The sequence below is a fragment of the Pelophylax lessonae genome, assembly GCF_965119305.1.
Source record: "Pelophylax lessonae genome assembly, chromosome: 8".
Classification (NCBI taxonomy): domain Eukaryota; kingdom Metazoa; phylum Chordata; class Amphibia; order Anura; family Ranidae; genus Pelophylax; species Pelophylax lessonae.
In genome coordinates this window covers 89,758,949-89,877,379 of record NC_138775.1, presented here as the reverse complement: position 1 = coordinate 89,877,379, position 118,431 = coordinate 89,758,949, and the positions used below count along the sequence as shown (strand labels likewise).

The window sequence follows — 118,431 nt, the reverse complement described above, 5'->3', positions numbered from 1 at the left end:
CTTTGCAGTCGCTGGCTTTGACAGCCTGCTGTTAAAAGCCAGGTGCTGAGGGATGCCTACATTTCATGGTGTCACTTGGTGTTCATCCAATCTTGTTTTCTTTTCCCACCCTTTCTTCTATGGAGTTGTAATACTTCTAAAACTGCTTGTAACAAAACTGAGTATCTATAGCAGAGAGGGGGAGTATACCCCCTGGGACTGCCCATAGGCGTAGTCAAGTTTTTTTTTTTTTGCCTAGTGTGCTCCTGTAGGGGGCAGTATAACCCAAAAGTCAGGAATTCTGAGGAGCTGTGTCTATCAATGAACATTAGAGAAATTGATTTTACGGCGTCAAAAATCCCATTTTTTTTTTTTTTTTTCAGACATTTTTGTGTCTGGATTATATAAAAAATAAAATAATTTCACAAGACGATATCCCAAACGTGAGCCTTGGGAAAAAAAAACATCACAGGATACATAATTGCCATGGTCCATAGGGGGGTATAAATCTATGGGAGCTGAAGTGGTTAAGAACCTTTGACACTGAATAACTTCACATTAAATACAGTAGTCTGGGTTGGCTTGTTTTTAACTAGTTTAATGTCCATTGTCTGGGCACAGATGCACTTTAAGTCAGGTTAAGGTTGTCCCTTGACCACCATTACTAGTGATTTAGCATGTGTTTCCTTCTCTTATTGTGCTGTGATTTGGGGTTGGGGAAACCTGCTAATTTGAGAAACTGCCTATTTGGTGAAAAGAAAACAAACTCTTGCTCCTTCATATTTCCATTTATCGGTTTTCACATAATAGTAGATTTATTTTGTTTTGTTTTTTGATAAAAAGAAACAAGAATTTTATAAGCTGTAAATTGCCAAAACAATCTAAAATTGTGAAATTAGATAAACACAGTGATTGGGGGGCAATGTAAAAATGTAGTAGATACAACAATTTGAATAATTAAATAATAAAGATATTCAGCTGTAAACTTTTTCAGGAATCTGACTTTTTTTTCGAACTCATGTGCAGTATGTATATGTTTAGTAATATGTTACTCTTTACCTATTTGTGTGCAATCAGACACATTTTCCAAGTTGTTTTGCAAATGCATCCTATTGAAGCCTTGACTAAAGAACAAGGTTGTTGATTCATAAACTCAACCTTTCATGTGAAATGTGTCGGCTGTTGAGATTTGTTTTAAGAGGCTTTTTTTTCTAAGAGAAACAGTCTGCAATTTCTGACCTCCTGAAAATGCCATTTTCCTGGCTATTATGCTGACCCTTGGCCTAAAGTGGATGTAAACCCCATTCATGAAATTTGACCTGGGCACATTTATCTGTAGTGTTTACTTATCTCTTGTCAAAGCCCTATGTCCTGTGGCTTTTCCTGCCTGGTTCTTTTATCCGCATGATAACTTCTGACAAGTTTTCTGTCAACTGAGATAAACCAGGCTGAATTTTGTGTCAGTGTGGGTGCTATAAATTAGCAGAGAGCTGGTCTATTCGCAGCACAGCCTCTTCATGTTTCTACCTATGTGGAGAGGGGGTGTGTGCCTTTCCTCCAATCAGCTGTCTCATTGTATGGCCCACCCACACCCACAGGTAAATCGGGAAGAGAAAAATCGAACAGGACGTGCATTTTCTAAACAGTATAGAAAGCTGAAGACCGTTGAGAGATTAAATTTCCAACTCCTAGTCATTTAACCACTTAAGCCCCGGAAGATTTTACCCCCATTCCGACCAGGGGGTATTTTTGCGATTCGGCACTGCGTGACTTTAACGGACAATTGCGCGGTCGTGCGACGCTGTACCTAAACAAATTTGGCGTCCTTTTTTTCCCACAAACAGAGCTTTCTTTTGGTGGTATTTGATCACCTGTGCGATTTTTTTTTTTTTTTGATCACGCGCTATAAACAAAAAAAGAGCGTCAATTTTGCAAAAATAGCAATATTTTTCACATTTTTTTTATATGAAATTCCCCAAAAAAAAAATTTAAAAATCAAAATTTTTTTACTTTTTCGGCCAATTTGTTTTATGCTACCTATGTTTGGTAAAAAAAATCGCAAAAAGCGTATTTTGATTGGTTTGCGCAAAAGTTATCGCGTTTACTAACAAAGGGAAAGATTTCTGTCATTTTTGTTGTTTTTTTTTTTAACGTGTAATGGCGGCGATCTGCGATTTTTTTTTTTTTTTTTTTTTTGCGGTACTGCGACATTGGGGCGGACAGATCGGACCCTTGACTAACATTTTTGACACTTTTGGGGTTACCAGTGACATTTCTACAGTAATCAGTGCTATATATATGCACTGTTACTGTAAAAATACACTGGTAGTGAAGGGGTTAACTTTATTTGGGAGGGAGGGGCTGTGTGTATCCCTAGGGGCGTGCTTTCTACTGTGATTGGCTGGGGCTTGAGCTGTATGGACACTGATCAACGGATCTACATACTAGATCCGAGTGATCAGTATCCTAACAGCAAGGAGAATGACAGGTGGCTTGTTTACACAAGCTGCCTGACATTCTCCCTCTCCCCCGCCGATCGCCGAGTGAACGGCGGACATCGGGTCCGCCGGTCACACGCGCGGGGGGGTCCGTGACCACGCGGGAGCGCGCCTCCGGGGGCGCGCGCTCGCTCCCTAGACCCTCACAAGCTAGTGACGTAGCCCTACGTCACTTTGCCTGTGAGGGGCTGACTGCCGACGTAGATCGGCGTTAGGCAGTCGGCAAGTGGTTAAAAATAAAAACCAGTCACATCGTAACGAGCAGGCTGCTGGTGATCAGTCTCAGTGCTGCAAGAACCCTGTTGGAGCCAGAAATAAGGTATTTACAGTGCCCTGAGAAAGTATTCATACCCCTTTAAATTTTCTACGTTTTGTCATATTACAACCAAAAATATAAATGTATTTTATGTGATCGACAAACACAAAGTGGCACATAATTGTAAAGTGGAAGGAAAATTATACAGTAAACCCCCGCTCCATCGCGGCTCAGTTTTTGCTGTCCCGGTATATTGCGTTTTTTTTCTGTAATGTTATTTTACTATATAAATCATTGAAAATTAAATATTTTTGTGTTTTCCATAGCTCTTGCTCCTGTCTCTCAGTATCTTTTATGTGTTTAAATGAGTTTCTACAGTGTATTTTAATATGGTTTTTCTATTTTCGCGGATTTTCACTTTTCGCGGGTGGGTCTCCGGAACATAACCTCTGCGATGGAGGAGGGTCTACTGTAAATGGTTTTCAAATTGTTTTAAAAATAAATATGTAAAAAGTGGTGTGTGCATTTGTATTCAGCCCCCTTTACTCTGATACCTCTAACTAAAATCTAGTGCAACCAATAGCCTTCGGATATCTCCTAATTAGTAATTAAGAGTCCACCTGTATGTAATTTAATCTCAGTATAAATACAATTGTTCTGTGAAGCCCACAGGGGTTTGTTAGAGAACCTTAGTGAACAAACACGAGCATCATGAAGGCCAAGGAACACATCAGACAGGTCAGGGATAAAGTTGTGGAGAAGTTTAAAACAGGGTTAGGCTAAAAAAAAAAATATATACATACATACACATACACACACACACACACCCACCCACCCCCCCCCCCCCCCCCTCCCCTCTAAGCTTTGGTGCTCTGTTCACAAAGCACTGTTCAATCCATCACCCAAAAATGGAAAGAGTATGGCACAACTGCAAACCTACCAAGACATGGCTGTCCACCTAAGCGGCCAGGCAAGGAGAGCATTAATCAGAGAAGCAGCCAAGAGGTCCATGGTAACTGGAGGAGCTTCAGTGAGCCACAGCTCAGGTGCGAGAATCTGTCCACAGGACAACTATTAGTCATGCACTCCACAAATCTGCCCTTTATGGAAGAGTGGAAAGAAGAAAGCCATTGTTGAAAGAAAGCCATAAGAAGTCCTGCAGTTTGCAAGAAGCTTAGGTGGGGGAACACGGCAAACATATCAAAGAAGGTGCTCTGGTCAGATGAAACAAAAATTTTACTTTTTGGCCTAATAACAAAAACACTATGCGTGGCGGAAAGCTAACACTGCACATCACCCTGAACATACCTTCCCCACCATGAAACATGGTATTAACATCATATGGGGATGCTTTTCTTCAGCAGAGACAGGGAAGCTGGTCAGAGTTGTTGAGAAGATGGAGCCAAAAACGGCAGTCTTAGAAGAAAGCCTGTTAGAGTCTGCAAAAGACTTGAGACTGGGGCAGAGGTTCACCTTCCAGCAGGACAAGGACCCTAAACGTACAACCAGAGCTACAATTGAATGGTTTCGATCAAAGCATATTCATGTGTTAGATCGACCCAAAGTCCAGATATAAACCTAATTGAGAGTCTGTGGCAAGACTTGAACATTGCTGTTTAGATGCACTCAATCCAATCTGACAGAGCTTGAGCTATTTTGCAAAGAAGAATGGGCAAAAATTTCAGTCTCTAGATCTGCAAAGCTGTTAGAGACATCCCCAAAAAGACCTGCAGCTGTAATTGCAGCGTAAGATGGTTCTACAAAGTATTACATTTATTTGTAAAAAAATTGAAAACCATTTATCATTTTCCTTTCACTTCACAATTATGTGCCACTTTGTGTTGGTCGATCACATAAAATCCCAATAAAATATGTTTTACGTTTTTGGTTGCAAAATTACAAAATGTGGAAAATTTTATTGCGTATGAATACTTTTTAAAGGAACTGTACTCCTTTTTCATGCACCCCTAGACATAGGAAGCATTTAACCCTTGCAGTGTAGATGAACCTCACTGCAATGGTATGTGTACCTTGTCCGTTTACATCTGTTTTTTGTCTGATCCGTTTTTTTGACGGATTAAAAATAGGGCATTCATCTGTTCCAAAAAATGGACATTGACGGAAGCGGATCATCCGTTTTTTACATAGAGATGTATTGATGTCCGTTTTTCATCCTTCAAAGGATGGATGAAAAACGGACCGTATGTGTGAAAGGGGCCTAATTTTTTTTTTTTTTAAGCCCGTGGCGTGTGAAACACTCTCAAAAGAATTACACCGGTGCATAAAAAAGTGCACACACGCAAACGTGGAAATACAAAAAGTGCACAGGGTGTGTGAAATGGTCTTCCCTCTGAAGAGGCAGGACCCTAACCTCGATCCCCTGGGGCGCAAGACTCCTGACAGGGATTTAAGGTACTTCCTATGGTCTGTCTGGCCGAAACCAGACAAACCCCGTTCTCCAGGGGGACTGCCGGAACAGCCCACCCCAAGTACTAGGTGGGGCTCCCCTGAAGGGAGACCCCATGAGAGAGGGCGAACTAAGCCAGAAGGCCATATCTACCCCCTCTTAAGACTCGAGGCTGGGCCCGAGGACCCACACCCTCCAAGTCGTGCAAGGAAAAAGAGTGACAGTGCAGTGACATAACAAAGAAATAAAAACACACAAAAAGGTGGGGGAAGGGAAAGTGGGGTAAGTGCTCTGGTGCCATGTGAGGTACCAAGGCAGGCCTTCCGGCCGGAATAAAAAATTCCTCTGGTCTAAGCCAAAAGGCCTGGCCCAAGAGGCAGGTGCGAAAAAGGTGTGCATGGTGCAGTGACCAAGGTGCCGAAAAACTCAAGGCAAGTTGCCCCTCACCAGTGAGAATTAAGGCACCCCTGGGCTGCCACCCCAGGGGCACGTATACCACTGGCTTTTTCAATCTCAGCCACCGGCCAGACCGAGTGTAGCCTATCCCCACCAGCAGACATTGGAACCTGGACAGCTTAGGGAGAGCCTACCTACAACTGAGGACAGGCCTTTTGCAAGGCCAGATCAAAACCCAGGAGAGAAAGCCCTCCCATCGCCATCCTGTTCCTCAGCCCATACATCCAGGAGCACTTCCACCGGCCACCCAGTCAGACCGTCTTTCTTGCTCCCTTCAAACAGGTTAGGACAGCTTAACCCATTCAAATCAGAAGGCGGCGGTCCCCACATGCTTTCCCGGATGACCTACTCCCCATACCCCAATACTCTGAGCGCTTTGGGTTTTGGTCATACAGGTACTAGCTGAGGTCCATACCAACTGATAAGGACAGATACTACACTTGATCTTAGCCAAAAGGAAAGGGGCCTAAGTGTCAATTCTTTTTATTGAACTTTTTGTGTCCCACTAAGTTAAAGGCCAGAGCTGTGTGCACACTGCATGAAGTATGATGAGTAAACAGGTTAGTGAAGGTACATCTTTTCTTTCCATTGAGCTTTTTAGCCATGTTTCAGCCCTGCTTGTCATGCTGGCAGGCTGACCTTTAAAATATAAAACATTTGACATTGGGCTGTTTGCTTCCTGGAATGGTTGCACATTGACTGCTTCTATGACCTGACACTTTTTGCATAGATGTGGTTGCAGTAATGGGTCCATATACTGGACTTCCCTCCCCTGCTGTGCATACTTCTCTTCCATTCTCCTCTCACTTTTCACTCCCGGAACCTTGTTTTCTTGCTGGAGTGCAGTGACATGCCCTGTATGTAAATAGGAAAATGCTTTCTCCTCCTTCCCACAATGCAGCACTGGGTGCTTATGCAGCCAATCCCTGGACCCCAGACTGTCATGTGTCATATTTTCCGAGCCCTGTGTAAGCTCCACCCAGACCAATATAGAAATTGCATGGAAAGAGGGGGGTGTATTCCTACAAAAAAGAAAAAAAAAAACACGAATTTTTGGATAAGTTATCCTTTTTTTTTTTAATTTTAAATGTTACATGTTACAAAAAAATGAATGTCTGCAGTCAATACTGCAGGAATCTTGTGTCAAAAAATATTGCTGCTCCTTGCTGCAAGCAGTAATTTTTTGTCTAAAAACATTACATTTATTTTGTTACTCTGTCGTGTTGGTGTTTTTATTCTAAATTTATGCAGCGGGTAAACACAGATGCTGATATGTCTATAAAATATTAGCAGCTGTGATAAAACAAGGCGGCCTGCGCAATTTATAGTCTGAAATTTATGATTCATTTAGCACACCTTTTTACTACAAAATTGCTGCTTTTGTTATACGGTTCTTTCCCGTGCAACCTCCCTCTCGTGGTCCAGCGTGCTGATGAGTTTGCAATGGATACAGAGAAATTGTGATGCAGGAATCAAGGAACATTGGATCTATGTTTTCACAGGAAATCAGGACATGAAGCTAAATGTCTGCATGACAGAATCATTGGACAGCTGGGCCATGAGTTTGTTGAAAGTATATCTAAAGCCAAAACTATATATATATATATATATATATATATATATAATTTTTTTTTTTTTTTTTAGGTTTTGCATTCCTAAGGTCTACAGGTTTTTTTTTTTTTTTTTGTATCCCAGAAACACAACAGGAAGTGAAAATAAATCATCTCTTTGACAGATGTCACGGAAACAGGTGTCCCCATCGGACATTTCTCTCTTGGTTCCTGTTTCAGTGACAACTTTAAAACTTTAGAATTATTAATATCATACAGGATTTGTATAGTGTCAGCAATTTGCACAGCGCTTTACAAAATAAAAGGAGACAGTGCAGTTATATAAGAGGGTTAAGAAGGCCCTGCTCATGGGAGCTTACAATCTAAAAGGGAGCTGCAGGTAATCCAAAAAGCTAATTGCTGTTAAGGATGAGCTGATGGGGAAAGTAGAAGTACAGTTTTTAGGTAAAGATGACATAGGCTTTCTTAAGCCTGCTTATTGAACACTATAGGGAACAGATGGACACATTTCCCACTATGCTTTTAAAGCTGAACTCTAGGAAATATTTGTATTGCACTTACATTGGTCCAGCTTGGCTCGCCAATAGGGAGGGGGGGGGGGGGGGGGTAATATACCATCTCCCTCATCCACTCAGAGAGCACCTTGTATTAGTTGAGTCATGTAACATCATTTTTTAGTTGTTAATACAAGGTGCTCGCTGACTGGATGAGGGCGCTAGTATACTATTACTCCCCCCTCCTACTGGGGAGCCAGGCAGGACCAGTGTAAGTCTGCAATACAAATATTTCCCAAAGTTGCACAACCCCCTGTGGTCAGTATGCAGTCTCAGGGAGCCCCCCATTGCCCTCCCCATCAGTGCTGTCCGCCAGTGCCCTCCCTATCAGTGCTGCCCACCAGTGCCCATCATTGCCATCTATGTGTCGCCCACCAGTGCCCATTATTGCCCACCAGTGCCGCCCACCAGTGCCCATCAGTGCCACCTATCAGTGCCCAGCAGGTGCCGCCTATCAGTGCCCACCAATGCTGCATATCAGTGCTACCTATCAGTGCTGCCTATCAGTGCCTCCTCATCAGTGCAGGAAAAAACATATTTATTTACAAAATTGTATAACATAAATAAAAAAACTTTTTTTTTTTTCAAACTTTTCGGTTTTTTTTATTTGTATAGCAAAAAGGAAAAAACCCAGAGGTGATCAAATACCACCAAAAGAAAGCTCTATTTGTGGGGGGAAAATGACATAAATTTGGTGTAGGTACAGTGTTGCAATTGTCATTCAAAATGCAACCGCGCTAAAAGGGGAAAATTGGCCTGGGCAGGAAGGGGGTGAAAGTGCCCTGTATTGAAGTGGTTAATCTGGCATCAGTACCTAGAAGTGATGTCACTCGTGACATCACTTCTGGGTTTTTACATGGAGACCCGATCAGAGTCCAATGCGGCTTTGATCGGGTCTTCAGGGGCCGTGCAGCCTGGTTGCCCGGGTCTCGCGGTGGAACGGGAGACCCGGGCGAGCCACAGAAGGCGGCGGGGGGCATCCCCTCCCGCTTCTTGTAATGACAGCCGAGCATTGGTTGTCATTACAAGACAGCCAACCGTCGGCTTTGGACGCCGGTACCGGGGTGATGCCTCTAACTGCAGGCATCACTCCGGTACAAGCACTTTCTGAAATATCAGTGATATCAGTAACCTCCCGGACCGATTCCAATATATCGTGCATATTGGCCCTATATATATATATCGCTTTTGCCGATAATCGCTCAATCCCTATAGCAGACTATAGATAGCAATGATGACATCTTCATATCAGGGAATCCAAAAAAAAACTACAAAAAAACACAAGAGGGTGCAAACGCCTAATGCATTACCCAAGATTTATTGTAAAAGACCAGAATGTAAAAAGTGGGCACTCACAAAAGTAAAAAAGAAGGCATTAAATCCATGAGGCACAATCCAGTGTAGGAATCGTGTAGCCCTACAAGCCATATTGTATGATGGCTAGCTGACACATTTTGAGGATGCATCCCCTTCCTCCGAGCTCTTGTCTGCGAAATCCACAGCTGCAGCTTTCTCCCTACATTTACAAGATGTCTGCCACATCACCGTTTGAAAGCATGAACCCCCAGCTATGACACGCAAAGCAAGAAAGCTGCATATGGTGTGCTGCTCCACCAACTACTGACTGAATATGACCTGATATAGGGCAATGTAAGAGTCAGTCGGGCATCTTTAGAGACCGTTACATGAAAAAAGGATTGCAGTAGGCCAAAGATCCTGAACCAGAAGCCGATCAAATGTGGGCGTATGTAAGACATTCCCACGCTGACCACAATTTCCGAAAACCTCTGTCACTGCTGCCAGGATAAGCGTGGGCAAGCCTTGCTGGGACCCAGCACCACCAGAAGTTCAGCTATAACCCCCATTGTCTCACTTAGGTGCTTTGCTCTTTAAAGCTGAACTCCAGGAAGAATTTGTATTTCAGACCTGATGGGCAGCAGGGAAAGCTAGAAACCTTCGTGAAAAATATCTTTGTTGAAAAACGAAAAAAGAAAATGCAATATAAATTGCGATCGATTCCCTTTGTTTTTCCAACTACGTTCTTAAATGTATTTTTGCATCTCAGCAGAATTTGGCCTCCTACATTTTTGTATCTACCAGGGGAAATATAGCCCAGGCCTGGAAGACTCCATCTGTTGCTTTTCAGGGAGTGAAAACCAGGATGACCGCTCTGATGGTTGATGAGCAGATGTCTGGTATTTTGAAGGATTTACATGCAAAATTCTTGAAAGCTTGGGACCCTTGGAAAAGTTACTCCTGCCTGTCCCTGCCCCTGTCTAGCTATGGTCAACACTAAACCACGCTTGTGCAGGTCCCACGTCCGTGGTACTCACCTTCTCTCTTTTCTTTTTATTCTCTTTTCTCTTCCTCCGCTGTCTCTTTCCTTTCCTCTTCATTACTGATATGAAGGCTATTAGACAAAGACTGATATTCCTTAGGGATACAAACAAGAAAATTGCCCACGGGACTTTAATGAGGCACGACCATAAGGTAAAATATACAAAAATAATTTGATTAATACAAAAGACAAAAATTTACATGTGTTTAAAATCATCCTTAGACAAGAATGTCGACAAATATCTATACATGAAAAAACGAACAGAACTCAATGGTCCTAGAACCCAGTGGGAAAGAAGAGGGGTATGGGACTATGGCGGATCTGTTATCTATAGTATGAAGGTAAGCAGCAAAGTTGTAAAAATTACAAACAAAGTTTATTGCACATAGTTAGAAAATATATAATCAATGACAACCAACGTAACATAATTGTAGCGGCATATAAACAAGGTGGTAGCAGCGGTGAGTCATGTAAGGTTGCTAATTCGATGCATTTCACAGGATAACTCCTTGCTTCGTCAGGAATATAAGCAACTTTGTTCACCTAAAGAAAGTAAGATTTCATAGAAGCCAAACTTCACAGGTGTAATAGTTTTCAAACATTAGCTTGACCGCAGGCACCGTCCATGCCGACATCCGACACCTCACAACCAATTAGCTCCAAGGGGGCCATGGTGGTCCTCCCAGGAGGTGGTTATAGTATGCATGTTGGACCAATCTTACAGAGGACCCCACCACAGCAGGAAATAGGTGGACAACGTTTTCAGAGGATTGTCCAAAATTGCCGCAACTCGAGAGGAGCCCGAATTAGCAACCTTACACGATTCACCGCTGCTACCACCTTGTTTATATGCCGCTAAAATTGTTACGTTGGTTGTCATTGATTATATATTTTTTAACTATGTGTAATAAACTTTGTTTGTAATTTTTACAACTTTGCTGCTTACCTTCATGCTATAGATAACAGATCCGCCATAGTCCCATACCCCTCTTCTTTCCCTCTGGGTTCTAGGACCAGTGAGTTCTGTTCGTTTTTACATACCAGTTAGGGATGAGGATTTGATATCAGGAACTAGGTTGATCTATTTTATAAATATCTATACATGAATCACCATCATTGAATACATCAAAGCTGAGCTTCCATAATGTGTGTACTAAGTACTTTACGCGTTTCATGAGATAAAAAAAAAAAACTTGCTTCCTCAAGAGAGGTACGTATGGATATAAATCATTGGAATCATACAATAAATCTCCACAGATGTTCACTAGCCTAGTAGAATAGTTAGATTGGTGAATCTTTCAGATAAAAATGGGTTAAAGCAGCCAGACAGAAATCACCCAATTGTCCAAATAGTTCATCCTGGGAGTTGTGGAGGGGGGGGGGAGACCAAATGCTAGCAAAGCAGTCCCCCGTAACAGTGACAAAGAGCGCAGATAAAAGTCAATGCAGGCACTGGAGACCAGCAGCTGATTAACTGCAGTGTGACTCTGTCAGGGACTCATCCACGCTTGTCACGGGGGAATGCTTTGCTAGCATTTGGTCTCCCCCCCCCCCCCCCCCCCTCCACAACTCCCAGGATGAACTATTTGGACAATTTGGTGATTTCTGTCTGGCTGCTTTAACCCATTTTTATCTGAAAGATTCACCAATCTAGATAATCTACTAGACTAGTGAACATCTGTGGAGATTTATTGTATGATCCAGCGATCTATATCCATACGTACCTCTCCTGAGGAAGTGAGTTTTTTATCTCATGAAAAAACGTAGATACCTAGTACTTAGTAAGCACATTATGGAAGCTCAGCTTTGATGTATTCAATGATGGTGATTCATGTATGGATATTTGTCAACATTCTTTTATGAAGATGATTTAAACACATTTTTTGTCTTTTGTATTAATAAAATTATTTTTGTATATTTTTTCTTCTGGTCGTGCCTCATTAAAGTCCCGTGAGGAATTTTCTTGATTGTATATATCTTGTGGGACTGAGACACGCCTATGTCTCATACATGCCAGCTTACATTTTGCATGATATCCCTTAGGGCGGCCGTCACTAAATGGCGGCCCGCGGTCCATTGGCGGCCCGCACGATGCTTCCGCCCGGACCGCGAGGCTGCCTCCTGTTATCAGTCACTGGTTTGCTGGGACCGCGGGTGTCCCAGCAACCAGTGACGTGCTGTGTGTGCTCCACGCCCCCTCCTTACACCGGCTCACTCCCAGCCGGTGTCCTGCCGGGCCGCGAGTAGGGGCGTGACGTCACGTGCGCGCCCCGCCCCCTGCTCCTTACTGCGGCTTCCATTCAGCCGGGCAGCGAGTTGGGGCGTAACATTATGTGCGCGCCCCGCCCCCTGCTGCTCGTGGCTCCTGGCTCGACTACTGGCTTCAGGTATGTGGAGCACAAGGGGAAAAAGCAATGTGGTCCCCAATTTCAAAGCTGCACTTAAAGCTGATGAGAGGTTTTTAAAGTGATGGGCATATTTTGTAGTGTTCATTGGAGTGCCCCATAAAAAAAAAATGTGCCCATCAGAGTGCCCCCTAACATAAAATGTGCCCATCAGTGTGCCCCTTATTTTACGCTGATGGGCATTTTTTTATGTTAAGGGGCACTCTAATGGGCATATTTTATGTTAAGGGTCACACTGATGGGCATATTTTATGTTAAGGGGCACTCTAATGGGCATATTTTATGTCAAGGGTCACGCTGATGGGCATATTTTATGTTAAGGGGCACTTTAATGGGCATATTTTATGTTAAGAGCAACGCTGATTTACATGTTTTGTTTTGACCATCAGAGTGCCCCCTAACATAAAATGTGCCCATCAGAGTGCCCCTTAACATAAAATGCCCATCAGAGTGCCCCCTAACATAAAATGTGCCCATCAGCGTGCCCCTTATTTTATGTTAAGCGTCACGCTGATGGGCAAATTTTATGCTAAGGGGCACGCTGATGGGCACATTTTATGTTAGGGGGCACATTTTACACATTTTATGTTAGGGTGCACTCTAATGGGCATATTTTATATTAAGAGCAACGCTGATGGACACGTTTTGTTTTGCCCATCAGAGTGCCCCCTAACATAAAATATGCCCATCAGAGTGCCCCCTAACAAAAAATGTGTAAATTGTGCCCATCAGAGTGCCCCTTAACATAAAATGTGCCCATCAGAGTGCCCCCTAACAAAATGTGCCCATCAGAGTGCCCCTTATTTTATGTTAAGGGTCACGCTGATGGACACATTTTATGTTAAGGGGCACGCTGATGGACACATTTTATGTTAAGGGGCACTCTAATGGGCATATTTTATGTTAAGAGCAACACTGATGGACAAGTTTTGTTTTGCCCATCTTTCTGAGTCAAAGCACAGACTTCAGATTCGGACCTCGGCCCAAAGAAAATTTTGGCGACCGGACCTCCTTGAATTTTAATTCATTACCCCTGCCTTAGGGGATGGCACAGTATTGCTTGTGATACTTACCTAATCTCTACCCTTGTCGGGGGTGGGGGGGGGGGGTGGTTATAACCCTCCCTTACTCTATCCAAAATGAAAAAAAAAAAATTTTTGCCTATAGTTCTACTTTAAGATTTCATGCCCTGGGTTAAACTTTAACTACAGTTTACTGTGCTTTTTTCCTCTTTTTTTTTTTTTTTTTAGGGCTCATCACACAGATGTTTAAAATGCAGCGTACAAAACTATATGCTGTATGCACTACTGCACTATAGCAATCAATAGGATATGCACACTGCAAAGGAAAATATGCAGCTTACAAAAAAAAAAAAAGTAGGGAACGGCTGCGTCCAGGACGTATATATCTGCAGATTTTACGGGTAAATGTGTAAAGTACATATCTAAGTGCCGGTTCAAACATATGCGATGTCAGACATCGCATGTGATTCGCCGCGCACTGCTCTGCAAATCACATGCGATGTCTGTGTGATGCGAATTCAGCCATACAGATTGTATGGCTGAATTCGCATAGCCTACGGTCCAGAGTCGCACCAGACCCTTTTTTGGTCCGCAGCAAAATCGGATCGCATGAGTGTTCACACCTATGCGATCCAAATCCTGCCGGAAATGACAGTTCGCACTGCTATATGCAAAATGATCTGGGGGTGTCGTTCACTTTGTATTGACACCCCCAGCCATTTGCATATGGCAGTGTGAACTGCCTGCGAGTTGAGTGCGATGCGGGAACCCAAAGGGTGGGTGGCTGCCCTGGGCACTGTGGTAGCATGTGAGGTTTGGGGGGCACCACAAGGAGAATAAAGGGTAGATAATTTGTGCTGGAGGGCGGAATTTGGGGGGTCGCAAGAGGGTAAGTATTGCTCTAGTAAGCGGAATCTTGGGGGAGGGGTGCTTAAAGTGGTGATTTAGGGGGAATTTGTGATTGGAGGAGGGATGTGGGGAAGAAGATTTGTGCTGGGAGGGGGGATTGGAGTATAAGGAGAAGATGTTTACTTGGAAAGGGAAATTGTAGGGGTAGAAGATTTGTGCTTGGAGGGGGGATTCCAGCGGGGGGTGGACATTGGGAGGAGGGGGAATTTTTGCTGACACATAATGCTCATACATCTTTTTTTTTTTTTTTGGGGGGGGGCACAGTTTGGTATGTTCGCCCTGTGCTCTAGATAACCTTGTCCCAGCACTGCGCAGTGGATTCGCAGGGTTCCTGCATCGCATATGTGTGAACCGGTACTAATTATGAGTACTTTGGATTTGTATTTTATGGTGGATTTTCTACTAGCTCTGCCAACTAGAAGCCATGTTCTATGCAGAAAATATACATGCCCATGTGAATGAGCCCTTAGGTATATAAATTCATTTAAATTAGCAGCTTGATTTCTGGCGGGGAGGGTGACACAGCGAAGGACTTTCCTTTTTTTTTTTTTTATTTGGTGTTTATTCTATTTATTATGTACAGTGCATCCAGGATGTTACCACTCATAATGTGGGATTCATAGAAGGACCAGAATAGCAGTTGCTAGTGAAAAGGTAAGACAGGCGATCCAATGACAGATGGGACTGTACGAGGTATCTGCCTGGAGTACACCTGCGGTGACAACCTATCCCACGGGAGAGGGTGTGGTGTACACAGACAGAGGGAGAACAGCGAGAGCTCCGGCGCTGCTGAAGAAGAAAAGAATTAAACGATTAAAAAGTAATTAGCCAGAGAAAAGATAACGCCTCTGCTGCTGCACGAGGGCTCGGAGTTGTGTAGGAGCCGGAGTCACCGTATTTACCAGGATAGAGTTTCTCGGTCTGCTTAGCATCTGAGTAATTTCAGAGAGCTGCTCCGGAAATCCCGAGGTACCAGGGACTGCTACATCCGATCAGGAGACAGAAGACAATGCAGGTGCCACACTGTTTATCTGCCGAAGAGATTGAAACGCAGCGGACGGCTGGCGAGGGGGCTAAGTGGGTGCGTCTGAATGTAGGAGGCACGGTCTTCCTCACTACAAAACAGACTCTGTGCCAGGAGCCCAACTCCTTTCTCTGCCGCCTGTGCCAGGAGTCCCAGTTGTTGTCTGAGACGGTGAGACGCACAGCCTGTATCTTTCTATTATTACTTCTGCTATCTGTCTATCCCTGTCTGGTGGTAATTCTGTCTTCTGCTTCATCGCACATTCATCATCTTAATTCAATATTTACACCACTTATCTGTTAGTAAATCTCTGGGTCATGCCATGCATTTCTCTCTATTTAGGATGAGACGGGAGCCTTTCTCATTGACAGAGACCCCACATACTTTGGTGCCATCCTAAGGTATCTGCGCTACGGAAAACTGGTCATAGATAAGAACATTTCCATTGAAGGTAAGCTTTCTATTTCAGCGCACATGTGTTTGTTAAGGGGGGGATCTTGCGAGACAAAGTGCCTGTGTGAAAAGCCTCAGGTCAAAGCTGACTTCTATTGCAGTGATGCTGTACCTGCTTGCTTGGCACTAGAATGCAGCCCAGCCCTTCGGATTCTCAAACCGGTATATCGATTTACATAGTTGTGCGCAGCCTATTGCATTAGGGTGTGCACCCCAAATCTCAAACACACATGTGTAACACTGCCCCCTAGGGAGCGGCTGAGAATTGCACTTTCTGGATTCCCCTGGGTTACCCGTAGCAACAGTCTGTGGAACTTATCACTTTAAATCCTTGGCTCAGACAATGAACAGTCCAGGAGATTTGGTTTTTGTGTTTTATTTTTGAACTAGGATGGGAGAAGGGATGAGTGGGATACTCCAACTATGATCTATGCACAACTTAAGGACAACTAGCTGTAGTGTGTGCGGCAAGGCCGCTGCGTCACCTTGCCACTGAAGTGAAGATAAGAATATAATAAGATCCTGTAATTATTTCTCTTCAGGATCCTAACTTGGCACCCCCTTTCTCACTTGCTGTGTGTGCTAGCTCCTGTTCACTGACCCTCACCGGAGCGGTTCCCTTCCTGGGCAGACCCCTGGCAAGCTTCCCGGTACTCACGGACACTGTTTTTCCCAAGGTTGCTCTGCCTTCAGCTCCGCTTGTCAGCATCCACTGGACCTCCTGTCTCAGCACCACACTTCTGGTTCACTAGGCCGACCGCCTGTGACCGCCTTCCATACAAACAGGAGGAGAGACAGCCGTCACCCTCCTCTTGAGACCTGGCTTCCTGCCCAAAGATACCCTGTCACATGTACCCCTGGCTTTTATAACATATCCCAGGATGCACCACTGTTTGTGCCAACCCACTGGGATAGTTACAAAAGCCTGTGTCACTGGCTGGGTTTCCTCCACTGTCCAACATGATCCCCTATTGGATACAGTGGGGACACTCCCTCAGACCAGATGAATCACACATGGACACATGCAACAGGCAAAACTAACAATCAGGCTCCCCTGATAAGCAGATGGAGCTGCTAAGCTTTTATCCTTGCACCTACCGAGGAGGGTACTACACATGCCTTTCTCTGAAGCCTCAGCTGCACTGGTCAGTGAGTGAATTGGAAGTGTTGAGCAGCTTCTGGTTCATTCACAAACTGAAGCATAGTTACATAGTTAGTGAGGTTGAAAAAGACATCAGTCCATCCAGTTCAACGTGTGTGTGTGTTGTTAACCATACGTTGTACATCCTTGAATGTTTCGGTCCTTAAGGTGCCCATCTAAAAGTTTTTTAAAACTATCCATGCTCCCTGCTGACACCACTTCTTGTGGAAGAGAATTCCACATCCTTACCACTCTGACAGTAAAGAACCTCTTATGCAGTTTAAGGTTAAACCATTTTTCTTCTAGTTTTAGTTTTGTTAACCGACGGTCCGTTCCCATCCGATTTCCCCATAGAGATGTATGGGGAACTGACAGCTGTGGCTCCGCACACAGTGCGGAGAATAGCTGTCATCCTCCTGCTCAGCGGGGGATCGGCGGATCGATCCCCCGCTGAGATAAATGGAGTCCGTCCGTCGGATGGAGTATGTGAAAGGGGCCTTAAGATAAAGCCTTACATCCTTTTCATTGAATGCAAGCGTAAGTGTGCATAAGGGTTGTGCCAGTTGATCCTGTGCACACCCTAATTCTGGGGTTGGCAACCCATCAATGGCAATTTACCCTTTGATCGCAGGCAGGTGACAGGTAAATGAAAGAGAAAAGGAGGTGCAACACCTAGTGCATTACCCGTGAACACCTTTAAAACATTTTAATTAAAATGCCAAAGACATAGTCACAGACATGAAGAATAAGATCGCATAACAAGAATCCACCATATGTGGAATGGAACATGTCCCTATGTTAGGACCGCTAACGCGTTTCAGGAGTCAAGCTCCCTTCCTCAGAGCTGGTCTTACTCACAGCTGGCCAAAATATATACTGAAATCACTTAGACAGGTTCCTCCCCTTTCCTGTGGGCGATGGGCGGGGCCAACTAGTTTCTAGACCAACCCACTGCCTTCATAGATTCCAAATGCTTCTACTACCTTAAGCTGATAGCTTGTAATAAATGACAAGATATGAAATGAAAAAATAATAAAAAAATAAGACAAAATAAAATAATATAAATTGAGTTAAAAAAAAAAAGGGAAAAGATAAAAATTGACCCATGATATATGGGAATCAGGTCACTGGGGGATCCCTGATCACACTTACCGAGCTATGCATCGTATATCTATATGACTGCTCCGAAGCACAGCTCGGTAAGTGTGACCACAGATCCCCCAGTGACCTGATATATCATGGGTCAATTTTTATCTTTTCCCCCTTTTTTTTTTTTTTTTTTTTTACTCAATTTATATTATTTTATTTTATCTTATTTTTTTTTTTTTTTTTTTTTCATTTCATATCTTGTCATTTATTACAAGCTATCAGCTTAAGGCAGCAGAAGCATTTGGAATCTATGAAGGCAGTGGGTTGGTCTAGATACTAGTTGGTCCCGCCCATTGCCCACAGGAAAGGGGAGGAACCTGTCTAAGGCTGGCCATACACTATACAATTCTCTTGTTCAACTTTCCTTTAGATTTACCAAAACCATGTAATATAGGGTCAAACCTACAAACTTTCAATTTGTATGCAATCAGGCAGGCCCTTGTACTACATAGTTTAAGGTAAATCTAAAGGAAATTGAATAAGAAAATTGTATAGTGTATGGCCAGCCTAAGTGATTTCAGTATATTTGGGTCTGCGGTAAGTAGGACCAGCTCTGGGGAAGGGATAAAGGAAAAGGAATTGGCAGCACTCCAGGTTGAGTCAAAATCCGGTGTGAGTCATCAGGCAATTACACCACCTTGAGCAGTGAGTTCTTGTCTCTTCTGGGGAAGGGAGCTTGATTCCCGAAATGAGTTAGCGGTCCTAACACAGGGACATGTTCCATTCTACATGTGATGGTTTCTTGATATGCGATCTTGTTCTTCATGTCTGTGAGTATGTCTTTGGCATTTTAATAAAACGTTTTAAAGGTGTTCACGGGTAATGCACTAAGTGTTTGTGCCTCCTTTTCTCTTTCATGTGCCTATGTTTGGAGTTCCCTACCTGAGGAGAGCGGCACGCCTGTCATCCCCAACGGAGTGAGCTCTTGGGTAAATTGTTTGTTTGGATTATTGAGGTGACAGGTGAACCCCCCACCTTGCCGACCCCTAGAACCTGGACAGGAGGGGCAGCTGGGGTGGAAGTTGCAGCTCAAAGAAGGCTTCTCCTTCTCCCCCTCTTGCAACATTCAGGTGCCACAGGAGAAAAATACAAAGGGATCGGTACCAACATATGCCAACATATGCCACCCCTCCTGTCCCTGTTCCTCTTTTTTCTGATCCCCCTTGCTTCCCCCTCCCCCCATTGTTTCAGGGTGGAGAGCGGGGAAGAGGCCGGTAAATATGTTACACATGCATATGTGTTGGAGCTTTAAGGTGCACACCCTAATGCAATAGGCTGTGCACATCTATGAATGCAAGGATCTCTGTCAATGGAGGAAGTGTGGATGACCTCCTCTTCTCCAATCACAAATCTCCTTGTATTCAGTGAAAAGAATACAAGTTTTTTTTTTTTTTTTTATACATGAAGAAGGTGTCGGCTGAGTGGCACCAGTCGGACTTTTGGCAACAACAGAAGATTTCAGGCTGAATACATGTTAAAGTTTTTGACTAAAGGCCCGTACACACGCAGCGATTGTTGGCCGTAAATATTCGGCCAACGTCCGATCGGCCGATTGTCGGCTTGTTAGTATGATGCTTCCGACAACCGACTGCGACTTTTCGGCCGAACAGAATCTGGTGTGCAGGCTTTAAAATTTTTGTTGGCCAACACCAGAACGGCCGATTGTTCCTCAGTCAGTACAGAATTCGGCCGACAAACAGCAGATGGGCAAGACTGGGCATGCTCAGAGAAGAAAAAACACACGGAAAGTTAACCATCACATGACATCACTTCTGCAGTCGGCTGTTGTTGGCCGACAAAATTCGTGTGCAGTCTTTAGCACTTTTCAACCGACAGGACAGCACCGGACAAAAGACGGCCGATCGTTCGGCCGACAATCGCTACGTGTGTACGGGGCTAAACGCTGCAGCAGCCAGATAGGGTATACTAAATTGGAGGTAACTTAATTTTACTGCGCAAATTTACAAAAATTAATTTTTTAGCTTTAGGTTTTGGGTAGCATAGGGAATGGTTAAAACAAAAAACAAAAAAAAAAAAACAAAAAAACAATTAGGTTTGTTTTTCATGGGGCTTGATTCTGGTGCCCAATAGAGGAAACATTTCTTAACTTCCTGTCCTGCAGCAATAAACAGTATAGGGCAGTTTACTCATGGGCCTAGCAAACCCAGCAGTTCTATATTAGGACCAATGTGCTAATCTTTCTGCATTGTTGGTTTTTATATCGACATCTGTCCTTTTGGATCTTTTAAGGTTGCCATGGGGCAGTAAAAATAGGCAATTAATCCATGTTTTTACACCAAACCATCCACCTACAAGCAGCCATGGTGCTGCTCAGGTGAGTACACACAAGACACAATCTCAATGCGACATGCTGAATTTGATCTTCATCTACCACTGCTTGTCAAATCCTTCCATGTAACTGAATAGTTTCAGCACTGACCTGCAATTCAAAATCGCCATTTGGCAGTAAAAAAAAAAAAAAAAAGCATCAGTGGTGGCAGTATCACCCTCGGTTTCCTCACCACAAGTCTTTGGGAAGGTGTCTAACCAACACAACAACTGGATGCTGCTCATTAGCATTCACCACCAGCCTGAACATGTTATATTTCAAACACTTTTATTATATTGGTAATTTGCACACAGTCATTAATTATTTAATGCTTTGTTCATTAATTGCAATGATTATCGTCTTTTTCTTAATCCTAACCTTTGTGTCGTCTTTTCTGATTGCCCTTGGCAGCCCTGTTTTATAACATAATGAAAAATAGAGGTCAGGGAGTTGCCACAGATGCTAAAGGCAACAAAAGAAGCTTTTGAGAGCAGCACTTGAGGGATTAATTGGACTCCTGTACAGCATCAGTTTACAAGGCCCAAGAGGCTGCCTCGCTTCATTAGTGGATTTCATGCAATAACTTGGGTAAAAGGAGTTTAAACTGCTCAGACAAGCATACTTAAAGTAAACCTCTCCTGGGAGAAATATGGGGTTTGTCTTTGCTGGCCCTTTCTTGAAACAGGTACCTGGTCAATATGCCTAAATGCTTCCTTCAATAGCATGAGTTACTGATCTGGAACAAATACAGTAATACCTTGGTTTGCATAATTAGTTCCAGCAGCATGCTTGTAATCCAAAGCACTCGTATATCAAAGTAAATTTTCCCAAAAGAAATAATGGACACTCAGATGATTCGTTCTGCAACCATTTATTGGTATAAATAAAGATATGCTGCTATCATATCTAAAGTACTGTACTGTACAATATAAGCATGCAATCCCCTTTGTTAAATAACATTATGTCCCTGTGTCTGTACTGTATATAAAAGATGCTGATTTCTACTGTATCAGAGAGCAGTGGCGGCTGGTGCTCAAAATTTTTGGGGGGCGCAAACAGAAAAATGTAATAGGCATTGCTTTGCGGCAAAAAACGCTGTAAAAAATTGTGTGACTTTGAGGTCGCAAAAGTGTGAAAGGGCCTTCAGTAATTAAGGTATAGCGTGCCCCCTTTCAATGCAGAGAGACCAGCGTGCCCCCTTTCAATGCAGAGAGACCAGCGTGCCCCCTTTCAATGCAAAGATACCAGCGTGCCCCCTTTCAATGCAGAGTGACCAGCGTGCCCCCTTTCAATGCAGAGTGACCAGCGTGCCCCCTTTCAATGCACAGGGACCAGCGTGCCCCCTTTCAATGCAGTGACCAGTGTGCATGCCCCCTTCAATGCAGTGACCAGTGTACATGCCCCCTTCAATGCAGAGATCAGCGTACATGCCCCCAATGCAGAGACCAGCATACATGCCCCCTTCAATGCAGTGACCAAAATACCATTCCTCCAATGCAGAGATCAGCGTACATGCCCCCAATGCAGTGACCAGCATACATGCCCCCAATGCAGAGATCAGCGTGCGTGCCCCTTCAGTGCAGTGACCAACATACATGCCCCCTTCAATGCAGTGACCAGCATACATGCCCCCTTCAATGCAGTGACCAGCATACATGCCCCCAATGCAGAGACCAGCATACATGCCCCCTTCAATGCAGTGACCAACATACCATTCCCCCAGTGCAGAGATCAGCGTACATGCCCCCAATGCAGTGACCAGCATACATGCCCCCAATGCAGTGACCAGCATACATGCCCCCAATGCAGAGATCAGCGTGCGTGCCCCCTTCAGTGCAGTGACTAGCATACATGCCCCCTTCAGTGCAGTGACCAGCATACATGCCCCCAATGCAGAGACCAGCATACATGCCCCCTTCAATGCAGTGACCAGCATACCATTCCCCCAGTGCAGAGATCAGCGTACATGCCCCCAATGCAGTGACCAGCATACATGCCCCCAATGCAGTGACCAGCATACATGCCCCCAATGCAGTGACCAGTGTACATGCCCCCAATGCAGTGACCAGCGTACATGCCCCCAATGCAGTGACCAGCATACATGCCCCCAATGCAGAGACCAGCATACATGCCCCCTTCAATGCAGTGACCAGCATACCATTACCCCAATGCAGAGATCAGCGTACATGCCCCCAATGCAGTGACCAGCATACATGCCCCCAATGCAGTGACCAGCATACATGCCCCCAATGCAGTGACCAGCGTACATGCCCCCAATGCAGTGACCAGCATACATGCCCCCAATGCAGAGACCAGCATACATGCCCCCTTCAATGCAGTGACCAGCATACCATTACCCCAATGCAGAGATCAGCGTACATGCCCCCAATGCAGTGACCAGCGTACATGCCCCCAATGCAGTGACCAGCATACATGCCCCCAATGCAGTGACCAGCATACATGCCCCCAATGCAGTGACCAGCATACATGCCCCCAATGCAGAGATCAGCGTACATGCCCCCAATGCAGGGACCAGCAATACATGCCCCCAATGCAGAGATCAGTGTGCGTGCCCCCAATGCAGGGACCAGCAATACATGCCCCTAATGCAGAGATCAGCGTGCGTGCCCCCTTACTTACCTGGAGCAGGAGCAGCGGCGGGCGGCTTCTCCTCAGTCCCAGTGACCGGCGGCGCGTCTCCTCTAGTCCTTCCGCTCCCGCCTCCTCCTCGGCCTCTGGCTCTAATCAGGTGATACCAAAAAAAAAAAATCTCCATTGAACTCCACGTGCCCTCAGTACACCGGCCGTCACTGTCAGAGAGTCTCCTGGCGCTCATGTGACTCCTCGGCTCTCTGCTTCTCTCCTCCCCGGATGACGTCAGAGGGAGTGCTTGTCATCGCCTGCCGGGGAAAGCAGAGAGACGAGGAGTCACATGAGCGCCAGGAGAATATTCTGTACTGTATATAGTGGATGCTGATTTCTACTGTATCAGAGCATCTCCCATTGCTCACGTGACTCCTCAGCTCTTTGCTTCTCTCCTCCCCTCCTCCCCGGATGACATCAGCGGGAATTCTCCTCCCCGACCGCTGGGGAAAGCAGAGAGACGAGGAGTCACATGAGCACCAGGAGAATAGTCTATACTGTATATATCACATGCTAATTTCTACTGTATCAGAGCGTCTCCCGGCGCTCACGTGACTCCTCGGCTCTCTGCTTCTCTCCTCCTCTCCTCCCCGGATGACATCAGTGGGAGTGCTCGTCCCCGCCCACCGGGGAAAGCAGAGAGACGAGGAGTCACATGAGCGCCGGGAGACAATCTGATACAGTAGAAATCAGCACCTTTATATACAGTACAGGCACAGGGACACATAATGTTATGTAACAGAGGGGATGGCATGGTTATACTGTACTAAAACACTTTAGCATTGCTAAACCACTTTAACATTCTGAGTCTAATACTGCTCGTATATCAAGGCAGCGCTCACATATCAAGGCAACATTTAAAAAAAAATGCTGCTTGTTTTTCAAAACGCTCGTATACCAGGTTACTCATAAACCAAGATATTACTGTATACCAATCAATATTTGTTCCGGGTCACTGACTCAAAGAATTGAAGCCAATGGGCTGAATGACAGCCAGGCAACTAGCATTTTTAGAATGAGAAAAGGTTTTACCGCTTTATGATCAGGGCATTTTTTGCTATTCAGCACTGCGCTAACTTAAAGTGATTGTAAAGTCTAATTTTTTTTCTATTAAAATAACAAACATCTTATACTTACCCCCTTATTCAGTTGGTTTTGCACAGGGCAGCCCAGATCCTCCTCTTCTCAGGTCCCTCTTCATTGTTCCTGGCCCCTCGCTCCTGTTGAGTGCCCCCACAGCAAGCAGCTTGCTATGGGGCACCCGAGCCGAGTTGCAGCTCCGTATATCTATTCAGTGAGTTTGATTGATAGCAGCGGGAGCCGATGGCGAAGCTGCTGTGTCTCAGCCAACCGGGAGAGAGAGTCCCTGACTACTAAGGCACTCATGGACATTGCTGGATAGAGATGGGCTCTGGTAAGTATTAGTTCAAAGAATGCATTAAGATACAAAAACTACTTGCCTTTACAACCACTTTAACTGGCAATTGCGGGATCATGCAACACTGTATGCATATGACATTTATATCATTTTTTTCACACAAATAGAGCTTTCTTTTGGTTGTATTTGATCACCACTAGGTTTTTTATTTTTAATATATAAATGAAAAAGACCAAATATTTTCTACTTTTTTTTTTAAAAACATATCCAATAAAATAAAATTTCTACATAAACTTAAGCCAAAATGTATTCTGCTTCATGTCTTTGGTAAAAACCAAACTGCATTTTTGGAGACACTAGTAAAGTTTTGATCGTGATCAAGATACTGATCCGTACAGGCACTAATACTAGTAATGGCTGGGATCAGCGACTTGTAGTGTGACTGTGATAGCGTGGAGGGCAATCTAGCGCTATCTCTAAAAAGGACAAATAACAAGAAATTTTTTGCGATAAAAGTCGCCAAAAAATGCAAAAAACCAAAGTGATAATAATAGGTGCACATGCCTGGCTGATCACTCAAACTTCTTACATATGAAAAATGGACTTAAAAAGCTATTAAACAGCTATTGGAAATGTGACGTGATATGATAGATCAACATGTAATAACAATGCAGTGAAAACAATTTCATGTGGTGAAAAACATTCAGAATTCCAGAACTAAAAAGTCCCATACAAAGCTTAATTCTGGGTTAATATAAATCAGTCCCAAAAAATTGTGATAGGCTGGAAAGGTGCTATTTAAAAATCAAAGTGCTGCATGCATCTCCTTCGTGCTCAAAGATGTAAAGAAGGCCGCTTACCAAACCTCGGCGGTCAAAAGACATGTAGGGAAATGCTCGGCTGAGCAGTTTTGGTCTATATCACCTTCCCTGTGAGCCTTGGATGGCTAGAGGCTCTCAGCTCATGGATGTGGAGGAGAGAAAAGAAGGGCTAATAGTGCATTATCTTTTAAAATTAATTTATTTAAACATAATCGCACTTACAGAAAACATGCTTGATCTTTGCACAGAATCTCGTGGTGGCACGGCCGCCTGCAGTACAGACCGTGCGTGCTAGCGACGCAGCTGGCTCTGCCCAACGCGTTTCCCCTCAAAGGGCGTCAACTGGGATTGAAGTACAGCATGTGATATCACGTTTTAAACTTTTATAGCGGAAAAAAACAGAACTTCTGGTGGCATGCAAAGGAACCCCAGGGTCGGGAAGAAAACTACTTACTACTCACCCTGTCTATCAATCTGCCCCGTATGATTTTGATCCCCGATAGTTGGGGTGAAACAAAACTTTACACCGAACAAATACTTCAGAGATTGCAAATAAATCTAAGAAAACTCTCACTGGGCTGTAGGTTTGTAACTACAAGGAGTTTAAAAAGATATTTTATTTTTATTAAGAAGACACATAAAATCTTTTATGCACGACTGCTTTTATTTCAAGTTTACCTGAATGGGTAAAGCACCCAAAAGGAAAATAATATTAAAAAGATTTCCATAGATGTCACCATCCCACCCGGCTAAGTGCTATTCCTAAGGGACAGTTTAGGTGTATCCGCCATAATCGTTCAAAACTCAAGGATTACAATGCACAAGTCAAAGTACTTGAGGATAGACTTCTCTAAAAAGGATACAATCCAAGTGACCTGAAACAAGACATACAACAAGTTGCTGGGTTACACCGTATGGATCTATTAATTCCTAAGAAAAAAGGAAAAGGGAAAAACTCTAAATTTGATAAAGCATTTGTAACAACCTTTTCTGATCAACATAGATGGCTTAGCAAGATTACTAATAAACACTGGAAAGTTTTGAAGGGGGACAGTGTGTTGGGCCCCATCATTCCAGACAAACCAAACATAATTTTTCGAAGAGCACGTTACCCAGGAGATATGGTTGCTCCTAATCCAATAGATAAACCAGTACAACCAGTTATGTTTGGTAATCTGAAAGGATTTTACCCATGCCGGATGCCAGAAATATTATGAAGAAATAGACATATTGTCTTAAATCTGCATATGCAATTTATGAATAAATAAGCCCCAAAACAGGTTTAAATCCAGGTCATTCACAAAGATCTTTAGACAAAACATCCTGTGTTTTTGTCAGCCATATGTAAAATGGCTGTGTGCTGAAACGAAAGATAAAACCCAAGGACAGCTATATTCTATGGTCACAAATAGACTGTATTTGAAGAGCCTTGAATATAATACTTTGGAAATGCAGCCAACTCAATTGCTTATTCTAGGTGAGACAACCTTGGGGGAAGGTTTACCTACAAGGACATCTTATAACAGACTTCAAGGAAAAGGCAGCAATATTGGTTATCCAATTACCAAACCATTGTCTCAACTCTGGGAAAGTTAAACACAGAGTAAAAGATCCTTCAATAGAAATATTTTTTTTTTCTTTTCTTGTCACAAATTCACACTACTCAGACATTATTTTACATTTTTGGGAATATGATCATGATCAAGCATGTACAACTTCCATGGTCCCTCATATACCATGAGGGGATATGGAAATTATGTTTATATGTTCAGGATAATGTTCTATTGAGAATTACATTATATTAGTGATGACCCGAACACCCCACTGTTTGGTTCGCACCAGAACACTGCGTACAAGGGAAAAGGTTGTTCGAACAAACAAACTCCATTGAAGTCTATAGGACTCGAACGTCAAAAATCAAAAGTCCTCTTTTTAAAGGCTTAAATGCAAGTTATGGCCCAAAAAAAAGTGTATGGGGTCCGGGTACTGACCTGGGGAACATGTACCAATGCCAACATTTTTTTTAAAAACAATCATTTTTAAAGGAGCAGTGATTTACTGATTTTAATAAGGCTTAAAGTGAAACTATAAAAATGAAAAATTCCTTTAAATATGGTGCCTGGGGGGTCCCCTTAATGTGCCTGTAAAGTAGCGCATCTGTACGATGCATGTAGCCTGCTGCAGCAATACTGACATTTCTAAAGGAAAAAATGTCATATACAAATAAACATACAAAATGTAAAATCGCATGTTCTTGTCATACAGGTGCCCTGCTGGTAAAAATTCCATACAAATTTGAAATTGCATATACTTGTCATACAGGTGCAGAAAAATTGGGCCTTGGTTGTTGGTGGTGCCTGAACACCATACCCCTAACATTTACTCTTGCTGGGCACAGGAACGGGCCCTGTTGGTAAGAATTCCATACAAATTTTAAATCGCATGTACTTGTCATATAGGTGCAGAAAAATTGGGCCTTGGGTGTTGGTGGTGCCTGAACACCACAACCCCTCGCAGTTATTATTGCTTGGTGCAGGAACGGGCCCTGCTGGTAAAAATTCCACACGAATTTGAAATTGGCAAAGATCAAGTGGTGTATGTGTTCTTATTAGTGATCTAATGGGGGCGCTGTGCTGCCATATGACCTAGCCAAGGTTGGGTGTCAGCTATGCAAACCTGCTGGAGTAATGGGGACCTGGAAGGCTAGTATTGTCAGGAACTGAAACTAAAATTGGGCTTTTGGTGTTGGTGGTGTCTGAAAACCGTAACCCCTCACAGTTACTCCTGCTGGGTGCAGGGCACAGGGACAGGGCCTGCTGTTAAAAATTACATACAAAATTTAAATTGTATGCACCTGTCACAGAATTGCAGAAAAATTAGGCCTTGGGTGTTGGTGGTGACCTAAACCAAAAACATTATTAGAACCTAGCAGAATCAAGGTTGAGGAATAGGATAGGCAGCATATGCAGTCTTCAAGGGATGGCAGACCCCTAGCAAATTCAATCAGTTACATCAGCATCAGGGGCTTGATAGCTGCTGTTGATCTAGGACTGATTCGTTTTGATAAAAGTCAGCTGGTCAACAGAGTCTGTAGATAGACGCACTCTTTTGTCCGTCATAAAACCTCCAGCAGCACTGAATGTCCGTTCGGAAAAGCATGCTGGAAGCAGGACAGGCCAGTAGCTCCATTGCATATTGAGCAAGTTCTGGCCAGTGGTCCATCCTCAAGAACCAGTAACCCAGTGGATGCTCAGTTGGAAAGGTCTCCAAGTCTGCTCTTGCCCTTAGATAATCATGCACCATATGATGGAGCCCTGGGTGCTGCTGAGGACTTAAGAACTGTTTAAAGGCATCGGTCAGCCGGCTGCCTTCTCAACCGCTCCTCTTTTGGCTGAACGATGCCTCAGAAACACGTCCAGAGAATGTTAACCTCCCAGTGTCTGGAAAGGTGTTACACAATTTTTTTTTCAAGGCCTCCTCAAGATGTTTCATCCTCTGCTCCCTCTGCGAAGGCAGGATGAGCTCTGCAACTTTACCCTTGTAACCTGGATCAAGAAGGGTTGCCAACTAGTAATTATCCCTCTCCTTGATAGCAGGAATCCTGGGGTCCTTTCACAGGCTTTGCAGAATCAGGGAGCCCATGCAACATAATTTTGAGGAGGCATGGGCTTCTGAGTCCTCTGGGTCATTAAGGATGACATTGTCAGGAGCAATCTCTCCCCAACCATGTACAACTCCTGGGGTTTCTGAGGAATGACAACCATTCCTTGAAGACTGCTATATGCTATCCTCTATATCCATGCTGCCAAAATCCTCTTCCTCTTCCTCCTGTCCCTGCAGGCATGATATCTGCATAAAGGGGGCCTTGTGAGAAAAGGAAGTCCTCCTCTTCCTCCCACTGTTCTGCCTCAAGTGCTCTGTCCATGATTCCACGAAGCGTGTGCTCCAGCAGGTAGACTAGAGGGATAGCGTCACTGATGCATGCATCGTCCCTGCTCACCATCCTTGTGGCCTCCTCAAATGGTGACAGGAGACATGCATCCTTTATCAAAAGCCACTGGCGAGGCGAAAAAAAGCCAAACCCCTGAACCTGTCCTATTTATATATAGATATCAAAGTATGGTCAATATTGAACTGACCGATAGATACTAAATTGCCCTATATCTATATAGATATCAAAGTATGGTCTATACTGAACTGACCGATAGATACTCAATTGCCCTATATACAGTGTCTTGCGAAAGTATTCGGCCCCCTTGAACTTTGCGACCTTTTGCCACATTTCAGGCTTCAAACATAAAGATATAAAACTGTAATTTTTTGTGTGAAAAATCAACAACAAGTGGGACACAATCATGAAGTGGAACGAAATTTATTGGATATTTCAAACTTTTTTAACAAATAAAAAACTGAAAAATTGGGTGTGCAAAATTATTTAGCCCCCTTAAGTTAATACTTTGTAGCACCACCTTTTGCTGTGATTACAGCTGTAAGTCGCTTGGGGTATGTCTCTATCAGTTTTGCATATCGAGAGACTGAAGTTTTTGCCCATTCCTCCTTGCAAAACAGCTCGAGCTCAGGTTGAGGTTGGATGGAGAGCATTTGTGAACAGCAGTTTTCAGTTCTTTCCACAGATCCTCGATTGGATTCTGGTCTGGACTTTGACATGGCCATTCTAACACCTGGATATGTTTATTTGTGAACCATTCCATTGTAGATTTTGCTTTATGTTTTGGATCATTGTCTTGTTGGAAGACAAATCTCCGTCCCAGTCTCAGGTCTTTTGCAGACTCCATCAGGTTTTCTTCCAGAATGGTCCTGTATTTGGCTCCATCCATCTTCCCATCCATTTTAACCATCTTCCCTGTCCCTGCTGAAGAAAAGCAGGCCCAAACCATGATGCTGCCACCACCATGTTTGACAGTGGGGATGGTGTGTTCAGGGTGATGAGCAGTGTTGCTTTTACACCAAACATAACGTTTTGCATTGTTGCCAAAAAGTTCGATTTTGGTTTCATCTGACCAGAGCACCTTCTTCCACATGTTTGGTGTGTCTCCCAGGTGGCTTGTGGCAATCTTTAAACAACACTTTTTATGGATATCTTTAAGAAATGGCTTTCTTCTTGCCACTCTTCCATAAAGGCCGGATTTGTTCAGTATACGACTGATTGTTGTCCTATGTAGATCTCTGCAGTTCATCCAGAGTGATCATGGGCCTCTTGGCTGCATCTCTGATCAGTCTTCTCCTTGTATGAGCTGAAAGTTTAGAGGGACGGCCAGGTCTTCGTAGATTTGCAGTGGTCTGATAATCCTTCCATTTCAATATTATCGCTTGCACAGTGCTCCTTGGGATGTTTAAAGCTTGGGAAATCTTTTTGTATCCAAATCTGGCTTTAAACTTCTCCACAACCGTATCTCGGACCTGCCTGGTGTGTTCCTTGTTCTTCATGATGCTCTCTGCACTTTAAACGGACCTTGGAGACTATCACAGTGCAGGTGCATTTATTCAGAGACTTGATTACACACAGGTGGATTCTATTTATCATCATTAGTCATTTAGGTCAAAATTGGATCCTCCAGAGATCCTCACTGAACTTCTGGAGAGAGTTTGCTGCACTGAAAGTAAAGGGGCTGAATAATTTTGCACGCCCAATTTTTTAGTTTTTTATTTGTTAACAAAGTTTGAAATATCCAATAAGTTTTGTTCCACTTCATGATTGTGTCCCACTTGTTGATTCTTCACAAAAAATTACAGTTTTATATCTTTATGTTTGAAGCCTGAAATGTGGCAAAAGGTCGCAAAGTTCAAGGGGCCGAATACTTTCGCAAGGCACTGTATATATAGATATCAAAGTATGGTGTATACTGAACTGACCGACAGATTTGACCGACTCAATCGCCCTATATATATTATATATATATATATATATATATATATATATATATATATATATATATATATATATATATATATATTAAAGTATGGGTTATACTGAACTGACCGATAGATACTCAATTGCTATATACTGTGTGTGTATATATATATATATATATATATATATATATGTAGATATCAGTGTATGGTCTATACCAGGGGTCTCCAAACTATGGCCCTCCAGTTGTAAGGGAACTACAATTCCCATCATGCTTAGTCATGTCTATGAATGCTAGAGTTTTGGGATATGTAGTTCTGCAACAGCTGGAGGGCCGTAGTCTGGAGATCCCTGGTCTATACAGAACTGACCGATAGATACTTAATTGCCATATATATATATATATATATATATATATATATATATATATATATATATATATATACTGTATATGTAGATATCAACGTATGGTCAATACTGAACTGGCTGATATGTAGCAGGATTCCCAGCCATTGTGCTGGATATGGGTTCACCTGGGCCACCGGGTGCAACAAAAGTACCCCTGTGCATATTCCTCCAAGTATGAGCGCTGAGACAATGACCAGTCCAGTATCTTTGGGTTTTGTATTTATTGAGAACTTGGATGGGAGAAGGGAATGAGTGGGATACTCCTTTGGCTCAACTATGCACAATTTTATAGGGACAACTGAAAAATGCTTCTTGACGCTGACTTGACGCTGACTAAATGCCAGTCAACGCCGGTTGACGCTGGTTAACACTGGCTTGCTGCCTGTTAACTCCACACTGACCTTGGACTGCTTTCTCACATAAAGAAGTCCTTTCTTTAGCTCCCTTAAGCACTCCTTGCTGAGGTAGCTACTTATGCTGCTGCTGTGCTTCTAAACACTTCAGGGCCCACACCGGCACCCTCTTTCTCTCACTTATCTTCAGGGCTTCAACACTGGCACCCCCTTTCTCGAAACCTTCTCCTCAGGTTAGCTGGCTCCTGGATCCCCTTGACCTTTTGGTGTGGTCCCCTCTCCTTGGCAGACCCCTGGGCTGTCTCAAGTACTCACCACACTGTTTTTCCCCGAATATTTTTCCCAGCAGCTCCACTTGGTCCACAGCACTCTGGATCCCTCTCTGCAGCCCAGCTCAACCTTCGTCCTCTAGGCCGACTGCCCAGGAAACTCTCACTTGCTCTGACAGGAGGAGAGACAGCCATCACCCTCCTCCTGGGACTCTGCTTCCCACCAAAGTCATTCTGTCATGTGCTCCCCTCAGACTTATACCCCATCCCAGGATGCATTGCGGCAGAATCTGCCCTCTGGGATAGATACAAGCCCCGGTGTACTATTAGCTAGGTTTCCCCCACTGTCCAATGAGGGCTCTCATTGGACATAGTGGGGAGACTCCCCAGACTTAACAGACACCCTGGGTAACACATGGCAGCCTTACTAAATAATTGGGCCCTCCTGATGTGCAGACAGGGCCACCCATATGCTTCTTCCTAGCACCTACCTAGGAGGGTGCTACAGATATATATATATATATATATATATATACATATATATATATATATATATATATATATATATATATATATATATATATATATTTAGATATCAATGTATGGTCTATACTGAACTGACCGATAGATACTCAATTTCCCTATATATGTATACATATCAATGTATGGTCTATACTGAATTGACCGATAGATACTCAATTGCCCTATATATATATATATATATATATATATATATATATATGTGTATATCAAAGTGTTGTCTATACTGAACTGACCGATAGATACTTAATTGCAGACAGAGTTTGCTGCACTGAAAGTAAAGGGGCTGAATCATTTTGCACGCCCAATTTTTCAGTTTTTTATTTGTTGAAAATTTTGAAATATCCAATAAATTTCATTCCACTTCATGATTGTGTCCCACTTGTTGTTGATTCTTCACAAAAAATTACAGTTTTATATCTTTATGTTTGAAGCCTGAAATGTGGTTAAAGGTCGAAAAGTTCAAGGGGGCCGAATACTTGCGCAAAGCACGGTGTGTGTATATATATATATAGATATCAAAGTATGATCTATACTGCACTGACCAATAGATACTCAATTGCCCTAAATATATATATATATATATATATACATCAGGGCTCAACAAAACCCGGGCGCCAGGTCGCATTTGCGACTAGAATTAGCGACCTGGCGCCTGGGGTGCCCTGCAGGAGGTGTCCTGTCCCTTTTGCAACCCCACCTCCTTCCCGAGTGCCCGGACTTCCGCGCCGTCCAAAAATTGAGGCCCCAGCTTTTCGGCCTTCTTCTGTGAGATGAGAGAGGCTGGGGAACTGGCGCCCTCTTGTGGTGGCCGGGAGTAATGCCTGTTCTCAATGCCTTTCCATCTCCTTTCAAGTTTTTGCAGGCTTCATCTCTCTGTCCAGTTACCTTTGCTTAAAGGTAAGTGGACAGGAAGTGGGGTTATTATTATTAATTTATTTTTTAAATTTAAAAAAAATAAATAATAATAATTTTTTCTTTTTTTTTTTAATTATTAAAAAAAATAAAAAATGTTTTTCTTTTTTTTTTTAATTATTAAAAAAAATAAAAAATGTTTTTTTTTTTTTTTTTTCAATTCTTATTATTAAAAAAAAAAATATATATATATATATATATATATATATATATATATATATATATATATATATATATATATAATCTTTTTTTTTTTCCTCATCACCGTGCCACAGCCGAAGGCCCCTTTCACACACGGGCTGTCTGATCAGGTCCACCTGTCAGTTTTTCAGGCAGACCTGATCGGACCCTTCATTCTCCTCTATGGAGCAGTAATCTGCCGCCATCTGATCCTGTCCGCCAAAAACAGACGGATGGTGGTTCTATTTTCTATCCATCCCATGGATCGGATCAGATGGCATCGGATGGAAACAGACAGACAGTCTGTTTCCATCCAATTGCGCTATAGAGGAGAGTGGGGTTCTATCCGTTTTATTAAATAAAGCTTGGTTGTTAGTTTAAAAAAAAAAAAAATGGCTCCTAACTTTTTTAGCTGGCTCCTAGATTTCAGGCAAATTTGTCAAGCCCTGATATATATATGTAGATATCAAAGTATGGTCTATGCTGAACTGACCGATAGATACTCACTTGCCCTTTATATATATATATATATATATATATATATATATATATATATATATATATATATATATATTTAGATATCAAAGTATGGTCTATACTGAACTGACCGATAGATACTGAATGGCCTAATATATACTCAATTGTCCTATATCTATATATACCTATAAATGTATGGTCTCTATACCATGGTATATGGTCTATGGCATGGGTGTCCAACCTTTTGACTTCTCTGGGCCACATTGAGTGTACAGACATTCTCTCGGGCCGCATATAAAATATATACTTTTAGTTAAGGTATATAAGTAATAAAACGCCGCCGTGCCTTTCCCTTGCTGCCGCGCCCCCCCAGCACTAATTTAACACAATTAGTGGATGATCCCCTCTGAGGCTGCCTCTGTGGCCGTGCCCCTGACTAGACTTCCTTTCTCCCCAGCAAAAAAAATAAATTGTCAGGGGGCAGTGGGCCGCATGTGGCCCCTGGGACGCAGGTTGGACATGCCTGGTCTATGGTATATACTGCACTGCTGAATGCACTTTACTATCTGATCTCTTAAATTGCAAAAAGCACAAATCTCTCTCCCTACCTAACTCACTGCTAGCAATGTCTTAACTAGACTATTCTGCTGACTACACTGCACTGTCTGATAAACTGCAAATCACTTTCCTCTCACTGCCTCAATCACGATCTTCACCCTGCCTCAAACACTTCCTATCAGTCACACACTACACGCTGCTGCTGTGTGAGCAGCCTTCACATAATGCACTGCACATGCGAGCGCAGTGCATTATGGATGCGGGTGCTCAAATTTCCCCCGAAGCAGCACATTTTTCGTCATTCGACGCACGGGCGAACAGCCAATGTTCGACTCAAACTCGAAGCTCATCCCTACATTATATATATCTAAAAGTGTATGAAGATCAGACTATATCCCATATTTTATATCCAATCCTATATCATGATTATATTGTTTGCTAGCATAATAATGCTCTAGTAGATAATATTCTGATTGGAAATATCCCATTTGTAGAAATGGTTTACATATACAAGTTATTGTGTAGAAATATATAATATAACTGTATATGTATCCATATAGTTTTCTGATCCTACTAAATGTGTAATTAATCAGAATATACAGTACATACGTGAATAATGTATTCCTGATCAATATTTATACTGTATTAATAATGTATACTCATTAACCACTTTACCACCGGAGGATTTTGCTGTCTTACGTCCAGGCCACTTTTTGCGATTCAGCACTGTGCAAATTTAACTGACAATTGCGCGGTCATGCAACGCCGTACCCAAACGAAATTTACGTCCTTTTTTTACCACAAACAGTGCTTTCTTTTGGTGGTATTTGATCACCTGTGCGATTTTTATTTTTTGCGCTATAAACAAAAAAAGAGCAAAAATTTTGAAAAAATAACAATATTTTTCACATTTTTTTTATATGAAACCCCCCCCCCCCCCCCAAAATGTAAAAATCAAAATTTTTTATCATTTTTGGTCAATTTGTTTTCTGATACATATTTTTGGTAAAAAAAAATCGCAATAAGCGTATTTTGATTGGTTTGCGCAAAAGTTATTGCGTTTACTAACTAAGGGAAAGATTTCTGTCATTTTTGGTGTTTTTTTTTTTTAACGAGTAATGGCGGCGATCTGCGATTTTTTTTGCGGGACTGCGACATTTCAGGCGGACAGATCGGACCCCTGACTGACATTTTTGACACTTTTGGGGGTACCAGTGACATTACTACAGTAATCAGTGTTATAAATATGCACTGTTACTATAAAAATGACACTGGCAGGGAAGGGGTTAATTTTATTGGAGAGGGAGGGGTTAATGTATGCCTGGTGCTTACTGACATGTGTGTGGGGAGGTGACTGAGTGACACAGGGACAGATCGCAGGTTCAGCTATGCTGAACCCTGCAATCTGACCCTGCCTGTCACTTAGGAGATCCGCCTCTCTGTTTACACAAGCGGGCGGATCTCCACACTCGATTCCCCGACGATCGGGGAAGAGCAGCGGCGATCGCCGCTGCTCCTCCCCTGGCCCGACTCCCGCTGTGACTGAACACAGCGGGAGCGAGCCTCCGGAGGCGCGCGCGTGCCGCCCACAAGGGGAGGAGTCCAGCGACGTAGGTCTACATCGCTGGACGATAACGAGCCACATCGCCGCAGTAGCAGCAATGCGAGCGGTCGTTATGTGGTTAAACGGCGTTACCAGATCTGAACCTTACAGAGATGTATAATAGAAATATCAGATGGCCATGCCTGTACCTTGAGAAAATTGACATTTCTCTATCGTTCATCGACAGACGCAGCTCCTTATCTTCATTACCATTGGGTTATGCTCCTCCAATCAGAAATAGGCACTAGGCAGGAAAAAAACTTTACCATGCCCATGGGGGCTGTCCCTGCAGGCATAACCCCATACACTCTGCTTCAGATTGCAGTTTTGTTTCTGCCTAGTTTTAGGAATAGGATCTAGCTCCCTGTTGGGACTTCAGTCTTAGCTATAATAGTGAAATTTGTTATTTTGTGATTTTTTTATTTCACTAGTTAGTTCCTGGAGAACCACAAGCAACAGCCGGCTGTGGTTTTGAACTGGATATTTTAGACCCCTAAGGTCTGCCAGCCTGGCCAGCGAGAATGAGCAGGTTATAGTCCATAATTAGGCCACGACAGTGCCCTGACGGATGGAGACAAGGCTGCGAGTGAACCATCTCGCTGACAGTGCCCCCATACCGGGTGGGAGGTGATCTTTTTCGGAGTGACGCCCACCTGGTATCGTGGTATGGTGAGTAATTGTCCCCCCAAAACCTCTAGCGGTCTCGGGGTTGACGTAGGCCCTATCCCTGGAATGGGCGAACTCTCGGGGATCCCCAGTTCCCCTGGCCTCTTGGGAGGACTAGGCCCAAACCCCTTATTTTTTTCCCCTACCCTGTGCAGGTTCCTACCTTGGGGGGCGGAAATATTGTGGCCCGCTGTGGCACCTTTTTGATGGGGGTGGCTGGTCCTGTTGGGGTCCAATGCCTAATGTTCAGGGACCCCTTTTGAGGGTCCTGGAGATCGGATGGCGTGCTGTGGGGGCCGCCATTTTGCTGTGGATCAATGTGTTCTTTTTCCCTTTGTATTACATGGGCAGCCATTTTCTGTTAGCTCCCCATAGGAATGCATGGGCCGCCCATTTCCCTGTGGTCCACGATCGCTGGACAGGCGAGTGGCATGGCACTTCAATTCTAGCAAAGACACAGGCTGTTCTTTCCTTTTCCTGTGCAGATTAGTTTCACTTTCGTTTTCACAGAGCATGCTGGCAGCTCCTGAGGTAACATTTTTCTGGGGTTCCCTGTGGGTTTTCCCTGTCCTCTCTGCTGTTAGATTATACTAGCCTGGGGTTTGGTAGCCCGCTAAGATAGCGGTGAGATCGTGATTTGGCAACTCTTAAAGGAACAGCACACTTTTTTTCTAACTAGTGTAAAATGGAGTCCCAGGATAAAACTTCATCTACAGACCCCTTAGGTGCTGCTGCGGACCCTTCTGGGTCACAGTCACAGCCCGATATCACAGCATCTTTACAAAGCCTGATGTCAAAAGTAGATATATAATTACAAGTGTTGCCAACCGTAAACGCCCTCTGCCTTCGCCTCCATCGGCAGTGTCTTCAGACTCTGAGGCAGATATGGCCGCTGCAGACGCACCCCACCCTGAAGGGTCGGTGTCTTCGCATTCTGTCGGTGAAGAGGACCTGTCCTCATCAGCCACAGCGCAGGAATGCACCTTGGCAGAAGCCCTTATAGTTTCAGTGCAGTAAACCTTACAATTTGCTGATGAATCTATAGCATCGGGTACGCAGGTGTCTTTTGGCTCCCGCAAATCCCAGCAATTGGGTGAGGTGTTCCCTTGTCCTGATACGTTTCATACCATTGTGGATGAACAATGGCAGTGCATCAAGCACATGCTGGTGGTGCCTAAGCATTTTAAACGCTGTTACCCTTTTGCAGATCCAGTATCCACTAGGTGGACTGTACCACCGAAGGTGGATCACCCAGTTTCCAGGCTAAACAAGTCTATTGTGGTTCCTGTGCAGGGATCACTGACTTTTGCGGACCACATGGATAGACGGACGGAGTCCCTATCCCGACATTTACACGTGATAGCGGGTTCCATTTTGAAAACTACTTTTGTGAACATTCTGGTCTCCCAGACGGTTACTGAATGGGTGCAGTTACTAAAAGCAAACTTGGAAGCTGAACAGCTCCCTCCTGCGGTGCTTGAACTAATGGACCAGTTGGTTCAAGCTCTGGTGTTCATGTGTGATACCTCCCTGGATGCGGCTCCACTAGTGGCCAGGGTGGCAGAAGTGGGGATTGCTATTAGACGCATGGTGTGGCTAAAAAGCTGGTCTGCTGACCAGGCTTCCAAAAAGGCCTTGACTGATCTCCCCTTTACAGGGAAAAGGTTGTTTGGATCCTATCTAGATGAGCTGATCAAAGTTCTCACTGGGGGGAAAGAGTACTCTTCTTCCTCAATCCTCAAAGGGTAAGGTGACACGTTCTAGGTGAGGACCTTCCTTCTCTGCTCATAGGCGTTTTTTTTTTGGCCTCTGGGTTGCAAGAAAAAGGTAAACCGTTCAGGTCTTCTGGGGGTTCCAAGAAGCCATGGTGGGGAAAATCAAAGGCCGGTCTGTCTGGATCTGCAGACAAATCTTCATCTGCATGAAGGGGCGCCCTTTCTGGGGTGGGGGGACGTTTTCGCTTCTTTCCGAAACCATTGACCTCCTTGATTCAGGACAAATGGGTTCAAGAACTGATCCGCTCGGGGTACGGGATCGAATTCCAGTCTCAACAGTCGGACAGGTTTTTCCCATCCAATCTTCACCTATCCCCAGACCAGTTAAGGGACTTGTGAGGGGCAGTACACGATTTGCTGTCGCAAGGAGTGATTGTGCTGGTTCCTTCTCAGGAACACTGTGATGGTGTTCACCATCACTGGAATTTAAGGACAGTTGGGTGATAGGTTGAATTGCTTCATATTTGTCAGCAGGGTCAATTGTTCCCTTTCTCATGAGGTCTCTGAGCAGGAAGTGCATTCCTAATATGGTCATCCCAGGAAGTTCTGAGGAGACGGACTGTCTAAGGTGGCTCCCCATTCACCTATTGTCAGGTGTGCTAATGACCTCACCTGTTGTCTGCTAAGGGAGATATTGACACTCAGAGTAATGTGTATTGAGGGCTCGTTAGGGAACCATTGTTCTGTGTCTGACTATTGTGTAAATTGATTGCCCCCTGGGGCTTCTGTCTCCTTGCATTGGTCAAAGCTATCTGACCAATCCCTGTTGACTCATTTTCAAGTCCTCATTTGCATTTCCTGGTCAAGCTATCTGACCAATCACTACTGACTCATTTTCGAGCCCTCATTTGCATGTCTGGAGAGGACCTGAATGGGAACTGCAGGTACTTTACAATTGACCAATAGGAAAGCGGTTGTTGGGGGCAGGATGTTCCAAATTCTGTATAAAAGTGGGCTGTGTTCTTCCAATAAATTGTCTTCCTGTTTGAACTTACATACAGCCTTGCCTGGTGTTTGTTCTAATGGATTCCGAACGGCACATAGCTGTAGTTCGGATCCCGGATCCTTGGTTGACCGAACCATCAGACGTTGCGATCTGCAAGCTGACTTACTAGAAACAGAGGAGTGTCGGGAGAGCGGACAGAGCGAGCAAGGGTCTCGTCACAAACACTTTCTAGGATTTTATTCAAACCTGTTCACCGTGTCCTGAAAGGAGGGCAAGGTGCATCCCATCCTGGACCTCAAGTTTTGGATGGAATCCATTCACTCGGTAGTGGTGTCACTACACCAGGGAGATTTTTTGGCTTCAATAGATATCAAGGATGCATATTTACACATCCCTATCTCCGCTGGACACCGGCAGTTTCTTCGCTTTGCAGTAGCAGAAGAGCATTATCAATTTGTGGTGTTACCCTTTGGTTTCTCCTTCACCCACAGGGTTTTTACCAAGGTACTAGCCCCAGTGTTGGCATTGCTGCACCAATGGGGGATTGCAGTACTGGGGTACTTAGATGATCTCCTATTGAGAGCGGACTCTCTTTCAGCCCTAATGGGTGACCTAACAATCACTGTCCAAACCCTGCAGGAGTTCGAGTGAACCATCAATTTAAAAAAATCCGCCCTCATACCTTCCTCGCGACTGGATTATCTGGGCTTGACTCGGGACTCTGTCTTGGCAAAATTGCAGGAGGCGATTCGGTTGCTGTTGGAAACCGATCTGCTCTTTCTGAGAACATGCATGCGGGTATTGGGTCTGATGGTATCAACCTTCGAGGCAGTTCCATTTGCTCAGTTTCATACAAGACCTTTGCGAAAAGATTGTCTGGTTCTGCTGTTTCAAGGCCTGATCTTCCATGCCGCTTTACAGTCGCTGCCTTTAACGGCATGGCTGTTGAAAGCCAGGTGTTGAGAGATAGAGGTCTTTCTGATTCTGTGAATCCTACGCTATTGAAGGCTAGGAATTCGACTTCCAGGAAGCTATATACATGAAAATTGTACATTTTATGGTGTGGATCGCTGAAGGTGCACCCTTGCTTGTTTTCCATTGTTAGGGTTTTGGCCTTTCTACAGCAAGGGGTTGAACAGTGGTTGGCTTTGGGCACTATCAAAGGCCAAGTGTCGCTTTGGCTATATATTTCCAACGTCCATTAGTCACACATACCTTGATTCGTACTTTTCTTCAGGGAGTACGCCATGTGGCTCCTCCAAGACAGTCCCCGCCATCTCAGTGGGATCTCAATTTGGTATTATCTGGTCTTCAAAAGCCTCCTTTTGAGAACATTTGGGAAATTTCTCTGCTTTCGTTGTCTCAGAAGGTTTCCTTTTTGGTGGCTATCACTTCTGCTTGCAGAGTATCTGAAATGGCGGTGTTGTCTTGCCGCTCACCTTATCTTATCCACTGAGATAAAGTGGTACTTGACCTAATCAGCCTTTTCTTCCTAAGGTGGTTTCTGATTTTCATTTGAATGAAGACATTGTGTTGCCTTCACTCTGTCCCAAGCCTAAGCATTCTAAGGAAATTGCTTTGCATTCTTTGGATGTGGTTCTGATGATCAGGGTTCACCTGGAGGCCACTGAGTCTCACTGAGTGAGAAAATCAGATGCTCTTTTTGTCCTTACTGAGGGACCTTGTAAAGGATTGGCTGCGTCTGCAGTGACCATATCCAGATGGATCAGGCAGACGGTGGTTCAGACTTGTTCACTGAAGGGTCAGGTTCCTCCTTTCTCTTTGAAGGCGCATTCTACTAGGGCGCTGAGTGCCTCTTGGGCATCTCGCTATCAAGCGTCTGTGAGACGAGTTTGCAAGGCGGCAACTTGGTCGTCTGTGCATACTTTTAAAAAGTTCTACAATGTAGATATGTTGGCATCTTTGGCTGCCTCTTTTGGCCGCATGGTTTTGCAGGCTGCTGTTTGAAGAGAATCTTTTTTGTTCTCTTGAGGGTGTGTGTTTTTTCAGGGTGAGAAACTTGACTAAGTTTAGCCTTTGGGGAATTATGTTCTTCTTTGCGTTGTCCTCCCACCCCTCATGACAATACTGCTTTGGGACATCCCAATGGTAATGACAATATAGAGCTGCGTCTGTCGATGAACGATAGAGAAAACTGGATTTTTGTAAGAACTTTCCGTAAAATCCTTTTCTCTGAAGTTCATCGACAGATGCAACACCCGCCCCTCTGCTTTTGAGTGTATGGGGGTTTTTGTCTTCTAAACACTTCTTGCAATGAAACTGCAATCTGAAGCAGAGTGTGTGGGGTTATGCCTGCAGGGACAGCCCCCATGGGAGTGGTAAAGTTTTTTTCCTGCCTAGTGCCTATTCCAATTGGAGGAGCATAACCCAATGTTAAGGATGATATGGAGCTGCATCTGTCAATGAACTTCAGAGAAAAGGATTTTATGGTAAGTTCCTACAAAAATCCATTTTTTTTTACCACAAATTAGTTATAATAATTCAGACCACATATTTTTGCTCTTGGTTACATTTGGTGGTTAAAAGAGGTAAATGCCTGATCACACAAAAAGTTAGTTGTTATCTGCCTCAACCAATGAATAGAAGTTCTACCTTCTGGGATAGGCTTATTATAATTTGTATGGCCTTTTTGTCCTAAAACGGTATATAGGAGAGCCCAGACAGGACACACGGACACACAGAGATCCACACACTTCTTCACCACATACACTTCATCCATCATACTTCATACATACTTCACACCCTCATCATCACGCCTCATACTCTGAAACTTTAAGGATGCACGCTCCTCCTTAACCAGTCTCCATTTTGGGAAAGGCAGCCATCTTAGGGAACTCTGGTAATGACCACTGTGAGCCAGCAGCCATTTTGGAAGGGTAAATATGTTTAATTTATTTTATTGTATACTGAATATTGAGTGCTCAGGATTTAGATTATATTCCCAAGATGTAACAACCATCGTAGATTTTTCTTTACCACTTGCCTACTGTGCACTTAAACACCCTTCCCATCCAGGCCAATTTTCAGCTTTCAGTGCTCTCACACTTTGACTGACAATTGCGCGGTCATGCTACACTGTACCCATATGAAATTTTTATAATTTTTTTCACACAAATAGAGCTTTCTTTTGGTGGTATGTAATCATCTCTGAGTTTTTTATTTTTTACAAAAAAAAAAGAATAAAGACAGAAAATTTTGAAAAAAAAAAAAAAGTTTTTCTTATTTTCTGCGAGGAAATTTTGAAAATAAAATTTTCTCCTTCACTGATGTGCGCTGATGAGGCGGCACTGATGGGCACTGATAGGCTGCACTGATGGGCACTGATGAGGTGGCACTTATGGGCACTGATGAGGTGGCACTTATTTTTTGGCACTGATGAGGTGGCACTTATGGGCACTGATGAGGAGGTACTAATATGCCGCACTGATGAGCACTGATAGGCGGCACTGATAGGCAGCACTGATAGGCGGCACTGATGAGCACTGATGAGGAGGTACTAATATGCCGCACTGATAAGCACTGATAGGCGGCACTGATAGGCAGCACTGATAGGCGGCACTGATGAGCACTGATAGGCGGCACTGCTGGGCACTGAGAGGTGGCACTGAGAGATGGCACTGCTGGGCACTGAGAGGTGGCACTGACGGGCGGCACTGATGGGCACTGATAGGCGGCACTGATTGGCACTGGCGGATGGCACTGATGGACACTGACGGGTGGCACTGATGAGCACTGATGGGCGGCACTGATGAGCAGCACCATCAGTGCCCACACTCAGTGCCCATAGTGCTGCCAGTCAGTGCTCATCAGTGCCTAGATGAGCAGGCACTGATGGGCACTGACTGGCAGCACTATGAGCACTGAGTGTGGGCATTGATGGGGGGCACTGATGGCGGGCACTGTGGGCACTGATGGGGGGGCAATTTGTGTATTTTTTTTACCTTTAGTAATCAGGGCACTGGTGATCAGTGCCCTGATTACATTGCTGTGTGTCCCCGGCGCTGTGAGGCTCCCCCTCCTTCCTCATACTGCAGGCTCTGTGTGAGAAAGGAGCGCCGGCGATGAGAGATAATCTCATATGTTTACATATGAGATCATCTCTCATTGGACGGCTTGATCACGTGGTGAATGGCCGCTGTGATTGGCCATTCACCACGATCTGTGATCGGCTGTGTCCAAGGGACACGGCCGACACAGATTCTCCCCGATGCGCGCTCGCAGGAGCGCGCGGGGAGAGTCTTTCTGGGAGGCCGTTTAAAAATGGCCTCCCGAAAATTCAAGTCGGCGCTGCAGCCGTTTATAGGTTGTAGCGCGGATGGCAGGTAGTTAATTTATTTTTTGTTTTCTAAATTTTACAATTCTTTGTTTGCTGCTATATTAGCGAACCAGTTTCAGGTTTTACGTAGTTTAATTCTCACTCCAACTGCAGAGGAGTAACTGTTGGCTACGCAAATCACAGATGCTTTTGTCTGATAATTAATTTTTATTATATGGTTTTTACTTATTCTGGGAGAAATTAATCCTTTTATTTCATTTATATTGCTGAGCAAAACCTATTAACTAGTGCTGCGATGAAGTTTGTATGTTATGTAAGATTTTGTTTTTACGTCACCCATATCTAACTATTTATGGTGTATACGTACATGTCTTGTGAATAAATATATATTCCCCATTTAGTCTGTATTCATATTGATTGGTGTATGCTGTTAAAAAGAAAGTGATTGACAAAACTAACTTGTTCCAATTGTCGTTTGGGAAATTATTCTCAAATGTATAACGCACAACATATATAATATTTGGTTTAATTCTAAAACCTTAAAAACTTCTACTTTCAAGTCCAGTGTTACAGATAAAGAGTATAAAATCAAAAGTTTTATCACCTTCTTTGTTGTGGGTGTGGTTTTCAGTATGAGTGGAAGGACCACATGTAGGTAAACATCTGTCTAACATTAGGAAGGGTTTTGTAGGGCAAAGTCTATCGAAACACTTCTCTAGATGTTATCATAAGGATTCCTCCACATTGGAAGTACAGTAAACCCCCCCCCCCCCCCCCATCGTGGGGGTTACGTTCCAGACCCACCCGCAATACCTGAAAATCCGCAAAATAGAAATACCCTATATAAATACACCCTAGGCATGTTTTTATAACTTTTAAAAGCATTTTAAGGTCTTTAAACACACTTTTAAAACAATAGAAACACATTTAAACACATATAAGTTAGAGAGAGAGAGCGAGAGCAATGGAAAAACACAAAAATATTGTGCAAACAGTATAAAAAATAGAGTATGTACATACAGTATTCAGCAGCAAAGAAGACGATGATGATGATCATGAAGCTCTGCAGTACGATGACGATGATTTGTTGCGCTGCACAGCAAATAAGAGTAGCTACTGTTTTTCTGAAGGCGCCTCTTCAGCAGGCGCTTCTTCAGGTGTAGGTGGGTCATCTTCTTGCTGCTCTAGAACCACCACTTATTACTACCACCAGGTACTTGGGGTTGATGCGGCCTTCTTCTGTCCTTGCACACCTGGATGGCTCCATCAATGCTGTTTTGGAACTGCAGTGAACGAACCATCTCAGGTTCCCACTCAGCTAACATCTGTTTCAGGTCATTGGCCGTACGCATGACCCTCCCAAGGCACTCAATTGGCAAGCCTTCATCTTCTTCCTCCTCCCATTCCTCCACTTCCTCCTCACTCGCTGACTTGGTGAGTTCTGACAGATCCTCATCGGTTAGTGGAGCTGAATGGGTTTCAATTAGGTCATTGACATCGTCCTGGGTCATATCCTGAAAACCTTCACCTCCTAGCAACTTTGCCAGCCTAATTGCCTTGTCCATGGCTGAATGATGAACTTTGTCAGGAGAGAATCCCTCATAATCCTGAATAATTTCTGGCCAAATCCTCTTCCAACAGACATGCAGGGTCTCCTTCTTCATCTCCTTGAGGGCCTTTTGTATGTTCTCCAGACAGGTTGCAATGGTGTAATTATGCCAGTAGTCCTTCAAATTGAAATTTTCATCATTGTTCATGGATTTGACAAGATGATTCAAGGAGTTGCGAGTGTACAGCGCCCTGAATGCTCGTATCACACCCTGGTCCATGAACTGAATTATAGAAGTGGTGTTGGGTGAAAGGAACTCAACTTGCACTCCTTCATACGATAGATCAATGACGTGGCCTTCTGCATTATCGATCAGCAGAAGCACCTTAAACTTAAGGCCAAGTTCTAAAAGGTGTGTGGAAGATTAAAATAAACTTAATAGTTTATGTATAGGAGATCCTCTCAGATATAAAATTAATGATGTAAGTATAAATTTAAAGTGCGATAATATGCATCAGTGCAATCCCAAATCAATATACATACATATATATATATTTTATACAAACATAAAGTGTAATAGTGCAATCCCAGTGCGCACACCAAAAAATGTGTGTATTATTGTATATATAAAAAAGATTGATTATGGTGAAAATCGCTAGTTCCAAAGATCTGGCCCGTGGACCAAAAAAATCAATTATTATGATCCTTCCACTGAAGTCAATTAATTAAAGATTATGTAATAAAAATTAAATAATAATTGAAACGGTGCAGTTAATGTAGTAAAATCTGAAAATAGTGTAAGTGCGATGTAGTTCTAAACCGACCAAAGGTTATAAATAATCAAAAAAGATGTAATAGTCAGTGCTATTAAAGTGCTATTAGTGCAATTAACCCAAGTTTAAAAGTGCTATTTTGGGACCTGTGTTTGTAAAAATAAATACAATTGTAAATTGGTCCGTGACATTAATCAAAAAATCGATCGATCAAATAAGTAAAAAAGTCCATTAAAAGTCCAAAGAAAGGTGAGCTGTAGTAATAATCCACTCCGTAGGTGATTTTTTGTAATGCTTCAATTATTTAAGTTCCGGGTGTGGAGACAGTGCTCCCCTCTTATTCCCAATTTCTCCCGCACTCACCAGATAGTGGCACCCCTACAGGGGTAATCAGCATATAGGACCCAGATTCACTATCCGATCACAGGGTGTTTGTATGAGCTGATCCTTCTAGTACAAAATTCTTGGAGCCGTATGGAAATCGTGTATCACATGTACTCATGGGGAATGTATCCAGGGTATCATAGGGAAAAAGAGCCTCATATAGTGATGTATTGCTTAAAAGGTATAACCTTTATTTGAACATTAAAAAAACGTACTCGCATTTAGGCAGATAAAATAGGCGACAGGTACCGTAGGGACCGCAAGACCCTCTTTAGCGGTGGCTTCTGGGACTTTACTACATTAACTGCACCGTTTCAATTATTATTTAATTTTTATTACATAATCTTTAATTAATTGACTTCAGTGGAAGGATCATAATAATTGATTTTTTTGGTCCACGGGCCAGATCTTTGGAACTAGCGATTTTCACCATAATCAATCTTTTTTATATATACAATAATACACACATTTTTTGGTGTGCGCACTGGGATTGCACTATTACACTTTATGTTTATATAAAATATATATATATATGTATGTATATTGATTTGGGATTGCACTGTTGCATATTATCGCACTTTATATTTATACTTACATCATTCATTTTATATCTGAGAGGATCTCCTATACATAAGCTATTAAGTTTATTTTAATCTTCCACACACCTTTTTAGGCAGTGCCAATTACCTTATTCCTTTTTTACAATTTTAATATTGACTTCACAGTCTATATTTTTAGGGGTAGGCTGCAGCTTTTTTATTAATATATTTTTCTCCACGGATTTTACTGTTTATTATCAAGGCCAAGTTTGGCAAGGTAGACCTTGATGGCTGGGATGAAACAATAATGGAACCATTCAGTTGTGAGGCGTTTAGTCATCCAAGCCTTAGGGTTATGCATCCAATGGACCGGTAGCTGGTTCTTGATTTTATGCTTCAGTGCTCTGGGGTTCTTGGCCTTGTAGATCAAGGCTGGCTTGATCATAAACCCAGCAGCATTTCCACACATAACCAAGGTTACTCTGTCCTTATAAGCATTAAATCCAGGGTCTCAGGCTTTCTCCTTCATGATGTAGGTCAGTTTTGGCATTCTTTTCCAAAACAAGTCGGTCTCATCCATATTAAAGACTTGCTCTGGTCGATACCCACCCTCCTCGATGATACTCTTGAAGGTCTCATTGGTGTACCTTGCAGCAGCTTCTTTGTTGGCAGATGCAGCTTCACCTTGCAATGAAACACTCTTCAACTGAAAGGGTTTCTAGAAGTGGTCAAACCATCCCTTGCTGGCAGAAAAGCCTCCTGATGAAGATGTAGAAGACTGATCAGGATTGTCGTTGTCTGACTGTTCGGCTTCGGCATCACCTCCTTCAGAGCCTCCTTGATTGGCAAAAGTATTGTACAGCTTCTTTGCCTGAGTCCTGATGGTGTTAGCGAACCGTTGACTCATTCATACCATAATGGTGGGCTATGGCAGCGTAACTCCGTCCTTCCTTTATCATATTGAGAAGTTTCACCTTCTCCTGAATCGTCAGGAACTTCCTCTTCTTTTTTGGCTCACCAGAAGCCTTAGATGATGGCGTTTGGATGGCATCCTTGGGATTATCAATAAAATACCAAAACTCCCTCAAAGTCACAGTCTGCAGAACACTGTACTGTACATTGTAGGGAGACACGTGGAACTGAGACAGAGCAAGGTGAGCAGCCAATCAGCGGCCGAGAAAACAATACCGACGCTCTGATTGGCTGAATCGGTATGTGCGACTACTGTATTCTATCATGACGCGCAAGATTTTAAACTCATAAATACTGCTAAATGGTGAAATATACGCAATATCAAAATTAATAGGTCTTACAGAAAACAACACGATATACCAGGACTGCGAAAACTGGACCATGATATAACGGGGGTTTACTGTAATTGCCATTGAGAACTACACCCCACACTGGAGAGGTAGCACTTTGAAAATAAGTATATCGAGAAGAGAAACACAGTGAATTTATAACTTACAGAGTCATAGACCTCTGGGACTCAATGTGGAGTGGGACATTAATGCTTATATCAACAACAGCTAAATAGAACACACTGTGGAGGTAAAGGGAGAACTTTTTCGTGAGCCCCATCCCAACTTACTGGCTGAATATGTAATATCCAAGGGAGTCTTCTTGTTGCCTTTTGTAAACTTGAGAGTCAAATGTGTGATTATAGGGTGGCATGTTGTTAATGTTAATATAAATAATGAGGTGATAATAAGTTGGTATTTTATGTAAGAACTTGCCTACGGTGATGCAAGGAACCAAGTAATTAACATGGATCATATATTTACATACACCCCAGTTAACAACATATTCTTTGGTAATAGACCCACATTAATCCTTTCTACATTTGGTTATGACTATTTTTGGTTAATTTCTAATGGTTCAACATTGTTTTTTCTTGTTTTATCCTGTTTAGAATAGATATATAGATTTTTTAAAAATTTGTAACAAGACGTTGGACGAACCTATTTTTGGATTTCTTTTAGTTTTTTTCATTTTTATTTTTAATTTTACATCTTTATTTTTATTTTTCACACTTAATGTTTCATTTTTTATTTTCTTTATTTTTTCTTTATTTTTATTTTTATCTTTATTTATTTATTTTTTAATATTATTTATTTAATAATTTATTTCAGGTTCTTATATAGCGCTGTCAATTTACGCAGCACTTTTACATATACATTGCACATTCACATCAGTCCCTGCCCTCAAGGAGCTTACAATCTAAGGTCCCTAACTCACATTCATACATACATAGTAGGGTCAATTTTTTTTTTTTTTTTTATACAGGATCCAATTAACCTACCAGCATGTCTTTGGAGTGTGGGAGGAACCCGGAGTACCCGGAGGAAACCTACGCAGGCACAGGGAGAACATGCAAACTCCAGGCAGGTAGTGTCGTGGTTGGGATTTGAACCAATGACCCTCTTGCTGCTAGGTGAAAGTGCTAACCACTACACCACTGTGCCGCCCTATATTATTATTATTAAATATTATTTTTCTTTTGGGTGCTTTACCCATTTGGTAAACTTTAACATTTTTGTATCGAAATGTCTCTCTTTTCTGTGTTGGCACCCAAAAAAACCCCATTTATCCCCATTGCATATTGTCGTAAATAAGTAGTTTTCTTCCCACCCTTGGGGTTCCTTTGCATGCCACCGGAAGTTCTGTTTTTTCTGCTATAAAATTTTAGAATGTGATGGTGCGCGCTGTACTCCAATCCCAGTTGACGCCTTCTGAGGAGAACCACGTCGGGCAGAGCCTGTTGTGTCGTCGGCGTGCATTGTCTGTACTACAGGTGGACGTGCCACCACAAGATTCTGTGCAAAAATCAAGCATGTTTTCTGTAAGTGCGATTCTTTTTAAATAAATAAATTTTAAAAGATAATGCACTATTAGCCCTCCCTTTCTCTCCTCCAAATTCATGAGCTGAGAGCCTTTGGCCATCCAGGGCTCACAGGGAAGGTGATATAGACCGAAGTCGCTCAGGCGAGCATTTCCTACATGCCTTTTGACTGCCGAGGTTTGGTAAATTGCCATCTTTACATCTTTGAGCACAAAGGTGATGCTTGCAGCACTTTGAGGATTTTTGAATAGCACCTTCCCAGCCTGTCACAATTGTTTGGAACTGAATTGTAATAACCAGAATTAAGTTTTGTATGGGACTTTTTAGTTATGGAATTCTGAATGGTTTTCACCACATTAAATTGTTTTCACAGCATTGTTATTACATGTTCACCTTTAATATCACATATATCACATTTGCAATAGCTGTTTAATTGCTTTTTAAGTGCATTTTTTATATGTAAGAAATTTGAGTGATCAGCCAGGTGTGTTTGCACCTAATATTATCACTATGGTTTTCTGCAATTCTTTGCGATTTTTATTGCAAAAAATTATTTTTATTTGTCCTTTTTAGAGATAGCGTACCAGTTTATTCACTTCACTTAGTTTCATCTCCCAGTATTCAGGGAGTTCCAGGTGCAGCAATCTCCAGGATTGGCTAGCACATCCTTAATTGTTTCCGTTTTTTTAATCTAGCGCTAACTGACACTGGCTGAGGGGAAAACTAACTAACTGGCACTGACTTCACTAGTAACACTGATATAGTGATCACTGATAATAATGTACATTGTACTAATAGCACTGGATGGAATGAATTACCATTGAGGGAAAATCAAGGGTGGAAAGGATTACCATTAAGGGAAAATCAAGGGGTTAGCTGTGTGTCAAACAAGTTTAATGTGTACTGCTTTTACTAACAGATCTGTTTGCAGACAGCGATCCGTTTGTTTCTTTTCTCTGAAATCAACTTGTCAACACAGAACTCTGTGCTCTGATTGGCCACAGCCAAAATAATTGGCTGAAATCTGGTGACAAACTCGTGCTGTGTCCAATCACAGCATGGGTCGGCAGGGGGCGTGTGCCCCCTAACCAGGAAGTACATAAGTTGCAGTGCCTGGCTACGTTAGCAGATTGGCAGGAGGTTACAGTAGAATTTCAAAATGTTCTGGTATAGAAACCCAGAGGTTTTGCAATCGCCAGGACCCCTCACTTTCTGCGATGTGTTGGCACTATAATCTTGAACTGGTATCTCGCTATCATATTTTCTGCCAATGTTCAAGACTAAGATCTTTTTGGAATGTCGTCATTACTTTTTGTTTCAAAGGTCTTTTCCATTAGACCCTGTTCACTATCTACTGGATATTCCCTTCTCTGATGCCCCTAAATTAACTAAGCGTCTGATCTCATACATTCTCCTAGCTGCTAGAAGAGCCATCCCCTTCCGATAGTTGTCTACTGACCCCCCTACAAAACCCCAACTTTTACATATTATGGAGGAAATCCAGAGAATGGAATTCCTTACTGCTATTGTTACCAACTCTCTTGTACAGTTTAATAAATGTTGGGATACCTGGGACCAATCTGAATAGGAAAAACAAATCAGAATGGAAAGTCAATTAATTCATTATCAGTGCTTTGGAATTTATACTTACCCATAATGCCTTTATGTTCCAGGGCTCCCACTTCCTCCAGGTGCATGGGGTAGCTATGGAAACATGTACCTGGGGAAAAAAGGTCAGAACTTTTTATTTTCTGAAGATTATTTTGGGTTTCTAGCCATATCAGTTTATGGTATAGATTTATAGATGATATTTTGATGATCTGGGATGGTCCTGTAGAAACTCTGCATCAGTGCTTACAAGCAATGAATTCCAACAAATTCAACCTTATCTTTACAATGAATTATAGTTTGACATCTATAGCTTTTCTCTACATCAGCATCTCGAAAGGACTCAATGGGGAACTTTCAGGTTTCCTCTATCAGAAACCCACAGCAGGAAATAATATTCTCCAATTTTCTAGCTTTCATCCAAGACCCTTGGTAAAGTCTATCTCCTATAGCCAATATCTACGCATTCGCAGAAATTGTTCCAGCGACAGTTCCTTCCAAACTGAAGCCTCTATATTGCAGGATAGACTTTTGGCCAGAGGCTACTCCAAAACTTGCTTTAAAAAGGCTTATAAACGTGCTATGATACCAACAAGACATACTCTGCTTTTCAGTTCCAAAAAATCCAAAATGGACAACAACACTCGCATTATCACCCATTTTTGCAACCAGCACTGACAGGTCAGAACCATTGTTGAGTACATCCCTCCCATGGCTTTTCCCGCAGGTAGGGGGTACATATAAGGGGAACACTTCATTGCATCCTCCTATCCGCCTTCCAGATCCAGGAGAGCAGTGGTGTGTGGTGCCTACATATATACGTGAGACGCTCCTTCCTACTATTCATGGACCAGGTAAATAAACCCCCTTCTTTTTTAAAAATGGATCACCGGTAATCCTTTGGGGGCTACTCCCTCTATGGCAATGTGGCTTAGGTCACCATTACCTTCCTCTATTTCTGGGCATACAATACCTATGCTAATCTCTTGTCCAATACGTGAGCACCGTACAATTGTTTATGCTGGCCTATGCACTGACATGTTGAGGCCATCACATGGACCGCCTGTTGTGCTATTTGCATCTTTAAATGAATTGTTTGTTGTGCTGTTCGCACCATTATATGGGCCGCCTGTTGTGCTGCCTGCACCTAATATGCAATACAATACTCTTTTAAAAACTCTTTAACATGTCAGTGCTTTATCATTATAGATAATGGTCTATGTGATTCCTTCTATCCCTATTCCTTTTATCCCTGCAATGCACCTACAAAGTCCTTCCAAACCCTCCCTCTCTGTCACTCTCTTCTTTCGAGATGCATTGTATTCATCTGTTTTCTCCAATTTCTCTAAGGATTGCAGCAATCTATCGGCCCCCTGGACCAGCATCACGCTTTTTCGATGACTTTGCTGCCTGGCTACCCTACTTTCACTCCTCTGAAAAACACCCACTATCATTCTTGGTGACTTCAATATCCCTGTCAATGTTAACAGCACAGCTACAACTCAACTCCTCAACCTAACTTCCTCTTTTGACCTAACCCAATGGACACACACTTCCACTCACTCCAATGGTAATACCCTCGACCTTATATTCTCCCATCTCTGCTCTGCTGGCAACCTCACCAACACCCCCTTTCCTCTCTCTGATCACAACCTAATCAGTTTCACTGTATCCTTGCCTCAAATCACCCAACCCTCCAAGCAGCAAACAATTATTTGTAGGAACCTTCGTTACTTTAACCCCTCTCTCCTCTATTCTGCTACTGGCCACCTACATGACATAATCTCTCCCCTGTCCTGTCCTGACCTGGCCACCTCTGTTTACAACAGTTCACACTCGTCATCACTTGATGCACTTGCTCCTCTAACTACATGCAGAATCAGGCTCCGACCATTGCAACCCTGGCAAACTGACAACAGTAGAAATCTCAAGAGACACTGCCGTGCTCTTGAACGAAGATGGCCTAAAACAAAATGCTTGCAGGACTTCACCCTATATAAATCTTCCCTCCAAACATACAACTCATGCCTCCATGTTGCCAAACAAGCCTACTTTGTCTCTCTTATCACTACCCTGTCATCCAGTCCCTGCCGGCTCTTCTCAACTTTTAACTCTCTACTTCGTCCCCCACCCCCTCTACTCACTAACTCACTCATTGCCCAAGAGATTGCCAATCACTTCAAAGACAGGGTTGATGCAATACGTGAGGACACCTCCACTGCATGCACATCTTCCCCACTCAACATACCTTGCCTAACAGCACAGTCAACACTCTCCTCCTTTGAACTGGCTACTACTGAAGAGGTTGAAAAACTGTTTTCAGATGCTCACCTAACCACCTGTTCCCTGGATCCTGTTCCCTCACAACTACTACAGACACCCTCTTACTCTATCCTATGCTCCCTTACTCACATCTTCAATCTCACCCTCTCTAGTGGCACCTTCCCCTCCCCTCTAAAACATGCGCAGATCACTCCCATACTTAAAAAGCCCTCACTAGACCCCACCAATCTGAACAACTTAAGACCCATTTCACTGCTCCCATTCACTTCTAAACTTCTAGAACGCTTAGTCTACAACCGTCTCAGCTCCTACCTCAGTGAAAATAACCTTCTTGATCCCTTACAGTCTGGCTTTCGCTCGCAACACTCTACAGAAACTGCCTTACTAAAACTCACAAACGATCTACTAACTGCTAAAACCAATGGCCACTACTCTATACTTCTATTACTTGACCTTTCTGTGGCCTTTAATACTGTTGACCACCCGCTCCTTCTTAATAAACTCTGTTACTATGGTCTCCAAGATTCTGCTCTATCTTGGTTCTCCTCCTACCAATCACAGCGCTCCTTCAGAGTTACCGACAACTCTACCTCCTCCTCCCCATTGCCCCTTTCTGTGGGGGTTCCCCAAGGCTCTGTTCTTGGACCCCTCCTCTTCTCTGTCTACACCGCCTCCCTTGGTCACTTGATAACCGCCCACAGCTTCCAATACCATCTATACACCGATGACACTCAAATCTATCTGTCTACTCCTCACCTCATTCCTTCAGTCTCCTCTCGCATTGCTAACTTACTTACTGACATATCGACATGGATGTCGCACCACTTCCTCAAACTAAATCTCTCTAAAACTGAGCTGGTAATATTCCCTCCCGCCCGTGCCCCCTTCCATGACTTTTCTATCAAAATTAGTTATGCAACCATTAATCCCTCCCCTCATGCCAGGGTACTAGGTGTAATCCTGGACTCTGACCTGTCCTTTCAGCCCCAAATCCAATCATTGTCAAAAGCTTGTAGACTTCACCTCCGCAACATCTCTAAAATTTACCCCTTTTTAACAACTGAAACCACCAAGCTACTCATTCACTCCCTTGTTATTTCTCGCCTCGACTATTGCAACTTCCTTCTCATAGGCTATCCCCTCTTCAGTCTATCATGAACGCTGCTGCCAGGCTTATCCACCTTACCAACTGCTCAGTGTCTGCCTCCCCCCTCTGCCAATCCCTACAAAGGCTCCCGATTGCCCAGCGAATTAAATTCAAAATACTAATCACAACATACAAAGCCATTCTCAACTCTGCCCCGAGCTACATCACCAATCTTGTCTCCAAATATCACCCAAACCATCTTCTCCGCTCCTCTCAAGACCTCCTACTCTTAAGCTCCCTTGTCTCCTCCTCTCATGCTGGTCTCCAGGATTTCTCCAGGGCCTCTCCCACCCTCTGGAACGCTCTACCTCAACCTGTACGGCTATCTCCTACTCTAGCTGCTTTCAGACGATCCCTGAAAACTCATCTCTTCAGGGAAGCCTATCACACCGCCAACTAATCTGCCATCAGCTCATTCTCCTACTCTTACAACCTCTTGTAACACCTGCCCCACCCCATTAGATTGTAAGCTCTTCTGAGCAGGGCCCTCTTAATCCTCTTGTATTTTATTGTATTGTAAATGTACTGTCTCCCTCTAATATTGTAAAGCGCTGCGTAAACTGCTAGTGCTATAGAAATCAATAATAATAATAATAATAATAATAATGTGCAATGTCCATGATCTTTGGCTTGTAATGATAAAAATTATGAGACTCCTTAGGCTCTAATTTATGTGCTTCAAAATAATTGATCAATAGGACTCCCTTAGTCAGAGCTAATAGCCTTTAATCTGTATTGTAACTGACCCTAGATTCATTGGACATATATGGTACCGCTAAGCCTTAAACAACTATACAGGCAGTATATATCTTTTTAAGGCCATCTTAAAACCCTTTTTTATTCAACATCTTCCCCACAACTGCCTACATTTGTCAATTTTTTGTCCCATTCAATTTTTTTTTTTCTGGCCGCACACGCATGTCCCTGCCTGCGTTGCCATCCGCCAGGTCTTGCTGGACTTCACAGGAGGCATGATTGAATAATTGAGGCACACTCATCTCCGGCCATTATGAAGGATATCGCTGTCTGCTTTTAACAAATTTGTAGCTATTCTATGTAAATTTCCCCCAACATGTAAGTGCAATACTATATGATACCGAATAATAATACAAATTATGTATATGAGGTTTTTTTCTCATACATTGTATTCTACTTGCTTTGTAGAAGTGATCGGCTATCATTACAGCAATATACACCCCTGAGGAAAGAATGAACTTCTGAAACGCGTCGGTGTGTTCTTTGGGGTTTCTGTCATGGTGCATCTATTATGGTTGTCATAGGGTTTTATACAGATCTATACATATCAGTCCTTACTGTGTTGAAAGTTTCTCTGGAGCTTTACATATTTGCCACAATCTATATACATTTTATGTCCTTTTTTTAACCTATTGTCAAATAAAATTACATGATTTTTTTATATACTGCTCATATCATACTTTTTTCGTTGGATGCTACAACATCGACAGGCCAGTAAAGTCCCATCTAGGGGGTTCTTTTTTCAATTTTCTGTGATTCTGGGATGAAGGCCTTATCTCTTGATCAATTCACCCGCAGCGCTTTAATCTGAATATGGTGACCTTTCTACTCAAAAACCACCTAATGCCACCTGTCTCATCCCTTATAACCTCACTCACCTATTCACAGCTCTGGCATCCATGTTTTATTTTTATATATTTTTTTCATGTTTTGAATTGCTAATACCTTGTGCAATGTTCACTCTTGCTCCAGTCCTAAATTATATTAGGTGTCTTTTATTTTTCTTTACCAACCATAAACCTGTAAGTTGACATTCCTCTTTTGGTGAACGTTTTTTCTTTTATGTACAACTTTAATAAAAACATATGTATAAAAGAAAAAAAAAGATTTCCAGCTTTCATTTGATTTTAAATCGTTTGTTTGGGCCAAGTTGGGACATAGTTGGCAGATTTATTACTGCCTGGCTGCATTACAGTAATAAATCATGAGGTTCAATGGGCTTTAAGTATCGACACAAGACTACAAAATCAGCCAGACTGGGCCCAAGCCATAGATCCCTAGCTACATATTTTACACAAATATAGACCCATTAACAGTATATACATAACAAACTTAAAAGAAACAGTTGCCTTTACTATGTCCATAATGTGTTTGCACCTAACACTTTCCTTTCAACTTCTACCCACCAGGAGTTTTAGAAGAGGCTGAGTTTTATAACATCGCTTCATTGGTCAAAATAATCCATGAAAAAATGGACGAAATTGAGGCTAGCAAGGTAAAAAAAAATGTCTTCTGTCTTAATAGCATATTGGTAGGTAAAATTATGCCTGTATATAGTTTTTGTTGCTAGAACCCTATCCTCACATATTTGTTTAGTTATTCATGGAATTAGGCTTTTCAACTGAGGGGGTGAGAAAGCCAGAGGACAATTAGCACGTAGGCCAGCAATGGGCAGCCTTTCCATTGGAAAAGAGTTTTTGGAGCCTGAACAGAAGAAGCAGAGACCGGCTGAAAAATGTTTGAAGAAAAGGCACAGGGATGATCTTGGTGACCTGGGGAACAGGCAAATGTGGGAGGATGAGAGCAGAGGAAGGTGTTGGGGTCTAAAAAGAATATTGTTGACACCAAGATCTATCCCTGGTTCCTGTCAATGACTACATGGTAAAGATGGTGATGGCTCGCATGTTCCTCTGTCACCGGGGATCAGGAGAAAGGCAAGATTATACCATTTTTCCTTGTTGTTTAGCAGCACGCAACAGGCTTGTTATATTTTGTAAGGTACAAGGGAATATACCATTTTTCAGAGAAAAATTGACATGGAGGAGAACAAATATAGGTTTTCTTTAAAGCGATAATAAAGCCTTTTTTTTTAATAACAAACATGTTTTACTTACCTGCTCTGTGCAGTGGTTTTGCGCAGAGCAGCCCAGATCTTCCTCTTCTCGGGTCTCACACTGGTACTCCTCCCTCCTGCTGGATGCACCCAAAACAAGCGGCTTGCTCTGGGAGTACCCAAGGTGGTGTGCACCCGAGCTATGGCTCCGTGTGCGAATGGCCCCAACTCCCGTCTCCTGATTGGCTCACTGGCTGTGATTGGCTGCTGCCAAAAGCCAATTAGAGTGCGAGTCCCCGGAGAGGCAAGGCTCTCGTGGACATCGTTGGATCGAAAGGGGGCTTTGGTAGGTATTAGGGGGGCTGGGGGTGGCTGCATAGTGTACGCATGAATGTAAAAAATGTGACTGTAAATGGCAGAAAGTAGTGTAAATGATATCACTAATTACTTAAAAAGTAATGTCCTATATTTTATTACTGTTTTCCTCTACAGAATATAGTCACACCTATTACTACCATGCAGAAAAATGTGAAAAATAGTTTCTCAAAATGCTCTGTTATTGGAAACATACTGTAGAACTGATATTTGGTGGATCATTTACCTGCTAGTTCTGCATTTTTTTTTAGGAGCTCGTCAGTCACATCCAGTTTTAATTAGGGGAAGCCTGTACTGAGAGAATAAAGCTTTTACATATATCAATCATCTCTTCAGTTGGGTTTTCCTGATTCAGAGACCTAAAATGCCTAGTAGTGTAAAATGACAGCATTTAACAAAGAGGCATTTTCATAGTATTGCAGTTATACTTCTGAGTTGTGACCCATTTTGATCCCAGAAGCTTAATGAGTTTGTTGAATCCTTGAAAGAAGCGTAATTGACATTCTTATCATTTTAGGCCTAGTGCTTTGTTTAAGCCAGGTGCATTCAGAGTGTATGGAGCTTGGTGACCTTACTGTAATGGTAAGAGTTTATTGAACGATGCATAGTTGGCAATGTAACTGGGCTTGAATTGCTGCCATATTGATACATGCTACCTTTCAGTTTAGAGGTGCAAAGAAGTGGCTCTGTCTCAGTCCACCTTGTAATAAAAAAATAAAAAAGGCACACTATGTTTTCTCGGTTAACTGTTGGAATGGTTTCTCCTCACTTCCTGTTCCAAGCAATGCTAACAGGAACTGAGGCAATGTTCACAACTGGCACATGGACAGCAAACAAGGCTTACAAAAGTTCTAAAATGTTCTCATTCTAAAAAAAGATATTCTTTTTTTGTGTTTGCTTGATACCATATATTATAGAAGATACATTATATAGAAATCATATTGCCACAGTGAGAAATATACAGTAACTACTATAATACATGCAGTGAGCATATAGTACCAGTATAGAGAAAGCCCTAAATGTATGTTGCCAGCATGATATTTCTAAAGCGGTTTCTTGCTGGGATCTCTGGTCCTGGCAATTTTTTTTCCTTTTAAATGGAACTTTTTTCCTATCTTTGTTATTTTGTTCTTGTGAGAATCTACAATCAACTGCTGGACCGGACGACGGACTGGATAATCTAGATCCAGAGGGTTCCCCCAGTCTGACCAGGGAGCGCGCACAGGCCTCAGCTCCGTGCTAGGTTGGCCACAACGTAGCCACACAGGTTGCTGTTTAGAGGACCTGGTCCTCTTTGAAGGTGTATTGTTTTTTTCAGGTTAGCTCCAGTTGTTTATGGTTGAGCTCCATGTTACCTGGTTGGCTATGGTTAGCCTTGGGAATTTTTTTTTTTCTGCTGTTCTCCCACCCCTCATGTTTACACTGCTTTGGGACATCTCAATGGTTAAGAAGAATCAGGAGCTGTGTCTGTTAATGAACGAAAGAGAAAATTGGATTTTTGAATTACTGTAAAATCCATTTCTCTGATGTTCATTGACGGACACAGCACCCACCCCCTCTGTGGAGTTGGCTTTCTTCTGATACTGCTTGTAACAAAACTGAGTGCCTATAGCTGAGAGTGGGTGTATACCCCCTGGGACTGTCCATAGGCATAGTCAAGCCTTTTCCTGCCTAGTATCCTACTCCTGTAGGGGGCAGTATAAACCCAACGGTTAAGAAGAATCAGGAGCTGTGTCCGTCAAGAACATCAGAGAAATGGATTTTACGGTAAGTCAAAAATCCCATTTCCCAAGCTGTACAGAACACAGCCTCCTCTTGCTGTGAGGTGGACCGGAGAGTGCACATCACTGTCCAGTATGCACCATCACTGCTGCATATTGGCAGCCTAAGCAGGATCGGAGGGTGCTGACAGACAGAGCCACCTGGGTGCAGTGAAGAGAGTTGACTAATTGCTGTGTGTGATCAGGTGGTGAGCTGTAATATCAGTGGGACTGGTGAGCTGCTACTGTGTGGATTTATGATCTGCTGCTACACAGACTAAATTCTTTAAGAACTGACCATACAGCCATCTAGTAGCCTTATTGCTGTCTGTAGGCTTGACTGGGACTAGTCTCATGTACATTTACATACCAAGACCCACTCTTCAGATTGCTAGAAAGGTCACAGGCGAAGTACCCCAATGCTAGCCGGCTGAAGAGGCAGAACTAAAGACTGCCTCTTTAGAGCTGCTACACAGAGATATTTACTTATTGCCTATGTAAAGAGGTACCTCCTAGGGAACATTGTGCCATGTCATAGCTATCCTCCTAGAGTACACTTTAGACTAATTATAGTATCATTTTTCATTGCAATTAATGCTTATATGCATTGTTTATTGCTGACTTTGCTGATTTATAAGTTAATTCCTGTCTAGTGGTACAGAACTATATTCTAAGTTATTTTGGCAAAGTGATTATACTGTCTAGCACTGCCTACCTTATACCTGTCTATACTGCCTTCCTTCTGTCTGCTCAAACAACCATTCATTTTAACCCATACAAAAATTATGAGTTAATTTACCACTAAACAATCTATTTCCTTATACTAATTTGTTGTCAAGTTAAAAGTATCCACACTTGTGTTCCTATAAGTGCATGCAGTAACTTTCACCAACCAGGTGTACCAAAGGGGCTGAGGCTGTTCTTGCAGTCGAGGTGCAGAACAGATAACCCAATATACCAAGCAGCTCCTTCTGGGGTAGCGCTACACTTCTCTTGCACTGTGTTTCTGATTAGTATTTGCCTTACTTTTATCTTGCTAAATTTTTAATGGGGGTCTTTGTGGGGGTTTTATGTCTCCAACATTTTTAATTTAGCTCATAGTTTAGAGGTGCATATTTCTGCAATGAGGTACGTCAGCAGGTGATTCTTGTTTAGTAGCATGTCTAGTGGCTCTTTAGACACGTAAGAACTGTAGTAAAAAATTTCCAAAATTTCTGTGTAAGATTTGCTGTCTAAAGAGCTTTTTTAAGGCTTGATTTTATTCTCCCAGTTTCTCAGTTTTTCTGGGGTTAATAAACTGAGGATTTTCGTATGCACAATATTTCTCTAGCACTACTGAATCCGTCCTGAGAATGCACTATTCTTCAGGAAGGATGCAAACTCAGATTAAACAAATTGTGGTCTATTATTAGTTCTTTTGGGCTACCTTCCCCACTAAAAACTGTGGAGAGGAATGTAGTTACAATAGCAGGTGTTATATTTGAAACAATTTCTGGACATTTACTGTGATAATCTGTTATTGGTGTAGCACAGTGATGGCCAACCTTGGCACCCCAAATGTTTTGGAACTACATTTCCCATGATGCTCTTGCGCTCTGCAGTGTAGTTAAGCACCACAGGAAATGTAGATCCAAAACATTTGGGGGGCCATATTTCGCCATCACTGGTATAGCATATCTGCAGTCCACGGGTGTCTCTATGAAGGTGCCTAAAATATTATTAAAAATTTTTTTTAGCAGAATCCAGAAATGGCACTGGCTGGAGTGGAGGAGTATTTGTGACAGCAGATTTGTCATGACTCTGACATGTAATGCAAGATTGAGTGGCAGTTGGTACTTGGCATCCTTGCCTGGCCGCATTTTCAGATCTTGCTCCTTCAGTTCTGGCTGCGGAGTGATCTCAACTATGTTCCACCTGCCACCTCTCTGCATAGGTATGTAGTTGGAACCTAGTGCTTGTCTGGCTGCAACGGCTGCTGAATCCTGTGCCCACGACCTTGGGTGCCCCGTAGCTACACTACACTCTCCTCCTGAGTAGCCCCAGTTCTCTATCAGGTACTGTCAAGGAGGGGGATTTGAGTGGTGTAAATAGAGCACTGTACTGGGGGATGGGGCGAATTGGGGGAAAAGGGGGCACCTGTGTACTCTGCGCTCTGTACACAGCGCTCACCTGAACCCTGCACTCTGTATGCAGCGCAGGCCTGAGCCTTGCACTCTGTACGCAGCACACCCCTGCACTCTGTACCTAATGCACTCTCCTGGTATATAACACCCCTTTAAGACCCTCCCACTGGTAGGGCCTCTTCCCAATAACCCTGGTCGGTGGTTTTTGGAGTCTGAGGGTGGAGTGCTTATTGGAATCTGGATGCCCCCTTTAACAAGGGGACCCCCAGATCCCAGCCCAACCTATCTGAATGAGTATGGGGTACATAGTACCCCTACTCTTTCACCAAAAAAGTGCCCCCTACTACTGATCCAAACCAGGCCACATGCCCTCAACATGGTGGGGTTGCTTTGGAGTAGTTGGAGTAGGGGGCTCTCCCCCTAAAGCATTTTGTCCCCATGTTAATGAGGACAAGGGCCTCTTTCCCACAACCCTGGCCCAGTGGTTGTGGTGATGCGAGGGGGGGGGTTTATCAAAATCTGGAAGCCCCCTTTAACAAGGGGGGGGCCCAGATCCCGGCTCCTTCCCTATGTGAATTAATATGGGGGACATAGTACCCCTACTCATTCACAAGTAGTGTAAATAAAGACAGGAGCCAATTTTTGATAAGTCCTTTAAAAAAGAAAAAATAATATATAACTCTTGGTGTAGATCCATCATCTGCCACCCGCATAAAAAAAAAAAAAAGGAAGTCTTTGCATCTGAAGCTGGATCCAATTGACTGACAGCTGCACTTTGGGTGACCCCACCCCTGTGATGTTAGCAACCAGGCATGCCCGGTCGATGAAGCCACAAGGGCCAGAGTCACTCGGTGACATCACTGGGTGGCCACGCCCCTTACTTTTTTTAAAGGCAGCTACCAAGCAGTAATAAAAGACTTGTCAAAAACTGGCTCCTGTTTATTTACTCTTTTTTTTTTTTTGTGAATGATTAGTGGTAAAATTAATCCCATACTCATTCACATGTGGGGTGGGGCGAAATTCCAATAAGTCACCCCTCCAACCCCCAACCACTTGGGTTGTGGGAAAGAGACCCTTGTCCTTATCGACAAGGTGCTTTGGGAAGGGGGCGGGGTGCCTACTCCAAAGCACCCCTACCATATTCAGTGCATGTGGCCTGGTGGTGGGAGGAGGGGGGTGCTCGGATTCCCTGCTGAGCCCTGAATGGAAACAAAAGAATACCGGCAATAAAATATTTTTTTAAAAACTTTTTTATTGCCGGTATTCTTTTGTTTCCATTCAGCTGTCAGCAGGGAATCCCACTGACAGTGAAAAGCTTGCAGGCTGCACTTTGTGAATTGTTCTGCAGCCTTCTGGGACCTGTGAAATGTCTCAGAAAACTGTGGGTAAAGAGGGGGCGGGGGGACTACTGCTTAAATCGCCTAGGAAACTAGGTACCCACTACTCCCCTTTCCCCCCCAAAAATGTATATGCCAAATGTGCTAGAGGGGGTTTCGGATGACTTAAAGAGGAACTTCTCCTTTTGGGCGAAGTTCAGCATTACTGCAAAGAGAGCTGTATCACAAGTGTCATCTGCTGCTAGTAAAGTATAGTATAGAAGATCCATTGCCCCTTTGCTCTCAGGCTGTACATTTGTAAAAGACACTTTCTAACAGTAGATAAGACCCCCTTATTAGCAGCAGATGTGTACTTCTCAAACATACAAATCTAAGCAAAAAGCACACCAGCATCATGTGACACCCTAATACATTTGGTGAAAATAAGTATTTGATCCCCTGCAGATTTTGCAAGTTGGCCCACTTACAAAGAAATGAAGGGTCTATATTTTTTTCTCATAGGTGTATTTTAAATGATAGAGACAGAATATCAATCAAAAATCCAGTTGTTAAAAAAATTGAGTTGCAGTTCAGTGAGTAAAATAAGTATTTAATCCCCAAACAAAACACGACTTAGTACTTGGTCGAGAAACCCTTGTTGGCAAGCACAGAGGTAAGACATTTCTTGTAGTTGGTTACCAGGTTTGCACACATCTCAGGAGGGATTTTGGTCCACTCTTCACAAATCTTCTCGAAATCCTTAAGGTTTCTTGGCTGCCGCTTGGCAACTCAAAGTTTGAACTCCCTCTATACATTTTCTATAGGATTAAGGACTGAAGATTGGCTAGGCCACTCAATGACCTTAATGTGCTTCTTCTTGAGCCACATCTTTGTTGCCTTGGCAAGATGTTTTGGGTCATTGTCATGCTAGAAGACCCATCCATGACCCATCTTCAGTGTTCTGGCTGAGGGAAGAAAGTTCTCATCCAAGATTTTACAATACATGGCTCCGCAAACTGGCCCCTCAATGCAAAAAAGTCGGCCTGTACCTTTAGCAGAGAAACCTCCCCAAAGCATAATGTTTTAATCTCCGTGCTTGACTATAGGGATGGTCTTCATAGGGTCACAGTCAGCATTTTTCTTCCTTCAAACACGGCGAGTCAAGTTAATGCCAAAAAGCTCAATTTTGGTCTCATCTGACCCTAGCATTTGGTCTCTCAATCCTTCTCTGAATCATTAAGATGTTCAGATGGGTCTTTACATGTGCCTTCTTGAGGGGGGGGGGGGGGGGTACTTGCAGGCACAGAAGGATTTCAATCTGTGGCTGCATATTGTGTTACCAATGGTTTGTTAAGTGACTGTAGTTCCAACTACCTTGAGATCTTTCACAAGCTCCTCCCGTGTAATTCTGGGCTGATTCCTCACTTTTCTCATGACCATCCTTACCCCATGAGGTGAAATCTTGCATCGAGATTCAGACCGAGGGCGGTTGATGGTTATTTTGTATTTCTTCCATTTTCAAATAATTGCTCCCACAGTTGTCTCCTTCTCACCAAGCTTCTTGCTGATGGTCTTGTAGCCCAATTTTAGCCTTTTGCAGGTTTGCAATCTTGTTCTTGACATCCTTTTACAGCTCTTTCAGCCCATGATGGGGGTTTTAATAGAAGAAAGAGATTCTGTGGACAGGTGTCTTTTATACACATAACGAGTTGTCAGTAGGAGCACCTTTTTAAATTAACAGGACTAGACTGTGTACCACATGAGCACTTACTGTAGCCAGGGAGCTACAGTGGGAGCCAGAACTATTGTTGGCTGGTAGGGGGATCAAATACTTTTTTTAATAACTGAACTGCAACTCAACTCAATTTATAACATTTGTAGCGTGTGTTTTTTCTTGATTTTTGGTTGATATTCTGTCTCTATCATTTAAAATATACCAATGATAAAAAGTTATAGACCCTTCATTTTTTTGTAAGTGGGCAAACTTACAAAATCTGCAGTGGATCAAATAAATATTTTCCTCACTGTAAAACCTTTATTAAACAAAAACCACACAAAAATGTGAATCATTCTTCACAAACACGCCTTTAAAAAAAAAAAAAAAATCATAATACTATTACTAACATTATTACAGGGTAGGCTGAGTTTTTAATTATATTCAAACATTCATAATTTATATTTTTTAATATTTTTTTTCTATAAAATACAGATATGTATTCATTCCTATTTTTAGACTATTGCCAGAGGGTATAGTATAAGTAGATATAGATCTGCTAATGTCTTTAATGTTAACCATATCTTTTGATCTATTATTTTCATTTATCATTTTTGGCATATTGCATGGGTCCCAGACTGTGGCTGCTTATTATGTACATGAAGCCAGTGCACAAGCCTGATTGATTGCGATGCATGCAGATGGATGTGTTTTTGTCTCCAGTCATTAGAGTTATTGGTAAATGTTTGTTGGGAGATTCAAGCTGTGTACCTGTTTCTAAGAGGGTGGCATAAAGATGAACTCTGAGAATAATGCTTATGCATACTTGAGGACAATGCTGGGAATGTTTTCTTGACGGTGGGTCAGGTACAGGGATCATTCTTGAGTCCTCAGTAGGTTAATGCTGGGGGGAAAATATGCACCTGGAGATAAAACAAGGGTTAACTGTTTGTGTTAGAGCACGTTCATACATGCAGCTGTACTGCCTACCCTCTAAAAAGCAACCTGTGGTGGGTCACTTTTCAAAAGTGTTTGACAGGCGGTGAGGAGGTGATAAGCCTCCAAATGCCGACCTGTCCACTTGAATGGGTTTCAATTGGCCTTGGTACCACCTGCCAAATGCACCATGAAGTTTAATTTTTTCCACAGCCATGAAGCAAAGCATCTCATAATACTGCCCTGGGTGGCTTGATTTCTGTGTTTAGGTGAGTGGTCGGGGCAGTAAAACCATGGCCCAACTATTTGCTTTTACCACCTTCCAATCACCTGTGTGAATGAGCTCTAAGATATGTTTATAAGACACATATTATAAGACGCCTGCTTGGCGATATAGTAGGAAGATACCATTTGACAACAGACACAGTACTAACAATACCCACCAGTAATTTATGAATAAATGATAGAAAACAACAGGGGGTTGGCCTTTTGAAGACAGTGCACATTTATGCAAACCAGTTGTGATGAAGAGGGTCCATCCTTGAAATGCATTTGCAGTAACACAGGCTAGAGACAGAGGCTGCACGCTTTATACCAAAGCTGGCTACAGGGATTTCTCCTATGTATGAGGCTTGCTCCTATGGGGATTTTTCTTTTGGGTCAAGCAGATGTCTTCCAAGATGTTTTGATATGACACGCCTTGTTTGTGAAGAATGTTTGTAGGTACTAGTCTATTGTTTTCATGCAAGGGTAAATCGATGCTGGTGCACTTTCTGTTTATCCTATAGTGTTTTTTAATGATTCCCAGTCTGGATACAACGCATCAGATTAACAATAGTGAACTTTCATCTAAAAGGAGATATTTTAAAGTTTCCCTGCAGTACAAGTCTTTTTGCTCAATTGAGCAATTGTTTGTATTTAATACAAATCAAAGCAAAAAAAAGGAATTGCAAGCTCACCGGGGAAGGGAAGTAATGGTACATACTGCTGTAGAAAGAGAAGAGCCATCCTCCTCACTATTTTATTGTGTAGAGTATCCTAGGAGGTAGAGTAGTTATACAGTGCTTTGTTAACAAGTTCAGACATTCACAATACATGTGTGGTCTTCCGAGTACAGCATAACAGGAATTGGAACTAATTTGTACAGAGTATAGAATGTATTATATGTCAGGGAATGTCTGAACAAATAATTTAGTCAGCTAGATTGATCATTTAATCCATTTCTGAACAGCGGTGCCTCCAATAAAAAAATAATTTATAAAATTAAGCTGACCTAAATATTCCAGAGTTATTTTGCCTATGCAGAAATCTTTGAATAACACAACACAACCGGGTGTAACTATGGACTGCAGACTATCAAATGGAAATTAATATTTATTTTACACAAGTCACTTACAAACACCATTTAACTGTGAAGTTGAGATTTGACAAAGACATTAAGGGTTGGATTTAATAAAACTTGAGCACTCAGAATCTTGTGCAGCTATGCATGGTAGCCAATCAGCTTCTAACTTCAACTTGTTCAATTAAGCTTTGACTAAAAAAACTGGAAGCTGATTGGTTTCTATAAAGAGCTGCACAAGATTTTGCACCCACCAGGTTTAATAAATCAACCCCTAAGACTTTGCAAGGATTTGCTTAAGATATTCCGCTAAAGCCTTGGTATACTGTATACAGAAACACCTCATTTAACGACTTACCTGTTTTTCGACCACTTGGACTTACGACCGCCTCTGCCGCGTACCTTTTTTACGGCCGTTCGGACTTAAGACCGCCTCTGCTGACCCGCCCGTGCAGGACGTCATGTCATCACTCTGCATCAGCCTCGTTCTCACTCTAGGCCTGCTGTTTTAGAGGTATGTACATACAGTACTGTACTCGGTTCTCCTCAATGCCACTTCAAGCGTTCTTTGTACTGTGTTATGGCTTTATGTACAGTAATGTACTGTAATGTGTGCTTGTACTGTACAGATATTGCCCACACCATGTCAGAAAATAAAAAAAGTGTGCGTGCAACTGCAGAAAGTGCTCTGAAAAAAAGAAAATCTATTGATCTTTGTATGAAAATGAAGATCATTAAGGACTATGTGGCTGGAAAGAAAGTTAAAGAAATAGCAAGTGAATTGAAACTTGCACATTCTACCATTTCAACAATTCTAAAGGATAAGGATAGAATGAAAGAGGCAGTAAAAGCATTGACAGGATATCAAGCCATAATAACTAGGCAGTGCAAAGGCCTCATTCATGAAATGGAGAAATTGCTGGCGTTATGGATTGATGACCAAATTGAAAAAAGAATGCCAATGAGTCTTTTATTGATTCAAACCAAAGCACGCAGTATTTTTGACAGTTTGAAAGTGCACAAAGGAGAAGAATCGACTGAAACATTTACAGCAAGTCATGGATGGTTTCAAAGGTTTCGTGGGAGATTCAACCTCTACAATCGGAGTATCAGTGGTGAGGCTGCATGTGCAGATGTGGAAGCTGAAAAATTTGTGGTTGACTTTAATAAAATCATCGAAAAAGGTGGCTACTGTCCCGAGCAGATATATAACGTGGATGAAACTGGACTTTTCTGGAAAAAAAATGCCCGAAAGGTCCTACATACACAAAGAAGATAAAACAATGCCTGGTTTTAAGGCTTTTAAAGACAGGGTCACGTTGTTGTTGGAAGGAAATGCTGCTGGGTTCAAGTTAAAGCCTCTCCTCATTTATCATTCACAGAACCCACGTGCATTGAAGCAGGTTAGTAAGCACACACTGCCTGTTTATTATCGTGCAAATAACAAAGCATGGATGACACAAGCTCTATTTGATGACTGGTTCATAAATTGTTTTATACCCTCAGTCAAGCATTATTGTGTGCAAAAGCGTGTTCCCTTTAAAATTATTCTCCTGCTTGATAATGCCCCAGGCCACCCCCAGCATCTGGATGACCTACATCCAGACGTAAAGGTAATGTATCTGCCTAAAAACACAACTGCTATCCTACAACCCATGGATCAGGGTGCAATAGCAACATTCAAGGCCTACTATTTGCACACCACCTTTTCCAAAGCTGTAGCAACAACTGAAAATGATGAAGGTACCCTTTTGTGATTTTTGGAAAGCTTACAACATTTTACACTGCATAAAAAACATTGCATCAGTTTGGGAGAAAGTAACAGAAAAGTGTATGCAGGGTATATGGAAAAAATGCTTAAAGCGTTTTGTGAACAATAGTGAAGGGTTTGATGAAACAGATGTTGAAGTTATACTTTGTAAATGAAAAAAGTGTGCAACTTGCTAACATGCTTGACTCAGATGTTGTTGACGTGACAGATATTAAATAATTGGTTGAGGGAGAGCTAAGTAATGAAGATTTAATAGAGTTGGAAGCACAGCAGAACTTAGAACAGGAAGAAGAAGAAAAGGAGGGAACAATGGAAGATTGCTGGCATGTTCTCAAAAGTGAATGCAGTTGTATTACAATTATAGGAGATGGACCCAAATGTTGAAAGGTTCTCTAAAGTGGAACAGCAGATTAAGGAACTTATTCAATGTTATCGCTAAATTTATGACGAAAAAAAGAAAATGACAAAGCAAAGCACCTAAGCAGAATTCTTCTTGCAAGCTACTCCTACCAGTTCTATCATTTCTTTGTCTTCCCCCTCATCTACAACTCCTGATGACCCTGCTGGTAACTCCAATGATGGCACTGTTGATCCTGCTGGTATTTCAAATGATGACACTGATGGTTACTCCAATGATGACACTGTCAACCCTGCTGGTTATTTCAATAATGACACTGATGACCCTGAAGCACTATCACCCTTTGAAGGATTTGATGAATAAAATGTTACTCTAAATGTCTACTGTACAGTATATATTTACTTATTTAGGCACTGTACATCATTACTGTATATCCTGTACAATACTGTACAGTAATGTACAAGATTTTTGTTGTTTATATTTTTGTTCTGTACTTATGCAAATAAAACAACTTTATTGAGTTGGAGTTTTGTGTCCAGACCTTTTATTCCCCAGAATACAGTACAGTACAGTAGTTAAGAATGCTTACAATATTAATTACTTGTGGCTCCTCATTTAACGACCAATTCGTTTAAGGACCTGGCCGCTGGAACGGAACCTGGTCGTTAAGTGAGGAGTACCTGTATATTGGATTAAACCTAATTAATTTCCCCCTTATAGACCGCATAGTCGTTTATATCTACCTGGCAGACAATAATCTGCAGTTTACGAATTCCCACCAGTATTCTGTATAAATAATAAGCATCTAAATACGTAAAAGCATGCACCAATATAGCCAAAAGAAAAAAAAATATTAATAAAAATATATTTAAAAAAAATGATCTAATTCTTGAGGTCATGTTATCGTTGGAGAAATATTACAGCAAAGACTATTGTAATTTACCTATTAATTTAAGAAAACAAAAATTACCAAGAATATAATATGTTATACTTACCCTTCAAGTATATCAGGTAGCTTTTGAAATGACTGTGGACCCAATTATACTCCCACCAAAATGTTTCCGCCCATGAATTCTCTATTAAGACATTTTATTTGGTAAGGGAGAATGCCCAAAATTTTGTTCTCTACTCTCCTCAAACCTAAAGACAGAGGAGGGGCTAATCTTCCAGTTTTAGAGCTATTACATAAAGCAGTTCTACTGGAACAACATGGTTTGAAAGAGCTGCAGTGAACAATAGGGAACTACCTTCCCTACTCTTAGCTACCTTGACAGATGCTCATGTGTTGACACCTAACCTTCCCTCAGTCCAAGCTTCTTTGCAAGCCTGGAAATCTATCCACACAAGTATTAGAACCTCACATTCGAAACAGATAATTTCCACTCCATTAATGGTTTTAGAACTCCTCCTTCCATCTTTCAGGGTTCAAACTTGGACTCGCCAAGGTCTAAACTATATAAAAGATTTCCTAATGGGTAGCACTAATTTCACTTTTGCCCATCTTCAAATCCACCATTTTTTATTAAATCACCAAATCTCTGAGGTAACAATCGACAACACTGTGTGGAACACACTAAGAGAATGCCCATTTAAAAAAAGGGGTATCTCTGGGTTCTATGCCCATCTTCAGTGTGGAAAAAACTTTTCCAAGACCTCGACAATGCTGGCATGGGAGAAGGATCTGCATAGAAACTTAAACAGTAAAGAATGGAGCAGGGCCGTATCCCTTACGTTCAGATCCAAATGTGGAAACTATTGGGATAACTATCTGAAAACGTTGCATAGAAGTTACCTTACCCCTTATAAGTTATCTAGGATATTTTCTGACGCATCGCCAAGCTGTTGGAGACAATGTGGGGAAGTGGGTAATTTAATCCATACACGTTTGGGGTACAAAAGTCTTAGAAGCTTCTGGAGGGGAATCTTCACTTTAATCTCTAAGGTTACAGGGTTTTTATAAAACCTTCTCTGGAATTAGAACTTTTGTTACTAAACATAGACAAAATACCCAAGCAATTTCACATCCTAATTTCCAAAATTCTCACTGCAGCCAGAATGACTATGGCTTCATACTGGAGGACAGATGCAACTCCCAATGTGTCAGAAGTTATTAATAGAGTACATGTCTCGGATCAACATGAAAGATATTTTGCCTATAGGACAAATACGGTTAAAAAGTTCAGGGAAACTTGGAACTGCTGTATTCAATCATTCCCCAAGTGGGATTCATAAACTCCTTATCTTTGAAATAATGAGAAATTGATATACAAATATTCAGGAGTGCAGCCACCCAGAGGTAAACACGTATAGCCTTTTTTTGCTACACAGTGGCAACTTTTTATTTTTCACTTTTAATTTTATTTAAGTTTCCGTTAATTTCCCTTTCTTTGCTTTATCCTGCTGTACACAATTACATTTTCTCTTACTTATCTATGGTTGCAGAGTAAAAATCAGCAATAGTGTGTTAGACTGTCCTTGTTGGGGGCATGTTGCCCTTAGCAACCACAACATAACAAGAATGTCCCAGTTTGGGACGACGATAATAGACTGGAAATAAAGATGGAGGGGTGGTGTGATCACCGGGCCCAGGACACAGTTTGATCCCATTGGGGTGTCAGGGCTTGAGGTATCTATGCCACCCTTGAGTCAAATTCATTGCATATGTACATATATGATAACATGATACAAGGAGACGATCTAGCAGCCTAATCTAGTTGCATATTCCATTTGTTTACTTCTTTGTTGACTCTGTAAACAATGTTCCTTTCAACTATGTATGTTTATAATACATATTTATTGTGTACATTTAATAAAAACTATTTGAAAGAAATGACTGTGGACCAGACCCTCAGAAGATGGTTGCCAATCAAGGGGTGGAGCTGTCTTCTTACAATGACATCTAACTATGAAGGAGATGTGTGTCCTGGCTTCAGTGAAGTTTGTCAGATGTTGAGTCTCTCTCTTGATGATGAGGTGTCCTTCTGTCTGATGTGTGTCCTCCTCTGTTACCTATCTAGCTATTTTTACCCAGTTGCAAATAATACACTTATAAAAACCTGCCCAGAGGGTGTATTCCTTCTTCTCTTTGGTAGCCCAGGTCACTGAATAATGTTTTGTGCAATCAAGCAATAGCTAACCTTACCTCCAGATGACAGTCTAGGACTAAAAGTGTCTTTTTCATGTTTTCAGAGAGAATCAAAATCTTCTATAATATAATATCTAATCTGTGTAGTAAATAATCTTCATAGGAAACTAATATTTATTATATAAAGATTTATCAATGTTATTTTATCTAAAAAGTAATAAACTGTCTTGAGGGTCTGCCAGCCTATTATTTTTTATTCCTTTTGACGGTAGCAGCATTTTAGATGGAAACTTTTAGCTAAAGAGAGGTGTAATTTCATACATAGTGAATAACATTTTAATTATACACAGAGAAAAAAAATGTTTGCATACTTATACTACTATTTGAGTATGGCTACATTATAACACACACATATATTTCTAAAACTAGTGAATACAAACATAACTGTAGTAAGCTTAAAAAACCTTTTGCCCTCGTTCACATTGGAGTGACTTGTCATGCGATTTGACAGGTTGCACCCTATTGTCAGCAATGGCACTGTTCAAATCGGTGCGATGCTGACTTTGCTGTGCCGCATCGATTTGAAAAAGTAGTTCCTGCACTACCTTTGGCATTTTTCGAGTGCGACTTGCATCTGTGGTTGAAGCCGCACAGATTTCTTCAAAGTCACTTCTTGAATGATTTTAAAGCCACATTCAATGTGAACGAGGACTTGGTGGCAATATGATATTTTGTCATGAATAGATATATTTGACTTGACAAGTGTCATCTTCTATTTTTTTCTGAAATGTCCGAGAAGTTTTATTTTATGCAATCCTGAAATATATAATTTCTTTTTTTTTTCTTTGGTTTCAAGCCCCTTTCAAAAAGTTTTTCGCAGGCTAACCTATTGGTTAACAAGTTCTCACAGGGTTTCCCTAAATTGTTTAATTTTCTGCAAATTGAACAATAGCTGACACTATTCTTAAATTAAAGAGTGTTGACTCTTGGTCAGCTATTAACAGGTATAATTCAGGTTTGATTGCACAAGCTAACATAGAACATTATACATTTATTTTTTCCCAGCAGTGACCCTTGTAAAATCTACAGGGTCTGCACACATTAAACAGGAGTTTTGTGTGACTTCCATTGTGCTTGTAGTAAAGAAGAACCCGTGTCCAATTGGCTGAAACCCCTATCAATGTACCCGGGATTATCCCTCTTCCAGGTCTATTTACTTGACAAATTTCTCCATTATTTTGGGATATTGGATGTCAACAGTGTCTTCTTGTTTCGACAAACAATCCTTTCAAGGTATTTTTATCATTAACTAGGAGACTCTTCTGTAATCTCGGCCTCTTTGAAAATGAAATCCTATCTTAGAAATAGAAATGATAAAATATAATTTTTTTTTTTCATAGGAATGCTAACATATACTTATAACAACAAATTAATTATTGACATCTACAGGCCAGAGGTATGAATATCGCATCTCAAGGATCAGAAGATTCAGGGGTATGAGAGATGATTATGGCCACACACACCTACACAGGTTGAACTGGATGGACTATTGTCTTTATTCAACCTCACCTACTATGTAACTGCTATGTAACTACTATAGTTAATAAAAATGATGAATAGTAGATGGTCTTGGAAGGCCCAAACAAAACACAGCACCCAACACCACTTAAATTAACCCTGCTCCAAGCAATTATTGCCTTAAAGCGGAGTTCCAGCCATTCACTCACCTGTACAACGGTCCAGCAATGCGGCCGTCCGAAGCCTCGATCCTCTCCCTCGGCGCCGGCATCACTGCTGTGGGCACCCGGCTGTGACAGTACCCACTGCACATTCGCGAGTCGCGCTGCACGCCGTGATTGGCCGGCAATCTTCTGGGACCTCTAACGTGTCCCAGAAGATTGCAGGGAGGGAGGGGGAGAGGAGAACTTCCGTTCAGGGCGCCGCGCCGCTCCAAGCGGAAGTGGGAGCGGGTACCTGTCAAAACTAGGTACCCGCTCCCCCCCCCAAAAAAATGACATGCCAAATGTGGCATGTCAGGGGGTCAGGACTCCCTAAAGCGGAAGTTCCACTTTTGGGTGGAACTCCGCTTTAAGCTAGGTAGATACAATCATTGACATAAAAAGCTGGGGTGGGTAATTTATTAACAGCTGTTCTAACTATGGACATGCCGCTTTGAAACTAGAGAGGGTACTAACAACAACTGTAAAAAAATAAAAAAGGAGATACAAAAGTGCAAACCCCATAGTTTAGCATGTAAAATTAAAAACTCCTTATTAAATGATAAAGTGCACTCACAAAAGTGACGTGTACTGGGCAAAACAGCCTGGATTGCCTGACACCAGGACTAGCAGGACAGTACCAGTCAGAAACCTCAGCCTTGGCCATTGCCATGAGGATGGTGTGTGCTCTGGTACAAGGAAGCCGCTGTTATGGGTCTGCAAAAAACGCTGGACGTCAAACCCAGAAATGGAAGCCGCCTGATATAACAGGTTAGCATATGTGCAGTACGGTACTGGAACACATTTCAAAGCTGTCTAGCTTCTTCCTCAGCCTGTTTCAATTCTGTGTTGCCCAGAGCGTTCTTCACAGTCCAGTGGCAGTGTCTTTCTTCCACCATAGCACGCACCATCCCAATGCCAGCGGCCAAGGCTGGGGTTTCTGGCTACTGCCTTGCTGTTCCTAAACCTCAGGCAACCTAAGCTGTTTCGCCCAGTACACATCACTTTTGTAAGTACAATTTATCATTTAATAAATAGTTTTTATTTTACATGCTACACTATGGGGTTTTGTGCTTTTGTCTCTAATTTTTTTTTTATTTACCTAAAATATCTTTTGTGTCACCATTTATTTGATCTTCTATCTCTGTGACTGCCTCTACTGAGACAGGAAGCAGTAGAAATCTCTCAGAGGCCCTAACATTTCCCGCTATTTCCAAAACCAGCAAAATAATATGTTCGGATTAAGTCATTCTTTAGCCCAACCAGTGATTTGGTGGAACGTATTGTAAAAGCATCATATATCAGGGCTAGCATTGAAAAGCTATTTAAATTCACAATCACCATGCATACATGTGTAATTAATGTAACCATTATCTAGTACCATACTATACAATTTCTTTTATGTAGTGAGTGCTTTGTTCCTTTCTAGGATCCTTTGTAGTAATAGAAGACAGAGAGAGAATGGACCAGTTCTTTTAATAGTATTTTGAACAATCCTGCTTCTATTATTACTGTGGTCAAGTGTGGCCTAGCATATAGGACTGTTCATAACAAATGTTTACAGGCAGAACACTTGATGACTTAAAGTGGTTCTTCACTCTGTAAAAAAAAAAGATAAAAGGCAACAGCTACAAATCCTGTAGCTGCTGACTCTTAATATAAGGACACTAACTCTGTATATTTGTCTGTTTTTTGCTCACATTATCCAAATTAGTCTATCTTGTTGATGCGCAATTGGGCTGTGGAGCGAGTACATATGTTGCTGTTGACATTGTAAGCTGAGACAGGGGATCATATGGAGGGAGAAATAAATATGCAGTGCAATATTAATATATAAATGCAATAAATATTGTTTATACACATTGTTCTGGATGTGTTTGACTGCGCCCAGACTTGGGCACCTGTCCCTTGGTATGTGGCTGCATGCAAACAATGACTGCTACTTTCAGCTTGTCATTAATTACATAGTTAGTCAGGTTAAAAAAAAGACGCAAGTCCCTCCGGCTCAACCAATAAAAAACAATAAAGAAAACCCAACCTCACAATCCCATATACACAATCCTATACCCGTAGTTGATCCAGAGGAAGGCGAAAAACCCCAGAAAAGCATGATCCAATTTGCTACAGCAGGGGAAAAAAATTCCTTCCTGATCCACCGAGAGGTATTCGGATATTCCCTGGATCAACTTTACCTATAAATATTAGTACCCATTTATATAATGTACACCTAGGAAAGAATCCAGGCCTTTTTTAAAGCAATCTAGTGAGCTGGCCAGAACCACCTCTGGATTGAGTCTATTCCACATTTTCATAGCTCTTATGGTGAAAAAACCTTTCCATATTTGGAGACTAAATCCATTTTCCTCTAGTCGTAAAGCATGCCCCCTTGTCCTCTGTGTTGACCTTAAAGTGAATAACTCAACACCAAGTTCACTATATGGACCCTTTATGTATTTATACATGTTGATCATATCCCCCGTTAATCTCCTCTTCTCGAGAGAGAATAAATTCAGTTCCTCTAATCTTTCCTCATAGCTGAGCTCCTCCGCTATTCACATGTCCCTACCACCATTCCAGCTATAAGAATCTCCAGAATATCCAGTGTATGTAGCTAAACAGCCACATGAAGGAGACCTAGAAATTTCTGTCTAAGAGCATGTATCTCAAGATGTCTACTACTACCTTTTTTAGATAGAAATCCCAACTCTGTGTGATTCTCTGATTTAGTTTCACTTTGCTACTAGAGGACTGGCTTCCCTGACTTCAGGGCTAAAGTGACACTAAACACTCATTTAACCGGTTGCCGACCGCCGCAAGTACATATACTGCGGCGGTCAGCCCCGGCCAGGCAAAGTGACGTATGAGTACGTCACTTGCCTGTCAGTTGCTTGTGAGCCAATAGTGGGCGAGCAAGTGCCCGCGGAGGCGCACGCCCGCCACGGCTCGTTCCCTAGGAAGTCCGTGCGTGTGACCGGCTGACCCGATGTCTGCCGGTCACTCGGCGATCGTCGGTGGAAAGGGAGAAAGGCAGGCGGCTAATGTAAACAAGCCGCCTGTCATTCTCCCCTGTGTAGGAATAGTGATCACACGGTTCTACTATGTAGGACCGTTGATCACTGTTCCTACACCAGTAGCCATGTACAATCACAGTTAGAAGCACGCCCCTAGGGACACACTTAACCCCTCCTTCCCCAATAAAGTTAACCCCTTCCCTGCCAGTGTCATTTTGCAGTAACAGTGCATATATATAGCACTGATTACTGCAGTAATGTCACTGGAACCCCCAAAAGTGTCAAAAATGTCAGTCAAGGGTCCGTTCTGTCCGCCGCAATGTCGCAGTACTGCAAAAAAAATCGCAGATCGCCACCATTACGCATTAAAAAAAAAAAACACCCAAAAAATCTTTCCCTTAGTAAACGCAATAACTTTTGCGCAAACCAATCAAAATACGCTTTTTGCGATTTTTTTTTACCAAACATATGTAGCATAAAACAAATTGGCCTAAAATGTTAAAAAATTTTGATTTTTAAATTTTTTTTGGGGGGAATTTTTTATAAAAAAATTTGAAAAATATTGTTATTTTTGCAAAATTTACGCTCTTTTTTTGTTTATAGCGCAAAAAGTAAAAATCGCACAGGTGATCAAATACCACCAAAAGAAAGCTCTGTTTGTGGGAAAAAAAGGACGTCAAATTAGTTTAGGTACAGTATCGCACGACCGCGCAATTGTCCATTAAAGTCACGCAGTGCCGAATCGCAAAAAAAATTCCTGGTCGGAATGGGGGTAAAATCTTCCGGGGCTTAAGTGGTTAAATAAATATATTCTATTCAAGTAGTTATTCTGACCTCAAAAGTACCTTCTGTTGCACTGAGCCCCAAGCAAATGTCTAAATCCTTTTTTTTTGGGCTGCTGTGATTCAACTTCCTGTTAGAGGGTGGCTACATTTGTTCTCCATGGTCCCACTGAGATTGACTATGAGCTATGTGATTTGTAGTGTACATAGAGCAGCAATGCACATGACCACAACTAACATGCACTGCTTGTTCCAAACAAACTAAAGTGAGGGGGGAAAGAAGAGGTTCGTGACCTCACATTACAAGGAGTCTGAATATCATAGTAAGAAAGGATTTAATGAAAAATGGATTACAGGATCATTAGGCAGTGGATGTGTATGCATCATTTATGGAGAATAAAAATATTGCAGCCGCTGATCAAGGAAAAATTGTCAACATATTCAAAATGGTCAAATTCTGTCAAGTGGGGAGGGCATCGCACTGCTGGACCAGGGAAAATTTGATCTGTGTATGGCCAGCTTAAAGTGTTACTAAACCCACAACAGTAAAATCAGTTTGTATATGCAGTAAAGCATGCTTGTTATACTCACTGTGGAACCTAAGGGGTTAATCCTCTGCATTGTGTAAAAAGTCTGTTTGATCCTGTCTTCTCTGATCCTTCCCTTCCACTGTCTCCAAACCATCTCCTGATAGAAAAGAGCCTTGAGAGCCCTCTGCACATGCTCAGTTTGGTATGTATTGCTAGAGAGTTTTTTTTTCTTGGGAGAGTGCGTGTGATCAGCACAGAGCCAATCAGCACTGTCCAGACTGAGGGTCAGGGGTCCTGAAGCCTCATAGGACAATCAGGGGAGAAAGGAAACTCCTCCTACAAGCTTTAACCAGACACTTATAGAAACCATAAGCAGAGCCGGTGCTAGACTATTTTGCACCCTAGGCAAAACCAGCTCCTTGCAACCCCCCCCCCAAAAAAAACTGTACACATTGCCCCCCTTCCTGTACATAATGCCTCCCCATTCCCCCTTTTCTCCCCTTCCTGTATACACTGCCCCCTTTAACCCTACACCCCCTTCATATACACATTGCCCCCCTTTAATCCTACACCCCCTTCATTTACACACTGCCCCCCTTAACCCTACACATCCCTTCATATACAAAGTGCCCCCCCTTTAACCCTACACACCCCTTCTTGTACACACTGCCCCTTCCCCCTTCCTTCACACACTGCCCTTCTTTAATGCTACACCCCCTTCCTGCACATACTGCCCCCCTTTAACCCTACACCCCCCTTCCTGCACACACTGCCCCCCTTTAACCCTGCACACCCCTTCATATACAAAGTACCCCCCTCTCTAGAGGTGACCTCCCCTGGGGATGAGGAGGTGACAGGAGAGGAATGGGGCACTGGCCATGGCTGCGCCCTAGGGGTGACAGTGCGCCCTAGGCGGCCGCCTACTTTGCCTAGTGGTAGCACCGGCCCTGATCATAAGACTGCTATATACTACTGATGAGAAAAGGTATTTAGCAGTTTATATTTTCTAAAACTATTGCATTTCCATGTTCTGTGTACTGTGGGAGAGCAGATATAGTGAATGCAGGGTCCTGGTTTTAGTAACACTTTAAGTCATATGCTTCTCAATGCTCAGCTTCTGCAGCTGAATGGAGCAATAAAACATCAATAAAAAGGTAAGCATACGCTGCTAAAGCCTAGGAGATTAAAGTAGTTGTAAACCCCTACATATACTTAGTGAAGTGACTGGCCTCAGGTGATACAAACAAGTCCTCCTACATAAGTTGCACCTGATTATCTGCTACAATTTCTTCTGTGAAAGCTGTTCAAATCCAGAATTTACACAGCATTTCTGAGCTTTAGAAAGCAGAGGAAGCAGAGCTGAAGTTACATTACACCTAGGGATTTGGGCAAAATCGGCATGAATCTGCCTGTGATTCCAAATCAAGCATTCTTAATGACACCCCAAACGTGGTGTGATTTTTGCTGCTATTGTTTTGGTCAAAAAATTAGGCAAAGCTTTTTGCCCAAAAAGGTGCTAAAGCAAACATGGTGATTTAACCTTAATAGGCAAAGCACTGGTATGCTTTAATTGTCTTTGCAAATATGGCCTGTTTTAAATAACTTACCTCTTACCCATTGTAACACAAATATAGGCAACACAGAGCTGAAAAAACACCAAGATGGCAGACATGGCAACTCATTATTTAGGGTGATAGAATTCTAATATCTCATGGGATGACATTTTTTTATTCTTTATTTGTCATTTTAATTTAATAATTATAATTTTTTTTACACACTTTGGTTTGTTTACATTTTCTCTTCTGCAAGAAGAGGAAGATGCAATGTATCTTCATTCAGAGGAAATAAAAACAGGGGCGGGCTCAGAGTGACAGCAGTCAAGTGACCCAGAACCAACAGTCCAGAGTCCCAATCGTTAATGGGAGAGCCCGGTCTCTGTGCTTTGGGCGCGCTATGCGGCGCATGTCCCAGCACAAAGAGAGATACGCACATATGTGGTCACATGGAAAAAAAAGCCCACTTCCGTGAGGCCGCATATATGTGTTACGTCGGCATAAAAGGGCTAAGCTGGCCATACACTAATCAAAATTCAGCAGGTTCAGCAGGGACTGTCCAAAATTTTAATCAGCGAATGGCTATCAATTGCTTGATTGACTTCTGTCAAAGGGACATGCTGGAAAATTGTTCTCAATCTGCATCTGTAGCCGCTGATCAGTGCATTCTGACAGTAGTGGGTGCAGGTGTCAGAATACAATGTTCTAGAATAGATAATGTCCAGAGGGATTACTCTATCCACCTCATTTGTGTGGAGGAATTTTTTTTTGTTTTTTTCCACTTAACCCGCTTGGAGTAATCTCATTATATCCTCTTCTGGTCAAATGTTCTCAGTCCATAGTGTAAGTGCCGGTTCACACTTGTGCAGCTGCGGAGATCTCATGTAATTCGGAAGCGCACTGCTCCTTCATTACATACGATCGGCTGTGCGGTGCGAATTCAGCCATACACTTTGTATGGCTGAATTCGCACTGCATCCGCACCAAAGATGCACAGGAGGCATTTTTTGAGCCGCATCAAAATCGGATCGCACAGTGGTTCACACTTGTGTGATCCGATTCTGTGCGTACTTGCAGATCACACTGCGATATGCAATCAAACTGGGGGTGTCGTTAACTTTTAATTGACACCCCCTGCGTATCGCACATGGCAGTGTGAACTGCCAGATATGCGGATGCGATGCGGGAACACGCTGCATATTGGCAGCATTCCCGGATCGCACAAGTGTGAACCGAGCCTCAGTCTATTTACTCTGTTGTTTGAATGTTTATTAACTCTTCTGGCTGAATGTTCTTAAGGTTTTTTTTTAAGAATAAATGTTAGGAAATGTTACATTTGCTTTGTGAAAAGTAATAGAACCTGACATTTTACACATATTAATGTAGCACCCTCTAGTGTGCAACTAGTGTAGGTAAATTCATTTTGTTGACTCTTGGTAGCTTTGTGAGTCTGTAACTGGGTCAGGTTACTCCAGGTCAGGCTGAAGGGCTCTGGTACCTCCCCCCCCCCCGGTTCTGGAAGCTTGGAGAAGTTTGTGGAAGTTAGTAGGCGGAGGTCTTGAAGTGCATACTTTAAGGAAACTGGCTAATCCCCAGGCAGAAGGCACTGGCAGGATGGCTTGGTCAGCCCTCAAATATGGTGGAACCTGAGCAGCAGGGAGTCTGGTGGAAGATGGAGTGCTGAGGTTGTTGTGGCCTGTGAGGGGAACCCCAGGGCTGGGGGCTCTACCTCCAGGCAGGACCTAAGGAAAGAGAGGAAGCCTAAGAGAGAGATCTCTATTACCTTTGGGTCTTGTGCAGAAGACATCCTGGCTGCCATGGGAGGATCTGGACAGTTGGAGTCCTGGACAGAAGTCTCGCCTACTGCAGCAGAAGCAAGGGACAGTGTGAGTACCTCAGCACACCCAGGGGCATACAAGGGGAAAGACTGCCAGACGTAGCATACTTTCCAGGGACAGTGTTATGCTAAATCCCAATCCCTTGTCCTGGGCCATTCTTCAGAGCAGCAAGGCGGGCTGGTATTATCTGCAAGCGCCAGAACTGTGTGTGGTTCTACTGAAGAGACACTATACTCCTGCATACAGTTTGGGACTTTGTTCTATTTCACTAGAGGGGACTGAGAGCTCCTGGTTCATAAATAACGTTGCCACTGATCCATACAGACTGCAATTATTCCGGAGGGAGTACAGTCCAGAATCTTCATTTTTGTATTCATAGAGAAGGAAGTTTATCATCATCTGTTGTTCTTCAAGTCAAGCTGCACATCCCATAATCCCTATACCCTATCCAAGTTGTTTTCCCCAATAAAATAACAAAAACAAGCCTATGGACAGATTTCTTGTGTCTGAATGCAAGTTGGAAATACGTGTTGCCTGGCTGTGCAGGAATAGGTTGACTCAATATCCAGTGGCTCCAGCGGGTAGCGCTACATTACTACCATTATGGGCATTATTTGTGACTTTTACTTGAAAGCTGAGACATTCACTAAGTGAATTTTTCATACATAGAACCCTAACTACGCCAACTTGCATTGAAAATGCCTGTTTTGAGTCCATGTTTTGTTCTCTATATTACTGTACACCAAACTCAATCTAAATAACCCATAGGGAATAAATTCTCATTCCGCTCTCTGAACTATCTCTAAATATTGTTTTCTTATCATGAATACATCATAGAATAAAATATGGGAAAACCATTTTTTAACAGTAACTACTAGCACACAAAGTGAATGATAAATAAGTGTGAATAAAATATTAACTAAGATGTCTATACACAAAAATAATTTAGGAAACTAAATGCCACACACACAAAAGTCTGAAAAGTCTGCACGCCCTAATTATTTTTTGTGTATACTGTAGACAAGAACAGAATATGCTATTCATGGATGCTGCCCAGGGGTGAATGATTAATTTAAAATGTATTATGTATTCTCACTTTATCTAATACAGCTGGATGCAAGATGGAGCCTCTGTCACATGAATGAGACACTTAGGTAAATAATTTGGAATGCCAATGTGCCACTGTGTGACAAATTCATGCACCTGTTTGTAGATGGGTACAAGAATCTGGAGCAAATACCGTATGTGGAGGCATACTAAGTGTATATAGACACTGTCTCTATCGCAGCGGCTTGTTCTCCTGCTGCAGTGGCTCTCACACAGACAGTGCAGCGCACCAGAGAGTTTTAAAGCTGGGTGGGTGACGCCTGATTGGGAATTCACAGACACTAGTTCCCCATTAGGTCCAACCCATTGTGATTGAAAACAGGCAGTGGGCAGGTCCATGACCAACACAGGGTGCTATTGACTGTAGAATCTGCTCACTGTCAGCTATAAATCACAACTACAGAGTGTAAGTATAAGAAAACAAAGAAGGCGCATAGGCCTAGCGCATTGTCCTCAAAACATGTTTTATTGAATAGTGTTAAACGGAGGTGAATGTACTCACAAACCAAAGCTTGCATCATAGCTTAGTCATACCATCTGCTTAAGCCCATATACGTAAACCCACAATGCTCGTAGACACATCGGCTAACGCGTTTCGAGGTTACCTCTTCTTCAGAGCCTCGTCTAGATGACTATTGGTATAGCTGAGGGACTCTTGTGGTCCGATTCTGTTGACACTCCGACATGAGAGGAGAATCTGCAAAGTGACAGCACCAGGCTGAGAAGCACGGAATCAGACCACAAGAGTCCCTCAGCTATATAAATAGTCATCTAGATGAGGCTCTGAAGAAGAGGGTAACCTCAAAACACGCTAACTGATGTGTCTATGAGCATTGTGAATTTACGTCTCTGGACTTAAGCAGATGATGTTATGTCTAAGCTATGGTGCAAGCATTGGTTTGTGAGTACATTCACCTCCATTTTACACTATTCAATAAAACATGTTTTGAGGATAATGTGCTAGTCCTACATGCCTTCTATGTTTCCTATACTTACAGTCAAATTGGACATCCCCAGTCTTTTGAGGGCAGCGAGGAGCACATTATCCACACGCAGTAATATGTCAAGGTAGGAGTTTGACTACACATTGGGACTTGTGGCACAGCGCAGGAGAGTGAATATAGTGACATTTCATAAGTAGAGCATGGACCTGATGGGGAACTAGCGTCTGAATGTCCATCAGGCTCCTTACACTGTCAGGGACTGGTTTCTAGGAGGCTGTTGATTGTGAAGTCAAAAGCATCCTTAACAACCAATGACAAGTAGGGAGGCATCGGCGGCAAATATACTGCTCTGTTACAAGGCACTCAGAACAGGCATTTTGTAAAACTCTATGAGGGGCTGAAAGCTGCTGCACCTGGATGGGTCTGGATGGTGCACCCAGTGGTAGAGCAGCAGCGTCCAAGGATGAATGCCCAGAACACAAGCAGTCTGCTTTCTGGGCATTGGTCCCAGGGCACATACGGCCAACATTACTACGACTTGGTGCACTGTTCAGCTGTAGTAGGCGTCTGTCTCTTACAGACTTTTACAGGCTGCCAGAACTGAGCCAGATGATGTACATGTGTCTTCCACTTGCAGCAACAACTTGGAGTTTCATACACTGGAGCTTAATACTTACTTACCTTATAGTTCATAAAGACTGGCACAGACAGATTTTGTAAAAGTGTCTCTGGTGTCCTAGAAGTGGTGCAGCATGTGCCAAATTCACATACCTGTCTAGAACTTGTATTTAAATCTGGTGCATGCTGTGCCACTTTTAGAACGCACGCCAGACACTTTTACAAAATTTGTTTGCACCAGTTTCTCTCTATGTACACCAAAAGTAAGTTGGTCTTAATTAGCTGCACTTTTGTAAGATACAAACTGCCATTTTTTTTATTTGGTGCATTCTTTGCACAACAATGTTAAAGAGCGCATTGTAGAACTACCTGTATTTGGTGTATGAGTTGCTGTCAGAACAAAAGTGTCACATATGCTTCATGAAATTGGCACAATACATTAATAAGAGGGATTGACGCCAGAAAAGTGGCGCAGCAGCTTTATTGAACTACCTCCCTCACTGTGAAGGAGGCCTTAGACTATACAACAGCAACGTGTGATAAACCTCATTAGTCACAAAACCTTTCTGCTTTAAAGTGACTTTGCCATGAAAGGAGTATGGGGTCTGCCATTGCCATTGACAATGATAGGTGGCTGGCTGTGCCAAGCTTTAATCTGAGAAATCTCTAGAGAAAACAAACAATTCTCTGGGGCTGCCCTCGCACTGAAAAGGTTAAATGCTTGTTTATTCCTGGGGTACCAAGAAAAGGGATTTTAACTTGCCTTTTCACCCTCTCCCCTGGCAGCAGGCAGTCAGTTTTTCTCCCTGAAACTCTCGTTTGTGGGCAGTCTCTGGGCATCTTCATTTACAATGCAGGGCTATAGGTCCTTCATTGTACATGATGACATCAGAGTGCCTTTGACAGATGGAGCACCTTAGAAAGGAGTTGTCACCACTTTTGCAGCCTCCCCTCTTCTACAAAGGCTTTTTCACCAGATTTTGCGGCTTGGAAGTTTGTGTTCATTTAGCCATAAGAACATTTGTGAGGTCATGTACTGATGTTGATTGAGATGACCTGGCTTGCGGTCTTCATACCCATACCTCCCAACTTTGTGAAATGATGAAGAGGAACACCTTTTAGCATAAAGTGTATATGCAAAGAACACACCCTGGCCATACATGGACCATAAAGATCTAATACGAAGAAAATGATTGGCTAAGCCACACAAGCTCTTTTTTTACCTCTATTTTTCCTTCCCATTCATTTTTTAAAATAACAAATGCAGTAATATAGAGGTTTAATAATACGTTTAGTGCAGAATAACCATTTTGGTAGTAAAATAGTACATTTTGTGTAAAGATGTACATATTAAACAAAAATGAGGAACGGCTGAGGCTCCAGGAGTGACAGAGGGAATTGGTCTCAAAGGAAGGACTGTCCCTCCAAATGAGGGAGTGTTGGAAACTATGTTTGTACCTATTTATCCCAAAGGGGAAAATTGGTGTTAAACTTAGGACTGTGTGCAGTTCCTTCACATCAAACTCATTAAACCACGTCTTTATGAGCTTACAAGGGTACAGTCATGCCATGCAGAAAAGCGCCTTGCCAAAACTGTTGGCATGAGATTGGAAGCAGACAGTTGTCTAAAATGTCTCTGTATATTGTATCATTAACTTGAAACACCTGAACTCAGTACTTTAGAGGGGAAGCGCTGGGATGTCCACAATCTCTTGCATTCGATGACTGTCAGACTGGATGGCTGCAAATGATCTGGCTACCAAATCATCTTTGACACCCCAATTCCTTCATATCCTGCAAGCATACAAGTTTATATGGATGGCATATGCTCATAATTCTGAACAATATCCCAGGAGAACAATATGTTCGCTTATTCAGCCAAAATCCTTTTTCTTCTGTGGAGGCCAGAGGTTGAAGAAGCCCCAAAGACAACCTGATTGCCCTATCTCAATTGTCTGGATATTTAAGACAAAGTGTACTCACAATTTGCTTTAAGAATCAATACAGTTAAGGCAGGCAGTGACCAAATGTGTGTCACAATTGACCCAAACAAATGCAGCTACAAAAAATATTTGGGTTGCTTTTATTCCCATAATGAAATTGAATGGTGAGTTATAAAGAATGCTGTTTTTCCACTTAACAGCGCTCAGGCCATTGCTACTATTCAAAAGTAATAGAAAGCAGCATTAGGAAAAACAAACATTAGGCTGTGATTATTACTAAAGGGCTATAAAAGAGAATTCTTTCTAAATGCTTGCCGCCTAATCAAAGTCCACCAAAATATGTTTGTCGGTTAAGCAAAGTTCATTAGGGCGCTACATTTGTACTTTAATGCATGTTTACAACTTGTTGCTTCCAGAGGTGTTTGCACTGGATTAATGTACTTAGGTATATGTTGGGGTTTGAAGTGGCTAGACCTTGCTGTTTCAGTTGAGTGTGTAAAATAAAATAACACAGAAGTGCAGCGCATGAACTTTGTGTCATAAACTATAATATGTGATAATCATGAAGCAACACCATAATCAGTGAAAATATAAGGATTGTCAAACAAAGAATCCAAAATAGTACACAATTAAATGTACTAGTGTATACACCGCCAAAGTGAAAAATAGGAAAAAAGAAAAAGTTCTATAACTATAACTACATATATGCTTGGAAAGGAATCCAGGATAGCCAATGTGACACCCAAAAAACTATCCACACCAGAGCCTTACTGGAATGCCAGTGACCCCCCCCCCCCCCTTATTCAGGGCGATCAAAACTGACTCTATCAAGCTATGAGGATGAGTCTCATGGAAGGAGCAAACATTAGCTTAGGAACCTCTTGGTAGTAATTGAGATGCATCTAGCAATCAAATGGATCTCAGCAGACAGTAGCATGTGTGAAGTAAGAGCTCATCATAGTGTAAATATTGTAGGTGCCCCTGATGATATCATATCTGATGAAATGCGTGGGGAAGACCCATTTGATTGCTGGATCCATCTCCATTACTACTAAGAGGTTCCTATGCTAATGTTTGCTCCTTCCATTAAACTCATCATCATTGCTTGATAGAGTGAGTTTTGACCACCCTGAATAAGGCGGTCACTGGCATTCCTGTAAGCCTCTGGTGTGGATCTTTTTTTTGGGTGTCACATTGGCTATCCCTGGATGTCTTTTCATCACATATGAAGTTATAATTGGGAATTTTTCTTTTTTCATATTTTTCACTTTGGAGATGTATACACTAGTACAGGCATCACTAAATGGTGGACTGTGGGCCAAAAGGCAGACCACAAAGCAATTCTACTCAGACCGCGGCTCTGCCACTCAGCAGCCTAGGTATCTTCTCTCGGCTGACAGCTTCCTTCTCCTGCCGCTGCCACAGCATTCGTCCGTAGCATGCAGAAGGCACGGCATGTCCAGACAGAGGGCGGGACATCCTTTTCAAGTTAACAAGCCAGTGATTTATGGCTAGGATGTGGGGCAGTCCTAACAGCCAACCCCTGCCTGTTAATAAAATAAAAACATGTCCCGCCTACTGTATGGACATGCTGTTCCTTTTGCCTTCTACCTGCTGTGTGAGGTAGGAGGAGGTTTACAGGGACAGAAAGTGGCTGTAAAGGGGACCAGTATAAAAAAGGGAGGTGGTGGTGCTGTGAAGGGGACTTGGATACAAGGAGGGGGGGGGCAGTGAAGGAGACTGAAATGAAAGTAAGTGAAAGTAAGGAGCTGTAAAGGACTGGAGTGCCAGGAGGGGGGCTGTGAAGGGGACTGGGATACAAGGAGGGGGACTGGGATAAAAGGAGGGGGCCGTGAAGAGGACTGAAGTGCAAGTTAAGGGGGGCTTTGAAGGGGACTGGGGTGCTAGAAGGGGGGCTGTGAAGGGAACTGGGATACAAGGAGGGGGGCTGTGAGGGAGACTGAGATGCAAGTAAGGGGGGACTGAGATGCAAGTAAAGGGGGGCTGTGAAGGGGACTGAGATGCAAGTTAGAGGGGGCTGCAAAGGGGACTGAGGTGCAAGGAAGAGGGGCTGTGAAGGGTACTGAGGTGCAAGGAAGGGGGGCTGTGAAGGGGACTGAGGTGCAAGGAAGGGGGGGGGGGCTGACGTAAAGGGTGTAGGTATCTGATGTAAGGTGGGGGTGCTGTGATGTGCAGGGGTACAGAGAACATTTAAGTAAAGGAAGCATTGTGTTGTAAAGGGGGGCTGTGATGTAAAATGGGAGGACTTGGATTCAAAGGGGGGCTGTGATGTAAAGCAGGCACTGTAATGTAAAAGGGCTTTATTGTAAAGGGGTACTCTGATGTAAAGGCGGTGCTGTATTGTAAAGTGGGGTACAGTGATGTAAAGGGACACTGTAATGTAAATGGGGGCTGTTTTGTAAAGGGGGGGGGGTTCTGTGATGTAAAGAGGGGATTCTGCAATTTAAAAGGGACGCTATAGTGTAAAGGGGAGGCTGTGATGTAAAGGGAAGCACTGATGACACTGATGTAAAAGGGAAAACTGTAATGTAATAGGGAGGGGCTGTAATGTGATGAAACAGATTCATAGCACAAACATGAGACTCGGACCTCTGCTGGATAAAAATTTTAATGGCCGGACCTCCGGGAATTTTAATTCAATACCCCTGCACTAATACATTTCATTGTGTACTATTTAGGACTCTGTGGATAATCCTGATATTTTCACTGATTATGGTGTTGCCTAATGATTATCACATATTCATGTTTATAACACAAAATGTATGCACTGCACTTCTGTTTTATTTCATTTGGATGTGCCTGGTATAATAGGTATAAGTGTTCAGCAGCTAATATTTGTTAAATTTACTAGTGCAGATATTTCCTCTTTTTTGTGTACAATAGTAAGTAAACAGTAAAATCTCCCTGTCAAAATTTCGTGCTTTGTTCCAATGCAAGCATTTCAAAGCCAAGCTAGAGAGTCATGCTCCTAATGCTGCCCTCCTGTTGTTGGAAAATAAATAAATGCAAATATTAACTATAAATTAGATGTTTTTTTTTTTTTTTTTTTTTAACCAATGCTTGCTAAAGGTGCTGAGATACTTCAAAGAAGTATTGCTTCTTTTTTTTTCATTCAGTTCCTCATGGGAAAAAGTACATGCAGTATTTTGTTCCATTGGTGCACAGCCACCCATTATGGCAGCTAGCAAGGAGATGGCTGCTTTCCTAGGGAGCGCCTGACTCCAACTCCCAGCTCTTGTCCAAGGCAAGCACCCAAATGAGAAGAGCAGACGGAGGTGAGGCTGACACACCAGACCTTTCTCTGCATTTCTCTTGCCTTTGCTTACCTCAAGCAAGTGCTGGAAGCCATAGATGGACAACCACTTCCAAAGCAGCCATTGCCTTGCTAACCACCATGTCATGTCATCCCAGCTAATGTTACAGGACACCTATAAAGATGGGATAAAGACCTACATGTGCCCATAAGGGAACTCCTTCCTATCAGTAGAGGTGGGTTTACTTATTATTAAAACATATGACTCTGCTGGCAGAGAAAAGTTAAAAGACAACTTCAATTTTAGTCAGCGTGACCTTTATAGCCCCTTGACCTTTAGTGTACAATTGCTCCAGAGACTTTTACTTGCTAGCCTTGCCAGGCACAACACAACTTTTCTTAGTTAATAGTTCTGGCTGGGCCATCCGTCCACTGTGCATGCACAATTTCGATATATGGAGCCATGCCTTTGATAGGCACATCCACTCACATGAATCCCTAACATATGTAATGGAATGAATAGCATAGGTGGCATGCATTGCTAGTAGATGCATAGCTCATCTTGTACGATTTCCAACAAAGGGCTGTATGACGTCAACCAAGTACACAGTGAAGATCTTTAGAGTGAAGGCTAAGTATTAAATACTTTTGAGTACATTGATAGGGAGGTGGATAAGAGGGCTGGTCCTGTGCTGCCATCTTGGATTCAGGAGCCAGCTGTGACTTTCCAGCCCTTTTGAGAATGCGCAAGATGCACCAGCTGGAGGAAACGGTCCTGAAGCTTTCAGGGATGTGACGCTAGAAGGCTGCAGGAGGGTTGTGCACTAAGGCTATGGCATCCTTGCCTAGGCAAGAATCGAGGAAGTGGAAGAAAACATCTGCTGTAAAAGGGACTTACTACGTAAAAAAAAAAAAATACCAATATATATTGTGGGGTAAGGGTAAGGGTTATAATGTCTAAAATAAAAATGAAGGTCAGCTTAAATATCTGTAACTATTGCATTTAGTACATGAATTCCCTTTTCATTTTACAGTCTCTATTTTTTCTGCAAATGTACATGCAACTGTCCAGCAAAAGTGACAGGTGTGGGGGTTGAGACAAAGCATATATCACTTAGGGGTGCTTCCCATGGTCATCTTTTATATATATGTTTTAACTGTAAGTTGCTGTAACTTCTTAACCACTTAAGCCCCGGAGGATTTGGCTGCTAAAAGACCAGGGGGGTATTTTGCGATTCGGCACTGCGTGACTTTAACGGACAATTGCGCGGTCGTGCGAAGCTGTACCTAAACGAATTTGATGTCCTTTTTTTTCCCACAAACAGAGCTTTCTTTTGGTGGTATTTGATCACCTGTGCGATTTTTTGATCATGCGCTATAAACCAAAAAAAGAGCGTCAATTCTGCAAAAATAACAATATTTTTCAAATTTTTTTATATGAAATTCCCCAAAAAGAAAAAGTAAAAATCAAAATTTTTTAACATTTTCAGCCAATTTGTTTTATGCTACATATGTTTGGTAAAAAAAATCACAAAAAGCGTATTTTGATTGGTTTGCGCAAAAGTTATCGCGTTTACTAACAAAGGGAAAGATTTTTGTCATTTTTGTTGTTTTTTTTTTTTAACGCGTAATGGCGACGATCTGCGATTTTTTTGCGGTACTGCGACATTGCGGCGGACAGATCGGACCCTTGACTGACATTTTTGACACTTTTGGGGTTACCAGTGACATTTTTACAGTAACCAGTGCTATACATATGCACTGTTACTGTAAAATTACACTGGCAGTGAAGGGGTTAACTTTTTTGAGAGGGAGGGGCTATGTGTGTCCCTAGGGGCGTGATTTTAACTGTGATTGGCTGTGGCTTGAGATGTATGAACAGTGATCAACGGTTCTACATAGTAGAACCATATGATCATCATTCATACATCGGGGAGAATGACAGGCGGCTTGTTTACATTAGCCCCCTGCCTTTTTCCCTCTCCCCCGACGATCGCCGAGTGACCGGCAGACATCGGGTCTGCCGGTCACACGTGCGGGGGGGTCCGTGACCTCTCGGGAGCGGGAGCGCGCCTCTGGCGGTGCCGCCTCGCTCCCTAGACCCTCACAGGCTAGCGACGTAGACCTACGTCACTCTGCCTGTGAGGGGCTGACCGCCGCAGTAAATAGTCGTGCGGTGGTCGGCAAGTGGTTAAAAAGCATTAGCTGGGGTTGATCTCCAGCTTTTATCTGAAGTTGGCCAAAGATGATTTGATTGCCTTCACTAAAGAAAGAAAATCTCTCAATTCTCCCATCAACAATTACTGTGCTAATGGGGGGAATCTCTCTCACAGTGCAATAGTGTTCTGCCGACGGGGAGCCTTCCAGGTTGGCAAAACACAATGATTACTGATGGCAGCTATAGCTGTCAGCAGTAATTGCTTGTAAAAAATCCAACAGGTTGGTTGTACCCAAGTTGATCAACTTTAGTAAAACCAGCCTGCCCATAAATGAATCAAATTCAGTCCATCTAGGCCTGGCTTAGGAATACACTGCCAATGCCCTCAGTGATTTCACTTTTAAAGTACTGTAAATTAAAGTAAAAAAAATATAAATAATTCAAATCTACTTGCAGTAATAAAACTATGTGACAGGAGACTCAGGAAAAAAAAAACCCGTTGTGTTAATGCTGGTGGTTGGCTGTATTATATATGTAATTTTTTAGTTCCACCTTAATGTACATGTCAATTAAAAATGGATAGTTTCTTTTTCAGTCCCAACCGAAGCATGTTTATCGAGTGCTGCAATGTCAAGAAGCAGAGCTGGCACAGATGGTCTCTACAATGTCTGACAACTGGAAATTTGAGCAGGTAAAGACCATTACCAAATCTTCCTGGTGGGTTGGGGGTAATTGAAAAGAAACGAGAAAATAGAAAATAAGACATACATCACTTTTGGTTTTCCTCCCAACTTTTTGGGCTGGTGGATAAACAGTACACCACAAGAGGGTCCCTTTAGGAAAAGAGTAATTCGTAAGCAGCAATGGATTTCCCTCAACACATGGTGGGCTCCTGCCTGAAGGCACCACCTTGGGAGAAGCTCCTCTAATTGCCAGAGCCAGTTGTCCTTTGCACAGCTGGTGTTTTGGATAGATTTATTTAGATAAATTGACTGCAGTCACTGAGAGGTCCCTGTGGACATGCTATTGGACAAAATGCGTAGGGCGAGGTCTATGTGCTGACATCACACCACTGCATAGATTCTTGGGCAGAGGCTCCTTTTATACCAGTGCATAGCCTTGATGTGAGGAAAGGACGGAGATGGTGTTCAGCAAGGAGAGAGCAGTGGCTCAGAGCGATTAGGCTGTTGTAGTTACACTTGCTGTAGCTGTTGATTCTGGTGAGTGTGCAATTCACTGAGTGGAGGTCAGTAAACACACATTGGAAGATTTGGCGGAGATTATTGATTGTTTAATTATTTGTATTTATCATTTATATTTATTCTATTTATATACACTATCGATGGAAGAATGATCAATATTTGGATGTGCTTATATTTATTTGGCATGGCAAATCATTTTTTATGTGCATTTCTTAGGATTTGTATATCAATCCCTACTTTGCCAGCAGCCTGCTAGTTACACCATAGCACTGACTTTTATAGTAACTGATCCTACAGGAAGTAATAGGAAATCTCTTCAGTATGGGCACAGACTGCAACAAAATACTTTTTTTTTCTATTAAGGATTCAGGTTTAAGCTGACCTGGATCATGATTAATGAGAGGATGGTGGCCATACTTCAAGATAAAATGACCCTTTTTGAGAAAGTATGGGAATCCTGGATGAGGTACCTGTCTGGACCTCCCTGATCGGAGGGAGAACTTCTGTCTCCTGAGGTTGATTTGTTTGACAACTACACTCAAACCTTGCTTTCATCGACCTAGACACCGACACCTTACTATCTACTTCTTTTTCTACTTTTTCTTACCTTTTTCTTTCTCTATACTTCTTTTCTATCTCTTCTTCTTTTATCTCGCACCTTTTATTACTGAATTTGATGCTAATGGACCAATACTGGTCCTCACCTCCTCGGCTGCTAGATTTTGCTGATATTGCTTATAGCCTACAACCTAGCAGTATTCCTGCTCAGAATGGAGAAGGTGGACACCTCCACAGACTGCTATAGTATTAATAACTGGGGGTTGGGCGGTTTGCTCTCTTCCTTGTGACGCAGTTTGTTCCCGTTGGGGCATCAGAGAGGAGGGTGGCGCGGCCCAGACCGGCCAGCACAGTAACAGTCAAAACAGAGGAGCCCTACCATTTACAGATGTTAATGTTACAGTTTTATGAGTATATGTACCATGATATATGTTTTAAAAGGATTTTGACTTTCTTTACAGTCATGGACTGTTTGTACCTTTATATGCCTTTTTTCTGAAACCAGTAAAAACATTGAAACATAAAAAGGTAAAGGTTTAGAACCTCTGGCAGACTGTTCTTACTGGCTATTTGTGTCTTCCACTCTCAGTAATCACATGGACAGGAAGTAGGAGACATCTCCCCAGGAGGGTCCCAGACAGCAATAAGTGCTTATAACTGTATTAAACCCATAACTAAAAATGCAGTATGTTGCAGCTGACCAATCATTAGATGTGGAGGCTGCATTCATTTTCCTTTCTTAGGCTTTTTTCCCCTCTGTTTTCACTTGGTGATCTGGCCAGTAACACTCCTTCTGTGTTAGAGTGATGAAGGAGCACAGGAGGCACAACAGATAGCACCATTATTAGTCTGGGGGGAGGGGAGTGTTAGATGTACTAGCAGATTTAGATACACAACAAATTGAAGCCAAACTATTTTTCATTTTGGTTTAAAGGTTTTACATAAACAAATAAAAGCTGACCATTGTAAGTACCCCTGCCAATGGTTTGCATCTTATCTCTGTTCTTGATAAATTCTGTTGGAGGGCTTGTTCTTTTGAAAAACAACAGACTTGCTGGCAGGATCACCAGATGAAAATAGAAGAAAGAAAGCCTAAAAAAGAAAATGAATGCAGCCATCACATCTAAGAATTGGTAAGCTGCAATGTAATACATTTTGGCTTTTGGGTTTAATAGGACTTTAACAAGTGCATTTACACTTCCATCCACAATAATAAAAAAAAGGTTTTAAGCTTACCATCGTTACAACCTGACCATACAATGTGTTGAACCACTTGCCACCAATTGACTTACTGGTATGTCTCTTCAAGTGGTTGCCGCTGCAGGCATCATCCTGGTACCATTTTTTTAGAGCCGACGGTCGGCTACCTTGTTAGAGCAATCAGAGCGGCTAATGAGCTAACTGCTCAATTGAGGTTACAAGCAGCAGGAGGGGACGTCTTCCCCCTCCAGCCACCTTCTGCGGGAGGCTCTGACTCTCTCATCCCACCGGGAGACCCAAGCAACAAGCCGGATGGCTGGACACCTCAACAAAGCGGGGATCAACTTTGATCAGGTCTACATAGTGGTAACCTGAAAGCAATGAACTGACATCACTTCCAGTTTACCCTGATGTCATAAGTGCCATTAAAAAAAAAAAAATAAATAAATAAAAGCATTCAAACATGCCAATCCTGCTGTTTTGAATGCTTTTAAGTGCAGAGGAGGGATATGGGGTCTTTTTGACCCCAGATCCCTTCACAGAGAGTACCTGTCATGTGCCTATTGATGTCACAAGGGTTGTTTACATTAAAAGGGATTAAAAAAATTAGAAGTAACAGTAAAAATAAAAAAAAATAATAAATTAATAATTTAAAAAACATAAAAATGTAAAGTACCCCCGTCCCCCATGCTCACACACAAAGGCGAATGTACGCATCAGTCCCGCATGCACGCAAACAGCGATCGCCCCCACACATGTAAGGTATCACTGCGAACGTCAGATCGTGGGCAGTAATTCTAGCAATAGACCTTCTAACCTTGTAAACCTAAAGTGCTAACCTGTAAAGGCTTTTAAAGCATCGCCTATGGATAGTAGAATTTACGTAATTTGTGGTAGTTGCACAGGTGTGTGCAATTTTAAAGCATGCCAAATTTGGTATCTTTTTACTCAACGTAACATCATCTTTTACATTTTGCAAAAAAAAATTGGGTTATGTATTGTGTTTTTTTTTGCACTAGAATTAAAAAAAGTGTATTTTTTCCCAAAAATTGTGTTTGAAAAGTCTCTGCCCAAATACCGCATGACATAAAAAATAGCAAAACTCACAATTTTATTCTCTAGGGGGCTCTGCTTTAACCACTTTCAGACCAGAGGATTTTCCCCTCTTAATGACCAGGCCCTATTTTTCACATTCTGCTATATAACATTCCCAAAAAAAAAAAAAAGTAAAAATCGAAATTTTTTAACATTTCAGGCCAATTTGTTTTCTGCTACATATTTTTGGTATAAAAAAATCGCAATAAGCGTATTTTGATTGGTTTGCGCAAAAGTTATCGCGTTTAATAACTACGGGAAAGATTTCTGTCTGTTTTATTGTTTTTTTTTTTTTACTAGTAATGGCGGCGATCTGCGATTTTTTGCGGCACTGCGACATTGCGGTGGACAGATCAGACCCCTAACTGACATTTTTGACACTTTTGGGGGTACCAGTGACATTACTACAGTAATCAGTGCTAAAAATATGATCGGTTACTGTAATAATGACACTGGCAGGGAAGGGGTTAACATTGTTGGTGATCAAGGGGTTAAATGTAAGCCTAGGGGAGTGATTCTAACTGTGGGGGGGATGGGCTTGTGAGATGAACACAGAGACATGCGATCCTATATAGCAGGATCACATGGGCTCTGTGATCATCCCAGGGAGAAGGACGGTCGGCTGTGTTTACATCAGCCGACCGTCCTTCTCTGGCCTGACACACGCGCCAGCTTCCCCGCTGACGATCGCCCCCTAGCCCCTCCCAGGCAAATAACGTACCGATGCGTGGTTTTGCCTGGGAGAGCCAGCTTGCCGACGTATAAATACAGTATACGGTCGGCAAGTGGTTAAAAAATATATAATGCTTGGGTGTTCTAAGTTATTTTCTAGAAAAAAATACTGATATTTACATGCAAACAAAAAGTCTCAGAAATGGCCTGGAGCTCAAATTTTATTTACCAATGGTAATATGAGGGCCTCCCTCACTCTGTATTTACCCAGGCAGGACCTTGACTATATTCTTGTCGGCTGATCTAAAGAAGATTGCATCATCAGATTCTAAAGTGGGCGGTGAGCTTAAAGCTGAAATCCAGGTATAGATTTTTGAGATAGTTACTTTGGTCCAGCTTGGATCAATGTAGATAAAAATAAAGGAAGGTGTATGGCGCTGCCAATGTGCTCTTGTTAATAAATAAACACCTCTAAAAGTGCCAAAGTGCAATAAATATATGCTGTGTGTCTCCTAATAATTAATAAATGGAATAAATATATAAAGTGGTAAAAAAGGCAGGTGACTGTATTATAATAATAAATAAACGCCTCAAAAAGTGCCAAAGTGCAACAAATATATGCTTTGTGTCTCCTAATAATTAATAAATAAGATTGGTGTCTGGAAGGGAATAAATATATAAAGTGGTATAAATAGCAGGTGACTGTATTAAAAAATAAATAAATATATGTGCAGTGAGGTGTTATACAAGGTCCAAGACTATAGTAAAAAACTAAATATACAAGCCTTGGGCTGGTTGAATAAATAGCAGGTATATGGTGATACTGTGACCTGTCACAAATGGGTGACAGGAAATAAAATCTGAAGTGACGTGTGATAAAGATGATGAATTACGTGATAAATTGGTAAAAAATAGGTAATAGTGAACAGCTATATCAACCCCTAGGTATAGCTGAATAAATAATATAGATATTACAATATAATCCACTGACGCATCACAAACCAACAGGGAACTGTATATGAAACCTTGCAATAGGTATAAAAATATAAAAAAATGTAAATAAATCAGACAACCGTAGAAGAAGGTAGCAGCAATAATCAGAATCTCAAATAAATAAATAGTCCATAAATAGTTCACTTGGTTCTTAAAAATCGATAATCCCACAGTTATGAATAGTCCATAAGTTAGCAGTGCAACAAATTTTCAGAAAAAAGTGACTTTGGTGCAGGTGCTTCTATGTATTTCTTTAAGGGTGCCCAAACACAGGTGATCACTCCGTGCTCCCCGCACCCCCAGGACCGCACTCACCAGAATTAAGGACCCCTACAGGGGTACCGAGCCTTGGGTATATTATTCTCTGGGTCCCCCTCTGGTCTCCCTGGGTGGTCCAATGGACACGAGTGCTGTCCTGTAGCCTGCCCGAGTCCTCGTCACACTGTCCTTAAGGTTATGCTTATCCACGGGTATGTATGGGGAATAAAGGGCTCACATAGGGTAGTACCATCTAGTAAATCTTTATTAAATTAAAAGAATAGTACTCACAAACATTCGAGAAACAATCGGCAGGGATACACAGTAGCGGTCGCGCACTTCCGGGACTCCGTGCGTTCCACAGACCGGATGTGCGTTCCAACCAGGCGGATGTGACGTGATGACGCTCTACGCGTTTCGTCAGTCTGACGTCTTCAGGAGTGACTCCTGAAGAAGTCAGACTGACGAAACGCGTAGAGCGTCATCACGTCACATCCGCCTGATTGGAACGCACATCCGGTCTGTGGAACGCACGGCGTCCTGGAAGTGCGCGACCGCTACTGTGTATCCCTGCCGATTGTTTCTCGAATGTTTGTGAGTACTATTCTTTTAATTTAATAAAGATTTACTGGACGGTACTACCCTATGTGAGCCCTTTATTCCCCATACATACCCGTGGATAAGCATAACCTTAAGGACAGTGTGACGAGGACTCGGGCAGGCTACAGGACAGCACTCGTGTCCATTGGACCACCCAGGGAGACCAGAGGGGGACCCAGAGAATAATATACCCAAGGCTCGGTACCCCTGTAGGGGTCCTTAATTCTGGTGAGTGCGGTCCTGGGGGTGCGGGGAGCACGGAGTGATCACCTGTGTTTGGGCACCCTTAAAGAAATACATAGAAGCACCTGCACCGAAGTCACTTTTTTCTGAAAATTTGTTGCACTGCTAACTTATGGACTATTCATAACTGTGGGATTATCGATTTTTAAGAACCAAGTGAACTATTTATGGACTATTTATTTATTTGAGATTCTGATTATTGCTGCTACGTTCTTCTACGGTTGTCTGATTTATTTACATTTTTTTATATTTTTATACCTATTTACATTTTTTTATATTTTTATACCTATTGCAAGGTTTCATATACAGTTCCCTGTTGGTTTGTAATGCGTCAGTGGATTATATTGTAATATCTATATTATTTATTCGGCTATACCTAGGGGTTGATATAGCTGTTCACTATTACCTATTTTTTACCAATTTATCACGTAATTCATCATCTTTATCACACGTCACTTCAGATTTTATTTCCTGTCACCCATTTGTGACAGGTCACAGTATCACCATATACCTGCTATTTATTCAACCAGCCCAAGGCTTGTATATTTAGTTTTTTACTATAGTCTTGGACCTTGTATAACACCTCACTGCACATATATTTATTTATTTTTTAATACAGTCACCTGCTATTTATACCACTTTATATATTTATTCCCTTCCAGACACCAATCTTATTTATTAATTATTAGGAGACACAAAGCATATATTTGTTGCACTTTGGCACTTTTTGAGGCGTTTATTTATTATTATAATACAGTCACCTGCCTTTTATACCACTTTATATATTTATTCCATTTATTAATTATTAGGAGACACACAGCATATATTTATTGCACTTTGGCACTTTTAGAGGTGTTTATTTATTAACAAGAGCACATTGGCAGCGCCATACACCTTCCTTTATTTTTATCTCTCACTATATATCTTTGGAATATAGTCATAAAGGTGGGCTGCAGCCAGTGCCTGAAGAGACTCTAGTATATCCTAAGCGCGGATTTTTTCAATATACTTGGATCAATGTAGGCATACATTTTTCACACCTGTGGGTGCCGGTAGAATCTAGAAGTCACTGTAGTAGCTGCTGATACCACACTATCACTACTGTCATCTGAGCCCTATGCCAGGCGGCTGCCCTGCTGGATAATAACCTGAGGGGGTCACCCACTTGGCATTGGGTACCATTCAGGGAACATCTTGCACTTTTTTCAATGAGTGCAAAGGCTTTCTCCGAATGGACAAGGTGGAGAGGTGGAGCGGAATGTCACAAACTCCACCTTGTCTAATCAGAGAATGCCTTGATGATTTCCAGTTTCCACAGGAATCCCACAGCGACAGAAAATCCATGATTACATTGGTCCAAGCTGGACCAGTGTAATGGTGTAAAAAAATCTATACCTGGGGGTCAGCTTTAACCACTTGCCGACCGCCCTATAGCAGATTTGCTGCTACATAGGGTGTCCGTTCTGTGTAGAATTACGTATAAATATGATTAGTCACAGCAGAAGCCGATCAGCGGGTGCAGGCCAATGGATGTCAACCAGCACCAGCTGATTGTCGAAGAGAGAGCCTGGACAGAGCTCTGCATATGTAAAGAATGCACAGCTCCGTCTTGACAGCGAAAATCCATCACATCCCTAAGGCTCCATTCACACCTGAGCGTATCGCTTTCAGGCGTTTTTATGGCCGTTTTTCAGGGCTTTTTTGGGCGTTTTTCAGGCATTGTTCAGGCATTTTTTCAGGTGTTTTTTGCAGGTGTTTGGAGGCAGGCATTGACATCCAATAAAAACACCTGTAATCTGCCAAAAAAGAAGTTCATGTACTTTTTTTTAAGCTTTAGGCATTTTGCTTCAGGCGACAAAACACTTGTATATGAACAGGGGCCATTGAAATGAAAGGGATTTTGCTTGTTGGGCCTTTTGAGACTTCAGATTGTAAGCTCTAACGAGCAGGGCCCTCTAGTTCCTCCTGTTTTGAACTGTATTGTAACTGTATTGTCTTCCCTCACATTGTAAAGCGCTGCGCAAACTGTTGGCACTATATAAATCCTGTATAATAATAAAAAAAAAATAATAATAATTGAGAGATGAGCGTTTTATGAGCTGAAAAACGCTCAGATGTGAACAGGGCGTTAGTAAAAGCAGCACACATAGTACACAAAAACACTGGCTAGGAACACATTTAACCCTTTGATTGCCCTAGATCAGGGATCCTCAAACTATGGCCCTCCAGCTGTTGTGGAACTACACATCCCATGAGGCATTGTAAAACTCTAACATTCACAGACATGACTAGGCATGATGGGTGTTACGGAACAGGGCACCCCTGAGCAGGTACCTCCGTTGACAGATGCTCCTAGTGCTTCCCGAGGGCTCCAAGCACTCCACCAGGCACCGTAAGCACTTCAGACTCCACGAACCGCCGCAGCTTGGTTAGGGTCTTGGCATCTCCTACCCACCCTGGACCAACGACAAGGCCCCAGGTTCCTGTGGGTGAACCTCTCTTTCCCCAGAGAGTGCAGCACAAACAAGCTCTTACACAAGCTCTTACAAGAGCTCAGTGATTCTCTAAGGGAGTATGGAAGACCATAGCAATCCCTGTAGCAGATTCCCCCAATAACGAGACAAAGCTCCGAGATGAGGGTAAAACAGGAACAACATTTATTGGAAGAACAGAGCACACTTTTATACAGAAATTGGAACATCCTTCCCCCAACAACCGCTTTCCCATTGGTCAATTGTAAATTACTTGCAGTTCTCACTAAGGTCCTCTCCAGCATATGCAAATGAGGGCTTGAAAATGAGTCAACAGGGATTGGTCAGATAGCTTTGACCAATGCAAGGAGACAGAAGCCCCAGGGGGCAATCAATGTACACAACAGTCAGACACAGAACAATGGTTCCCTAACGAGCCCTCAATACACATTACTCTGAGTGTCAATAGACCGCCCGTCTCCTCAGAACTTCCTGTAATGCACATATTAGGAGTTGGCTTCCTGTTCCTTACAGTTTACAGGAATACGTTTTAGCTTCCAGGAGAGGCAAGGCTCCATTAGCCACATGTTTAAAGAAACACAAAAAGACACAAAAAATGCATAACTCCCAGTCTACTGAACAGAACCCCTACATTCAACCCATCCCCAGATAGCCTGGATCTGAGCGCTCAACATATCCAAACAGCGCTCAGATGCCACAAACACAGTCAAATTGCCATGGGGTTTACGTTTAGCCTGGGCTGATGAGAGGGTCCATAGTCCCATTGCAGGAGGCGAGCAACCAGGCTTCTCCAACGCCCAGTGGCGAGATTGGTCTTGTCACAATGGGAATTGTAGTTCCTGAAAAACTGGAGGGCCATAGTTTGAAGACCCCTGCCCTAGATGTTTAATCCCTTACCTGCCATTGTCATTAGTACATTGACGGTGCATATTTTTAGCACTGATCACTGTATTAGTGTCACTGATTCCCACAAAGTGTCAGGTGTTTTCAGATTGTCCGCTGCAATATCACAGCCACCATTACTAGTATAAAAGAAATACAAATTTCAGTATATACTGTATACCATAATTTGTAGACGCTATAACGTTTGTGCAAGCTAATCAATATTGGCCCCATAAAAGATGATAAAGGAAAAATGGCCACTGAGGACAGAGAAAAGGCGGAAGTGTTAAATAATTTCTTTTCTTCAGTCTTCACAAAGGAATCGGGGGTCTACACGAACCCAGCTTGTAAGGCCGAACTAAATAATACACCTCAGGAAGTGCCGCCATGGCTAACAGAAGATAGACTTAGAGCTAAACTAGAGAAGCTTAACATAAATAAATCCCCGGGACCGGATGGCTTGCACCCGAGGGTTCTTAAAGAGCTCAGCCAGGTGATTGCCAGACCATTATTCTTGATCTTTAAGGATAGTTTACAGACGGGTATGGTGCCAGCTGATTGGAAAAAAGCCAACGTGGTACCAATATTTAAAAAGGGGCCGAGATATATCCCGGGTAACTATAGGCCGATCAGCCTAACATCTGTAGTCTGCAAAATATTGGAGGGGATGTTAAGGGACCACATACAAGACTTTAGTAATGAAAACGGTATTATAAGTATTAATCAGCACGGATTCATGAAAAATCGTTCGTGCCAAACCAATCTATTAACCTTCTATGATGAAGTGAGCTGCCACCTAGATAAAGGTAAGCCTGTGGATGTGGTGTATCTGGACTTTGCAAAGGCCTTCGACACCGTTCCCCACAAACGATTACTGTACAAACTAAGGAAGATAGGTATGGACCATAAGGTGAGTACCTGGATAGAGAACTGGCTCCAGGGGAGAGTACAGAGGGTGGTGATTAATGGGGAGTACTCGGATTGGGCGGGTGTGGAAAGTGGGGTCCCCCAGGGTTCTGTCCTGGGACCAATCCTGTTTAATTTATTCATAAATGATCTAGAGGAGGGGATATCTAGTACAATCTCAGTATTTGCGGATGATACTAAATTAGGCATGCCAATATCTTCTATGCAGGATGTGGAAACCTTGCAAGCGGACCTGAACAAAATAACGGAGTGGGCAACTACATGGCAGATGAGATTTAATGTTGAAAAATGTAAAGTAATGCACTTGGGGGCCAGAAACCAGAAAGCAAGCTACTCGCTAGGGGGGGAACCTCTGGGTGAGTCTAGGATGGAAAAGGACTTAGGGGTACTGGTAGACAACAGGCTTGGCAGTGGCATTCAATGCCAGGCCGCAGCAAGCAAAGCCAACAGAATACTGGGATGTATAAAAAAGGGGATTCACTCCAGAAATAAAGAGATTATTCTCCCGCTCTACAAGACTCTGGTCCGGCCACATCTGGAGTATGCTGTCCAGTTCTGGGCACCGGTCCTCAGAAAGGATGTGCTGGAACTGGAGAAAGTCCAGAGAAGGGCAACAAAAATAATTAGGGGGATGGAGGACATCAGCTATGAAGAAAGACTACAAGCCCTGAACTTATTCTCTCTGGAGAAGAGACGATTGAGGGGGGATATGATATCAATGTACAAATACTGTACTGGCGACCCGAGCATAAGGAACAAACTATTCAGAGAAAGGAGATACAATAAGACACGTGGCCACTCACTAAAACTAGAGGAAAGGCGGTTTAACCTTAAAGTGCGTAAGGGGTTCTTCACTGTAAGAGCGGTAAGGATGTGGAATTCTCTTCCACAAGCAGTCGTATCAGCAGGGAGCATTGATAGTTTCAAAAAACTGTTAGATGGACACCTTAAAGACCACAACATACAGGGGTATACAATGTACGGCTAAAAGCAAACACACACACACATCATAGGTTGAACTGGATGGACTCATGTCTTTTTTCAACCTCACTAACTATGTAACTATGTAACTATGTAATATACGCTTATTGGGATTTTTTTTACTAAAAATATGTAGCAGAATACATATTGGCCTAAATTTATGAAGACATTAGATTTAAAAAGGAAAAAAAAATAATTGGATATGTTTTATAGAAGAAAGTAAAAAAATATAGTAAAGTAAAAAAACTAAATTGTTGGTCATTTTTTTGTTTATAGCGCAAAGAAATAAAAAACCCAAATACCACCAAAAGAAAGCTCTGTTTGTGGGAAAAAATTACATAAATTTAATTTGGGTACAGCATAGCAAAAAAATAACCTGGTCATGAAACGGGGTGAACCTTCTGGAGGTCAAGTGGTTAAACCTTTACCAGTAAATAAGAGCTGTGGGTCTAATCCCTCTGTGTATGTTAGTCTGTGGCCATGTTTTCACAGGATAATGACCTTCTCCCTTTGAATGGCGATTGGTCATTTTCACAGCTCTTACTGTGAAGAAACCTTTCCGTATTTGGAGATGAAATCTCTTTTCCTTTAGACGTAAAGAGTGCCCCCTTGTCCCCTGTGATGACCTTAACGTGAATAACTCAACACCAAGTTCACTATATGGACCACTTATGTTTTTTTTACATGTTGATCATATTCCCCCTTAATCTCCTCTTCTCAAGAGAGAATAAATTCAGTTCCTGTAATCTTTCCTCATAGCTGAGCTCTTCCATGCCTCTTATCAGTTTGGTTGCCCTTCTCTGTACTTTCCCCAGTTCCCCAATATCCTTTTTGAGACCTGGTGCCCAAAACTGAACTGCATATTCCAAAAGAGATCTTACTAATGATTTGTACATATTTGTATGATATCTCTCTCCCTGGACTCCATGCCTCTGTTTATACAAGAAAGGACTTTGCTTGCTTTTTAAACTGCAGCTTGGCATTGCATGCTATTATTAAGCATATGATCTACCAAAACCCCCAGATTCTTCTCCGCTATGGATTCCCCGAGTTGTACTCCCCCTAGTATGTATGATGCATGCATATTCTCAGCCCCCAAATGCATAACTTTACATTTATCAACATTAAACCCCATTTGCCACATAGTTACCCAATGAAACAGTGCATTGAGGTTGGCTTGTAAGTTGGAGACATCCTGTAAGGACCCTATTTCACTGCATAGCTTGGTGTCATCTGCAAAGACTGAAATGGTACTTTTAATACCAGACCCAATGTCATTTATAAATTTATTAAAAAGTAAGGGTCCCAACACTGAACCTTGGGGTACACCCAGAACTGGGACAGGGTCATCCAGCGCCCAAGGCAAGGATGCAGAACTGCGCGCCCCTCTACCACTTTTAATTTTTGCCGTAGAATAGGTGTACCACCCTGTCAATTGTTTGCCCATTTTCTTCACTGCGCCCAGGCCAACTGCTCCTCCTGCCCACCCCTTTGTCCTGCCCCTGGGTACATCACTTGTAACCTTAGACTATTCAGAGTAAGAATTATAAACCACTACTCTCTCAATTCTATCTTTTAGCCAGTTTTCTCTCCATTTACAAACTGATCTTTCCAAGCCTTTTAGACTTTATCTTACACATTACTGTGTGTGGGGAACTGTGTCAAATGCTTTTTTCAAAATCCAAGTATACTACTTCCACAGCCACCCCTTTGTTCAAAGTTTTACTTTCCTCCTCATGAATCCATGCTGTCTGTTGCTTAAAATATTTTTTTCCAGCAAGAACTCATCATATTTGTTTGTACTATCTCTGCAGTTGGTGAATGTGGGCTCCCCGTATAATTACAGCAGTGAAGGACAACCGGAGTTTCTTTGTGTGGTCTCCCGGGAGTTACAGAGTCTGAAGAAAACATGTGGATCTGGGGCATGCAGCACAGCACAGGTACAAAACATGTGTAAACCAAAAACACAAATGTTTATCGGCAATAAAAACTAATCAGAGTACAGTGGTTATAAAATGTTCATACAAGCACATACAGTCTAGCAATATATCTCCATAAAGGATCTTCTTTTTTATGGCAGATAAACCCACCATATAATGTCCTAATCCAATTTTAAGGTTTTCCAAGATGGTAATTAATAAAGTGGCCAGTTCCACAAGGCACATATCCAAAATTCCTGTTAAGAGGACAATGGTGGGGGATGATGGGCATATAATACCAATTTGGCTCCAAAGACTACATTAGGCTAATGAAAAAGTCAATATCTGCATGATCATGATGGTATCAAAACAGTTAGAATAAAAGGGTCAGAAAAATCCAAGGGATTCAAATCATGAGATCCTCTTTATTGAAAACAATATGATGTAAGGTAATCTAATTACAGTAATAAAAAGCCCACTCCTGTAGTCTCCCTGGTTCTGCTGCAATGTTGTTAGGAATGGACCATGCCCCCGACTTGTGGAGGGAATCTTCACTTCAACTCAATGACAATGCATATCGAGGCCTCCATCTTTTTCTCAAACTTGAGAACTATATATATATATATATATATATATATATATATATATATATATATATATATTGTGACAGCAAGTCAGGTAAATCTGTGGATGTAGTCACAGACAGGGAATACATTTCCACCTGGTTTAGAAAATTCACCAATTACTATAGGGTGTCGGCTGCAGAGATAGCCAGCAGGAAGTTGAAAACCATTCAGCTGTTCAGAATGAGGAAATGAAGGCCTCTATAATTTGTCCAAAGGAAGTCTATTGATTGCTGCCTCCTGACGCCGTGTGGGTAGAGGAGGACAGTCAGATGTGTGCCTCCCGACGCTGAGTGAGCATGGGAGAAGGATTGCTGCCTCCTGACGCTGTGTGGGTATGGGGAGAGGAGGACAGTCAGATGTGTGCCCCCTGAAAGCTGTGTGAGCATGGGGAAGACCTCCTGGAGCGATGTGCGCTGAGGAGGGTAACAAGTGTGAAGACTTCTCAAGGTGAGAAAATGAACTATTTCTATGTGGAAGAAATAAATGAAATGTTTGCTATGTGAAGAGACAAGCAAAGGGACATGTTCAATGGACATTTGTTGTGTGAAGAAAAAACATGGACTATTGAGTGTCTGCTGTAGGATCAGCAAAGTTTGCCCAACAGTAGGTTGGAGACAGACTCCGTAGCTAGGTTCCTGTATGTGAGAAGGTAGCCGCCCACAGTGGCAAGGATTTATTTTATTTATGTTTATTTTGAATTATGCTGTTTTTGAAGCTTGCACTTGTGTGAAGAAAATTGCAAGAATAAAACCTCACTTCTCGGCTATCTCCCTGTGTAACGAACCCCCCCAAGGGGTCATCCACGCCCGCCACCGAGCTAATCAATCACACATATGGTGGAGGTATGCATTGGGCAGAAGCAGAGATCCCTGCAAAGAAGTGCATATGTTCTATGAACTTTGTCTGGTGCATGAGATTGCACAATCTGTGTGTGCAGGAGAGAAGATCCTGAAAGAGAGGAAAAACTACTTGTTTTAAAGAGACAGTGGTCTCAAAATTTTTGATGGACTTTGTTGTGTCTGGTGCATGAGACTGCACAAACTGTGTCTGCAGGAAAGGAGATCCTGCAAGAGAGAGAAAAGCTACTGGCTTTAAAGAGACAGTGGTCTCAAAATTTTTTGCTGGACTGTGAAAAATTTATTGTGGAGTTATTGAAGATGGGGCGATCAAAACGCCTGAAAGATGCAAAGATAGCTGAAATGAGAGACCGGATTCTATGGATGGAGGGGATGTTACCGCCTGAACGAGCCCCATCCATGCCTGAACGGAGTCTGCTAAAAAGAGAGGTTGTTGTCAATAGCAACACTCAGGCAAATGCGGATTTTCAGCAGAGCTTTGCAGCTCAACAAAAGGCTCACCAAGAGAGCATGGCAGGCTGGAAACAGAGACGCCAGCAGCAAATGGAGGTCATCGGTTTGGAGGAAACCGAGTATGTGTGCAGGGCTGAGTGGGATGCCTTGCAACGGAAAATGGAAGAAAAGGAACGAGCCCTGGAGTTGCTTAGGATGGATCATAGAAACTTGCAGGCTCAGGTGTTACAGTGGGAAGAATCCACTTCCCTTTTTTTTTTCCGAGTTGCACAAACATAGAGAGACTATAATGGAGAAAGATACCATCCTTATGGAAAAGGAAATTGAAATTCAGACTTTGCAGAAGCAAAGTATGTGTGATATGTTGGAGTTGCGTAATCAGCTGGAAAAAAGTCTTCAGTCTTTGGAAGCTACAAAAATAGACCTGCAGGAGGCGCAGGAACAGAATGTCGCTCTGAAAACGACATTGTCTCTCAGCTACAAGGAGAAAAATGAGAGAGAGTCAAAATTACTTGAGTACGGTGTATGAGCTCACCACTTTGAGCAATGTGGTAGATGAATTACGTACGGACTGTGAAAGTTGGAAAGAGGAAGCCCAACGTGTCCAGCAGCAGCTAAAGGAGAAAGAAGCCTGTGTGGCAGAATTACAGTCTCATTCCCAGAAACTAGCCAATGAGGTGAAGGCTCTTATGCAGGGAAAAGGAGATTCTGAACACAAGAGAAAAAAAGTAGAGGCACAGCTGCAGGAATCGCAAGTCAAGGTGTCAGAAGGTGACCGATTGTGTGCTAAGCTGTCAGAGAAGGCAAACCGACTGCAGGTTGAGTTGGACAATGTCGCAAATCAGCTTTCTCAAGCAGACAGCAAATCTAGGGAAATTGCCAGAGATTTCTCTATCTTGGAATCGCAGATGCAAGACACGCAGGAACTCTTACAGGAAGAGAGGTGTCAAAGGCTGAGTTTTAGCACAAAGCTCAAACAAATGGAAGATGAGAAAAATGGTGTCCGGGAACATATAAAAGAGGAGGAGGAAGCAAAGAAAAACCTATCCGAGCAAGTCGCAAGACTGCAAGCTCAGATAGTGGATATGAAAAAATGCATGGAAGAAAGCGTTGGTTCATTAGAAAATGTTGAAAATGTGAAAAAGAAGTTGGATCAGATGCTTGGTGAGGAGAAGAACGCGACCATGCAGAAGCGGAGGCGTGTGATAAAGAGAGCAAAGCCCTGTTCTTGGCTCGCTCTTTGGAGGAAGCTCTAGAGTACAGAAATGGAAGAGTTGGTCAGCTCCAAGGATGATGTTGGGAAAAGCGTTCAGGAGCTAGAAAAGTCTAAGCGAGCCTTAGAACAGCAAGTAGAAGAGATGAAGATTCCGTTGCAGGAACTGGAAGAGGAATTACAGGCAACAGAGGATCTGTCCCAAAGAGGGGATAGTGTGCCTGATGCAGTTTTTAAAAGGATCAGTGTTTTGGGGTCTGTCCTGAGTGAGCGTCAGAAATTTGATGACATGTTGCTTGAATCACCCCTCTGGAATAAACAGTTCCTTCAAAAACTTCAAGCATTGGAAAATGTATCATTAGAGCTTCAGCAAACAAAGGAGCTGTGTAAGAAATGTGATGATTTCTCAGTTCAGGCTGAAAACCTAGTGGAGAAAACTAAAGCGGAGAAAACTAAAGCAAGTGATATAAAACTGGGAGAAAAAAGCAAACACCACCTAGTGGAGAAAACTAAGGCTGTTGGTGAAAACGTGAAGCAAATGAATTTCAAGTGCCTTTCAGGGAATATTTCCAAAATGGAACTGGTGAAAGACAGGTGGCAGAAGTTTGATTGTGATCTTGAGATACATTCCATGTGGAGTTCAGATAAAGAAAAGGAACCAGGTGACCTTGAGCGGTCAAATAGTTCAGCAGAAAGTGCATTGAAGAAACCTGTAATAGACTGTGTTGTTGCCTTTAACCCATGTGTTGGTGGAAGGAAAGTTGATGATGTCTCTGGAAAAAGGAACAGGGGTCACTTTGAAGAAATGTGTGACCGCCTGTTTTCGCAAATGGAAGGCCCTCTGCACAGCATCTTAGAGCAAGCTAAGCTCAAGAAAGAAGATCATTCCCTTTTACAACAAAGAGTCAATGATTGTGTACAGCTGTATGGAGAGGCAACTCAAGTTACAGAGGGACGTCAAGAGTCCCTACTTGGAACAAAGCTAAGTGAAGCAGAGGTTCTCAAAGTTTTGTGGAAAACATTTATTGATTGCAGAGAGAGGCGGCTCAAGAATGTTGAAGACATTAAGACTAGCACAATTGAGTTGCCTATGAATCATGGTCCTCCATGGTGGATAGGACAGACGGTTATGCAGGACAAACTTGAGAAGGATCGAAATGATGCTAAAAATGCAGTTAAATAATGTGTATATGAGATGAAGGACAAGTTGTCTGACATTTATGAGAAATCTGTCAATAAAGATGACAGAAACAGTTTCATCCTGAAGCTTGAAGATACTAGGAGGCTTATCAGTGAGAGTCAAGAGAGGTGCCTGACACGTGCGTGCCTGGAAAACTGTGTCCCAACCCTAGGGTTGAAACAAGAGGGGGGGGTATGTGACAGGAAGTCAGGTAAATCTGTGGATGTAGTCACAGACAGGAGATACATTTCCACCTGGTTTAGAAAATTCACCAATTACTGCAGGGTGTCGGCTGCAGAGATAGCCAGCAGGAAGTTGAAAACCATTCAGCTGTTCAGAATGAGGAAATGAAGGCCTCTATAATTTGTCCAAAGGAAGTCTATTGATTGCTGCCTCCTGACGTCGTGTGGGTAGAGGACAGTCAGATGTGTGCCTCCCGACGCTGAGTGAGCATGGGAGAAGGATTGCTGCCTCCTGACACTGTGTGGGCATGGGGAGAGGAGGACAGTCAGATGTGTGCCCCCTGAAAGCTGTGTGAGCATGGGGAAGACCTCCTGGAGCGATGTGCGCTGAGGAGGGTAACAAGTGTGAAGACTTCTCAAGGTGAGAAAATGAACTATTTCTATGTGGAAGAAATAAATGAACTGTTTGCTATGTGAAGAGACAAGCAAAGGGACATGTTCAATGGACATTTGTTGTGTGTAGAAAAAACATGGACTATTGAGTGTCTGCTCTAGGATCAGCAAAGTTTGCCCAACAGTAGGTTGGAGACAGACTCCGTAGGTAGGTTCCTGTATGTGAGAAGGTAGCCGCCCACAGTGGCAAGGATTTATTTTATTTATGTTTATTTTGAATTATGCTGTTTTTGAAGCTTGCACTTGTGTGAAGAAAATTGCAAGAATAAAACCTTACACTGTTGTTTTCAACCACTTCTCGGCTATCTCCCTGTGTAACGAACCCCCCCAAGGGGTCATCCACGCCCGCCACCGAGCTAATCAATCCCACAATATATATATATATATATATGCAGTATCTCACAAAAACGAGTACACCCCTCACATTTTTGTAAATATCTTATTATATCTTTTCATGTGACAACACTGAAGAAATGACACTTTCCCGTTACAATGTAAAGTAGTGAGTGTACATTTGCTGTCCCCTCAAAATAACTCAACACACAGCCATTAATGTCTAAACTGCTGGCAACAAAAATGAGTACACCCCTCCCTAAGTAAAAAAGTCCAAATCGGGCCCAAAGTGTCAATATTTTGTGTGGCTACCATTATTTTTCTGCCTTAACCAGACATGGAGTTCACCAGAGCTTCACAGGTTGCCACTGAAATCCTTCCCCACTTCTCCATTAAGACTTTCCGGAGCTGGTGCTCCTCCACCTTCCGTTTGAGGATGCCCCACAGATGATCAATACGGTTTAGGTCTGGAGACATGTTTGGCCAATAAATTACCTTTACCCTCAGCTTCTTTAGAAAGGCAGTGGTCGTCTTGGAGGTGTGTTTGTGGCCGTTTTCATGTTGGAATACTGCCCTGCGGTCCAGTCTCCAAAGGGAGGGGACCATGCTCTTCTTCCGTACATGTTGGCATTCATGGTTCCCTCAAACTTTAGCTCACCAGTGCTGGCAGCACTCATGCAGCCCCAGACCATGACACTCCCACCATCATGCTTGACTATAGGCAAGACAAACTTGTCTTTGTACTAGGGATCGACCGATTATCGGCAAGGCTGATATATTGAGGGCCCATATGCACTTTCCCCGATATATCGGAATCGGCCTCGGAAGTTACCAATATTGCCAATATTTTTGTGATCTCATTCTGCCTTCTTAGGCTGTCTCACTCGCCTTGGACAGCCTCGTATGGAGTCAGGACTAGTCTCGCAGGAGTGTTTCACAGCCATACACCCACCCACAGCAGCCCTGTGCCAGCCAGCCACCCACACCCACAGGCTCTGTACCAGCCAGCCACAGGCACTGTACCAGCGGGCCAGCCAGCCACCCACAGGCCCTGTACCAGCCAGCCAGTCACCCACAGGCCCTGTACCAGCCAGCCACATAACTGTACCAGCGGGCCAGCCAGCTGCCCACAGGCCCTATACCAGCCAGCCAGCCACCCACAGCTCCTGTGCCAGCCACCCACCCACCCACCACAGGGTGCCAACTACCCACCCACCACAGGGTGCCAGCCAGCCACCCACCCACCACATGGTGCCAGACAGCCAGCCACCAACCACCACAGGGTGCCAGACAGCCAGCCATCCACCACAGGGTGCCAGACAGCCAGCCACCCACCACAGGGTGCCAGCCAGCCAGCCATCCACCACAGGGTGCCAGACAGCCAGCCACCCACCACAGGGTGCCAAACAGCCAGCCACCCACCACAGGGTGCCAGATAGCCAGCTATCCACCACAGTGTGCCAGACAGCCAGCCACCCACCCACCACAGGGTGCCAGACAGCCAGCCACCCACCACAGGGTGCCAGACAGCAAGCCACCCACCACAGGGTGCCAGACAGCCAGCCACCCACCACAGGGTGCCAGCAAGCCAGCCATTAAGCATTAAACAAAAATTAACATGTTCAGTACCAGATTTGTGTCAAAAATTGTGTTTATTTTTCAAAACTTTAAATGTAAAAAATATCGGCTCATATCGGCAGATACCGATATGCGATTTTACTCCTCACCTGGTTGCTGCCACACACGCTTGACACTATCTGAACCAAAAAAGTTTATCTTGGTCTTGGTCTATGATTGCAGGTTTTTAAGTGATCAATCTTGTATTTTTGTTGCATGCAGAGCTGTGAACCTGAGCAGGAAGAAGAGATTGTGTTGAACCCGGACTGTATTGTCCTCCATGAGAGAGAAAGAGACGGACGGCATTAACTCTTGTAAGTTTCCATTTTCCTCCCTGCTTGAGTATCTAATCTAAGTCCGTTTATGTTTCTTTTCTAAGAACCTAGACTTCCGGTCTCTTTTCTCAACAAAGAGTACCCCTCTGGATTTCCATTATAGATGTAAATAAAAGAAAAGAGGTATTGCCAATAGCAAGCCAAGATATTTCAACTGTCAGTTTTTTAGTCTGGGTAAAATTGAAACTAGGCATCTTATTGGCTGCTAGAGGTTACGCCTCCACTTTTCTACTTCTTTGTTTAATTTAGAGTATCATCTTTCTTTTATTATCAGTATTTTAATTTTGTCTTTGTTAAAAATAACGTCCCATCTTCATTCTCATCTCCTTCCTTTCTCTTTCTTTTACAGACATTACCTTCAGTGATCATGGCCCTACAATCCCTTCCTATGTCAAATAACACACCACGTAAACATACATTTTCATAGCAGTCTCATTGTTTATTACCATGCATTATGTGAACCTTTTAATAAAATCTATCCACTAACCAAGGCATGTGTTAATAGCAGTATTTGTAAACACTCTTTAACCACTTAAGCCCCGGAAGATTTTACCCCCTTCCTGACCAGGGGGTATTTTGCGATTCGGCACTGCGTGACTTTAACGGACAATTGCGCAGTCATGCGACGCTGTATCTAAACGAATTTGGCGTCCTTTTTTTTCCCACAAACAGAGCTTTCTTTTGGTGGTATTTGATCACCTGTGCGATTTTTTGATCACGCGCTATAAACAAAAAAAGAGCGTAAATTTTGCAAAAATAGCAATATTTTTCACATTTTTTTAAATGAAATTCCCCCCCAAAAAAATGTAAAAATCAAAATTTTTTAACATTTTCGGCCAATTTGTTTTATGCTACCTATGTTTGGTAAAAAAAAATCACAAAAAGCGTATTTTGATTGGTTTGCGCAAAAGTTATCGCGTTTACTAACAAAGGGAAAGATTTTTGTCATTTTTGTTGTTTTTTTTTTAACGCGTAATGGCGGCGATCTGCGATTTTTTTTGCGGTACTGCGACATTGCGGCGGACAGATCGGACCCTTGACTGACATTTTTGCCACTTTTGGGGTTACCAGTGACATTACTGCAGTAATCAGTGCTATACATATGCACTGTTACTGTAAAAATACACTGGCAGTGAAGGGGTTAACTTTTTTGAAAGGGAGGGGCTATGTGTGTCCCTAGGGGCGTGCTTTCTACTGTGATTGGCTGTGGCTTCAGATGTATGAAGAGTGATCAACGGTTCTACATAGTAGAACCGTATGATCATCCTTCATACACAGGGGAGAATGACAGGCAGCTTGTTTACACAAGCCGCCTTACTTTCTCCCTCTCCCCCGCCGATCGCAGAGTGACCGGCGGACATGGGGTCCGCCGGTCACACGCGCGGGGGGTCCGTGACCACGCGGGAGCGGGAGCGCGCCTCCGGCGGCGCGCGCTCGCTCCCTAGACCCTCACAAGCTAGTGACGTAGCCCTACGTCACTTTGCCTGTGAGGGGCTGACCGCCGACGTAGATAGTCGTGCGGCGGTCGGCAAGTAGTTAACCTATAACTGTTTAAGAACCCGTTCAAGCGGGCACTACGATCCGCTTGAAAATGAATTAGTTGCTCTATAAAACTATGGGAAGTTGGATGTAAACAGATATGCATCCATTTACATCCAACTAACTCTGAGTCTGTTCAGGTCCAAAAAAAATGAGAGCATGTGTGGATGTAGAGCAGCCCATTCATTTCAAATGTGCCTCACTGAACCTCATGGTGCTGCAGCACCACGCAGTGTGGCGCACTCGAAAATATGTGTTTGTTCCTGTCCAGAAAAAAAAAAACAGAGCGGATGTAGGGCAGTCCATTCATTTCCAATACACCTCACTGAACCTCATGGTGCTGTGGCTCCAGACGGTGTGGCACACGTGTGTTTGCAGATACATCGGGGTACCATTAACAACTAATAGCACCGCCACATGGCTTCTAAAGGGTAGTACATTTCTCTGCAAGTCGGGAAAGTGCACGATTTGGCTCACATTCTCGACCTGCAAGGATTTGAGACTAGCCTAGGTGTGAATCTTAACCATAATCAGAAGACATTTACTATTTTGATACAATTTTGAGAATCATAAAGAAATGGTACTACTCATAAATGCATGAGCTACATATAGGGAATAGTGGGTAGAATTATGTAAAACAGTTTGTAACACAAGTTTTCTATTTTGTTTTTTTTTTATTTGAGATGTTGGAAAACGAATAAGAAATAAAAAAAAAATGCACAGAAGTGAACATGACCCACAGGAAACCATGTTAAATGGACTGTAGTGTGTTTTTGCAAAAAAAAGGTCCAAGAGGTTGATATACTAAAGGCAAATTGGCTGTTTATTTTGCAAGGGATTTTTTTCCTTAGCTTAGGCTGGCCATACACTATACAATTTTCTTGTTCAACTTTCCTTTAGATTTACCAAAACCATGTAATATAGGGTCAAACCTACAAACTTTCAATTTGTATGCAATCAGGCAGGCCCTTGTACTACATAGTTTAAGGTAAATCTAAAGGAAATTGAATAAGAAAATTGTATAGTGTATGGCCAGCCTAAGTGAATGAGTTGAAGCTCTGCTGAGTCCCATCATCTAATCACATGCAAGCAGAAATACTTGTTTTTTCTTTGCATGTGATTGGATATATTCTTTGTAAAATGAATAAGAAATCACTCCAAATGAAAGGATTCCCCTCTTGGACAATTATTGCTGTAAAAGGGGTAAATATCGGAAGATTTCTTTTTCACTAGTCCAATTCCAGTGACAACGAATTTTTTTTTTTGATTGCCTATCACTTTCTGCCCTGCCTTGACAGTGGTCGACTAGGACACATGCAGAAGGTGAATCTCTCCACACAGACAGCAATAAAAACCTGAGAATAGTTCTAAGCCCCCCTTCTTCATCAGAAAACAAATTGGATTTTAATATACATTTTTTTATTTCTATGATGCCATATACCTGTGTTTTATGATTTTGTTTGATTTTAAAAAATATACAGTAGAAGTGTCAGGAGTTTTGTTTTTAACTATTTTAGGGGTGATTAGACAAAGTTCCATTTAGACTCGTCTCAGAGACATCCTTGATTAACCACTTTAAGACCAGGAGATTTGACCCCCTTCCTGACAGGCCCTATTTTGCGATTCGGCACTGCGTTACTTTAATGGACAATTGCGCAGTCGCGCGATGCCGTACCCAAATAAAATTGACATCCTTTTTTCCCCACAAATAGAGCTTTCTTTTGGTGGTATTTGATCACCTGTGTGATTTTTAATTTTTGTGCTATAAACAAAAAAGAGCAACAATTTAAAAAAAAAATAATAATATTTTTCACATTCTGCTATATAACATTCCCCAAAAAAATGTAAAAATCAAAATTTTTTAACATTTTAGGCCAATTTGTTTTCTGCTACATATTTTTGGTAAAAAAATTGCAATAAGTGTATTTTGATTGGTTTGCACAAAAGTTATCACGTTTACTAACTACGGGAAAGATTTATGTCATTTTTTTTTTTTTTTTTTTACTAGTAATGGCGGCGATCTGCGATTTTTAGCGGGACTGCGACATTGCAGCGGACAGATCGGACCCCTAACTGACATTTTTGACACTTTTGGGGGGGACCAGTAACATTACTACAGTAATCAGTGCTATAAATATGCACTGTTACTGTAATAATGACACTGGCAGGGAAGGGTTAACCCTATGGGTGATCAAAGGGTTAAATGTATGCCTCATGCTTACTGATGTGTGTGTGTGGGGGGGGGGGGGGTGTTCTGTGACACAGACAAAGATCGCAGTTTTAGCTAAGCTGAGACCTGTGATCTCTCTCTGTCTGTCACTGAGAAGATCTGCCTGCTTTGTTTACATAAGCAGGCAGGTCTTCTCACACGCCTCTCCTCTCCTGTGTCTAAACACAGCGGGAGTCCAGCGACGTAGGTCTACGTCGCTGAACCCAGGGAAGCCGCACTGCCGCAATAGGATTACTGTCGGCAGTCGGCAAGTGGTTAACAAAGCCATATTTTTTAAAGCAACCCCTAATGTAAGTACAAAATCTCCTTTCTTCTTCTTGTTTTTATGACAACTCTCAGGTGAAAATATTCTGTGTGTAGAAATATCATAGACTCTTTGAAAGAGTCAGTGATATAAACTTTGCTTGTAACACTGGCAGCATGACCCACTACTATAGGGCAGGGGCTGACTGGCAACTTTCGGCCCAGGGGGGCAAATACAAATCAGAGGCCCATGGTGCAGCGACTCGGCCCCCCTCCCACTCTCCCACTTCTCGGCCTCCTCCTGACCCCCATTCCATGCTGAAGCTCTGCTCCAGGTACTCTTTACTCACCAGCCGAATCCGGGTTCCCGGCCTGGCCAGCAGAGGCTGGTTGGGGGGAGCTGGGAAAGCTCAGTTGGGGCTGGCCGGGGTAAAAGTGTCTCCAGTGGATCATGGAAGCAGCTTTTGCTCAGACACAGTTTACACCATCCAGGCTGGGGGGGGGGGTGATTCTGTCCTTGTCTTCATCCCACACTTAGTAGGTAAGCCGCAGGGATATTTTTTATCTTCCCTCACCAGGAATCCTTTAGTCATGTCTTTGGCAGAAGCGGTGCAGCCTTTTTATGGGGCATCAGAGCAGCCCGGGTGGCAATTGCCCCCCTGCCCTCTGGCCCAGTCCTCCCCTGCTATAGGGTGTAGCCAGCATCATATCCTTAAAATATAACCAAAGGCAAAACTTTTTTTTTAAATTTTGGATGCAGAGGAAT

The 118,431-nt window shown here is 42.5% G+C and overlaps 1 protein-coding gene across 1 annotated transcript; it reads left to right on the top strand.

Moving 5' to 3' along the window:
* Positions 1 to 15,056: 15,056 nt before the first annotated feature.
* On the top strand, positions 15,057 to 114,136 carry KCTD17 (potassium channel tetramerization domain containing 17). The gene is made up of 7 exons (XM_082265492.1): positions 15,057 to 15,590; positions 15,762 to 15,870; positions 57,483 to 57,568; positions 92,978 to 93,073; positions 106,300 to 106,425; positions 113,541 to 113,632; positions 114,003 to 114,136. Exons 1-6 carry the CDS (start codon positions 15,405 to 15,407, stop codon positions 113,625 to 113,627), a joined length of 690 nt encoding a protein of 229 aa, XP_082121618.1. The 5' UTR covers positions 15,057 to 15,404; the 3' UTR covers positions 113,628 to 113,632; positions 114,003 to 114,136.
* Positions 114,137 to 118,431: the final 4,295 nt, after the last annotated feature.

Bases quoted from the DNA above. Each gene is read 5' to 3' on its own strand.
- KCTD17 (XM_082265492.1), top strand. From the start codon at position 15,405: ATGCAGGTGCCACACTGTTTATCTGCCGAAGAGATTGAAACGCAGCGG. The intron at 57,569-92,977 runs GTAAAAAAAAAT...TTTCTTTTTCAG, and splicing joins ACGAAATTGAGGCTAGCAAG to TCCCAACCGAAGCATGTTTA. The intron at 106,426-113,540 runs GTACAAAACATG...TGTTGCATGCAG, and splicing joins GGGCATGCAGCACAGCACAG to AGCTGTGAACCTGAGCAGGA.